Below are 101719 nucleotides of genomic sequence, written 5' to 3'. Positions count from 1 at the left end.
GTTGCAGGTTTATGGCCGTGACCTCATTGGGAAGTTACGAAATAACATCAAAATTGTTTTTTTCTTTTTATATTTTCTCACCACCAAAATCTGAAGGGGGGGGGGGGGGTTAGGGGGTTGGTGGTGGTGGGATTGATCCAATGCCCCTTTCCAAGGGGGGAGGCCGGGGGCAAGCGCCCCCTCCCCCCCCCCCCCCCCTCCCCCCCCCCCACCCACCACCTTCGCGTGCCCCCCCTGAAGATTCAAAAGTGGTCGTCTGCTTTTCTGCTAATAGAATATCAGAATAGCAGAATTAATGTGGTTCTTTTTGTAAAATGAATATTTCTTCTTTCCTATGTTTTCTGCTACCTGGTCTGAAAAGCAGATTGAACGTTTTGCCAAAATACATTTTATAAGCCAGGAAACATATCGTCTGTCCATACTCATTCTTTGAAGTTGGGTTTCATTTTTTTTGAAACACCCTGTAGATAACCAGTGCTGTAAGCGTGTTGCTTGTGAATAATCACTGTACCCCATCACATTTGCTCCTGTCCCAAGTTAAATCACAACTTATTGGAATGAACTGTGGCTCATTTGAGTTTCATCCCAATTTGTTTTTCCAACTGCACGTGTCCTGACAATAACAAAGTTAGGCCTTTTCACTTTCGAATGAGAGACAAAAAATAAAATCCACCGACATTTAGTTATTGAAGTGTTTACAAAATTGGAACTATTTGCTGCCCGATAATACTGCAACTCGCAGGGTCGTTTCATTAAATGTGGGCAAGTTAGGGCCCTTTTCAGAGATGTGCAGACACCCATTGGGGGAAAAAATAGGGTTTTTTTCGTTGAAATAAAAAAGAAATACAACTTGAGAATTCTTTGCGAGAATTTTTTTTTAAGAGCACAGGGCAGGCATCTTTTAATAAATAATAAGACTATTGACTTCTTATTCGTTCTACATAGTGTACGCAATTTAACTGGAGCGCGCCATTTAATACTGCTTTTTAAAACGGTATAAAGACCTGCAAAAACGAACAAGCAAATTCATTTGCTACAGGATACTTTATTCCTTTAAATTTCGTTCGGAAAAGAAAATCGCAATTTTGAAAAAGCACGCATATACCAACTTTATAACATCATAGGCCTATTGTGTTTAACTTAACAAAAAAATTACTTTGTATCAACAACTCCAACTCCCCTAGCTTCCCTGGTCTGCTTATTTTTTTTTGGGGGGGTGTCTACCTTTTAGAGAACGGTCTATTGGGCAGCCTTGGATTACAAAAGCAGTAATTTTATACCACAAGGATGCTTCATGAGCTGATTTAAATTCCCTGCACAAGCGGCAATACACAAAATTACATTAATATAACCAAAACAAAACAAAAGTCAGAAAAGGAAAACACAAAGAGCAAATCATTTTTTTTCCGGATGTTTCTTCAAGTGGTTCTATTTCTGGTGACCAATAATCTTACAAACGTTTATCTTTAAACTTTCATATCTGTTTTTAACTCAATGCATTAATACCCTCACACAATTATTATACAGAAGCATAACCACACCAATTGATCAGAAATTATAATAAGACTTTTTCGAAACAAGTTATTAAAACAGCAACCCCAAACCCCATAAAACAAGCTTCCTTATGATGCATGTTTTGGCCTATTATGCCTGACAAAGGCCCGGCATAGTTAAAAAGAATAACACCACCAAAATCTCTGAATTATCATTTCATACAAATTGATACAATTATTGTGGGGAAAAAATGATCTGACGAAACGTGTCTCCATCGCAATTATTGTCAGTTTGATTGAAGCAGTGACCATATAGTGCCACGTTAAAACACACACAACTAATTTTAAGATAATTTTTTTGACGACTGAGTAAAATGCGGCTAAACGCACATATCTAAAAGCTCCAACAAAAGCAAAGTCTACAAAACAAAGGCATGGCCAAAGAACTATGGCGTTAAAAATATAATATACTGTGTAGATATAGATATACTTGACTTTATCACTCATATAATGCAGTTATAATATAAACAAAGTATACGTAAATCTGATCTGTTTCATGCAAATCGCAATTATTAGAGTGATGCTATATTCCTATTGCATTCACTATTAAAGAGAATGTACAACATTTGCTTTTGCTGCAATGTTCAGAAATAACTCGATTTGGAGGATTAGTATGTTATAGCAAATATTGTTTAAATGACCTTTTTCACGTTTTGGGCTTGTAGATGCTGGAAAAACCAAGAAAACCAATCATGTTCTTGTAGTCTGGTTCCCTGACTCCACTTAAGATGAAACGAAGCAATTTATAGACTTTGGGGAATTGTATTAGGTCAAAGAATCAGTCTAGCAGACTTGTACCCCTTCACAGGTGTGTAATCAATTGCAAAAAATGCGGAATAACTAATTATGAAAAGTTTGGAGCAGTTTTTGAAAACAGTCAGTTTTCTCCAACTCTGGTCGACCGACCAGGCCGACCAGCGAATAATGTCATTTTTTCTTGAAAATGTCAGCACACCAGGAGCCATGAGTTTAGTGGTAATGGTATTTCGTGATAATTTGATCATTTCGTTTTGTGATGTTTGCAAATGTTGTATCTTCCCTTTAAGAAGGGAATGGCATTTTTAGAAACATACAAAGTCTGAACAAATTTCAATTTACACAATAAGTCTTGATTAACTTTCACTCAGACAGAATGCATTTAACACTCCTAATCTTAAAGCTAATTGCTATTGTTTCAAAATCCACCCCCACCCCCCACTTTTACATTTGGGTACTTAAATCGTTAGAGACTAGCTAGGCTATGAACATATTCTGGTATGTAAACGAATAAAAGAATATAATTTCCCAAGAGTGTAGGCAGTTGATAATTCGACCAGCACTGGTCGAATTATCAACCCATTTTGCCCAACTTTTTTACAGCGTATAGATGGCTCATAATTATTAGGGGCAACTGCAAGGGTGAAGTTCTAATTTTACAAATCTAATTGAACGGTCCTCATCATTAAAGGGAAATACATATTGATATATAGTTTTCGTTTTATTTAATTGTTAAAACACATTTTTCATTTGGTTAATTTCATAAAATACATAATAGTCTTTAAATCCTACAAAGGGAAATGTTGGTTCTTATGTGTTGGGGAACAAAAGATTCACATTGAGGAAGCCCCGCACTCACGGACTGCAAATCAAACCCCATGGTTTTCAAGACAGGAGTTGACCCTGGATCACCCCCAAAAGAGGCGAAAACACTAGTTAAATTACGATTAAGTTGGATGTTTGTACACCAAATACTCTTGGAGAAAATTTGATACAAGCGCTACCATGGGCGTCGCCAGGATTTTTTCTAGAGGGGGGCAAAACATTTTTTTGCCAAAAAAATGCTTGTATTTCTCAACACATTCTCGATTTATCAGTTTTAGAGGGGGGCAGAGACATTTTGCCCCCCCCAACTCATTAAATTTACACCACTTTGTCTTCGCGCCTCTTTTTCTTTTTTTTTTTCCTTTTTTTCTTCCTTTTTTTTTTTTTTTTGCTTTTCCAGGGGGGGGGGGGGGCAAGTGCCCCCCCCCCTTGCCCCCCCCCCCCTCGCGACGCCCATGAGCGCTACGTATACGCAAATATGGCCGCGTTTCTCGGTGTGCAGTATTTAACATTTAACTCTTGCCTTTCAGCGAACCTTGGTCCGCACATTAACATTGCTAGATATATATCTCGGTTTTAGGAACCTTGAGTTGTAATGAAACATTCCCAGTAAATTATAAATAAAGGGAAGTATATAACCACACCCTTGATAGTTTTGACCAATCTATATCCTTAACAGTATTGTCATGTCTTAAAATGTCGAGCTGCTCAGATGTAAACCGTTACAATTCCAATATATCTAAGAACCTCATTCACTAAGCACTCACTCAGTTTCAAATATTATCATTGTCGGCACTATTTACAAAAATCGCAGAATAAACTTTTAAATTCAAGATCAAACCAAATGTTGTAAGACTTTTTTTCCCATTTATCACTGTCTTTTGCATGATCGTATTGTATTTTTTTTTAGTGGTGATTAAATTTAGGCTTGTGTGCAATCGTTAAAAACTCTACTTCTGAACGAGTTTATAAAAGTTTACAATAGTACAATTTTTATGTCATATATCCTTCAAGGAGTAAAAGTTAATAGGAAAATATAAAACTAAATTGCCCAAAGCACCTAAAATTACCGGCTCTCAGTTCAAATGCAGTTCCTTTGTAAATAGTTAAAGTTAATGCTACACGAATTTTACCAGACATTTTTATTCCTTTTGTTGTTATGCGAGACATAATTATCTCATACAATCATGAAAGCAGATAAGGGAGCAGACCAGTAAATATATTTCCATGGACCTCAGAGATAATTACGCGAACTTCCCCAAATTATTCAAAATAGTTACAACTCTTTGAGACACACATCAAATTAAAGCTTTTTTTCATCATCTTTCATTTTCCGTTCAATTTTTATGGGTTATCTAATGATTTTTAGGAGAAAATTCCATCCAATGATCATCACCCCTAAAAGCATGCTTGAAGCCCATCGCCATTTTGAAAACAGATGCCTAGGTTTCATTGCAAAATAGCGCCATTTTAGGGCCTAATTTCATCCACATTTCATATATACGAGCTCGCAGTTCTCTGCACGGCTTCCACGGCCTTCTTTTTTGACAAATCCGCAAGTTCACGGCCCTCATAGATCAAAGTGCTCTAATACCTGAGAATTTGATGGCATACAAATCGCAATTGGGCCGGTGTAGGAAATTTCAGGCCTATTTACTGGTCTGCACCCAATAACTTGCTTCATATTCAAAGAATTAATTGACATATTAAAGTTAACTTGTCAACCATAAACATACACACTTCAAAAGGGCTACCTAACAGATACTCAAAAGCTTTCGGAATAATCTAAACATGCAGTAAATAGGTGAACGGTAGACCTTAAATTAAATTTTAATAATAACCTGTCAAAACTCTAATCCATCAAATTTAATTTACCGTTAATATTCTACGAATCTTGAACACATTATGACAGTTACACAAGGAATTGCTTCAAAGGTAAATAGTAATATTGAAGAGCTGAGAAACCTGTCTGACCGTCGTCTGCTCCTCTGATTCCACACTATACTCATCCTGCTATGCAACCTGGCAAGAACCAAAAAACCGGCTATGTAAAGAGCTTGAACTGTTTATTTATGCCAGCTGATCAAATTGTTATTTGGGCAAACAAAATAGAAACATAACTTGAGGATAGAAATTTAGAACAATGTCCCAGGGTGTCCTTAATTCTTTATTTAAATCAAGAATAAAAAAGGATACGCCTTCTTGTTTTCAATGGAACATTTACAAGTTAACGTCATTTTCTCAATTAAGTTAATTTGCTTTGAAAATATGAATGACAAAAATAACTTACCTGGACTATAGGCTCATCACAATCGGTAGTTTGCCAAGTTGGTCTGATCGGACCATGCTGGGAACTGAGCTCCATCCATTTCCCCTGCAAATGCATTCGTACCTAAGAGACAGTGATTTGCCCCTCCGATCTCTGCCTTGCACTCAGGACACTTACTCTCCACAGTTGCCCCACCGCAGTCTCCAATGGCGTAAATATGTCCATTAGGACACTTAAAATAATGACCTTTAGCCAGACCCATGGCATCAACGATCATGACTCGCTCGTCATCCGATATACCAAGCCCGGTGCACTGATCTCTGAGTTTCTGCAGTGTCTCCTCGACACTTTTCATGCTGCTCTCCTCAAGAGGTTTACCGCTGAGAAGCAAGTCTTCAACGATCTCTACGCTCGCTTTGTTACTGGCTGAGGCCTGCATTCTTGCCTTGATGAGGAAGAAACTAAAGCACATGGAGAGGCGCTGTATCTCACGGCTGCAGTCGTCAAGTTCTTGCGTGCTGAGGTACATGCGAAGTTTCAGCAACCACGTCTCTAATTCCAAGAGGTTCTTCGTATGCACCTCTATCTCTGTGATGAATTGGCGAATATCACGCGCAGCCTCTTTGGCCTTCTTCTTGACTTTGTCCATGCCTTTAAGGAGTTTCAACCGATTTTCGATGGTTGTTAATTCAGCTAGACCCATTGGACGGCTAATTCGATCTGCGAAAGCGTCCAAGTCGACATCCGTCGCGACCGAAATCATGCCTCGGACTTGGATCTTTTTTGCATCAATTTCCTCCTTGGTACCAAATATACGCATCTTCACCCGCTCAATGTCTGCCAAAGTCTCATTGATTATATTACCGTAGCGAAGATTCCGTCTGATTGGTGTCTTGCATCTTGGACACGCCTTCAACTGAATTGACCTCTGCTCCTTATTTTCAATTTTCATCCACTGATCAAGACCTCCTACTTCAAACACGTGACCACAGTCTTCAAGTTGGACAAACCGGGCATCTGGCTCATCTTCAGTCCCAAACAGTATCTCTGTCACTTCATCTTTATGACATACACGACATTTGTCGGGGCAAGGCTCTCCACACAAGCCAATACATGGATGACCACACCCAAGCCTACTCGGACAAGGTCTGTTACACGGTGGTCTGTCACAAGGTTCGCTGCATTTTCTGCTGCACTGGTAATGAGGGCATCGCCATGCACAAGGCTCCTGACAGAGGGCACATGGATCCCCACAGCGATTTGGACACTTGCTGTGGACACAACGGTTCTTACACTTCTCAGCGCAAGGAGGACACTCACGCGTACACAACGCAGTACACTGATGACTACAAACTAAGGTGCGGTTGCACTTCTGCTGGCACTGTATATGCAGCCGGCCTCTCTTACAGGCCCCACAGGAACCTTGACACTGATGAGAACATTCCAACTCAACTCCACACTTCTTTGGACATTTCTCTGGGCCGTCACTGCACTTGACCTGCACAGCGTGTCCACAAGGCCAGTCACTGCGAAAGGCTGTTTCCAGACAGATTTCAGTACAGGGCTCCTCCCCACATTTTCGACGACACCTGTGACCACAGGGGAGCTTTTTCATGCACTGCTCCAAACATGTGGCTGAGTCTGGATTCTGGTAGCATGGGATTTTCTTTTGATGCCCGCATGGCAGAGTCTTGTCAACTTTTTCTTTGCACCTGTCGCATTTTTGAAAGCAGAGCAGTTTACACCTGTGCCCGCAACGGAGGACCTTCTCACACTTCTTCAGACACTTGTACTCTTTATGCTCAGAGTCAGTTGGATGACAAAGCATGCCGCAGCTGTGGCCACAATCGAGTCTGAACTCGCAGGCTAAGCTGCACCCGCCTTCGGGTACCCGGAGGAAATCTTGCCCAGTGCTGACCCTTGTGATAGTTTTGGGATGATTATGGCAAACCAAACTCAAATATCGCCCCAACAAACCTCTCCCGCTCATCTCTTGTACAATGTTCCTCCACAGTGTATTTCCTTGCGCCAAACCTTGGAAATTCCCAATGCAAAAGAAGCCATGTCGTGCCCTGGACAGCGCCACACACATTCGATTTGACACCTTCAAGAACCCAATGTTGCCTTCTTGATTACTACGGACCAGTGACAACATGATGATGTCATTTTCCTCCCCTTGGAAATTGTCCACAGCGCAAATGCGAACACCGTTGAAAACAGACTTGGGCATGCGTCGTTTAAAAATGAAGAGCTGACCGACGTAAGTTGTGAGGATTGTGATCTGTTTCGGCTGATACTGACCTTGCTGTATCAGATACTTGCACAGTGCCACCAGGACCTCTGCCTCGTGCATATTGGACTTGCTACGTGAATCATCAACCTCTTCCTCCATAATATCATGATCGAGGAAGAATATATCTGAACTGATTCCGGCTATCTTCGGATAAGACTGGACACTCTCGTGGTCCTTCAAGTCTTGATAGAAGTGGTTCCTCATGATTGTTGAAATCTCTGGACGCATGCGATGTTGCTGGACCAGGGACTGACACGGTACACCATTGTTTATCATCCGTTCAAAGAGAGAAATTTCAAGATTGTACTCTTTAGCTAGGCGATAGACAGTGGGATTTGGTCTCAGTTGTTGGTGATCGCCAATGAGGATAAGATGCTGACACTCGGCACTCAATGTGGTAATGATGTGAGATTCCATAACCTCTGCTGCCTCCTCAACAACCACAATTTTAGGACCCACACGTTGCAGTACATTGCGATGCTTCGCAGCACCTGTTGTTGTCATACCGATCACGCTAGCACGACGCAGTATGGAAAGATCCTCCTCAACACGAACCTCCTTCAGTTCCTGTGATAGGGCCTCGTACTTTTCTTGCACGATCTCCATTCGTCTCCGTTCATTCTTGCTATACTCGCTGACCCAGTAACGGTACAGCTTCCAACGACTGTTGATGTCTCCAATTGCCCAAACGTTCTTCACTCTCCCAGCGTCTCTTTCTGTCATTTTCTCAGATTTTCTAAGGTTGTGCAAGAGCATTTTTCTCATTCGCTTCTTTTGATGTGATTGCATCTGCCATCCCTCTTGTTCAGGCTGTGCTGCACCCAAACTGTCGATATCCAAGACAAGGTGGTTTTCTTGAGGATCTTCATCAAAGAGAAACATGTCATCCTCCTTGTCATCAAGAATACGCTGCTCGGCTATCGCATCTGCCTCCTCAGCAACAGCAATCTCTTCATCTTCCTCCTGATCATCTTCTTCTGGCTCGTCATCTTGTCCCATGAATGCAGCGATACCAACTTCCTGGCCCGTTGCTACACGAAAGGTTCCTGAAAGTCCCAACCATTCAAGTATGTAAGATGTCGGCCTGTTATAGCCTGTATCACGAAAGATTACCGTGAGGGTTGCATAGTGTTCTTTTGTCATGAATGGCTGCAGAAAGTCCTCATTGATGATGCCCTTCATGCTTTTTTCGACTTTCCTCTGGGAGACCTCCATGCATTGACGCAGGGAGTACATTTCTCTCAAGATGTTGCTAGTTCGGATATGAACTGCGCGCTGAACATCCCGTTTACGCCGCTGTTCTCTCTTCAGAAAGTTAAGGTTTTTGTCCTTCATATCCTCGCTGTTGCTCCTGCCACCGACACGAACAATGTTCTGATTGAAATTCATGATCCCCTCGAGGAATTGATCTAGGGCGTGGTTGGTGTAACAAACCACCAAGATGGGGTTTGGTTCGTCATCTTCATTCCACACTTCTCTATTGTGAAGGAGAGCTTGCACAATCTTCAGACCTATGTAGGTTTTGCCTGTACCTGGTGGTCCCTGTATGACGGCTAATTCTTGCGTCAGTGCAGCATGAACGGCTTTAAGCTGCGACTCGTCTAGATGCAAAGTTTCAGCTCGGGGCCAACTAGATGGAGTCAAGACTTGTACTGCGCTGGCCTTTGTGCTGAGCCTCCTAAGGCCACGTAGAACTTTACCCTCATCATCCTTGTCACTTTCTTCCTCTGTGCACGTCAGCGAAGACAGGTCATAGGTAGAAAACCTATTACGGCGAAGATACTGAGGGGGCTTCACATCACTTGAGACCTCGATGATGTAACGCTGTAGGGGTAGACTATTGTCTCTGACTTCCTGCAGGCCTTGCAAAACATGACGGTAGGCCTCGAAGTAAGCGGACGACTCTGCCATTATAAAACAATCCGAGGAGTCTATTTCTGAGACGCGTGCCATATCCTGAAACCGCAAATCCACTAATCCTTCCTCCAGCTCCTCTGGCTTTCGGTTCGCAACAGTTGCAAATATAACTGACTGGAAGTTGTCCTTGGACAAACAAACCAGGGATCCAAAAGTGAGTCGCTTTGTTGCTTGCCATCTAACCTTCCTGAGCTTGGAGATGTCGAAGCTCACGCGGTGTGTGATCCCTTCATTGGTGCAGATGGGAAAATGCACCCCAACACCATGGTAGATGCGAATATCGTTCAATTTGCGCTTCATGTTGGTTTGTGCAAGGGACACGTGATACTCTGCGATGCCAAGTTTCAATGGTTCCAAGAAATCTTGTCTCAGAAGGCGGAAGTGGACATCGAGGTAATGGTTGAGGTCTCGATACCTCCCATGCACCACATTGGGTCTAAGGTAATTGTCAGCATTCGTGGTGATTTCAGCAACATCCGGGAATATGGGAATTTCTCTGAAGTCGTTTGGTGGTGGTGCTTCCTGGTCCGTTCTCTGTCGCTGGCTTCTGTGCGCCTTTTCTTTTTCTCTCTGCTGACAGCAAAGAAGCAGCTGGCTCAATAGAACCTTGGTTTCACTCTCCAGTGGGTAACCCTTTGTCTCTAAAGTCCTAGCAACAACGTCAATGAGCGTGAGGACAACGTGGACATCCTTCATGGTGTGCTGGACTTTCTGGATGAGCGTCTGCATCAGCTTCAAGATTGAGCCAATCAGATCAGGGACCTTCCTCAAATACCTGTCGTCAAACTCGGTCATCATGCTGTTGATGTGCTGACTAAGATTCCTGCTGAGGAAGTCTGTGTCGACGATCGCATTCAAGACCCGGACCACAGACTGAGGGGAGTCTTCGCAGTCACAGACCCTGTCCATGACTTGAATGAGAAGCACCATCATGTCGCGCCTGATCTCACGCTCACGCAGCAGACTCTCCAAACCTTTCCCAAAGGAGGTAAGTTCTTGGACTACCTCAGCAGGGCACTTCTCCTCATCCAGCAAAGACTGTAACATTTTGTACCCAGGCTGCCTGATGGGGCGTTCCCTCTGGGTGCTGGGCCTTGCTCCTTGACCATCTTGAAAACCTTCTTGGTCTCTGCGATCTTGGTGATTTGGACCAACATTTCTATGAAACAAAATAAAGTTCAGAAAAAAGTTAGTCTGACTGTTGAACAGTATGAAAGTCAAAATCTAATGTTTCTCGATAACACACTGACCTGAAGTGACCACGTCCTTGACCACGCCCTTGTCCTCGTCCTTGACCACGCCCCCGGCCATATCCACCACCACGCCCCTGGCCACGCTGATTGCCAAATCTTCCTGGATTTCCTTGATCCCTTGGGTGGTCGTTTTCCTGCCGACGTCTCCCATCCGCTGCTCCTGCCCTGTTGGCACCATGCCCTCTCACTCGAAATGGATTTGCATCCATTGCAGAATCTGCAGTCAAAAGAATGCAATTTTTGCAATTAAGCAAAGTGTTGTTGTGCATGGTATTCTAAAGACGAGTTCAATATGGGTTTTTGGTTTGTAATCTGACCTCACACGTACAAATGTGATACAAACAGACCGATTCATAAAGCCTTTTATGCATGGACTAATCACAGCTGTGATTAAACAAGTAAAGTAAATAAAGGGAAATAAGAGAGATTGTATGGTGATGATGGAGAAGACGATAAGGAATCAGAAAATGCATAATTAGGAATGACGATAGTAATTTGTTAATAGAAGTTTTCGCCGACTGCATTTATACAAATCATAGTATCCACGAATAGTTTTTTCCTTCCTCGCAATTTCCAATATATAGGGTGTCCCCAAAATAACCAAACTATCAGTGCTCTCTTTTTTTTTCAGCTTAAAAAAAAAAAAGGTTTTCAAATATCTATATATTTAGAGTACAGTCCATTAGCTTTTCAACAACGAACAACTCTTTCCAATTGGGTAAATATTTATTGATTATGGCCAATTACAATCGCTGCTTTTTCATTTCGTCTACCACGAATGATATTTGCATTTAAGAAGGCTGCCAAGTAGAGGCCAGAGACAGAGCAGCACGTTAAACATCTAAGAAGTTACCAGGCAGACTTTGTCAGGACTGCTATTAGTTCTAAAAGGATAAATGAACATTGTTGGAAAAAGATGAAAAATAAATTAAAAAGAACCAAATAAAGAAAGAAAGATTGACACATTAAAGAAAGTAAAACTATCCTCATCCCAAATCCATTACATTCCTAACAAATGATAATTGCATGAGACCGTGGACAGATTGAAATATCTGCACTAATTTGGAATTTGCCATGACTCAAAAAATATTTAACCAATTGGACTTTTTGAAAATGTTTGAATTGTTGAAAAGCTTATGAACTTAATTATCTAAATATGTATTGATATTGGTATGTTTTTTTTAAAGCTGTGAAAAGAGGGCGCTTTGAGGGTTCGGTTTTTGGTCACCCAGATTGAGTAGGAAAAAAGTCATAGGGGATGCATGTGAATTGATTCGTTTTGCTGAAAGAACACTTACCTTTTTTTGTGATCCGTGGACAGTACTTTAAAACGGTGTTTGTGTTCAAAATTTCGTAACTTGAAAAGTGCATGAGTGATCTGAATGATTCTTGTACTAAAAGAAAGCTTAACAACTGGGCTTTCATATCCCAGATTTTGAAAGTGCTACAGGTAAAACTTCATTCAAAAAGGTACTAGTGTTCCTGCCATTTGGGTTGCCCTTTTTTTTTTACTCACTCTGTACAAGTTAAAAATGTATGCACACAAATTCAATTGTTTGAATTACAGACCTCCTGTAATCACGAAGGAATGTCAGCAATCCTGCATAATGGACCGATCCAGTAAGCACCGCCCCATGGTGTTGTGACCGATCACAGCCGCGATTTATGTCCGACGTGCGTGCACAAAAGTCCGACATGCGTGCACAAAAGTACGACATGCGTGTACGCGCGTATGATGCGCGCGGCAAGAAAATGCAGTGTGGCATTGGGGAGGAACACGTGTTAATTTGCCCACGTGCGCAGTGGGAGGGTCTTACTGGATCGGTCCATTGACCTAGCGTCGTTTGCGAGTTGGCCACGCCCCTTAAACAACCCTATGAAGTTTTTGTACACTAATTTTTGTTTGTCTCAGATTTTACGCGTTTCGCGTCCATTTGTGTAGCATGCATAGATATAGAATATTCTATATCTATGGTATCATGTAATTGGACAATATTTCACAAGCTGCGTTGACGCGATTTTTAACGCGCTTCTACCGCGATAGGTCAATTATTGAAAGACATTGACCCAGTCATCATAAAGTGCGTAGTTTCATGCGTTGAAAAAATAACGCAGAGCTAACTACGACCTTTAAAACATACGACCTTTAAAACATGAAGAAGGGAATAGAAAGCTAGACTTAAATCACTGTGCATTACATGAACAGTGTAGTACACGACAAAGACATTTGGGAATTTATAAAACTCCGGCTTCGTCTGCAGGACTAGCGTCAACTCTTGCTGCGCCTGCAATATCATTCGAAAGCCTCCAATTATAAACTAGTGGAAGTTCTCTAACCTTAAAGGGAAAATACAACATTTGCAAACATCAAAAAATAAAACTACCAAATCATTTTGAAATACCTTGCTGGACTGTTAGTGAATGACAGTGTAAAGCATCCTGTAAAATCATGGCACCTGGTATACTGTCATTTTTAAGAAAAGTGGTATTTTTGTATCAATTTCCAACGCTGGCCGGCCGACCAGCGTTGGAAAAAACTGGCTTTTTTTCTAATACTGGCCCCAATTGACCATCGCACTTGTTTGCAATCGATTACACACCTATGAACGGGTACAAGCCAGCTAGACTGGTTCCCTGACCTTACAATTCCCCAATGTATGTAAACTGGTCTGTTTCTTCTTATATGGAGTCAGGGAACCAGACTACAGGAAAATGATTGTTTTTCTTGGTTTTTATAGCATTTTCGAACCCAAAACCTCAAAAAAGTCAGTGTAACTATATTTGCTATATATTTCCGACCCCCCAATTCCATCCATTTCTGAAAATTACAGCAAAAGCAAATGATGTATTATATTCCCTTTAAGTCTCGTATTACAGGATTTGATATTTCTGAATTACAAAATGTACACAATTAAAAAAGAATTCCCCATGCCAGGCCTTTAAAACAACCTGAAGCCGAGTTCTAATAAGAGCGAAGGTTTGGAAAACACCTGCACAAATACTTGAACTTTGGACAAGGGCGTGGGTTGAGCGGAGCTCGTTTGAAGGGTACAGTAATAATTGTGAACACTCACGGTGATCAACTCTGAAAATGGATAGGAATTAATTTTTAACATCAGGTTAACTCAGGTCATTTTTTTGGGGGGGGGGGGAGGCTCGATGTGCTTCCTTTACGTTACGGCAGAAATTCATATCAGCTGTGTTTAAAGGTAGACACATCATTTGTCATTTGTGCATTTTTTTTCGTTTGTAGCAACAAACGTGCTCAAAATCTAAAGAAGGGTAATTAACAACTAACCTGATGAAGTTTTAGCTCAGTTAATGCTGTATATTCCGAGAAAACAATGTTCTAGAATCTCGATTTCAATTCAAAAGTTGCCGAGTCATGTTTTAAATTTCGCCCGAAATCAGCGTATGGGATGTCATTCTCATTCAGCCGATTGCAGTCATGTCACGCACTGAACCCGAGTACCCGACGAATTATAGCAACCGCCGCTCGCGCGTGTGCCTCGTGTCAACACTTCATGGCACCCGTTCATGGCTTCGCCAAATTGAAAACAAACTCCTAAACAGAAATTTCCAAAAATGCATCTTTAGACGCATCTTTGGAAACGACCTTCTTTTATTGTTTTCTTCAAATTGATAGTTAAGTGCTATTACTACCTTTAAAACATGTAAAAAGCTTTTCAACAATAATGTTGTCAGTAATTTTTTGGGTAGCTGCAAATGGTGTACTCTACAATAGTTAAACAAAACAAGTCAGGTGTGTTTACAAACACAAATGCCCCGCAACCGTGACTGTTCCCATGACATATAACACCACTCTTTTAACATCAACTTACATGTACCTTGGTCACATGGAACGTTCATTGACAGCATTAGTGTTTTCTGTAGGTTTATATGAATTAATCCCTATGATGATGATCTCAGAATAAATGCAAGATTTCTATTGTTTTAGCCACTGTGACCTTGACCCTTGAACTTGCGACCCCCAATGGGATAGGCTTCTTCGGATTACCAAGAACAATCCACAAACCAAATTTGAAGTTCACATGTAAAGTATTTCTCAAGTTATCGCACTGACAAAATTTCTTTTGTTTTAGCCACTGTGACCTTGACCTTGCGGCTCCATATGCAATAGGCTTCTTAGGATTGCCAAGGACGATCCACAAACCAAATTTGAAGTTCACATGTAAAGTATTTCTCAAGTTATCGCGCTGACAAAATTTCTTTTGTTTTAGCCACTGTGACCTTGACCCTTGACCTTTCGGCCCCAAATGCAATAGGCTTCTTAGAATTGCCAAGGACAATCCACAAACCAAATTTGAAGTTCATATGTAAAGTATTTCTCAAGTTATCGCGCTGACAAAATTTCTTTTGTTTTAGCCACTGTGACCTTGACCCTTGACCTTTCGGCCCCAAATGCAATAGGCTTCTTAGAATTGCCAAGGACAATACCCAAACCAAATTTGAAGTTCATATGTTAAGTATTTCTTAAGTTATTGCGCTGACAAAATGTCTTTTGTTTTAGCCACTGTGACCTTGACCCTTGACCTTTCGGCCCCAAATGCAAAAGGCTTCTTAGGATTGCAAAGGACAATACCCAAACCAAATTTGAAGTTTATTTGTTAAGTATTTCTTAAGTTATTGCGCTAACAAAGTTTCTGTTGTTTTAGCCACTGTGACCTTGACCCTTGACCTTTCGGCCCCAAATGCAATAGGCTTCTTAGGATTACCAAGAACAATACACAAACCAAATTTGAAGTTCATATGTTAAGTATTTCTCAAGTTATCACGCTGACAAGATTTATCCGGACTGCCACACACACACACACATCCACCGACCCACCCACGGAAGGACAAGGCGGAAACAGTATGCCCCTTCGGCTTCGGGTCGCGGGGCATAATAAAAACCATTAATTTAGATGTAATGTTATCAAATCCAGTACGAGTCGTAGGGATTCAATTTGGAGTCGGGAATTTCTACCAACATGAAACATTATAGAGAAGCCGATCAAACTGTATAATTATGTTATTAAGACAGGCTAACGAGTGCAGATGAAAAGTTTGTGATTATATACAAGCCCGAATTCTACCTCGCCATAAAGTGTTCTTTAAAAAAAAAGAACTATTAAAAAAATTGACCATTAACATTGGACCAGAAAATGGAGTTCACGAATAAAGACTGCACGATCAGTAGAAAGTCCTGGGTACAATTTGACCCGAAATTCGGATCACATTTCTCATACCTAGCACTTCTTTGGATCATCTTTCGGTTCAACTTGACCCAAAAAACATTGGCCTGAGTGTGATTTTGACCCACAAAGGTGTCATTTTGATCCTGAAAAATATTTGGTGAAATATGATCTGGATCCTGGTTCAATACTGACCCGGGGCTATTTAGACTGCAGAATGTTTGTCAATAATTTGTGACTACGGAATTCTGAACCCAGAATTCAATTTTCTGAACTATTTCCGCATATCAAACAAAGGGCAGATCCAGAACACAACTTCTTTTTTGGGGGAGGGGGGCCAAAAAACAATTGGCCCCCCCAAAAAAAAATGGTTAAAAAATAAATTACGGCAAGGCGTTCGGGACCGGTGAAGGGCCCCGAGAAATTGTTGAATTCTAGATGCTCTATGGTGCGATCTGAGGCAATTTCTGACAAATGTAACATTTTTTTGGAAGAAAAGATGGTGGTGTTCGCAGCGCCTGCCTTTATTGCGACGTCACTTAAAAAAAAAAAAAAAAAATGGGTTCGGTTTTTTCTTGGGGGGGGGGGGGGCATGGCCCCCGTTGCCCCCCCCCCCGATTCCCCTTGATGTCAACAAGGTCACGTTCAACGCCGGAGTGAGAAATTCCTTGAAATACTCCCATGCATTTAACTTACTGAGCATCTTAACATGAACGCTCATTCATTCATAACAGTTTTTCAATAATTTGACCTTAAAGTGACTCATCATCCAATCCGTACTATCAAGACAAACTGCGTTAGGGCAGTTAAATAGTGTCGGCCATACATTTTGGACAACTCAACAGGATGCATAATAAAAGTTTATCATCATTAAGTGGATTTTAATTCTGATAAACCTTACAATATATTTTAAAAAGAAATTATTCATCCAACCATTCTGGTTTATTTTTTTACTGTATTAGAAATCGGCTCGAAACACCATGGTGTCGGACGTACTCAAACTGAGTTTCGTGTACTTCTTAATAATTTTTTTTTCCGTTAGCTGAATTGTTAAACATTGTTAGAAATAAACAATATTTTAATAAAAATTAAAGGCTCCAAAATGATATGGTACATGTTTCATTTGTGGCATTAGGAATTTTTCTGTTGGAATTGAGGTTTGTAAATCCGTGGAATTGCCCGTTAGTAAAATAATTTTCACAAATTTACCATTAATTTAGCCTAAATAGGAATCCATGAAAAAAAGTACAAAAGATGGGAAGGTTATCAAAGTCTTGAGGATAAAATAGCGAAAAACAAAATAATTCTAAAGGCTTTTAGATGAACTTTTTTTTTACGAAGAGATCAACAATATTAGAATCCTATATATATCCTATATATAGTCCCACGCGCTTATCCGGACACGTGACACACCCCGGATGCGGCCAAGCCACTATACTGGTCATCTAAACACAAGTCTTATTCTATAGGCCTACCATATAATTCCTCTCGTTCAAATGCCATTTTTGCTGCTCTTCTATTTGGTAAAACAAATACGCAGGACCGCATTATACTTTTTCACTTGAATATTAACTACATCAGTGGCTATTTAACATAAGACTCTCAAAATTGATAAAAACAAAACACAAATGGAGTGTTCGATACTGCTGTCGAAATTCGTCTCCCCAAAGCACTTGAAAAACTAGTATTATAGGATCACAATTATTATACAAATAGAATAGACTTTAGATTGTCCTGTCTCAAAACAGCAGCTATGCCAGCATATGGAAATTGGAATCGTCCGACCAACGCCCTTGCTCATGTTGTAATAAACTACTGAATCAGACACTGATTAGTCGTCAATCGATCGCCATCGGTCCCTTACTGCATCATTGCATGCCCCAATATGAAACCGGCACCTGCACCTGCACCGTCGCAGCCCCAACTATGTGGACCAAACCCAGCTCTTCTATCACGACACAGCGTATAATAGCATCTATTTATAGAGAGGCTTTCAAAAAAAATGTTTCAGGCTAATGCAGTCTGGCTAGATTAGTGAGCAGCGTTCTTCCAATTTTTCTTTTTCGCACCACCAATTTTACAACCTTAACCTACCTTTATGTGACGCACGGTCCTCGGCTGCCCACTTTGCTAGGTAAACCGTTTGAAATATCCAATTGAACGAAACCTCCTCTCGGAAAACAGCACAAAATCTCACCGACGAGAATATTTCTCAGGAATTTGACTCATTTCGTTGCTGACACAACCGCCCATGGTCGCTGTGTAAGTCTGACTGTGCGTGCGTACTGACACTTAATACATGCACTGAACCTTTGCACCGGGGTTATTTTTTATTGCGCCATACAAGGGGGACAATCCCATTACGTATGTGCGTAACTTGCATTGCTACTCGTCTAGTACCAACATGAGACCAGGTACCAGACGGGTCAGGGGATTTCCCTGATGGTGCAATGGTTGCGTCTGTAAACCTCGTACTCAGTGGCATCAACTTCGGTGTCATGCAGTGAACTGTTTAATTTAAAACGAGGTTGGACATGTTTGCGTTGCAGGTTCATGGCCGTGACCTAATGCTCCACTCGACATGAGCTGTTATTGCGTACTTTCATGTTATTGCGTGCTGCGGGAAATTCCACGTATGTGAAATTCACACAGTTTTGTTTGCAATAGCTGAACAATGTTCAGGGGACAGCTCGTCATTGCAAAACCTTCCTTTTTAAGGCCGTGTAGCATAGGACTACGCATACAGCAGCAGATAGCTGGTAGATTTGCAATTAAGATGAATCGGGATACTTTCGGCCTATAATTGTACTAGTCATCTGCAATTCTGCATTATAGCTTACATTTAATATGTGACTCAACTATGATATGGCAGGGCAAATACAGAAAATGCTGTGAATTATCAGAGAGGCAACCCTCTCGAATTAAGAATTAACGTAATAGTCTGAGGTGCATTTGTAACCGTTACAAATGCACCTCAAACAAGTTGTGACAAGAGAGAAAACAAAACTGAGTTTAATTCGTGTGACTCATCAATACTTGGTATTCGATAGCAGAATTAAGTATAGGGTCAGCTAATTGCAGTTCTATATATATGAGGAAACTATACATGGCTTAAGCCCCCATACCCTACCAACCCTACCTATATATAACTCAGCATTTAAAAAAAAAAGAAATTCTAAAGAATTCATTAAGAATTTGACCACCATTTTATAGATTGATCGAGGTCCTCGACAAAACCTATAAAGACACCTAAACCCCGCTAAAACAGGCTAGGCATGTTCCTTAATGTAAAAACCAAAAAATGGAAGAAAAATACACATCATGAAAATTTGACAGTTCCCCTGTACGCCAGAGCGTGGGTTGAAAGCCTCGGATCATGTGACCACGGTGACACGGAAGTCTCGACTGCTTTCTGGGTGGTGGGGTGATGTATGTAATCCGGTGCAGTGTGAAATTTGGACCATTGGGTGTATTGCGCATGCCTGATTGAAAATGATAGGACAGTGACAGGTCACATGTGAGATTATCCGTCCGTATATGAAAGAGGCCAGATTTCACAGGGGTCCACATTTCATGTGACACCAGCAGAGTTGTTGAAGGCCCATCACTCGCATTTGGACCGCCCTGAAATCCGCAAGGAACTTAGTCTGCTTGTTCTTCAATATGGTATGGTACATATTTTCTTTTGGCAAATTTCGGTTACAACGACGTACAACTACAGACGGCCATTAATACTGATGTTCTATATTATAACGTATATTTGTTATACCTAGTACAATTCAGGACCTATAAGGCCTACATGTTTCCTGTTTTAAAATGCATACGATATTGTGTGATCATGGGCAGCTTTATAATTCTATCGCCAACGCAGCCTGCGTTCCTATATTCCATTTGTAATCATTCATCGACCTGGCTGAAAAGGTTTTTTTTTGGCGGCTAGATTGCTAAATGTTTAGTCTAAAACTGTGCAAACAGCAACGTTTTGTGTCTTTATAACACAAGAGCTGGCAGCAGTGGCGTACGCAGGATTTTTTCAAGGGGGGTGTTTCAAAATTGGATGTCATCATTTATGACGCTAGAAAAGAAGATGGTAAATTGTGTTGGCGCCATAAAAGATAGTAAAATAAAAGATAGTATTCGTGGGCTAAACTTAACGCTAAAATAAAAGTCGGGAGTTTTTGTTGGCGCCAGAAATAAAAGGAGGGTATATTTGGACGGGTTCCACTCGAAGGGCCGGGAACCCACGACCATCAGTTATCTTTTTGAGCTAAAGCATATAGTAAATCGAAAAAAAAACACCAACATTTTCTGTGTCTTTAGAGTATATGATGAACATATGAATAAAGGGGTCAATGTGGGCAGTCCCCTCCCTCAACAGCATTTAAAAAAAAAAAAAAATTCAAGAAAAAAAGTGACACGGGCTGCGGAAGTGCTAGGATCTGTTCTTGTAATTGGCTAAACTTACTCCAGATACAGGATACATAATGCGCTCTGGTCACAGGGGCGGATCCAGACTGCCATTTGCCGGGGTGCCTAGAATTGTGGTCCAGGACCTGCGAGCGCGCAGCGCGAATCCCTTACGGCGTGGGGTCCGGGGCCCGCTGAAGGGCCCCCCAAAAATGTGATTTTAGATGCTCTGTGGTGCAATCTGAGGCGATTCCTGGCCACTTCCACCGTTTAGAAAACGTTTTAAACATCGAAAATTCCATTTAAATTTGTTATTTTTTTGTTCTTTAAAAAGTTTGTTATGTATTCAAAGTTGAGAACCATGTTCCATCTCCGTATTTTTTGACAATTTTCTATTTTGGAAAGGGATTTAGGCACTTGTAGTCCAAGCCTCAGCTATTCGCTGCCGAAGGTACAAAATAAGGTGGGGGAACTGCTAGGGTGAAATGGACCGATCCAGTAAGCACCGCCCCATGATATTCTGACCAATCACAGCCGTGATTTATGTCCGACATGCGTGCACAAAAGTCCGACATGCGTGCACGCGCGTATGATGCGCGCGGCAGAAAAATGCAGTGTGGCATTGGAAAGGAGCACGTGTTAATTTGCCACGTGCGCAGTGGGAGGGGCTTAATACTGGATCGGTCCATTATAGCATAGAGGAAATTTGGCCGGAGGACTAATGGGAGCGCGGACGCGGAGCGCGAAGCACTTACGGCGTGGGGTCTGGGGCCCGCTTAAGGGCCCCGGGAAATTTTGGATCGTAGATGCTCTGTGGTGCAATCTGAGGCGTTTCCTGGCCACTTTCCCCTGATTTGTTTAGCTTAAGTTTTTAAAATATACGAGGGGATATTTTGTTTCATTTGTTTCAAATACATAAAGGCCTATATACTCTTGCTCTTATAAAGTGTCTTCTGTATTCAAAGCTTAAAGAGGTTGTGGAATGCTCGAAGACATTTCCGTCATTTTTGGGGTATACGTAGCCTAAGGTGTGATGAAATAAAAACGACTATTGTTTCTGTCATGAAATGAGTACAAAAGGTACTTTTGAGAGCTGTTTTTCAGGCCCTGTTTCGACCCGAACGTGCAATTTGTGTAAAAGTCGTCGTCACGGGCAGCAAACAAAACACAGTAAATCGTGACGTAATAAACAGGACTCGTATTACTACTCTGCATCGGGAGTCCTGTTTATTACGTCACAATTTACTGTGTTTTGTTTGCTGCCCGCAACGACGACTTTTACACAAATGGCACGTTCGGGTCGAAACAGGCATGACAGGACTTGAAAAACAGCTCTCAAAATTACCTTTTGTACTCATTTTATGACAGAAACAATAGTCGTTTTTATTTCATCACACCTTAGGCTACATATACCCGAAAAATGACGGAAATGTCTTCGAGCATTCCACAACCTCTTTAAAGTTGAGAACATGCACATAATTTGCAATTGTTCCGCTCTCGGTCACATAACTGACATGAATTTGAATATTTCATTACAGGGGATCCATATTTGAGGAGCGTGACAAACTGGCATGAAACGTATTAGAAAAATATTTTAATAGAATCTGAAGTGGCCATTGTTTGATTTTGTTTAGTCACCAAGCCCAGAGCGTGAAAACGGTTTGACCTTCATACGCATTGTACGCGGCAGTTGTCCGCGTGCAGTCTCATGGACGTATGACGCACTAAACAATACGCGAAATGAGACTCCACTACAGTTTGTCTTACCTGGGTTTTATCCGCGTATCGTGCAACCATCATAACCTGCGCATATAAAGTCTTAGGAGGTGCGTGAAAATTGCCACACCTTTTGAATGATTATTCTTACTCAAACTCAAAACGCGTGGCCCGTCGGATCACCGTCCGTTTTTCACCGATAGTATACATTTTAAAATATTTGCCGGGGAGGGGGGGGGGGGGGGGGGGCGTGCACCCCCTGCGCCCCCCGCTGGATCCGCCAATGGGTCAAACTGGGAAACAGTTTAGTTTTATTCGATACTTTAATCCAAGTAGGTTTTGAACAAAGATAGTGGGCAATTCCCGAAAGGTCGTCCCCTTTCCTCCATCAACACAATGAAGGAAAGTGTTCTGCATATAGTTATATATAAAAAATAGTGCTCGGTCTGTATAACAGGCAGAGTTTTGCACGTACCAATAATAAGGGAATAAATGTGTGCTCGAGAGGTTTTAATCACTCTGTTTAAAGCTATAGTCCATCATTTGCAGCCATCCGAAAAGTAACTGGCGTAATTATTGTCGAAAAACAAACTTGGTTCAAAGATAGTAAGGGAACTAAACTCCCAGTGAAATTATTCTTTCTGGCAAGCTGTCATTTTGAAGTAATCAACGAAAGAAGGCATTTCCAACGGTGATTCTTAAGAAGCATTAGTAGTTCGTTTTGTTATTCAGCGCAGCGCGCACAAATATTGGAACGACGCACACGCGCGCGCGGTTGTTATAATTCGTCGGAACAGTGCGCGACAACGCGTATAGTTGCAATTCAAAACATGATTCAGTAACTTTTGATTTGAACTTGAGATCTTAGAATGCTGCTTTTCTCGGAATGTACAGCTGAAGCTTAGCTGAAACTTCATCAGGTTAGTTGCTCAGTATCCTTCATTAGATTTTGAACTCTTTTGTTGCTTCAAACGAACAAAATGCACAAATTACAAATGATGGACTGTAGCTTTAAGACTGCTTAGAGTCTGGGTGCTGATAATTACCCGAGCCGGAGGCGAGGGTAATTATCAGCACCCAGACTCTTAGCAGTCTTAAACAGAGTGATTAATACCGACCGAGCACATATCTATTCCCATTCATAAATACCTTTTCGGTAAAAACAAATCAAGTAATTCGTTCAAAAAATCCCGATTTTGATCAACAAGTTCACTCCAGCTTTTTGAAACATCCCTCTAGCAAAATAATGGAGTGTTCAGCTGGCGAGTAAGATGTAAACAACCCTTTTATGGAAATTGACGCGCGCGTAGCACGTTCTGCGCGATGTCGCGCAGAACGCACCTGGGGCGTTGCGTTTTGAATTTAGAACTTTAAAATTCTGACTCACTGGCAGTTGCACATGCCTACGTGAGGATTGTGAACGTTCAACCAATGAAACGGTAAGAGGCGCTGGATATTTAGGAGTCCATATTTTATGTAACACTGGAAAAGTGTTTAAGACCAGCTAGCCATGTCTTTATCATCCGTTTAAGACCGGCCACGTGACGGGATCTCGACCAATAGAAATGGCTAAACTGTCTGAGGTATTTATGAATAGTCGATTAAACTTAAAAAAACCCTTCAGTATACAAATATTGAGTGGCTCAGCGTGGAATGGGAGGAATATTATCGCAAGGTAAAATCTGGACTTTTCCATTTCACGAGGTTCGCCTCGTGAAATGGAAAAGTCCAGATATTACCGAGCGATAATATTCCTCCCATTTCACAATTTAAAGCCACTCAATATTTGTTTTATATAACTGACATATAGATCCTTGTCATTTGATATATTTGAACTTTTATTTCAATACAAACCTGGAGGAAAATGTATTTGTCTCTTCCAAACCACCCCATCACGAAAATGTTTGAACCCAACGCTGTAGCGCTGGCTCTTTGGAACAATACGCGCTACGCGCAACGCTGAACGCGCACACCAGCATGCATTTTCACACAAATACCGCGTCATGATCCTAACTGTTGAATAGTATACAAATATTGAATGCTTCGAGTGGTGTAGTAAAACTAGCCTCCCGAGGTGATCCATGGACATTCTATTTTCCAGAGGCGAAGCCGAGGGGAAATAGAATGGTCCATGGATCACCGAGGGAGGCTAGTTTTACTTCACTACGAGATAAAGCATTAAATATTTGTTTTATAACACTTCACCCACAGATTCTGCTTGATTTTAATATTTAACATTATTTAAATCTGAACACAGTTGAAATAACTTCAATTTCAATACAAAATTGGTGGAAAATGTATTTCTGTCTTCCAAACTACCCCTTCACGAAATGTTCGAACCCAAGTCTGTGGCGCGCTCTCTTAGGAACAATACGCGCTACGCGCAACGCGCAACGCGCACACCAGCATCCATTTGCACACAAATACCGCGCCGTGGAAATAGTACTTTGGTTGCTAATGGTATAGTACTTTGGTTGCTATGCGCATAGTACTTTTGGCCGTGCACAGAAAGATAGCAAAATTAGAAAGTAACATGTGACTCGCTCTCGGCCAATCAAGACACAGAATCTGTGGGTGAGGTGTTATAATATTTCCCATTCCCCATGGGCGGATAGTACTTTTTGAGCCGTGGCATGAATGGGAGCAATAACGAATGCCACGTGATGTGAGTTCCACCAATCAAATGACTAGGATCTGTATGTCAGTTATATAAAGGGGTTTACATACCGGCGTTGACGTTATCGTTGTACGTACGCAGCTGAGCTCATGGTTGGACTCTAGCTATGCATGCACGTACAGTACTAGCCATACGTACGTACGCGCGCGTACGTTAATTACAGTGTAATACAATTATTCTCAACCAAAGTCGATCTGCGCCTTGTTCTAGCCTAGGCCCAGGTGCTGGCCCCTGGGCGGGCCCTGACCTATGTTCGCGCGGGCTTGCGCTTCCATGCGATGGGTGCGCGTTGCTAGTTAGCCCACGTCACGTACATCCATGTACGTGCAAACGCGGAATCACTGATCTCTATATAAAAACAGTGCGCGGAATGCATACGTACCATATCAATTGACGATTGTTTTTTAATACACTTTGGAACTTATTCAATAAATTCCCCGAATTCGCCCGTTTCATACTTGGTATTCATTAATTTTTTTTATTTTTAATTTGTTCCATGGAAATAATAAAAGAAAATCTCTCTCCCTTTCTTTATTTTCTTATTTTGGCACTCTCTTTCCCTCCATATTTTGACATGGCAAAGCGGGGTGTTTAACAGCCAACCCCCCCCCCCCCCCCCCCCCCCCTGCGTACGCGCCTGACTGGCAGAGACACCTGCGGCAGTTGCTTGCGCTTAAAAAAATAAATAGTTTTACCAAAATCGATCTATTTGAATAATTTTGAATTATATGAATGCAGTTCAGCCCAAACTTTGATTCACTGCTCGCACGCGATTAACGTTTCTTATAATAAACTTATTACGACCAGAGGTAACCGTGTAATTAAAGTACATGTAGAAGCATACCATGAAACCAGCCAGCATCATGTAAATAAAAGTTATCTCTAGTATGTATGGTCGACATTCTTTCATTGATTGAAACTTTAAAAATCAGATAATTACTAATGATAAATGTTGACATTAAAATGATTAGAATTTATATTTCCGCTCTATTTCAGTCATGGCTTTCGGCGGTTGGTCTCGCGGTAAGATATCCTATCAACCTCCTGTCCGTTCTGAAGATGACAAAGTGACTTATGAGAGGAGAAGTATCGAAGTGGAGAGAAGGCGCCAGAGTTCAAGACCTAATCATGGCCACGCACGTGTTGATGATTTTACCAACTATGCAACGCGCACAGATGACTTTGATCCAAACATAACCGGTGCTAGACCTAAAACCTCTCCCCGCTTACAGAGGGATCGTCATGAGCAAACTATCAATAGGGGAGGTTATAAGCAACAACGAGCAATAAAAGGTCGCGGTGATTCAACTCAACAGAAAGAAGAGGTGTCGTTTCAGAAATCTGCCGAGCCAACTCGAAAGAGGCATTCGTACGGACAAACGTTTCAGTACCGTGGGGGATTCAGAAGATTTGATGCGGGCAACAACAGAGGACGGTCAACACACTATAAGCTTGAGGCACGAGATGGAGCAGATAGAGAGAGTTACCAACCGTACCGTAGAGGTCCTCTCGTGCACCACAGAAGCGAAACAGCACGTCTTGATGGAGTCTACCCGGGGACGAAGACCAGAAATGCACCTGATGATCAGTCTGAGACCACACATCAAATGCAAAGCATACCATTTGTCATGGATACAGAGAGACAAGAAGATAGGAACAAAAATGCACCGACCTGGTAAGTTTGATATCGTGTTGTTTCATTTCTCAACCTATCTCTAATCAAGTAGTTTCTAAAAAAGAGTCCAAAATAAGATTTTAAAAACATCTACGTTACATTATATTTATCAATTTACCACGCAATTAAGCTCTAATTCTCAGAACGTTTCAAGGAGTACATTTTCAGGAAGACAGGGCATTAACTAGGTAAATAAAAACAACTTTCACCAGCTCGATGGCTAGTCGGCCAATACTTTTATTTACCTAGTCATATTCCGAAGCATTAAAATCTTAATACTAATTTCAGCTTGTTATAATTGCTGCATTGTATGTCCTACAGTGACACTTCAGCCACAAGCTCAGCTAATGGTCACATAGCTGAATTGCAGCCAAAACTGGACACCACTGTACAAGGGAGTATCCCTGCAGAGCCATACCAAGTCAAGCCTAAGACTAAGACGCTCCCATTCACTGAGAAGCAACTGCAGAAGTTCTTGGAAGGAAAACCCTCCGTTGTCCTCTCTGAACTTGTGGAAAAGAAAGATGAATGCATGGCGTTATTAAATCAAGACCAAATCAGTGACAATACATTGCAATTAATACTACAGGTTCTATCAATCTTGTGCTCCTTAGATCCTGTGTCAGCGCACATTGAAGAATTAAACGTGGTACTGACCATGGTTGAGTCCTCGTTGTTTTTTAGTAAACACCTGACGAGGGTTTTGGTTTGTTTACCGATCGAGGAACCTAGTGAAATCGACGGCGAGAATGACAACGATGTTCATATGCTTGGTATGGTTGTGAAATTACTTCGGTTATTCCTGCAGAACAAGCCGAGTAGCTACTCTGAAGTAGGCGGGGCTTTGATTCTTTTGGAGAAGGTTGTAACGTCAGAATGCCTTATGGTAGACCTTCAGCAATTGAAGATTAGCTACCACGCAGTGGAACAGGCTCAGCGAACAGCAAAGGAGCGCGCCTCGGAGAAACCGCCACCAAACAACTTCAGAGATATCCCAATCTTCCCGGAGAGCAGGGAGATACGGCAAGTCACAAAACCATTCCTGAGAAAGAACATCATCAAAGGCACATACGAGAACGTTGAACACTACCTTGATGTTCAGTTCCGGTTGTTGAGGGAGGATTTTGTGGCACCTCTACGGGAAGGTGTAACTGAGTTCCTTTTAGATACCAGTAGCCGTCTTCAAGACATCCGCATCTACAACAATGTCCGTATTCTGAATCGTAAGATGGGTTACAGCAGTTTGATTCACACATTGGCCTTTGACACGAAGCCTTTCCAACGTTACCACTGGGAATCAAGTAAGCGTTTACTGTATGGTTCTTTTGTCTGTCTCACAAAAGATAAATTCCAGCACATTATTTGTGCAACGGTGGAGAACAGAGACGTTAAGGCTTTAGTCTGTGGTAGAGTTGATGTTCGCTTCCTGAATGAGACTCGTAATCTGTTGGAAGGTCCATACATTATGGCAGAGTCAGCAGCTTATTTTGAGGCATGTCGCCCCGTGCTTGAGGGGCTCCAGCAGATTAACGAACACAATTTTCCTTTCAAGAAATATATGGTAGATGTGGCTTCCACTGTTGACCCACCAGCATACCTCAATGCTAGTCGTCCGTCTGAAAAGGACCTAAGTGATGAGGATTCTGTCACGTATGACCTTACGATACTTGATAAGAAGTCAAGTAAGGCGACTGAAATCCCGGTTCTGAAGATGGAATCCTGGCCAAGTGCAGAAGACTTGCATCTTGATGAGTCACAGAAAGCTGCTCTGCAAACAGCATTGGCGAAGGAGTTCGCAATTATTCAAGGCCCGCCCGGGACAGGAAAGACCTACATTGGCCTTAAGATTGTACAGCTTCTCCTTCACAACATGTCTCATCCTCGACTGGATGAAGGGATGCAAGTTCGAGGTGGTGCTCCGCCCCAGGCGCCCATTCTAGTAGTATGTTATACGAACCATGCTCTGGACCAATTTCTAGAAGGAATCCATCACTTTGGTGAACGCCGGATAATTCGCGTTGGAGGTCGAAGTAATAGTGAGTTGCTACGAGACAGGAACCTTTCTTACATAAGACAGAATAGAAGAAAGGAAAAGCGCACATGTCCACGTGAAGTTGGAACTGTTTTGAGACAACTACGGGAGGGTGATGAGATAATTCGACGTCTACTTCTCAAGATGGAACTGCCAACGAAGGTCCTACTAAACGTCAAGGCCTTGCGAGAATACATGACCTGTTCAGAATACGAAGCTCTCTTACTACAACATCGACGAGACAATGCATCTGAAGAAGATCCACAGAAGTTGTTAAACTGGCTTAGTATCATTGAAGAGAGAAACGATCAAACCATTAAAGACGAGATCTTTCACGAAAATGCAGCGTACGATCTGCGATGCACTAAACGCTGTGGTAAAAACCGTGATGTGGATCCGGTCAAGGAGCTTCAAAAGCCTGAAGTGATGACTGATGAGAAGGCTAACACCGTTGAACGTGTCTGGTCTCTAAAGATCCTAGATCGATGGCGTCTATACAGATTATGGGTCAAGAGGTATTTGGAAGATCACAAAGTGGAACTTCAAAGGCAACGCCAGATTCATGATGACCTATCAAAGCAGTTACAAGCTTTAAATTTGCAGAAAGGTGTTTTTCGAGGGAGAGGCAGAGGACGGAGGGGTTGGAAAGATCCAAGAGAAGTAGAAATGCACCTGCAAGCTACAACTGAGGCAATTACATTTTTGCTTCTAAAAATTGAACTGCCTACCAAGGTCCTCTTGAACGTTTGGGCACTACAAAGGTACATGAGTCGTTCGGAATACGGAGCTCTTTTGATACAACGCCAGCGAGGTCAGGAACCTCAAGAAGATCAGCAGAAGCTCTTGAACTGGCTGGACGTCATTGAAGCAAATGAGAATATCCAGGTAGATGATGAGGGACGACGGATTCAGTTGGAGCGTCAGGTCGACGATATGGACGACTTAGACATTACTAATGAAAAACGTCAAATAACCATTGAGCAGCAGACTTATCGTGAAAACGCTGCGTATGGTTTGAAATGCAACAAACGTTGTGGCAAAAATCGTGATGTGGAGCCAATTGTGGAGCTTCAAAAGCCTGATGTGATGACGGAAGGGGAAGCCGCAGGTGTGGAACGTGTCTGGTCTCTCAAAATATGGAATCGCTGGCGTTTGTACAGATTTTGGGTCAAGAGATATTTGAGGGATCACGAGGCAAAACTCCAAGAGCAACGCCAGGTGCATGATAACCTGTTAAAAACGTTACAATCTATGAATGGAGAGGAAGATCTTGAAATTCTTCAAAAGGCGAAGGTTATCGGAATGACGACCACTGGGGCAGCAAAATGTCGGGCCGTGTTGCAGCGTCTTTGTCCCAGTATTGTAGTAGTGGAGGAGGCTGCTGAGGTTCTTGAGGCTCACATTATCACCAGCCTGACTGAAAAATGTCAGCATCTCATTCTGATCGGAGACCATCAGCAGTTGAAGCCAAACCCAACTGTCTACCGCCTGGCGAAGCAGTTCAACTTGGATACCTCTCTGTTTGAGAGAATGATCAACAATGGTATGCCTTGTCGATCGCTCACTCACCAACACCGAATGAGGCCTGAAATATCCAAGTTGATGAAGAAATACTTCTACAAGAATCTCTACGACGACCAATCCGTTTTGAAAATGGACAACGTCAAGGGAGTGGCGCATAACATGTTCTTCATCGATCATCAACACCTTGAAAGTCAAAGTGGCGACAGCAAAACTAAATCCAATCAATACGAAGCTGAGGTTCTTGTTGGATTATGCAAATACTTATTACAACAGGGCTACGATAACTCTCAGATCACCATACTCACTGCTTACACAGGACAAATGTTCTGCTTCAGGCGTCTTATGGATAAAGCAACCTTTGAAGGGGTTAGAGTTTGTGTTGTAGACAATTTCCAAGGAGAAGAGAATGACATCATACTTTTGTCTCTGGTACGAAGCAACGAGGAAGAATCCATCGGGTTTCTGCGCACTAAGAATCGCGTCTGTGTTGCGCTGTCCAGGGCTCGGATGGGTTTTTACTGCATGGGCAACGGGAGCATCTTGAAGAAGGCACATATTTGGCAGGACATCTTTACTACCCTGGAGGCTGACAATCGGATCGGGGCCTCATTGCCATTGGTCTGCCGAAATCATCCCAACAAAATCACACAGGTCACCTCGAAGGAGGATTTCATGGAAAAGGTTCCTCTTGGGGGTTGTGATGTACCTTGTGATGTCAGGCTTCCATGTGGTCATGTTTGTGCTTTACTGTGTCATGCCTTTGACACTGACCATGAGGAATACACGTGTGAAAAGCCATGCGTTAGAAAATGCGAGCGACAACATCCATGTCCGCTTGAATGCCACGAAGAGTGTAAATGTCCCGTGGAACTTACCAAAACGATGTCTGATTGCGGTCACGTGATCCAAGTTTCCTGTCATGAATATGATAGTATCACATGTCCTAAGCCGTGTCCAAGGTTCTGCCATGATAGTCAGCATCAGTGTCGAAAACTGTGCTGTGAAATCTGCCTGGAGAACTGTCCTGAAAAGTGCAAGAGAACGCTGCCATGTGGCCACTCATGTAGAAATGCTTGCGGTGATCTATGTACTCGGTATTGTAAAGTTCGAGTAGACAGGACACTGACCAAGTGTGGCCATACTGTTCGCATGGATTGTGGCGCAAAACCAGATAAGAAGAAGTTGGCTGAAATGTTGTACATGTACTTACCTTCAATAGACGATCCGTACACGTGCAAGGAAAGATGTGAGAAGATGCTTGAGTGTGGGCATAGGTGTCCAAATGTCTGTGGTATACCTTGTAAGTTACCGTCACACTACCGTTATCGATTTAGAATGAATGTCAAAACATGCGACGAACCTGTGGAAAGGACCTACACATCTTGTGGCCACCGCGTGACGGTTCCCTGCCACAAGGACATTTCGGATGTGCCGTGCTCTGATCAATGCGAAAAGTTGTTGTCTTGCGGTCATCGCTGTCCAAGGAAATGCTGTGAAAAATGTCCGCCAGAAAATACAAAAAGCCTGACCATTTTCAAGAAACTTCTTGAATCCCCTTTGACAGCGAGGCGTTTCTATTTTAGGGAAAATTCCGAGGAAAGTTCCGAGGAAAGTTCCGACTGCGATGAAGACGAAGAAATTTTTTTAAACAGTTTTCTTGGAGACCAGAGGGATGTAAGCGGGTACTTTAGGTCATTGTGTCAGGAGAAGTGCCAGAAGGAACTTGATTGTGGGCATAAATGTCCTAATAAATGTGGTGAACCCTGTCCACCTGTAAAATCAGACGCTATAAGGAAGTACTCGTGGGGCATTAAGACTGAGTGTCGAGTAGGGGTGAAAAAGAAGCTTCCGGGCTGTGATCACTACGTAAGCGTTCGCTGTTCCATGGATGTCAGTTCGTTCATGTGCACAGAGATATGTGAGAAGGTGCTTCCATGCGGCCATCGCTGTCCAAGGAAATGCAGTGAAGTTTGCCCGAAGAGACAACGGGATGACGAAACCTTTCTCAAGGGTGTTCTTGGGCACCCGAGGGATGTCAGGGCGTACCTTTTGTCAGTGTGTCAGGAGAAGTGTCAAAGGGAACTGGCTTGCGGACACAACTGTCCAAATAAATGTGGTGAACCCTGTCCACCGGTAAAATCACAAAAAATACGGAAGTCGCCGTGGGGCATTAAGACCAAGTGTCAAGAAGAGGTGAAAAAGAAGCTTCCGGGCTGTGATCACGACGTGAGCGTTCGCTGTTCCGCGGATGTCAGTTCGTTCGTCTGCACAGAGAAATGTGAGAAGGTGCTTCCGTGCGGTCACCCATGTCCAAATAAATGCATCGAGCCATGCCCTGGGGATAGGACCTTTAAGTTGAGAGCCACGAAAGGTTCCAAAAATTACAGAAAACGTACAGGCCCACGAGAAAGATGCGAAGTTGTGGTCCAGAAAGCTCCACCATGCGGTCACAAGACTAAATCCATGCCTTGCTGGAAGGCAGAGTCTTCTGCTCATATACCGTGTAATTTTCCATGCGGTGCTGTACTTAAGTGTGGTCATAGGTGCACTGGTAATTGTGACAGCTGTAAGCAGGGAACACAACACCAACCGTGTCCTAAAGTATGCAACAGGCAGCTCCTCTGTGGCCACAATTGCACTGGCTCATGTGGTGGCTGTTGCTCCCCAGATTGTAGGAGATGCCGTGATGACTTGAGACAGGGTTCCAGTCAAGATTTGACGTCATCTTCACCTTGTAAACACAATGTCACACATCGATACCTGAAGACGAATGCATGTTTCCGACCTTGCAACCAAAAACTGAAATGCAAACATCCCTGCATTGGTGTGTGCGGTGAACCGTGCCCTCCTTTTTGCAATGTCTGCGACAAAAAGAGTGTTCGAACCAATTTACCCAAAGGACAGTTTCATCCCAGGGATATGTACGTCTATCTCCCAGACTGTAAGCACCCGTGTCAGGTGCAGTCCCTGGATAGGACGGTTGCAGCTGTCAAGAACACCATTGATAAAGGCTGCTTTCAGATTCGGTACGTCCTGTGTCCGAAATGCAAGGAGCCAATTCGCCATTGTTCCCGTTATGATGGTGTTCTCCAGATCATGAGAGAGTCGATAAATACAGCCAGACATATTTGCCGTCAAAATAGCATAGCTTTGCAGAAGAATGATGGCGCTACGACACCCTTGTCATTTACCGCGGGCAAATGGATGAGATGTCGTCGAGGTCACGTTTTCCATCTAGAGGAAGGCAGCAGCAAAGTAGGGGGAGGCCAGGAACCAATTGCCTGCCCAGAGTGCTTAAAACAAAAGAGCAGTTAGACTTGTTGATTTGACTAGAATCTGAAACTGCGTCCTCAACGCAGTTATCAAACGCCAATCAAAGGTAGAATTGGCTTGCGATTAACTCCTTCACGTGAGGTAATGTGCAGGAACCGTGGCATTTGTGCGGGTTCAGTATGCTCTCCGTCATACCGGGAGAATACTCTTGCACCGAGAGTAATGCGCACGCAACATTTTCCTGCACTCGGGAGTAGCAAGAGTAACACACTCGAACGCACCCCGAAAGAGTGGCGTGTGGCAGTCACGTGGTATACATACGCACGTGTGCGTGTAACAGGCGCAGAGTGCACCTGACCAATTTTCATTTTATTACAACACTGTATTACATTGTGTTTATTCACTGAATAATCAATCAATAAAACCAAATTGTGCTCGGGTGTTTTTTGGCGCTAATAAGTGAAAATGGTGTATACAATATAATCAATATTATAGTGAAAGCGTAGCGTATTAGGCGTATGAGCCTAGTTCTTTTTACCAGTACTTGTTTCTGAAAAGATATTCACACTAAGTTTCGTTTAATTGAATATGCAGTAGCTCATTTGTTTTTAAACTAGATGAGATTTGTATGAGTATTAGATATTTAGAATCTAATTCCGGAGTGTAAACGTTACTTAATATTTACTTGCAAATTAAAACACAACAAATGTACTAAGTAACAATTGGGATTTTAACTTAAGCGTTAATATTGGAATATCAACAAACTGTACCTAAGACTATGTAAGTACGTTTGAACTTGTGTTGGCCGTATATTTGGTTTTACAGGAGAGTGTGCGTAGTCAGATGTGTAATAATTACTGTGCTAACAGTCCTTTATATCGGTACGCCAGTGAAAGGCAACAGTAATATTAAAGGTCTTTTTCGTCCGAAGATAGCCAAAATGTACGTATATCCAGCAATGGACAAAGCCCTGAAATGATGGGCCTAATGTAAATATCAGACTGCACCCCAAATGATTCAAACAAGTAAATTATGACATGTACTGTCGGGAATCGGGTCCATGGACAATGAAAGGAGGTCATTTCTCGAGCAGCGTTTTTCGTATATAGATATATCTGAGACTGTTAATTCAAGTCGATGATGTTGATTTGGAGAAATGGAATGTATTGTTATTGTTACTTCGTTTGAAGCTGGAACAATTATTAATACGTGTTTTAATTTGATAAGAAACTTTGGAATTGATTGCTACACGGCGTTTGTATATATTTTCAATTTTACTGTACACGGTGGTGCAAAAAGAAGGAAACCCACTTTTCACAGCAATTTTCACCTAGGCCTACTTGTTGAGCATATTTCCAAAATTCAATTTGATGGTATTAAAATATTGATCTTTTACTTACATTCATTATATTACAGATTATAACAATTTATATTCTTGAGAAAACTGCTGTAGACAGGCATTATAACTGTGTATCCCTTTCTTGACATAGTGAAATGTATGGATTTCATGACATATAAATAAAAGATACAAATGATTTATAATATACTTCATATACTTGGAACACAACATAAATTACACAATAGGTTTGAGTTATTGTATCCAGTAGATTATTTGCGTATTTTAATATCGTTTCAAGTTTATGTTTAATGTTCATTGTCAAGTGGGGCCTCATTGTGATCCCTGTTTACCTTCACATCACGCAACAGAATAATATCTGACACATGGGCGTCGCCAGGATTTTTTTCCAAGGGGGGGGGGGACAAAGCAAATTTTCCCCCAAAATTCCTTAACTGTTTCATTATATTCTCAATTTATCATTTTTCCGGTCCGGAGGGGGGGGGGGGGCCTTCGCGACGCCCATGATCTGACATGTAAGTATTCAGTAACGAACTCCACATACCAAAGGTATTTAGTCTCAATGACTTTGAAATACTTTGCACTTATTGTTTGGGACCCCGACGTATATTATATGTACTATTTTGTACACTATACCATAATTTCTTACACAGTTGGTGGTATCAGTAGATTTTTGGTGTTTTACATATCATTTAAAAGTACGTAGTTCGATTTGTATTTTCATTGTAAGCAAAATATGCCCTTTTCGTAATAGTTAAAATAATGCATAGTATAATGGTTAAATAATATTTTACATTGCGAACTATTCAACATATTTTGATCCTAAAGAATTGCTTAGAATGAGTTTTTTTCAGGCGTTTCAAGTTTGTGGCTAATATTCATTGTCAAAATGTAACCGTATTAGAATGACCCATTTTAATGTTCAAATTACGCAACGATTAATATCGGATGTGTAATTCTTCAGCGGACGAACTCCACATAGTTGTTTACAATCAACACTGTCTCTCAACGACAGTAAACAACTTACTGTACTTTTTGTTTGGGATTCAGACGTTTTTGGTAGAATGATAGATCATTATTTTATAGATACATCTAAAAATTAGTGGACATTCAATGTTGATATTGCAAATGGTTCTACGAGCTAATTAAGAAAAGTCTCTGAGTTTCGCAGGGAAGGCACACAAAATTAATGTAATGCAAGGATTTACTTCAAATGTACGATGGGAACTTCAGTTGTTTTTAAAAGATATCCATTGAACTTGACGTAGTATAAGTCTTGTGTAGGTTTATAGTGATGTTTAAAAACAATAGAAAAATCGAGGAAAGAGATTGAAGTGGAGGCTCTTGTTTATATCTATGCAAATTTGTTTAGATCCAATACATGGTAAAGTCTTCCCTAATTTGTTTTTGGTTTGTATTGTTTTTATTTTTTTATTTTTTTATTTTGTATACATGTTTTAACAATTCTATGCATTTCATTTTTTTGTTGAAACTAATTTTTCATTGGTAAATTTCACGGCTTGTGTGTATAAAGGCACAGTTGGAAAAATGAAACCCCGTATGCTACTGTTCCTTAAAACCTCATTACGCATAGTTTAGGCACAAACAATAGTTGCATTGTGGATTTTCACTTCAAGGACTGTTTAATGTTACTCTCCCGAACTGTTTTCGAGTTTCACCCCGAAAATAAAATTTGCTTTCAAATCAGTCGGTATAAATGTATATTTTCTTAGCAATACAAATGTTATTCCCTTTTGAACGAGAAATCGACAAAAAAATACACCCACGTTTATTTGAATCATTTACTCAACGAATTTCGAGGTATTTAAGACCTGACAATAATTTAGGTGTATCTTTTTATGCGCTTAATATGGACGCGAAAGTAACATAAAACAAAAACATATTTCCGACGATTGAAAACGTCCCAAATAAATGATAATAAGAAAATAACAAAAAATAACTTTTTTTCAGTTCAAATAACACATACATTGAGAATTCGTTGGGAAACAAAGAGTACAGCGGCTACGGGTAGAGCAACTCAATACTATATGTTTACTTGTCTTTTCATATTGTCATTTTACTGTCAGAAATATCGATGCATTGAATAAATCTTAATTTTAACATTTGTAAACAAATCCAACCATAGTTGCGAGTCTTACTTTTTTGCTTCTGATATTTTTATTGGTTGCTATGCGTCTTGGCTATTTCAGCATCAAAAGTTGCCAGTGTTTGGATGTTTTGCTGTCGTAATTATTCTTTACTTTGGCAATTCGTTGTTGTGTCACATGGCAGTAAGCCAATGAGCAGACCTTTCTCACAAACGTTTTCAACGAATAATTGTTTGGGTTCAAATTTTGAACAGAAAATCTATAAAACTGAACAGTGGCTTCCTGGAAGAACTTCACAGCAACGGCGACCTTAGCGTCCGGAAGAGCATGGAAAAATGTAAATGATTCAAAGAAGTGCACTTTTCAATCAAATTGACCAAAAAGGGATGTCGAATACTCTTCATATATTTAAGAGGATTAGAGAGTTTCACAAACTGTTTCTTGAGAAAAATTCATCTCATGAACCCTTTAATGTCAGACTCACGTGATACACGTACATGACTAGCAAAATATACACTGACCCGAACTTTTACACATACATTGCGTGCGGGGAATTTCAAAGATGAGAAATATTACAGGGTGAGTCAAAAAAAGCGGAACCCAAGCCCCCAAATTATATTTCATATTTAAAAAATATGTAGCACCAAAAATAATAATGACTGGAAAGCCAATTGCATCAGCTACTTTTGGATGAAAACATTACTGAAATTGGTCAATCAGTTAAAAAAATCACCATTTACACACAACTCTAAAACCAGTCTCGTCCAAAAAATGCGATTTCAACAATCGTTGTCACAATTGTCTTCAAACATCACCAGCGATGAAATCCTAGTTTAAACGTTAATATTATGCTACAAAGACCTTTTGAAGGCCTGTCTTTTAAAAAAGTAGATTTTCTAAATTATATTGCTTGCCTAACCAGGGTTGTTAATCAAAATATTGTGTGCTACAGCTGGTGACAGTTGTTATAGCAAGTATTCTGTGTCATTTTTTGTGTTATTCCAAAACACACAATAACACACAATAAATTAGGTTTTAGGGTCATTGCGTTTAAATGGTGATATTCTTCGAACGGATTGAGCAATTTCAATATTTTTTTCATATAAAAGTAGCTTTTGAAATTGGCTTTCCAGTCATTATTATTTTGGGTGCTACATATTTTTTTAAATATGAAATACATTTTTGGGGGTTTGGGTTCCGCTTTTTTTTGACTCACCCTGTATTAATTATTAATGCGCGTACGTGCTTGGACAATGTTTAAGTGTTTAGTGGGGAAACATCATATCTTTGGGCTAATATTTGACGATGATAGCCACTGGTTTTCTGATTATTTGCCTTGCACATTATACGCAAGCATGATCTGTTGAGTCACCGCGTACATGTGTCACGTTCAAGTTGAATAGCAGGCGACCCTACTTAATTTATGCTTGGGTTAATTCCGGTCTCGCTTCGGTGTGTTTGAGTATAATGTTTGGCGAACGTCTGGTGCACTCCGGAATATTCGCATTTTGTGTCCTTTAAACCGGAATGCGTAAACAAGATAACTGGTGAAGTTTGTACATTGCGACGGGTGGAGGTTATCGATTGGTCAACTGATTACTGAGCTCAGTAAGTTGTTTAAAGTTTTTGTTATCATTAACATTAATAATAATAATAATAATGTAAAATTCTCGATTCGAACCATAATACAACATTCCGACCAGTGATTTAAAGCAGCAGGCTACAACGAAACCACACTTGTCGCTAGGGAATATAAGCCATAGCTCTTCACGTGACATGTTCTACAAAATAATGTACGCTTATATACCGAGGTGCAAAGAAATATTTGCAGCCAGTACACGGTGTGCTAAAACGAGAGCTGTACCAACCTCGTTCCCATGGTGTCGAGCAGTACGCTCCCACCTGCTCTCTCACCATTGGATCATTGGCATGTTCAATAATCTTACACACGTATGCAAATTAGGAATAGTCTGGTGCCTGGCTGTGGTTTACATCAGCGTTTGTTTTTCTATTAGGTGTCGTCGTGGCGTGAATTATGAAAACACGATTATTTAAGTTAAACTCAGTAACAATTTTATCTAGTTAATATTCAGTATCACATTTCATATTAATATATAAAGCGAAGTGGAATAGGGAGGATTGTTTGTGAGGTGGAGTGGAAGTTATAATTCACAGCAAACAATATAATACGTAAAAGGACTCACACGTTGGAATTAAAAAACACCATGTATACGACATAAATCTATAACTGTGTCGAATCAGGATACAGGAAGAAAGCCGCAGCTAGCTGTCTTAGTGACGGATGCATTACAATGACATGAAGCAGACGGCAATCTAGTCGGCGTATAAAATGCAAACGAAAATCGATTCGACACAGACATATTTCACACCATGCAAATGTTCAATGTCATTTTATTACTCGTTCTGATACTCGGATGAGCATATAGACAAATACAGCTCGAAACAGTAGACAGATTGGTTAAAAAAAAACTGAAAGTGCAATAAAAAATGTATACAGCGTTAATACGAAAGCCCATTAGCGCCACTGCAAGTATATGTTATTACGAATTATATTATATCGTTATTACAGATTATTAATTCGTTATTACGGATTATTTAATTCGTTTTTGCGGATTATTAATTCGTTATTACGGATTATTTAATTCGTTATTACGGATTATTAATTCGTTATTACGGATTATTCAATTCGTTATTACGGATTACTAATTCGTTATTACCGTAATTACGAATTAGTAATCCGTAGTAACGAATTAAATAACCCGTAATAATATTACGGGTTATTTAATTCGTTATTACGGATTAGTAATTCGTTATTACGGATTAGTAATTCGTTATTACGGATTAGTAATTCGTTATTACGGATTATTAATTCGTTTTTACGGATTGTATAATTCATTATTACGGATTATTAATTCATTATTACGGATTTTTAATTCGTTATTACGGATTGTTTAATTCGTTATTACGGATTATTAATTCGTTATTACGGATTTTTAATTCGTTATTACGGATTAATTTCTTTTTTTCATCGGGGGGGGGGAGCAAAACATATTTCTCAACATATTCTCGATTTAATTTTTTAGAGGGGACAGGGACATTCCTCCCAACCCATTAAATTTACAGCAATATTACATTGCGCCTCTTTTTCTTTCCTTTTTTTCTCTTTGTTTTCCTCCCCCCCCCCCGCCTCCTCGCGACGCCCATGTCCAAAGCCTTCTTTGCAGTCGTATCATTGTTGTGGCTGCCAACAGAAAAAAAAAAGGAAACGCGGATATAAGAGGTCACTCCATTGTCTTTTGGGTCTGAATTTATATCATGAGTGTAGAATAATACTAATATCCTTTATTTGCCCTACTGTGACCTTGTTCACGAAAAGCTGGCGTTTTGAAGAATATAAATGATAAATAGTGATAAGTTTGTATACAAAGTTAATTGACCCCCCCCCCCCCCAGGGTACCAGAGGTCTGATATGCTCCTCCCACATCTGGAATTATTTGAATGGAAACCCAAATATCTGTAGAACATGTGTGAAGTTTCCATTCAACCTGTTAAAATGATTTGTTGTCATGGTAATTTAAAAGTCGGCACTCTCGATCTCATGCGCATTCTCATGTAAATTAAACATGGTCAATGTGATGGGAAGAGTTAACATTTGGTAAATGGACATTTTGCGACGAAGGTATGCCCTATTGACGTAAACTTGGTGTCAAAATAACCACAGGACATCCAAACAACTGTCAGAGAAACTTGGCGGGAATTTAACCCCATGCGCGCGGGAAGCGGTCATGGCTGCGGCCGCTAATCCTCATTGGAATGCAGTTGCCAGCAGTGTGGTATGCCGTGGCACACGGCTAGTGGGTAGTTCCACAGCTGCTGCTTTTGTGCAGTCTCGCTACCACACAAAGGCGGTGCAGTCATGCGGGCCACTTGCTCTCTATGTGTGGAGAAATGTCCCCATTACACCCCGTCCTTAAAGCCCCTGTCACACTTTCGCGTATCCTAATTCCTTAAGAGTTCCTTATCAAAAATTTTCAATACGCAGCCGTACGCTCAAAACGTCGAATTTTTTTGAATACTTTGACTTATGTGCGACGCACATCTAGCGTATAAGTAACGAATTCAGCGCATCCATTGCATATGAGATTCGTATGAGTTGCGTATGCAGTGCACAACATTATTTTTCGGGCTGCAAATAGGTCAGTATGCAGTGCGCATGCTGAGCGTATTCCGGACGCTCTCCAAGGCCCATAGATTTTTGCATTTTCCAGATAAAACTGTTCGAAATTTTGCTGTTACCATTTTAATCGTATTACCATGGAGGAGGGAAGCACCCTATAGATTTGTGTGTTGGGCACACTTCCACTTTTGTAGCATCACATTTTGTTACCATTGTAGTAGATTTGCTGCAAAAATATTCCGTACACTTGTGGGGCTAATGAGATGATCACTTTAATTGCATATAACTATGGAATATATCTGATTGGTTGTATATGTCTCCCTGAGAAGTGCTAAAGATTTGCATGTATCTGTTTTAGATGATGCTGATATTTCTGACCATGTTGGGCCAGCAAATAAAAATTTCCCAAATCAGTTTCTTGGATCCCCCTTTTGTTACACTTGGGAATATTGTGTGTCAATATAGAAGTAAATTATTATTTTGTTTAGTTAAACCATATTGAAGACCTGAACTTATGCTTTAATAGATACAGTGCAGTCATAAAACGGTGTAGGCCTATGCGAGCATGTCGATTGCAATTAAAGAAATGTTGTTCTTCGTAACGAGCAATTCGTGATGATAAGGGCGGATCCAGAGGGGCCAAAAGGGGCCATGCCCCCCCCCCAAAAAAAAACACCCGAAATCATTTTTTTTAATGTGACGTTGTAATAAAGGCAGGCAATGAGTACACCACCATCTTTTCCTAAAAACAATCGGTTAAAATGGTCAGAAATTGCCTCAAATCGCACCACAGAGCATCTCGAATCCAACAATTTTTCGGGCCCTTAAGCGTGATGTGTCACTCATGTGACTATAATTAGTTCTATATCAGTGGTCATTTCATAAAACAGGGCCTTGGCCTTGGCCTTGGCCTTGAGGGTTAAGCCTTGGCCTTGGCCTCGAGGCTTGAGGGTCAAAGCCTTGGCCTTGCCTTGGCCTTGAGGGTCAAAGCCTTGGCCTTGGCTTTGGCCTTGAGGGTCAAAGCCTTTGCTCCAACACTGGTACGATTCCAGGCTTGTTTCCAGTACGCTTTTACAAACTTGTGACCAAGCGAGCGCGCCACTACACCGTAACATTTGCCAGGTTAACACAGTATAGTTAGTCTCCGTTCAAGACGCTACACCTTGAGGATGGAACTTACCAAGTCAATATTTCTTTATTTATTTATCTATGTTTCTACCATTATCAGTCATGGCGTCTGGATTTGATGGGGAGGGCTCCCCCAACGACAGCTATCATAATCAATTAAAAGGGAAAACTCAGTTCTTCAAATCGCGTCGGTACACTTCAAGATGCCTCCATTTTCCCCAAATTTTTAAATGACAGAAAATTACAGAAAACAGCAGTATTATAGGTCGAGTTCTCAAATTTTGAATGCTGAAGCACAAGAATGAAGAAAACTTTTCTCTGATGAAGTTCTACTTCCAAATTCCAAGATCGCTAACCGCAGACTGAGAAGATGATCATTCTCATTATAGCAGCGGGGTTAAAACAATGATGCATAAAAAAACATCGAAATGCAAACGATTGCATTGAAAGTTCCAAAATCATTAAAACAAAAGGCTGAAGTTGTTTCATGATTTAATGGAAACAAAATTGCCTTAAAAGTCGAAAATATGTTGTTTGTATTCATCAAAATACAATCTAACAATTTACAGTCCACCCTATTCCGAAAATGGTATCGCCGAATATAGCGATGTGAGTGTGATCATTCTCATGTATGGCAATGATTTTATTTTTTGCTGCAATTTTCAGAAATAAATGAATTTGGAGGATTAGTATGTTTTAGCAAATATTGTTAAACTGACTTGTTTCACGTTTTTGGTTCAGAGATGACTGGAAATCCAAGAAAATCAACCGTGTTCTTGTAGACTGGTTCCCTGACCCCACTTAAGATTAAACGGAGCAATTAATAGACTTTGGGGAATTGTAAGGTCAGAGAATCAGTCTAGCAGGCTTGTACCCCTTCACAGGTGGTAATCAATTGCAAAGAAAATGCGGAATAACTAAATGTGAAAAATTAGTAGCAAATTTTTTTTAAGCCAGTTTTCTCCAACGCTGGTCGGCCGACCAGCGTTGGAAAAAAGTTTTCTTGAAAATTTCAGCACACCAGGAGCCACGATTTTACAGGGTACTTTAGACTGTCATTCCCTAACAATCAGTATAAAGATATTTCGTGATAATTTGAGATTTTTTTTTGATGTTTGCAACTGTTGTATCTTCCCTTTAAGAATTAACATACTAGTCTGAGGTGCATTTGCGACACAAGAGAGAAACCAGGACTGAGCAGCCATTCGTGTGACACCAAGACTTGGCATTCGATAGCAGGAATAAGTATAGGGTCATTGCAGTTCTATGTGAGGAAGCTATACATCGGTTTAGCCCCCATACCCGACCAACCCTACCTGAAACTCAGCATTTAAAAGAAAAGAAAAAAACATTCTAAAGAATTTCTAAAGAATTTGACCACCGTCCAAGAGTCTAATAGATTGATCGAGGTCCTCGACAAAAGCTATAAAAACTAGAGGTTGTAGGAACAACCACACGGTGTCGGGCCATGCACTACCGCAAACTTTTCCAAGCACATCAACTCGAAATGCATGTTTTAATCCATGTTTAACTTAGTCAACATGCCGTTAGTGGGCGCTGGCACATTTTATGACGTCACTGTAATATTTTTGTAAAGTACAGCCTAGGCAGAAATTCACATCGTTGAAAGCAAGTTCACATCTTCTGCCAATTTCAAATAAAAAGGCACTTCCGGTTTCGACCGGAAGGAAGGCTCACGTGATTTTGCACTTAATACCAAAAATTACAACCCTGCAATATTGTATCGATTGCCATAAAAAACAAAATCAAATCTGTAGCAGTTGATTTTATATTTATTTTATTTTCAAAGATTGAATCTAGAAACCTTTGATTACTTGTAATATGATACTTGATGACGTCATTGTGACGTTATTACCAGAAAGTTCAAGAGCTATTTTCACTGTGCTAAATATAGCCAAATCTTGATTATATTTATGACGGTTGATTTTTTAGCAATTTTTGAAGGTTTAAAGGTCTTTTTATTGGAACCTCCGATCTGATGACGTAATCAATTTTTTTCGCGCATAGGTCTTGTCTGCATAAAGGTCATCATGTACATTAATTTTGAAACGAATACTGCAAACTTCGCCACAGACATCAAGTGAAAATGCGTTTTTGACGTTTTTTAACCTGCCGCTAAAGGGCGCTCCAACTCTTCATGACGTCACCCATTATATTTTTTGAAAGGTCAATCCAGGCAGACACCTACATCGTTAAAAGCGAATTTATATCTTTTTCCACTTTCAAATTATTAGGCACTTCCGGTTTCAACCGGAAGGAAGGGTCATGTGATTTTACGCGCACAAGATAAAATGAAGAGCATGTATTATCATGTCGATTCCCGCAAAATTCAAGTTCTGGTCTGTCACGGTTGATTTTATACGAAATTTCAAAGATTAAATTTATTAGACTTTCAAGTGACGTCACGTGACCCGTGATGACGTCATAATGATGTAATTACAAAAAAACCACATCTTCAGTGGGTTGTGCATTCATGTATTGACAATTGAAGTTCATATATGTTTTCAGTTTGACAGACAATTCTGGAAACGAAATGTGTCTTGGAGAATAATAATAACATTGAACCCAAAGGTTGGGCTAAAGCCCAACACCTAAAAAATGGGAGAAAAATACATGTAATGAAAATTTGACGGTACCCCTGCACGCGAGCGTGGGTTGAAAGCCCCGGATCATGTGACCACAGTGACACGGATGTCTCGACTGATTTCCGGGTGGTGGGGAGATGTATGTAATCTGGTGCAGTGTGAAATTTGGACCATTGGGTGTATTGCGCACGCCTGATTGATAATAATATGGCCGTGACCTAATGCTCCACTCGACATGAGCTGTTATTGCGTACTTTCATGTTATTGCGTGCTGCGGGAAATTCCACGTATGTGAAATTCACACAGTTTTGTTTGCAATAGCTGAACAATGTTCAGGGGACAGCTCGTCATTGCAAAACCTTCCTTTTTAAGGCCGTGTAGCATATGACTACGCATACAGCAGCAGATAGCTGGAAGATTTGCAATTAAGATGAATCGGGGCTTTCGGCCTATAATTGTACTAGTCATCTGCAATTCTGCATTCTAGCTTACATTTAATATGTGACTCAACTATGATATGGCAGGGCAAATACAGAATATGCTGTGAATTATCAGAGAGGCAACCCTCTCGAATTAAGAATTAACGTATTAGTCTGAGGTGCATTTGCAACTGTTACAAAATGCACCTCAAACTCTTGTGACAAGAGAGAAAACAAAACTGGGTTTAATTCGTGTGACACGTCAATACTTGGTATTCGATAGCAGAATTAAGTATAGGGTCAGCTAATTGCAGTTCTATAATGAAACTATACATGGGTTAAGCCCCGATACCCTACCAACCCTACCTATATATAACTCAGCATTTAAAAAAGAAGAAGAAATTCTAAAGAATTTATTAAGAATTTGACCACCATTTTATAGATTGATCGAGGTCCTCGATAAAACCTATAAAAACACCTAAACCCCGCTAAAACAGGCTAGGCATGCTCTTTAATGTAAAAACCAAAAAATGGAAGAAAAAATACACATAATGAAAATTTGACAGTTCCCCTGTACGCGAGCGTGGGTTGAAAGCCTTGGATCGTGTGACCATGCGTGACACGGAAGTCCCGACTGCTATCCGGGTGGTGGGGAGATGTATGTATAATCCGGTCCAGTGTGAAATTTGGACCATTGGGTGTATTGCGCATGCCTGATTGATAATAATCGGACAGTGACAGGTCACATGTGAGATTATCCGTCCGTATATAAAAGAGGCCAGAATTCACAGGGGTCCACATTTCATGTGACACCGGCAGAGTTGTTGAAGGCCCATCACTCGCATTTGGACCGCCCTGAAATCCGCAAGGAACTTAGTGTGCTTGTCCTTCAATATGGTATGGTAGATATTTTATTTTGGCAAATTTCGGTTACAACGACGTACAAATACAGACGGCCATTAATACTGATGTTCTATATTATAACGTATATTTCTTATACCTAGTATAATTCAGGACCTATAAGGCCTACATGTTTCCTGTTTTAAAATGCATACGATATTGTGTGATCATGGGCAGTTTTATAACTCTATCGCAAACGCAGCCTGCGTTCCTAAATTCCATTTGTAATCATTCATCGACCTGGCTGGAAAGGGTTTTTTTTTTGGGCGGCTAGATTGCTAAATGTTTAGTCTAAAACTGTGCAAACAGCAACGTTTTCAGTGTCTTTATAACACAAGAGCTGGCAGAGACACATGCGGTAGTTGCCTGCGCTTAAAAAAATACATAGTTTTACCCAAATCCATCTATTTGAATAATTTTGAATTATATGAATGCAGTTCAGCCCAAACTTTGATTCACTGCTCGCACGCGATTAACGTTTCTTATAATAAACTTAGGGAAGACGACTAGAGTAGAGGTAACCGTCTAATTAAAGTACATGTAATAGTGTGCGAGGCGTAGACTGCATGACTCTGGACATTTAGCTGGTTCATATTCACGCACGTCGTTAAAGCCCCTGTCACACTTTTGCGTATCCCAATTCCTTATGAGTTCCTTATCAACAATTTTCAATACGCAGCCGTACGATCAAAAACGTCGCAATTTTTTGATTACTTTGACATATGTGCGACGCACATCTAGCGAACAAGTAACGAATTCAGCGCATCCACTGCGTATGAGATGCGTATGAGTTGCGTATGCAGTGCGCAAGTTCGCCATCTGTGCGTTTTTCACAAGTTACGAATAAGTACAATGCGCTGCCCGCTCGCAGGACGAGCGGTACTAATTCGTGCAATACGTCGCTATGTATACGTCCAATATAGGAGGTCAGCGTATTGCCGCGTATGAACGGCTTATCCCTCACGAACACATAGCGTACTCGTACCGCGTTCGACCGATGCGGGACCGATGCGCTGCGTATTTATAACTTATGAGCTGCGTAGCAGCGTACGCAGCGTAGTTTTGTGCATGCCCAAAACTATCCAGCGTACTGGGCCGTACCATGCGTATGCCTGCGTACATAAAACTTACATAAAACGATAGAGATGCATATGAGGTGCGTATTGTGCGTACGACTGCGTATGAAAAAAGTCAATGCGCAACTCATAAGAAATTAGGATACGCAGAAGTGTGACAGGGCCCTTACCGTCAATAGGGAGGTTTCGCAAGCGAACGGATACGCTTACACTTACGTTTAGCTATCCGTATCCGTTTTTTACTCACGTGTAGCGAGCGAGATATACGTGTCGTCTGCACGTATGACGTCATACGCCACTCACTATCCGCTAAACGTGCAGACGACACGCATATCTTGCTCGCTACACGCAAGTAAAAAAAAACGGATACGGATAGCTAAGCGTAAGTGTAAGCGTATCCGTTCGCTTGCCAAACCTCCCTAATACTAAACGCATACCACGGATTCAACCAGCCAGCATCATGTAAATAAAAATATCTCTAGTGTGTATGGTCGACATTCTTTCATTGATTCAAACTTTTAAACTCAGATAAATTATTACTAATGATAAATGTTGACATACGATATTGATATAATGATTTTCCCCCTTGGAAGGAACAAACCAGCCTCTGCGTGTTTTGAAATATCTTGCTTTATAGGTATTGCCTCTATAAATTATTTTGCGGATGCTCTTCTTTGTAATGACAAGTTATTTCACAATTAGTCATGTCCCTACTTAGTCATCTACCCATTGTTGTGTCTTATCGTTGTGTGTACAAGTTGCGTCTTGTTATTGTTATGTGTTTGTGTAGCAGTGAGACCCGGATATACATGTTTATCAAATTCATTTTTATACCAACCTTGTTGAATGGTTTCATTGATAGTTGATAATACACCAGTAGTTGATCCTAACTTAGATCCTGATATTAACTTAGATGTTCCTGATATTGCTTGTGAGTACTATGATCAAGACCAGTTCTTGGATAATTTTTCTCGACCAGATTATTTTAAATGTCTGCATATTAATGCTCGTAGCTTGGCCAGCAGCATCTGTGATATTCAGCAGTATCTTAATATCCTGGGTGATGATTTTTCTATTATTGGTGTTTCTGAAACATGGTTAAAAGATATTGATGATCCCTTGGTTAAACTCAATGGTTATGCCATGGAAGGTTTTTGTAGACAACACAAACGGGGAGGAGGCGTGGCATTTTACATAAAAAATGATCTCACCTATAAGACACGCCAAGATATTTGTCCTAATACTGAAGACTTTGAGTCTTGTTTTATTGAAATTGAAAATTCTACATCAGGTAATATCATAGTTGGAATTGTGTGTAAACCCCCAGATGTTTCTTGTTCTAATTTTTCAGATTCCTTTAATGATACACTAGCCCAAGTACAAAACGACAAGAAACGGGTGTACATTATGGGTGATTTTAACATTAATTTATTGCTTCATGATACAAGTAGTAGTGTTAAAGATTTTATTGATACATTGTCACCCAATTCTTTTTTCCCGCTTTATCAACAAACCTACTAGAATTACTCCCGATAGTGATACGCTCCTCGATAATATTTTTACTAATGAGTTTTCAGATCACAAAACTGGTATTTTACTTACTGATATAAGTGATCATCTTCCCGTATTTGCAGTTGTAAATAATTACTCCAGAAATACCTCATCTAATTTGAATACGTCCAGACGTGATTTCAGCGACACTAATATTCAGCATTTTATTCAAGATCTTTTAGATATTAATTGGGATTTCATCACTAATTTTGACAGTGTCAATGATTCTTATTCACATTTTCTAGAGTATGTTCTTCATTTTTACAACAAGCATTTTCCTGAGAAAGAAATTAATACTCGCTTCAATAGGAACAAGTCATCTTGGTTAACTGAAGGAATTTATAATTGTATTAGAAGGAAAAACTACCTGTTTTGTACAGAAAATATCTTGACAACCCCACAAATCATACTTAGCATGTGTACACTCAGTATAAAAATATCCTTACTGGTTTGATAAAACGTGCTAAGAAGAATTATTTGCGCCACAAATTTAATAGTGAAAGGAATAATATCAAAGGCACCTGGAGACTTATTAATTCTTTATTGAATAAATCTAAGTCCAACACTAATCTATCTTATTTTGTGCATAATGGTGAAAATACTGATGATGCATATAGTATTGCTAACCATTTTAACGATTAGTTTGTTAACATTGGAAACAGGATAACCAGCAACCTTCCATTGTCTGATCGTTCTTATCGTTCCTTTCTTGGAGACAGGTGTTCTCATTCTATATTTTTGAATCCTGCTAAGCAAGCAGAAATTGTGAACGTGATTAACAAATTCCCTAATGGTAAAGCCCCAGGCCGGGATGGTTGAGTTCCTTTGTTGTTAAAAAGGCCAGGAATGCTTTAGCTATACCACTTGCTCTGCTCTTTAATCAATCAATTTCTAAGGGAGTCTTTCCTGACGAATTGAAAATTGGTAAAGTGGTTACCATACACAAAGGCGGTAGTAGACCCGAGTTCACTAATTATAGACCTATTTCTATTTTACCTGTTTTTTTCCAAGTTATTTGAAAAACTTGTGTTCAGTCGCACGATTGCATTTATTAATAAGTATGGCCTCTTGTCTCAATCTCAATACGGCTTTAGAGCAAACCGCTCTACAGAGTTGGCTATACTTGATGTGTTAAGTAAAATCATCGATGCCTTGGAGAACAAGCAGTTTTCTGTCGGTTTTTTCCTGGACCTGTCCAAGGCCTTCGACTCTGTTAGGCCAAAAAAAGTCTCCGGTTTCTGGTATGGAGCTTGCCCAAAAAGTGGTGCGGCGACGCGGCTTTTTTTTTTTTTACCTGATATTTTGCTTCAAATGTCGGCTGATGACTGCAAATGGTGCCCGACTAAACTTAGTGCAAATATATGGGAGTTCAGAGAGGCCACATACAGCTTATTCTCGACCATAACCCAATCTAAAAACACGTTAAAATTGTGCAGCAGCAGGATTCCAGTCAAACCAGTGAGTTTGGCGGTTTTGAGACGTCATCTTTCATTGAAAAAAAACTTTTTCATTTTGCCGACGCGCATGGCTACAGCGACGCGCGCGCATACCAGAAACCGGAGACTTTTTTTTTGGCCTTAACCATGACATCCTTTTAAATAAATTGGAGCATTTTGGTGTCCGAGGGTTGGCCTTGGACTGGTTCAGAAGTTATGTATCAAATAGAAGGCAGTTTGTTTCTTATAATTTACATCACTCATTAGAACAGTCCATCACTCAAGGACTTGTGTTAGGTCCATTACTATTTATTATTTATGTAGCGGTACGCCAGTAAGGAGGTCCGCTCAAATGATTAGATTTAAGGACGCCAAGGACAAATCAAGAAAAACAGAAACAAATCAAAGCAGAAGTCAAATTATGCTTGGTCTCATGAACTTGTTCACACAAATCGATTACAGTAGTTTAAATTAACACATGATCTCAATTTGAACTCTCAAAAACTGTTACAAAAAGTATTGATAAGATAATAGGTCAGTTTCTAGCTCTATAAATTGTGACACAGTTGCCAATGATAAAATATATTAAATCACAAAGGTTGAATTTCTAAAGTTCCCAAATTCAAAGTGAGGTTCCTAAGACTCACTGGTTCTAATATTTTAATTAGGTTCCCCGAAGTTCCCCAAACGCCTGGCAAGTGTACGGCTGTGTTGTGAACTAGACCTCCATATTGCACCTGACATGAAACAGTCGTATTGCAATAAATCAACATGTGACACACGGTGATTAAAACTTTGAGATAACGAAGACTAATTCACCCCAAAATCAGTCCTTTCGTCAAGGCAGAGAACTTGCATTGTGACATTAGAATGTAAAGAATTACAAATTTCGCTCATTTGAAACTAAAATGTTGGTTTTCAAGCACAAGTTTTGTACACGATACTCACACTTTGGTATGCAGGCAGAAAAGGGCTAAAATTCGCGCGTTCACGGCACTGAGTGCGCGTTTGTGTACATTTTTCTGGGCTGTGTGCCAATTGTACGGTGCCGTAAAAGACGTCTCACTACATTTATATCAATGATATTTGTAGATCTTCTGATGTCATGTCTCTATGTTTATTTGCAGATGATACTAATTTAATTTACAATCACCATAATGTGGATACAGCCATCCAAAATGTTAATGTTGAACTTGTTAAAATAAGTAGATGGCTCATTTCGAACAAATTATCAAGTAATTTGCTTAAGACTAATTACATTATTTTTTGTCCACGCCAACATAAATACCAGGCCACAGTTTCTCTTAGCTTTGATGGTACTGTACTCAATCAAGTCAAGACTACTAAATTTCTTGGACTTTGTATAGACGAAAATCTCACTTGGAATCGCCACACTGATGTTTTATGTAGTAACATTTCTAAAAGTGTTGGGGTTATGAATCGTCTGAAGAATTTTGTACCTAAAAATATTCTTTTAATTTTAAATAATTCCTTTATTCTTTCATACTTGAATTATGGCCAACTTTCTTTTGGGGGATCTTCAACTGTACATGGCTCCAACAAACTTTTAAAGTTGCAAAAGAAAGCTGTTCGTATTGTAAATAGTGCAGGTTACCTTGATCATACCACTCATTTGCCAAACTTAATATTCTGAAACTGAATGATCTCTACCACCACCGACTGGGTATACGTATGTTTAAATATACTCACAACATGCTCCCTCCAATTTTAATCATCCATTCTCATTTACTTCTTCTGTTCATTTATATGAAACACGTAGTTCATCGAAAGGTGATCTGTTTGTGAGAAAAAATAGAACTTCCTTTTTTAGAAACAGTCCATTCAACGTGGTGTCATATACTGGAATGAACTCAACATTGGTTTAAAAGAGTGTACTACTGTGGTTTCATTTGCTAAAAAATTGAAAAAATACTTTAACTTAATACTTTAACTTAAAAAACATTTTCTTCTCTGCTTTGATTAGTCATTATTTTACACATTGTACCGGGTCTCACTCTAAAACCTATTGTCCTGTCTTAGTCCGTGTGTAGTTGTTTAAGTTTTGTCCTGTCCCAGGGAAAGGTACAAAAGCAGTGCTTCACCTTTTTCCTTTATGTTGACATCATTTAATATTTACACTTAATTACATACTGTCTGTGAAGAATGTTTTGTTTATACATATATATACTGTTTTCTGTCTGAATTGTTACCGAGGATGTCAATGTGAAAATTAATATCGAATTGTCATTAAAATGATTAGAACTTTATATTTCCGCTCTATTTCAGTCATGGCTTTCGGCGGTTGGTCTCGCGGTAAAATGTCCTATCAACCTCCTGTCTGTTCTGAAGATGGCAAAGTGACTTATGAGAGGAGAAGTATCGAAGTGGAGAGAAGGCGTCAGAGTTCAAGACCTAATCATGGCCACGCACGTACGCGTGTTGCTGATTTTACCAACTATGCAACGCGCACAGATGACTTAGATCCAAACATAACCGGTGCTAGACCTAAAACCTCTCCCCGCTTACAGAGGGAGAGTGATCGTGATGAGCAAACTATCAATAGGGGAGGTTATAAGCAACAACGAGCAATAAAAGGTCGCGGTGATTCAACTCAACAGAAAGAAGAGGTGTCGTTTCAGAAATCTGCCGAGCCAACTCGAAAGAGGCATTCGTACGGACAAACGTTTCAGTACCGTGGGGGATTCGAAAGACTTGATGCAGACAACAGAGGACGGTCAACACACTGTAAGCTTGAGGCACGAGATGGAGCAGATAGAGAGAGTTACCAACTGTACCGTAGAGGTCCTCTCGTGCACCACAGAAGCGAAACAGCACGTCTTGATGGAGTCTACCCGGGGATGAAGACCAAAAATGCACCTGATGATCAGTCTGAGACCACACATCAAATGCAAAGCATACCATCTGTCATGGATACAGAGAGACAAGAAGATAGGAACAAGAATGCACCGACCTGGTAAGTTTGATATCGTGTTGTATCATTCTTCAACCTATCTCTGATCAAGTACTTTCTAAAAAACCTCCCAAATAAAATTTTAAAAACATCTACGTTATATTATATTTATCAATTTACCACGCAATTAAGCTCTAATTCTCAGAACGTTTCAAGGAGTTTTTTGGAAGACAGGACATTTACTGGGTAAATAAAAACAACTCTCACCAGCTCGATCTTGGGTAGCTAGTCGGCCAATACTTTTATTTACCTAGTCAAAATCCGAAGCATTACAATTTTAATACTAATTTCAGCTTCTTACACTTATTACATTGTACGTCCTACAGTGATACTTCAGACAAAAGCTCAGCTGACGGTAACATGGCTAATTTGCAGCCAAAACTGGACACCACTGTACAAGAGAGTATCCCTGCTGAGCCATACAAAGTCAAGCCTAAGACTAAGACGCTTCCATTCACTGAGAAGCAACTGCAGAAGTTCTTGGAGGGAAAAGCCTCCCATGTTCTCTCTGATCTGGTGCAGAGGAAAGATGAATGCATGGCGTTATTAAATCAAGACCAAATCAGTGACAGTACATTGCAATTAATACTACAGGTTCTATCAACCTTGTGCTCATTAGATCATGTGTTAGGGCACATTGAAGAATTAAACGTGGTACTGACCATGGTAGAGTCCTCATTGTTTCTTAGTAAACACCTGACAAGGTTTTTGGTTTGTTTACCGGAACCAAGTGAAATCGACGGCGAGAATGACAACGATGTCTATAGGCTGGGTATGGTTGTGAAATTACTTCGATTGTTTCTGCAGAACAAGCCGAGTAGCTACTCTGAAGTAGGCGGGGCTTTGATTCTTCTTGAGAAGGTCGTAACGTCAGAATGCCTTATGTTAGACCTTCAGCAATTGAAGATTAGTTACCACGCAGTAGAACAGACTCAGCGAACAGCAAAGGAGAGCACCTCGGAGAAGCCACCGCCAAACAACTTCAGAGATATCCCAATCTTCCCGGAGAGCGGAGAGATTCGGCAGGTCACAAAGCCATTCCTGAGAAAGAACATCATCAAAGGCAGATACGAGAGCGTTGAGCACTACCTTGATGTCCAGTTCCGGTTGTTGAGAGAGGATTTTGTGGCGCCTTTGCGGGAAGGTGTAACCGAGTTCATGTCAGATACCAGTACCCGCCCTCAAGACATCCGCATCTACAACAATGTCTTTATTCTGAATCGTAAGATGCGAAACGGCAGTTTGATTTACACACTGACCTTTGACACGAAGCCTTTCAAACGTTACCACTGGGAATCAAGTAAGCGTTTACTGTATGGTTCTTTCGTCTGTCTCACGAAAGATAAATTCCAGCACATTATTTGCGCAACGGTGGAGAACAGAGACGTTAAAGATTTAGTCCGTGGAAGAATTGATGTTCGCTTCCTGAATGAAACTCGTAATCTGTCGGAAGGTCCGTACATAATGGCAGAGTCAGCAGCTTATTTTGAGGCATGTCGCCACGTGCTGCATGGGCTACAGCAGATTAACAAGCACAATTTTCCTTTCGAGAAATATATCGTAGATGTAGCTTCCACTGTTGACACACCAGCATACCTCAATGCTAGTCGTCCGTTTGGAAAGGACCTAAGGAATGACGATTCTGTCACGTATGACCTGAGTGTGCTTGATAAGAAGTCAAGTAAGGCGGCTAAAATCCCGGTTTTGAAGATCAAGACCTGGCCAAGCGCAGAAGACTTAAATCTGGATGAGTCACAGAAAGTTGCCCTGCAAACAGCATTGACGAAGGAGTTCGCAATTATTCAAGGCCCGCCCGGGACAGGAAAGACCTACATCGGCCTGAAGATCGTACAGCTTCTCCTTCGCAACGTATCTCCTCGTCAAATGTTTAGGTTGCGAGTTCGAGGTGGCACTCCGCCGCAGTCGCCCATTCTAGTTGTGTGTTATACGAATCATGCTCTGGACCAATTTCTGGAAGGAATCCATCACTTTGGTGAAAGCCGGATTATTCGCGTTGGAGGTCGAAGTAAGAGTGAGGTGCTACAAGACAGGATCCTTTCTTACATAAGACAAAATAGAAGAAAGGAAAAGCGCACATGTCGACGGGAAGTTGGAACTGTTTTGAGACAACTGCGGGAGGGAGATGAGACAATTCGACGTCTACTTTTCAAGATGGAACTGCCAACGAAAGTCTTACTGAACGTCAAGGCCTTGCGAGAATACATGACCAGTTCAGAATACAAAGCTCTGTTAATGCAACCCAGAAGAGGCAATGCACCTGAAGAAAATCCACAGAAGCTTTTAAACTGGCTTGGCGTGATTGGAGAGAGGAAACATCAAACCATCGAAGATGAGATTTTCAATGAAAATGCAGCGTACGGTTTGAGATGCACTAAACGCTGTGGTAAAAATCGTGATGTAGAACCGGTTGTGGAGCTTCAAAAGCCTGATGTGATGACTGACGAAGAGGCTAAAAGCGTTGAACGTGTCTGGTATCTTAAGATCTTTGATCGCTGGCGTCTGTACAGATTATGGGTCAAGAAGTATTTGGAAGATCTCAAAGTGGAACTTCAAAGGCAACGCCAGATTCATGATGACCTTTCCAAGCAGTTACAAGCTTTAAATTTGCAGAAAGGTGTTTGCCAAGAGCGAGGACGGAGCGGTTGGAAAGATCCAAGAGAAATAGAAATGCACATGCAAGACACGATTAAGGATATTCAATTTTTACTTCTAAAAATTGAACTGCCTACCAAGGTCCTCTTGAACGTGTGGGCTCTGCAAGGGTACATGACCCGTTCGGAATACGGAGCTCTATTGATACATCACCAACAAGGTAAGCCACCAAAAAAAGATCCGCAAAAGCTACTGAACTGGCTGGGCGTCATTGAAGCAAATGAGCATATTCAGGTGGAGGATGAGGGACTTCGCATTCAAATGGAGCGCGAGATCGACGACATGTACGAATTGGACATTATGATACATGAAGAACGTCAAGAATTCATTGAGCAGGAGATTTATTATCAAAATGCTGCATATGGTCAGACATGCATCAAAAGATGTGGCAAAAATCGTGATGAGGATCCAATTGTTGAGCTTCAAAAGCCTGATGTGATGACGGAAGGGGAAGCCGCAGGTGTGGAACGTGTCTGGTCTCTCAAAATATGGGATCGCTGGCGTTTGTACAGATTTTGGGTCAAGAGATATTTAAGGGATCACGAGGCAAAACTCCAAGAGCAACGACAGGAGCATGATTACCTTTTAAAAAGGCTACAATCTATGAATGGAGAAGAAGATCTTAAAATTCTTCAAGAGGCGAAGGTTATCGGCATGACGACCACGGGGGCAGCTAAATATCGAGCCCTGTTGCAGCGTCTTTGTCCACGTATCGTAGTAGTGGAGGAGGCTGCTGAAGTTCTTGAGGCTCATATTATCACGAGCCTGACTAAACAATGTCAGCATCTCATTCTGATCGGAGACCATCAGCAGTTGAGGCCAAACCCAACTGTCTACCGCCTGGCGAAGCAGTTCAACTTGGACACCTCTCTGTTCGAGAGAATGATCAACAATGGTATGCCTTGTCGATCGCTCACTCACCAACACCGTATGAGACCTGAAATCTCCAAGGTGATGAAGAAACACTTCTACACGAATCTCTCTGACGATGAATCTGTTTTCAAAATGGACAACATCAAGGGAGTGGCGCATAACATATACTTCATCGACCACCAACATCTTGAAAGTAAAAGTGGCGACAGCAAAACTAAATCCAATCAATACGAAGCAGAGTTTCTGGTTGGATTATGCAAATACTTATTACAACAGGGCTACGACCACTCTCAGATCACCATACTCACTGCTTACACAGGACAGTTATTTTGTGTCAGGGGCCTTATGGATAAAGCAACCTTTGAAGGAGTTAGAGTTTGTGTCGTAGACAATTTCCAGGGAGAGGAAAATGACATCATACTTTTGTCTTTGGTACGAAGCAACGAGGAAGGATCCATCGGATTTCTACGCACTTCAAATCGTGTCTGCGTTGCGCTGTCCAGGGCTCGGATGGGATTTTACTGCATTGGGAACGGGAGCATCTTGAAGATGACGAAGCTGTGGGAGGACATCTTAGCTACCCTGGAGGCTGACAATCGGATCGGTCCCTCATTGCCATTGGTCTGCCGAAATCATCCCAACAAAATCACACAGGTCACCTCGAAGGAGGATTTTATGGATATGGTTCCTCTTGGGGGTTGTGATGTACCTTGCGAGTTCAGGCTTCCGTGTGGTCATGTTTGTATTTTATTGTGTCATGGCTTTGATACCAACCACGAGGAATACATGTGCGAAAAGCCATGCGTACGAACATGTGACCGACAACATCCATGTCCGCTTGAATGCTACGAAGAGTGTAAATGTCCCGTGGAACTTACCAAAACGATATCTGATTGCGGTCACGTAATCCAGGTTCCCTGTCATGAATTTGATAGCATCACATGTCCTAAGCCGTGTCAAAAAAGGTTGTGCCATTATAGCCAGCATCGGTGTCGAAAAAGGTGCGGTGAAAGCTGCCCGGAGAAATGTCCCGAAAGGTGCGAGAGGACACTGTCATGTGGCCACTCATGTAGAGAAGCTTGCGGTGATCCATGTACTAGGTATTGTAAAGTTCAAGTCGAAAGGACCTTGCCAAAGTGTGGCCATACTGTTTGCATGGACTGTGGCGCAATGCCAGTTGAGAACGTGGGGACCAGAATGGGGTTTGATAAAGATCCTTACTTATGCAAGGAAAGATGTGAGAAGATGCTTGGGTGTGGGCATAGGTGTCCCAATGTCTGTGGTATACCTTGTAAGCTTTCTGAACTTCTACAAGTCTCATTTCGCAACAAATATAGCATATTTGGAAGTATATACAGTTTCAAAACATGCCACGAACCTGTGGAAAAGACTCACACATCTTGTGGCCACCGCGTGACGGTTCCCTGCCACAATGACATTTCTGGGGTGTCGTGTTCAAATCGCTGCGAAAAGCTGTTGCCTTGCGGTCATCGCTGTCCAAGGAAATGCTATCAAAAATGTCCGCGAGGAAAATCAGACACATTGTGTTATTACTCGTGGGACAATGAGACCGAGTGTCAAGAAGAGGTGAAAAAGAAGCTTCCAGGCTGTGATCACTACGTGAGCGTTCGCTGTTCCACGGATGTCAGCTCGTTCATGTGCACGGAAAAATGTGAGGAGGTGCTTCCATGCGGCCATCGCTGTCCAAGGACATGTAGTGAAGTTTGCCCGAAAAGACAATGGGATGACGAAACCTTTCTCAACGATTTTCGTAGGCACCCAAGGGATGTCAGGCGTACCTTTTGTCAGTGTGTCAGGACAAGTGTCAGAAGGAACTGGCTTGCGGACACGACTGTCCCAATAAATGTGGTGAACCCTGTCCACAAGCAAAATCACAGAAAATACGGAAGTTGCCGTGGGGCATTAAGACCGAGTGCCAAGAAGAGGTGAAAAAGAAGCTCCCGGCCTGTGATCACCACGTGAGCATTCACTGTTCCGCGGATGTCAGTTCGTTCATCTGCACAGAGAAATGTGAGAAGGTGCTTCCGTGCGGTCACCCATGTCCAAATAAATGCATCGAGCCATGCCCTGGGGATAGGACCTTTAAGTTGAGAGCCACGAGAGGTTCAAAAAATTACAGAAAACGTGCAGGCCCACGAGAAAGATGCGAAGTTATGGTCCAGAAAGCGATGCCATGCGGTCACAAGAGTAAATCCATGCCTTGCTGGAAGGCAGAGTCTTCTGCTCATATACCGTGTAATTTTCCATGCGGTGTTGTACTTAAGTGTGGTCATAGGTGCACTGGTAATTGTGACAGCTGTAAGCAGGGCACACAACACAAACCGTGTCCTAAATCATGCAACAGGCAGCTCCTCTGTGGCCACAATTGCACTGGTTCATGTGGTGGCTGTTGCTCCCCAGATTGTAGGAGATGCCGTGATGACTTGAGACAGGGTTCCAGTCAAGATTTGACGTCATCTTCACCTTGTAAACACAATGTCACGCATCGATACCTGAAGACGAATGCATGTTTCCGACCTTGCAACCAAAAACTGAAATGCAAACATCCCTGCATTAGTGTGTGCGGTGAACCGTGCCCTCCTTTTTGCAATGTCTGCGACAAAAAGAGTGTTCGAACCAATTTACCCAAAGGACAGTTTCATCCCAGGGATATGTACGTCTATCTCCCAGACTGTAAGCACCTATGTCAGGTGCAGTCCCTGGATAGGACGGTTGCAGCTGTCAAGAACACCATTGATAAAAACTGCTTTCAGATTCGGTACGTCCTGTGTCCGAAATGCAAGGAGCCAATTCGCCATTGTTCCCGTTATGATGGTGTTCTCCAGATCATGAGAGAGTCGATAAATACAGCCAGACATATTTGCCGTCAAAATAGCATAGCTTTGCAGAAGAATGATGGCGCTACGACACCCTTGTCATTTACTGCGGGCAAATGGATGAGATGTCGTCGAGGTCACGTTTTCCATCTAGAGGAAGGCAGCAGCAAAGTAGGGGGAGGCCAGGAACCAATTGCCTGCCCAGAGTGCTTAAAACAAAAGAGCAGTTAGACTTGTCGATTTGACTAGAATCTGAAACCGCGTCCTTCACGCAGTTATCCAACGCAAATCAAAGGTAGAATTGGCTTGACATTTACTCCTTCACGTGAGGTAATGTGCAGGAACCGTGGCGTATTGTGTGGCGTATACGTGTGATGTATCATGTGTGGCGGAATTTGAGATGGAATACGCACGAAAAGCCCAGGGTGCAGATCGAGCGTGCTTCTCGTGTTAACACGAGTTTACACCGGAGCGCCCAAACGGCAGGAGTACGACCCGCGGGTTCAGTATGCTCTCCGTCATACCGGGAGAATACTCTTGCACCTAGAGTAATGCGCACGCAACATTTTCCTGCACTCGGGACTAACGAGAGTATAACCATTGATGGAGATCAATGAGTATAACACGCTCGAACGCACCCCGAAAGAGTGGCGTGTGGCAGTCACGTGGTATACATACGCACGTGTGCGTGTAACAGGCGCAGAGTGCGCCTGGCCAATTTTCATTTTATAACAACACTGTATTAAATTGTGTTTATTCACTGAATAATCAATAAATAAAACCAAATTGTGCTGGGGTGTTTTTTGGCGCTAATAAGTGAAAATGGTTTATACAATATAATCAATATTATGGTGAAAGCGTAGCGTATTAGGCGTATGAGCCTAGTTTCTTTTTACCAGAACTTGTATCTGAAAAGATATTCACACTAAGTTTCGTTTAATTGAATATGCAGTAGCTCATTTGTTTTTAAACTAGATGAGATTTGTATGAGTATTAGATATTTAGAATCTAATTCCGGAATGTAAACGTTACTTAATATTTACTTGCAAATTAAAACACAACAAATGCACTCAGTAACAATTGGGATTTTAACTGAAGCGTTAATATTTGAAAATCAAAAAACTGAACTAAGATTATGTAAGTACGTTTGAACTTGTGTTGGCCGTATATTTGGTTTTACAGGAGAGTGTGCGTAGTCAGATGTGTAATAATTACTGTGCTAACAGTACTTCATATCGGTACGCCAGTGAAAGGCAAAAGTAATATTAAAAAAAGCCAAAATGTACGTATATCCAGCAATGGACAAAGCCCTGAAATGATGGGCCTGATGTAAATATCAGACTGCACCCCAAATGATTCAAACAAGTAAATTATGACATGTACTGTCGGGAATCGGGTCCATGGACAATGAAAGGAGGTCATTTCTCGAGCAGAGTTTTTCGTATAAAGATATATCTGAGACTGTTAATTCAAGTCGATTATGTTGATTTGGAGAAATGGAATGTATTGTTATTGTTACTTCGTTTGAAGCTGGAACAATTATTAATACGTGTTTTAATTTGATAAGAAACTTTGAAATTGATTGCTACACGGCGTTTGTATTTAATTGTTGAGCATATTTCCAAAATTCAATTTGATGGTATTAAAATATTGATCTTTTACTTACATTCATTATATATTTACAGATTATAACAATTTATATTCTTGAGAAAACTGCTGTAGACAGGCATTATAACTGTGTATCCCTTTCTTGACATAGTGAAATGTAGATTTCATGACATATAAATAATAGATACAAATGATTTAAAATATACTTCATATTTTTGGAACACAACATAAATTACATAATAGGTTTGAGTTATTGTATCCAGTAGATTATTTGCGTATTTTAATATCGTTTCAAGTTTATGTTTAATGTTCATTGTCAAGTGGGGCCTCATTGTGATCCCTGTTAACCTTCACATCACGCAACAGATTAATATCTGACACATGGGCGTCGCCAGGATTTTTCCAAGGGGGGGGGGCCACAGCAATTTTTTTCCCCAAAATTCCTTAACTGTTTTATTATATTCTCAATTGATCATTTTTCCGGAGGGGGGGGGGGGGAAGTACCCCCTCTTGCCCCCCCCCCCCCCCTTCGCGACGCCCATGATCTGACATCATGTAGGTATTCAGTAACGAACTCCACATACCAAAGGTATTTAGTCTCAATGACTGTAAAATACTTTGCACTTATTGTTTGGGATCCCGACGTATATTATATGTACTATTTTATACACTATACTGTAATTCCATACACAGTTGGTGGTATCAGTAGATTTTTGGTGTTTTATATATCGTTTAAAAGTACGTAGTTTGATTTGTATTTTCATTGTAGGCAAAATCTGCCCTTTTCGTAATAGTTAAAATAATGCATAGTATAATGGTTAAAATAATATTTTACATTGCGAACTATTCAACATATTTTAATCCTACAGAATTGCTTAGAATGAGTTTTTTTCAGGCGTTTCAAGTTTGTGGCTAATATTCATTGTCAAAATGTAAACGTATTAGAATGACCCATTTTAATGTTCAAATTACGCAACGATTAATATCGGATGTGTAATTATTCAGCGGACGAACTCCACATAGTTGTTTACAATCAACACTGTCTCTCAACGACAGTAAACAACTTACTGTACTTTTTGTGTGGGATTCAGACGTTTTTGGTAGAATGATAGATCATTATTTATAGATACATCTAAAAATTAGTGGACATTCAATGTTGATATTGCAAATGGTTCTACGAGCTAATTAAGAAAAGTCTCTGAGTTTCGCAGGGAAGGCACACAAAATTAATGTAATGCAAGGATTTACTTCAAATGTACGATGGGAACTTAAGTTGTTTTTAAAAGATATCCATTGAGCTTGACGTCATATTATAAGTTTTGTGTAGGTTAATAGTGATGTTTAAAGACAATACAAAAATCGAGGAAAGAGATTGAAGTGGAGGCTCTTGTATATCTATGCAAATTTGTTTAGATCCAATTATGGTAAAGTCTTCCCTAATTTGTTTTTGGTTTGTATTTTTAATTTTTTTTAATTTTTTTTTCCATACATGTTTTAACAATTCTATGCATTTCAATTTTCTGTTAAAACTAATTTTTCATTGGTAAATTTCACTGCTTGTGTGTATAAAGGCACAGTTGGAAAAATGAAACCCCGTATGCCACTGTTCCTTAAAACCTCATTACGCATAGCTTAGGCACAAACAATAGCTGCATTGTGGATTTTCACTTCAAGGACTGTTTAATGTTACTCTCCCAAACTGTTTTCGAGTTTCACCCCGAAAATAAATTTGCTTTCAAATCAGTCGGTTTAAATGTATATATTTCTTAGCAATACAAATGTTATTTCCTTTTGAACGAGAAATCAACAACAATAAACACCCACGTTTATTTGAATCATTTACTCAACGAATTTCGAGGTATTTTCGACCTGACGATAATTTAGGTGTATCTTTTTGTGCGCTTAATATGGACGCGAAAGTAACCAAAAACAAAAACATATTTCCGACGATTGAAAACGTCCCAAATAAATAATAATAAGAAAATGAAAAAATTAACTTTTTTTCAGTTCAAATAACACATACATTGAGAATTCGTTGGGAAACAAAGAGTACAGCGGCTACGGGTAGAGCAACTCAATACTATGTTTACTTGTCTTTTCATATTGTCATTTTACTGTCAGAAATATCGATGCATTGAATACGAAATATAACAAATGTGAGAGCATTGAATAAATCTTAATTTTAACATTTGTAAACAAATCCAACCATTGTTGCGAGTCTTACTTTTTTGCTTCTGATATTTTTATTGGTTGCTATGCGTCTTGGCTATTTCAGCATCAAAAGTTGCCAGAGTTTAGATGTTTTGCTGTCGTAATTATTCTTTACTTTGGCAATTCGTTATTGTTTTTGGAACCCAAGCCCCCAAAATTATATTTCATATTTAAAAAATATGTAGCACCAAAAATAATAATGACTGGAAAGCTAATTTCATAAGCTACTTTTGGGTGAAAAAAATTGCTGAAATTGGTCAATCAGTTAAAAAAAATATCACCATTTTAAACACAATGACCCTAAAACCTGTCTCGTCCAAAAAAAAATGCGATTTCAACAATCGTCGTCACAATTGTTTTCAAACATCACCAGCGATGAAATCTTAGTTTAAACGTTAATAATATGCCACAAAGACCTTTTGAAGGCCTGTCTTTTAAAAAAGTAGATTTTATAAATCATATTGCTTGCCTAACCAGGGTTGTTAATCAAAATATTGTGTGCTACAGTTGGTGACAGTTGTTGAAACAAGTATATATTCAACAGTTAGGATCATGACGCGGTATTTGTGAGCAAATGCATGCTGGTGTGCGCGTTCAGCGTTGCGCGTATTGCGTATTGTACCAAAGAGAGGGCGCTACAGCGTTGGGTTCAAACATTTCGTGAAAGGGTGGTTTGGAAGAGAGAAATACATTTTCCTCCAGTTTTGTATTGAAAAAAAAAAGTTCAAATAGGCCTATATCAAATGACAAGGATCTATATGTCAGTTATATACAACAAATATTGAGTGGCTTTAAATTGTGAAATGGGAGGAATATTATCGCTCGGTAAAATCTTGACTTTTCCAGTTCACCCGGCTTCACCTCGTGAAATGGAAAAGTCCAGATTTTACCTTGCGATAATATTCCTCCCATTCCACGCTGAGCCACTCAATATTTGTATAATGTACGGACAATTGTGTATTGCGCGCGCATGCCTCATTGAAAATAAAAGGGCAGTTACAGGCCACGTGTGAGGTTAGAGTCCGTATGCTATAAGGTAAACAACTTAAAGGTATAGTTCATCATAATTCGTAATTTGTGCATTTTGTTTGTTTGAAGCAACAAAAGTGCCCAAGATCTAAAGAAGGGTGCTGAACAACTAACCTGATGAAGTTTCAGCTCAGCTTTAGCTGTATATTTCGAGAAAAACAACATTCTATAGGATCTCGATTTCAAAAGTTGCTGAATCATGTTTTGAATTGGGCCTGGATTCTGCGTCCGAGACACATTCTCACACTGAGCCGAATGCAGCTACGCGATGTCGCGCACTGATCCGACGAATTATAGCAACCGGGCGCGCGTGTGCGTCGTGCTAATGCTTGCGCGCGCTTCGCCGAATAACAAAACGAACTACTAATTTGAATTTCCTACGGTGCTTCTTAAGAAGCACCGTTGAAAAGGCCTTCTTTTGTTGAATTCTTCAAAATGACAGCTTGCCAGAAAGAATAATTTCACAGGGAGTTTAGTCCCCTTTCTATCTTTCAACCATGTATGTTTTTCAACAATAACTACGCGAGTTACTTTTTAGATAGCTGCAAATGATGGACTCTGGCTTTAAAGACCAGATTTCACAGGCGTCCATATTTCATGTGACACCGGCGTACGGACTCTAACCTCACACGTGACCTGTAACGCCCTTTTATTTTCAATGATCGCGCAATACACAATTGTTTGTACATTCTAAAATAGAGACCACATTTTACACTGCACCAGCTCTCCCCACCACCCGTGTTGAAGGCATATGATCAGCTATCACACGCATTCGAACCGCCCTGAAATCTGCAAGGAACTTGTAGTCAGCTTGCTCTTCAATATTATGGTATATATCTTCTTTTGGCAAATTTCGGTTACAACTACAGACGGCCATTAATACTGATGTTTTATATTATAACGTACATGTATGTTTCTTATACCTATAATTCAGGACCTAGGCCTACATGTTTCCTGTTTTCAACTGCATATCGTGTGATCACGGACAGCTTTATAACTCGATCGACGGCCTGCGTTCTTATTCCATTATTTTGTGTTCGTTTATACGGCCTGGCTAGAAAGAATTTTGTACGTTGTTGGTCACAAACTGTGAAAACAACCACGCCTTGATACTGTAACATTATTAAGATGCCAGAGACACCTGCGCTCTGCAGTTAATTGCTATAACGAAAAATACACGGGCAGGGTTGGCGATTTTTTTGATTTTTAAAAAAAAAAATTGGATTTAATTTATTTAAATCAAATTTTTAAAATTTAAATCAGATTTTTTAGATTTTTTTTACTTTCAAAATATTGATATGTCTCAAAATGTGTCTAAATCTCCCCATCCACCCTTACACCCATCACTAAGGAATTTATTTCTTCTACATGTACATGTACATGTAGTCTACATCATTGCTTCAATGGTACATTAATACTGAATACACTTTAAAGGTGAATTGCTTGATTGATGCAGCTGAAATACGTTGTGTGCGGATATGAATGAAAACTTGATTTACGGTATACCTGTACATGGTATGCAAAAAAATATGACAGTTCTCCATGGGCATGTTGATTTCATAAAAATGCTTCCAATTTCAAAACCCGCAGCCCTGATCCTTGTGTAACTTAGTGTTTGATTGATGGTCCTTCAAACAAGGTGGAGAACAGAAATCAGGCCCTGCACCTTTATTAAAAGGTATTATGTCAATCTCAATCTAAATTTCTATGGAGAAACGTTTAAGAATAGCACTATAAATTGGGACTTTTAATACACCTTTTGATGGTTCATGTAAGCCTACACCAGCACAGTTAATTCACATTGTTACTGTAAACAGAACAAGGAATGATTAAAGCAAACTTGAGTGTGCTCTCCTAAAAATTAAAAACTTTGAAGAAAAACTTTTAAACTCAGGTATTGACTTATATTTTGCAATCAAAACAACGATTTTGTGTCATTATGCAAAACCTGAATTGAGTCGATGGTGATGAGGTAGGGATGTATGAATGTGTTAACAACATCTTACACTTTGTAATTAAGTGGAATCAGTTGATTTAAATGATTAAAATGACCCTCAATCAATTGATTTTGCCAAAAATAAGATTTTTACAAAAAAGCGATTTAAATCAGTGATTTTTATTTTAAAAAAATCATTTGATTTCAAACGCGATGAAGATCAGTGATTAAAATCAACGTGATTTAAATCAGCCAACCCCGCACACGGGTTTTAGCCTCAAATTCCATCTGTTGAATAATTTTGTATTATAGGAATTTGCAGTTCAGCCCGAATTTCGGTTCACTGCTCGCACGTAAATAAACGTAGGCCTGATAATAAACTTATGGAAGACGACCAGGTAGACGTCTGAAGAAACAGTGTGCGAAGCATAGACGGACCCCGAGTCATTTTGCTGGTGAATTCACGCATATTGTAACCAGTCCATACTTCATGCACACCCGGTCAGCCAGCATTATGCAAATAGAAATTATCTAGGGTCGACATTCTTTCATTGATTCCAACTTTTAACATGACTAATGACAAATATTGACATTCAAATCACTAGAACTTTAAGTTTTCGCTCTATTTCAGTCATGGCCTTCGGCGGTTGGTCTCGCGGTAAGATGTCCTATCAATCTCCTGTCTGTTCTGAAGATGGCAATGCGACTTATGAGAGGAGAAGTATCGAAGTGGAGAGAAAACGCCAGAGTTCAAGACACGCATGTGTTGCTGATTTTACCAACTATGTAACGCGTACAGATGACTTAGATCCAAACATTACCGGTGCTAGACCTAAAACACATCCCTGCATACCAAGGGAGAGTGATCGTCACGAGCAAACTATCAATAGGGGAAGTTACGAGCACCGACGTACATTAAGAGGTCGAGGTGATCCAACTCGAGGGAAAGAAGAGGCGTCGTTTCAGAAATCTGCCGAGCCAACTCGAAAGAGGCATTCGTACGGACAAACGTTTCAGTACCGTGGGGGATTCGGAAGATTTGATGCAGACAACAACAGAGGACGGTCAACACACTATAAGCTTGAGGCACGAGATGGAGCAGATAGAGAGAGTTACCAACCGTACCGTAGAGGTCCTCTCGTGCACCGCAGAAGCGAAACAGCACGTCTTGATGGAGTCTACCCGAGGACGAAGACCAAAAATGCACCTGATGATCAGTCTGAGACCACACATCAAATGCAAAGCATACCATTTGTCATGGATACAGAGAGACAAGAAGATAGGAACAAAAATGCACCAATCTGGTAAGTAGGATATCGCTAATCTCTAATCAAGTAGTTTCTAAAAAAAAAATCCAAAATAAAATTTTAAAAACATCTACGTTATATTATTTTGATCAATTTACCACGCAATGCTCTAATTCTCAGGACGTTTCAAGGTGTACCTTTTCTGGCAGACAGGACATGGACTTAGTAAATAAAAACAACTTTCACCAGCTCAATCTTGGATAGTCGGCCAACACTTATATTTACCTAGTCATATTCCGAAGCATTACAATTTAATACTGATTTCAGCTTGTTACACTTGTTGCATTTTATGTCCTACAGTGACACTTCAGCCACAAGCTCAGCTGATGGCAACATAGCTGAGTTGCAGCCAAAACTGGACACCACTGTACAAGGGAGTATCCACGAAGAGCCATACCAAGTCAAGCCTAAGACTAAGACGCTCCCATTCACTGAGAAGCAACTGCAGAAGTTCTTGGAAGGTAAACCCTCCGTTGTCCTCTCTGAACTTTCGGAAAGGAAAGATGAATGCATGGCGTTATTAAATCAAGACCAAATCAGTGACAGTACATTGCAATTAATACTACAGGTTCTATCAATCCTGTGCTCCTTAGATCCTGTGTCAGTGCACATTGAAGAATTAAACGTAGTACTAACAATGGTTGAGTCCTCGTTGTTTCTTAGTAAACACCTGACAAGGTTTTTGGTTTGGTTACCGATCGAGGAACCTAGTGAAATTGACGGCGAGAATGACAACGATGTCCATAGGCTGGGTATGGTTGTGAAATTACTTCGATTGTTCCTGCAGAACAAGCCGAGTAGCTACTCTGAAGTAGGCGGGGCTTTGATTCTTTTGGAGAAGGTTGTAACGTCAGAATGCCTTATGGTAGACCTCCAGCAATTGAAGATTAGCTACCACGCAGTGGAACAGGCTCAGCGAACAGCAAAGGAACGCGCCTCGGAGAAACCACCACCAAACAACTTCAGAGATATCCCAATCTTCCCCGAGAGCAGGGAGATTCGGCAGGTCACAAAACCGTTCCTGAGAAAGAACATAATCAAAGGCAGATACGAGAGCGTTGACCACTACCTTGATGTCCAGTTCCGATTGTTGAGGGAGGATTTTGTGGCGCCCTTGCGGGAAGGTGTAACCGAGTTCCTGTCAGATACCAGTAGCCGTCCTCAGAACATCCGCATCTACAACGATGTCTATATTCAGAATCGTAGAATGGGTATTGGTGGTTTGGTCCACACCTTGGGCTTTGACACGGAGCCTTTCGAAGGTTACGACTGGGAATCAAGTAAGCGTTTACTGTATGGTTCTCTCGTCTGTCTCACAAAAGATAAATTCCAGCACGTTATTTGTGCAACGGTGGAGAACAGAGACGTTACAGATTTAGCCTATGGTACAATTGAAGTTCGCTTCCTGAATGAGACTCGTAATCTGTCGGAAGGTCCGTACATAATGGCAGAGTCAGCAGCTTATTTTGAGCCATATCGCCACGTGCTGCATGGGCTACAGCAGATTAACGAGTACAATTTTTCTTTTAAGAAATATATCGTAGATGTAGCTTCCACTGTTGACCCACCAGCATACCTCTATTCTAGTCGTCCGTTTGTTAAGGGCCTAAGGGATGACGATTCTGTCACGTATGACCTTACTGTACTTGGTAAGAAATCAAGTAAGACGACTGAAATCCCGGTTTTGAAGATCGAGACCTGGCCAAGTGCAGAGGACTTGCATCTTGATGAGTCACAGAAAGCTGCTCTGCAAACAGCAATGGCGAAAGAGTTCGCAATTATTCAAGGCCCGCCCGGGACAGGAAAGACCTACATCGGCCTGAAGATCGTACAGCTTCTCCTTCACAACGCATCTCCTCGTCAAATGTATAGAGGGATACGAGTTCGAGGTGGTCCTCCGTCGCAATCGCCCATTTTAGTTGTGTGTTATACGAATCATGCTCTGGACCAATTTCTGGAAGGAATCCATCACTTTGGTGAATGCCGGATAATTCGCGTTGGAGGTCGAAGTCAGAGTGATGTGCTAAAAGACAGGAACCTTTCTAACGTAAGACGAAATAGAAGAAGGGATAAACGGGAAGTTGAAAAGGTCCAGGAACTACTGCGGGAGGGTGATGAAAATATTCGACGTATACTTCTCAAGATAGAACTGCCAACGAAGGTCCTACTGAACGTCAAGGCCTTGCAAGAATACATGACCAGTTCGGAACACAAAGCTCTTACACACCGACCAGGCAAGGCATCCGAAGAAGATCCACAAAAGCTTTTGGAGTGGCTTGGTGTCATTGAAGAGGGGAACGATCAAACCATTGAAGACCAGATCTTTCTTGAAAATTCAGCGTACGATCTGCAATGCATTAAACGCTGTGGTAATAAGCGTGATGTGGAACCGGTTGAGGAACTTAAAAAGCCTGATGTGATGACTGACGAGAAGGCTAACAGCGTCGATTGTGTCTGGTCTCTAAAGATCTTAGATCGCTGGCGTCTATACAGGTTATGGGTCAAGAGGTATTTGGAAGATCACAAAGTTGAACTTCAAAGGCAACGCCAGATTCATGATGACCTTTCCAAACAGTTACAAGCTTTAAGTTTGCAAAAAGGTGTTTTCCAAGACAAAGATCCAAGGATAGTAGAAATGCACCTGCAAGCGACAACTGAGGCAATTCAATTTCTGCTTCTAATAATTGAACTGCCTACCAAGGTCCTTTTGAACGTTTGGGCACTACAAAGGTACATGAGTCGTTCGGAATACGAAGCTCTTTTGATAGAACGCCAGCGAGGTCAGGAACCACGAGAAGATCCGCAGAAGCTTTTGAACTGGCTGGGCGTCATTGAAGTAAATGAGCATATCCAGGTGGAGGATGAGGGGCGACGGATTCAGATGGAGCGTCAAGTCGATGAGATGGACGAAGACATTACAACACAGAAGGAACGTCGACAATTCAACGAGCAGCCAACTTATCATGATGGTGCTGCATACGATCTAAGACACATCAAACGCTGTGGCAAAAATCGTGATGTGGAACCGATTGTGGAGCTTCAAAAGCCCGATGTGATGACTGATGAAGAGGCTAGCAGCGTTGAACGTGTCTGGTCTCTAAAGATCTTAGATCGCTGGCGTCTATACAGGTTATGGGTAAAGAGGTATTTGGAAGATCACAAAGTGGAACATCAAAGGCAACTCCAGATTCATGATGACCTTTCCAAGCAGTTACAAGCTTTAAGTTTGCAAAAAGGTGCTTTCCAAGGGAGAAGCCAAGGACGGAGGGGTTGGAAAGATCCAAGAGAAGTAGAAATGCACCTGCAAGCAACAACTGAGGCAATTCAATCTTTGGTTTTAAAAATTGAACTACCTACCAAGGTCCTCTTGAACGTTTGGGCACTACAAAGGTACATGAGTCGTTCGGAATACGGAGCTCTTTTGATACAACGCCAGCGAGGTCAGGAACCACGAGAAGATCCGCAGAAGCTTTTGAACTGGCTGGGCGTCATTGAAGTAAATGAGCATATCCAGGTGGAGGATGAGGGACGACAGATTCAGATGGAGCGTCAAGTCGATGAGATGGACAAAGACATTACAACACAGAAGGAACGTCGACAATTCAACGAGCAGCCAACTTATCATGATGGTGCTGCATACGATCTAAGACACATCAAACGCTGTGGCAAAAATCGTGATGTGGAACCGATTGTGGAGCTTCAAAAGCCCGATGTGATGACTGATGAAGAGGCTAGCAGCGTTGAACGTGTCTGGTCTCTAAAGATCTTAGATCGCTGGCGTTTATACAGGTTATGGGTCAAGAGGTATTTGGAAGATCACAAAGTGGAACATCAAAGGCAACTCCAGATTCATGATGACCTTTCAAAGCAGTTACAAGCTTTAAGTTTGCAAAAAGGTGCTTTCCAAGGGAGTAGCCGAGGACGGAGGGGTTGGAAAGATCCAAGAGAAGTAGAAATGCACCTGCACGCAACAACTGAGGCAATTCAATCTTTGGATCTAAAAATTGAGCTGCCTACCAAGGTCCTCTTGAACGTTTGGGCACTGCAAAGGTACATGAGTCGTTCGGAATACGGAGCTCTTTTGATACAACGCCAGCGAGGTCAGGAACCACGAGAAGATCCGCAGAAGCTTTTGAACTGGCTGGGCGTCATTGAGGTAAATGAGCATATCCAGGTGGAGGATGAGGGGCGACGGATTCAGATGGAGCGTCAAGTCGATGAGATGGACGAAGACATTACAACACAGGAAGAACGTCGACAAATCAACGAGCAGCCAACTTATCATGATGGTGCTGCATACGATCTAAGACACATCAAACGCTGTGGCAAAAATCGTGATGTGGAACCGATTGTGGAGCTCCAAAAGCCTGATGTGATGACTGACGAAGAGGCTAGCAGCGTTGAACGTGTCTGGTCTCTAAAGATCTTAGATCGCTGGCGTCTATACAGGTTATGGGTAAAGAGGTATTTGGAAGATCACAAAGTGGAACATCAAAGGCAACTCCAGATTCATGATGACCTTTCCAAGCAGTTACAAGCTTTAAGTTTGCAAAAAGGTGCTTTCCAAGGGAGAAGCCGAGGACGGAGGGGTTGGAAAGATCCAAGAGAAGTAGAAATGCACCTGCAAGCAACAACTAAGGTAATTCAATCTTTGGTTTTAAAAATTGAACTACCTACCAAGGTCCTTTTGAACGTTTGGGCACTACAAAGGTACATGAGTCGTTCGGAATACGAAGCTCTTTTGATACAACGCCAGCGAGGTCAGGAACCACGAGAAGATCCGCAGAAGCTTTTGAACTGGCTGGGCGTCATTGAAGTAAATGAGCATATCCAGGTGGAGGATGAGGGGCGACGGATTCAGATGGAGCGTCAAGTCGATGAGATGGACGAAGACATTACAATACAAGAAGAACGTCAACAATGCATTAAGCAACAGACTTATCATGAAAGTTCTGCATATGATCCAAGATGCATCAAACGCTGTGGCAGAAATCGTGATGTGGAACCGGTTGTGGAGCTTCAAAAGCCCGATGTGATGACTGACGAGGAGGCTAGCAGCGTTGAACGTGTCTGGTTTCTGAATATTCTGGATCGCTGGCGTTTGTACAGACTTTGGGTTAAAAGGTTTTTAGATGATCACAAGACAAAACTCCAAGAGCAACGTCAGGTGTATAGCGACCTTTCCGAAAAGTTGGATGCTATGAATAGAGACGAAAATCTCGAAATTCTCCAAGAGGCAAAGGTTATTGGCATGACGACCACGGGGGCAGCTAAATGTCGGGCTGTGTTGCAGCGTCTTTGTCCCAGTATCGTAGTAGTGGAGGAGGCTGCTGAAGTTCTTGAGGCTCACATCATCACTACCCTGACTGAAAAATGTCAGCATCTCATTCTGATCGGAGACCATCAGCAGCTGAAGCCAAACCCAACTGTCTACCGCCTGGCGAAGCAGTTCAACTTGGACACCTCTCTGTTCGAGAGAATGATCAACAATGGTATGCCTTGTCGATCGCTCAGTCACCAACACCGAATGAGGCCTGAAATCTCATATCTGATGAAGAAACACTTCTACAGGAATCTCTCTGACGATGAATCTGTTTTGAAAATGGACAACGTCAGGGGAGTGGCGCATAACATGTTCTTCATCGCTCATCAACACCTTGAAAGTAAAAGTGACGACAGCAAAACCAAATCGAATCAATACGAAGCAAAGTTTCTGGTTGGATTATGCAAATACTTATTACAACAGGGCTACGACCACTCTCAGATCACCATACTCACTGCTTACACAGGACAAAAGTTCTGCTTCATGCGTCTTATGGATAAGGCAACCTTTGAAGGAGTTAGAGTTTGTGTTGTAGACAATTTCCAAGGAGAAGAGAATGACATCATTCTTTTGTCTCTGGTACGAAGCAACAAGGAAGAATCCATCGGGTTTCTGCGCACTTCAAATCGTGTCTGCGTTGCGCTGTCAAGGGCCCGGATGGGATTTTACTGCATTGGCAACGGGAGCATCTTGAAGAAGGCAAAGCTGTGGGAGAACATCTTAGCTACTCTGGAGGCTGATAACCGGATTGGTACCTCATTGCCATTGGTCTGCCGAAATCATCCCAACAAAATCACACAGGTCACCTCGAAGAAGGATTTCGCGGAAAAAGTTCCTCTTGGGGGTTGTGATGTACCTTGCGAGTATCGGCTTCCTTGTGGTCATGCTTGTACTTTAATCTGTCATGGCTTTGATAACGACCATAAGGAATACAAGTGCAAAAAGCCATGCGTAAGAATATGTGACCGACATCATCCATGTCCGCTTGAATGCTACAAAGAGTGTAAATGTTTTGTGGAACTTACCAAAACGATGTCTGATTGCGGTCACGTGATCCAAGTTTCCTGTCATGAATATGATAGTATCACATGCCCTAAGCCGTGTCGAAGGTTGTGCCATGATAGTCAGCATCAGTGTCGAGAACTGTGTGGTGAAATCTGCCTGGAGAACTGTCCTGAAAAGTGCGAGCGAACTCTGCCATGTGGTCACTCATGTAGAAATGCTTGCGGTGATCTATGTACTGCGTATTGTAAAATTCGAGTCGACAGGACACTGACCAAGTGTGGCCACACTGTTCGCATGGATTGTGGTAAACAACCCGGCGAGTATAATTGCAAAGTGAGAGTTTGGAGAGATCTGCCAAACTGTAATCACCGGGCTGAAATGAATTGCCATAAAGATCCAGAGACTATACAGTGTCGGGGAAAATGCGAACGAGTGCTTGAATGCGGTCATCCATGTGAAAAGCTGTGTTGGGAATCATGTACTACGTTTTGCAGAGTAGAAGTGGAGAGAACTTTACCAAAGTGTGGCCATACCGTTAGCATGGACTGTGGCGCAAAACCAGATACGAGGAAGTTGGGTAAAATAATGTACGGACCTTCTACGGACGATCCGTACACGTGCAAGGAAAGATGTGAGAAGATGCTTGAGTGTGGGCATAGGTGTCCAAATGTCTGTGGTATACCTTGTATTAAGTTACCGTCACACTACCGTTATCTAAGATTTAGAATGAATGTCAAAGCATGCGACGAACCTGTGGAAAGGACCTACACATCTTGTGGCCACCGCGTGAGGGTTCCCTGCCACAAGGACATTTCGGATGTGCCGTGCTCAGATCGCTGCGAAAAGTTGTTGTCTTGCGGTCATCGCTGTCCAAGGAAATGCTATAAAAAATGCCCGCGTGAAACAATAGATGAAAAGACCATTTACACGAAAGCTCGTCAATCAATTGCGGCAGTGGGGGCATACCTTTTGTCAAGGTGTCAGGAGAGTTGCGAGAGGGAGCTGCCCTGCGGTCATAAATGTCCTAATAAATGTGGTGAACCCTGTCCACCTGTACAAGTCGAAGCAATAAAAATATACCTGTATAATGAGTGTCAAGAAGAGGTAAAAAAGAAGCTTCCGGGCTGTGATCACTACGTGAGTGTTCGCTGTTCCGTGGATGTCAGTTCGTTCATGTGCGAGGAGAAATGCGAGGAAGTGCTTCCATGCGGCCACCGCTGTCCAAGGAAATGCAGTGAAGTTTGCCCGAAGAGACAACGGGATGACGAAACCTTTCTCAAGGGTGTTCTTGGGCACCCGAGGGATGTCAGGGCGTACCTTTTGTCAGTGTGTCAGGAGAAGTGTCAAAGGGAACTGGCTTGCGGACACGACTGTCCAAATAAATGTGGTGAACCCTGTCCACCGGTAAAATCACAAAAAATACGGAAGTCGCCTAGGGGCATTAAGACCGAGTGTCAAGAAGAGGTGAAAAAGAAGCTTCCGGGCTGTGATCACCACGTGAGCGTTCGCTGTTCCGCGGATGTCAGTTCGTTCATCTGCACAGAGAAATGTGAGAAGGTGCTTCCGTGCGGTCACCCATGTCCAAATAAATGCATCGACCCATGCCCTGGGGATAGGACCTTTAAGTTGAGAGCCACGAGAGGTTCCAAAAAATACAGAAAACGTACAGGCCCACGAGAAAGATGCGAAGTTGTGGTCCAGAAAGCGATGCCATGCGGTCACAAGACTAAATCCATGCCTTGCTGGAAGGCAGAGTCTTCTGCTCATATACCGTGTAATTTTCCATGCGGTGCTGTACTTAAGTGTGGTCATAGGTGCACTGGTAATTGTGACAGCTGTAAGCAGGGCACACAACACCAACCGTGTCCTAAATCATGCAACAGGCAGCTCCTCTGTGGCCACAACTGCACTGGTTCATGTGGTGGCTGTTGCTCACCAGATTGTAGGAGATGCCGTGATGACTTGAGACAGCGTACCAGTCAAGATTTGACGTCATTTTCACCTTGTAAACACAATGTCACGCATCGATACCTGAAGACGAATGCATGTTTCCGACCTTGCAACCAAAAACTGAAATGCAAACATCCCTGCATTGGTGTGTGCGGTGAACCATGCCCTCCTTTTTGCAATGTCTGCGACAAAAAGAGTGTTCGAATCAATTTACCCAAAGGACAGTTTCATCTAAGGGATATGTACGTCTATCTCCCAGACTGTAAGCACCTGTGTCAGGTGCAGTCCCTGGATAGGACGGTTGCAGCTGTCAAGAACACCATTGATAAAGGCTGCTTTCAGATTCGTTACGTCCTGTGTCCGAAATGCAAGGAGCCAATTCGCCATTGTTCCCGTTATGATGGTGTTCTCCAGATCATAAGAGAGTCGATAAATACAGCCAGACAGATTTGCCGTCAACATAGCATAGCTTTGCAGAAGAATGATGGCGCTACGACACCCTTGTCATTTACCGCGGGCAAATGGATGAGATGTCGTCGAGGTCACGTTTTCCATCTAGAGGAAGGCAGCAGCAAAGTAGGGGGAGGCCAGGAACCAATTGCCTGCCCAGAGTGCTTAAAACAAAAGAGCAGTTAGACTTGTTGATTTGACTAGAATCTGAAACTGCGTCCTCAACGCAGTTATCAAACGCCAATCAAAGGTAGAATTGGCTTGAGATTAACTCCTTCACGTGAGGTAATGTGCAGGAACCGTGGCATTTGTGCGGGTTCAGTATGCTCTCCGTCATACCGGGAGAATACTCTTGCACAGAGAGTAATGCGCACGCAACATTTTCCTGCACTCGGGAGTAGCAAGAGTAACACGCTCGAACGCACCCCGAAAGAGTGGCGTGTGGCAGTCACGTGGTATACATACGCACGTGTGCGTGTAACAGGCGCAGAGTGCACCTGACCAATTTTCATTTTATTACAACACTGTATTACATTGTGTTTATTCACTGAATAATCAATCAATAAAACCAAATTGTGCTCGGGTGTTTTTTTGGCGCTAATAAGTGAAAATGGTGTATACAATATAATCAATATTATAGTGAAAGCGTAGCGTATTAGGCGTATGAGCCTAGTTTCTTTTTACCAGTACTTGTATCTGAAAAGATATTCACACTAAGTTTCGTTTAATTGAATATGCAGTAGCTCATTTGTTTTTAAACTAGATGAGATTTGTATGAGTATTAGATATTTAGAATCTAACTCCGGAGTGTAAATGTTACTTAATATTTACTTGCAAATTAAAACACAATAAATGCACTAAGTAACAATTGGGATTTTAACTGAAGCGTTAATATTTGAAAATCAAAAAACTGAACTAAGCTTATGTAAGTACGTCTGAACTTGTGTTGGCTGTATATTTGGTTTTACAGGAGAGTGTGCGTAGTCAGATGTGTAATAATTACAGTGCTAACAGTACTTTATATCGGTACGACAGTGAAAGGCAAAAGTAATATTAAAGGTGTTTTTCGTCCGAAGATAGCCAAAATGTACGTATATCCAGCAATGGACAAAGCCCTGAAATGATGGGCCTAATGTAAATATCAGACTGCACCCCAAATGATTCAAACAAGTAAATTATGACATGTACTGTCGGGAATCGGGTCCATGGACAATGAAAGGAGGTCATTTCTCGAGCAGCGTTTTTCGTATAAAGATATATCTGAGACTGTTAATTCAAGTCGATGATGTTGATTTGGAGAAATGGAATGTATTGTTATTGTTACTTCGTTTGAAGCTGGAACAATTATAATACGTGTTTTAATTTGATAAGAAACTTTGAAATTGATTGCTACACGGCGTTTGTATATAATTGTTGAGCATATTTCCAAAATTTAATTTGATGGTATTAAAATATTGATCTTTTACTTACATTCATTATATATTTACAGATTATAACAATTTATATTCTTGAGAAAACTGCTGTAGACAGGCATTATAACTGTGTATCCCTTTCTTGACCTAGTGAAATGTAGATTTCATGACATAAATAATAGATACAAATGATTTAAAATATACCTCATATATTTGGAACACAACATAAATTACACAATAGGTTTGAGTTATTGTATCCAGGAGATTATTTGCGTATTTTAATATCGTTTCAAGTTTATGTTTAATGTTCATTGTCAAGTGGGGCCTCATTGTGATCCCTGTTTACCTTCACATCACGCAACAGATTAATATCTGACACATGGGCGTCGCCAGGATTTTTCCAAGGGGGGGGGTGCCGAAGCAATTTTTTCCCCAAAATTCCTGAACTGTTTCATTATATTCTCAATTTGTCATTTTTCCGGAGGGGGGGGGGAAGTACCCCCCTTGCCCCCCCCCCCCCCCCCCCCCTTCGCGACGCCCATGATCTGACTTCATGTAGGTATTCAGTAACGAACTCCACATACCAAAGGTATTTAGTCTCAATGACTGTAAAATACTTTGCACTTATTGTTTGGGACCCCGACGTATATTATATGTACTATTTTATACACTATACTGTAATTCCATACACAGTTGGTGGTATCAGTAGATTTTTGGTGTTTTATATATCATTTAAAAGTACGTAGTTTGATTTGTATTTTCATTGTAAGCAAAATCTGCCCTTTTCGTAATAGTTAAAATAATGCATAGTATAATGGTTAAAATAATATTTTACATTGCGAACTATTCAACATATTTTGATCCTACAGAATTGCTTAGAATGCGTTTTTTTTTTCAGGCGTTTCAAGTTTGTGGTTAGTATTCAGTGTCAAAATGTAACGGATTAGAATGACCCATTTTAATGTTCAAATCACGCAACGATTAATATCGGATGTGTAATTATTCAGCGGACGAACTCCACATAGTTGTTTACAATCAACACTGTCTCTCAACGACAGTAAACAACTTACTGTACTTTTTGTTTGGGATTCAGACGTTTTTGGTAGAATGATAGATCATTATTTTATAGATACATCTAAAAATTAGTGGACATTCAATGTTGATATTGCAAATGGTTCTACGAGCTAATTAAGAAAAGTCTCTGAGTTTCGCAGGGAAGGCACACAAAATTAATGTAATGCAATGATTTACTTCAAATGTACGATGGGAACTTAAGTTGTTTTTAAAAGATATCCATTGAGCTTGACGTCATATTATAAGTTTTGTGTAGGTTAAAAGTGATGTTTAAAAACAATACAAAAATCGAGGAAAGAGATTGAAGTGGAGGCTCTTGTATATATCTATGCAAATTTGGTTAGATCCAATACATGGTAAAGTCTTCCCTAATTTGTTTTTGGTTTGTATTTTTAATTTTTTCTTAATTTTATTTTATTTTATACATGTTTTAACAATTCTATGCATTTCATTTTTTCTGTTAAAACTAATTTTTCATTGGTAAATTTCACGGCTTGTGTGTATAAAGGCACAGTTGGAAAAATGAAACCCCGTATGCCACTGTTCCTTAAAACCTCGTTCAGGCACAAACAATAGTTGCATTGTGGATTTTCACTTCAAGGACTGTTTAATGTTACTCTCCCGAACTGTTTTCGAGTTTCACCCCGAAAATAAAATTTGCTTTCAAATCAGTCGGCATAAATGTATATTTTCTTAGCAATACAAATGTTATTCCCTTCTGAACGAGAAATCGACAAAAAAAATACACCCACGATTATTTGAATCATTTACTCAACGAATTTTGAGGTATTTTAGACCTGACAATAATTTAGGTGTATCTTTTTGTGCGCTTAATATGGACGCGAAAGTAACCTAAAACAAAAACATATTTCCGACGATTGAAAACGTCCCAAATAAATGATAATAAGAAAATAACAAAAAATAACTTCTTTTCAGTTCAAATAACACATATATTGAGAATTCGTTGGGAAACAAAGAGTACAGCGGCTACGGGTAGAGCAACTCAATACTATGTTTACTTGTCTTTTCATATTGTCATTTTACTGTTAGAAATATCGATGCAATGAATACGAAATAAAACAAATGTGAGAGCATTGAATAAATCTTAATTTTAACGTTTGTAAACAAATCAAACCATAGTTGCGAGTCTTACTTTTTTGCTTCTGATATTTTTATTGGTTGCTATGCGTCTTGGCTATTTCAGCATCAAAAGTTGCCAGTGTTTAGATGTTTTGCTGTCGTAATTATTCTTTACTTTGGCAATTCGTTATTGTTTCACATGGCAGTAAGCCAATGAGCAGACCTCACAAACGTTTTCAACGAATAATTGTTTGGGTTCAAATTCTGAACAGAAAACCTATAAAACTGAACAGTGGCTTCCTGGAAGAACTTCACAGCAACGGCAACCTTAGCGTCCGGAAGAGCATGGACAAATGTAAATGATTCAAAGAAGTGTACTTTTCAATCAAATTGACCAAAAAGGGATGTCGAATACTCTTCATATATTTAAGAGGATTAGAGAGTTTCACAAAATGTTTCTTGAGAAAAATTCATCTCATGAACCCTTTAATGTCAGACTCACGTGATACACGTACATGACTAGCAAAATATACACTGACCCGAACTTTTACACATACATTGCGTGCGGGGAATTTCAAAGATGAGAAATATTACAGGGTGAGTCAAAAAAAGCGGAACCCAAGCCCCCAAATTATATTTCATATTTAAAAAATATGTAGCACCAAAAATAATAATGACTGGAAAGCCAATTGCATCAGCTACTTTTGGATGAAAACATTACTGAAATTGGTCAATCAGTTAAAAAAATCACCATTTACACACAACTCTAAAACCAGTCTCGTCCAAAAAATGCGATTTCAACAATCGTCGTCACAATTGTCTTCAAACATCACCAGCGATGAAATCCTAGTTTAAACGTTAATATTATGCTACAAAGACCTTTGAAGGCCTGTCTTTTAAAAAAGTAGATTTTCTAAATTATATTGCTTGCCTAACCAGGGTTGTTAATCAAAATATTGTGTGCTACAGCTGGTGACAGTTGTTGAAGCAAGTATTCTGTGTCATTTTTTGTGTTATTCCAAAACACACAATAACACACAATAAATTAGGTTTTAGGTTCATTGCGTTTAAATGGTGATATTCTTCGAACGGATTGAGCAATTTCAATATTTTTTTCATATAAAAGTATCTTTTGAAATTGGCTTTCCAGTCATTATTATTTTGGGTGCTACATATTTTTTAAAATATGAAATACATTTTTGGGGGTTTGGGTTCCGCTTTTTTTTGACTCACCCTGTATTAATTATTAATGCGCGTACGTGCTTGGACAATGTTTAAGTGTTTAGTGGGGAAACATCATATCTTTGGGCTAAATTTGACGATGATAGCCACTGGTTTTCTGATTATTTGCCTTGCACATTATACGCAAGCATGATCTGTTGAGTCACCGCGTACATGTGTCACGTTCAAGTTGAATAGCAGGCGACCCTACTTAATTTATGCTTGGGTTAATTCCGGTCTCGCTTCGGTGTGTTTGAGTATAATGTTTGGCGAACGTCTGGTGCACTCCGGAATATTCGCATTTTGTGTCCTTTAAACCGGAATGCGTAAACAAGATAACTGGTGAAGTTTGTACATTGCGACGGGTGGAGGTTATCGATTGGTCAACTGATTACTGAGCTCAGTAAGTTGTTTAAAGTTTTTGTTATCATTAACATTAATAATAATAATAATAATAATGTAAAATTCTCGATTCGAACCATAATACAACATTCCGACCAGTGATTTAAAGCAGCAGGCTACAACGAAACCACACTTGTCGCTAGGGAATATAAGCCATAGCTCTTCACGTGACATGTTCTACAAAATAATGTACGCTTATATACCGAGGTGCAAAGAAATATTTGTAGCCAGTACACGGTGTGCTAAAACGAGAGCTGTACCAACCTCGTTCCCATGGTGTCGAGCAGTACGCTCCCACCTGCTCTCTCACCATTGGATCATTGGCATGTTCAATAATCTTACACACGTATGCAAATTAGGAATAGTCTGGTGCCTGGCTGTGGTTTACATCAGCGTTTGTTTTTCTATTAGGTGTCGTCGTGGCGTGAATTATGAAAACACGATTATTTTTCAAAGTTAAACTCAGTAACAATTTTATCTAGTTAATATTCAGTATCACATTTCATATTAATATATAAAGCGAAGTGGAATAGGGAGGATTGTTTGTGAGGTGGAGTGGAAGTTATAATTCACAGCAAACAATATAATACGTAAAAGGACTCACACGTTGGAATTAAAAAACACCATGTATACGACATAAATCTATAACTGTGTCGAATCAGGATACAGGAAGAAAGCCGCAGCTAGCTGTCTTAGTGACGGATGCATTACAATGACATGAAGCAGACGGCAATCTAGTCGGCGTATAAAATGCAAACGAAAATCGATTCGACACAGACATATTTCACACCATGCAAATGTTCAATGTCATTTTATTACTCGTTCTGATACTCGGATGAGCATATAGACAAATACAGCTCGAAACAGTAGACAGATTGGTTAAAAAAAAACCTGAAAGTGCAATGAAAAATTTATACAGCGTTAATACGAAAGCCCATTAGCGCCACTGCAAGTATATGTTATTACGAATTATATTATATCGTTATTACAGATTATTAATTCGTTATTACGGATTATTTAATTCGTTATTACGGATTATTTAATTCGTTATTGCGGATTATTAATTCGTTATTACGGATTATTTAATTCGTTATTACGCATTATTAATTCGTTATTACGGATTATTCAATTCGTTATTACGGATTACTAATTCGTTATTACCGTAATTACGAATTAGTAATCCGTAATAACGAATTAAATAACCCGTAATAATATTACGGGTTATTTAATTTGTTATTACGGATTAGTAATTCGTTATTACGGATTAATAATTCGTTATTACGGATTATTAATTCGTTATTACGGATTGTATAATTCATTTTTACGGATTGTATAATTCATTATTACGGACTATTAATTCGTTATTACGGATTGTTTAATTCGTTATTACGGATTATTAATTCGTTATTACGGATTTTTAATTCGTTATTACGGATTAATTTTTTTTCATCAGGGGGGGCAAAACATATTTCTCAACATGTTCTCTATTTATTTTTTTTAGAGGGGACAGGGACATTCCCCCCAACCCATTAAATTTACAGCAATATTACATTGCGCCTCTTTTTCTTTCCTTTTTTCTCTCTTTGTTTTCCTTTGCCCCCCCCCCCTCCTCGCGACGCCCATGTCCAAAGCCTTCTATGCAGCCGTATCATTGTTGCGGCTGCCAACAGAAACAAAAGGAAACGCGGATATTAGAGGTCACTCCGTTGTCTTTTGGGTCTGAATTTATATCATGAGTGTAGAGTAATACTAATATCCTTTATTTGCCCTACAGTGACCTTGTTCACGAAAAGCTGGCGTTTTGAAGAATATAAATGATAAATAGTAATAAGTTTGTATACAAAGTTAATGGACCCATCCCAGGGTACCAGAGGTCTGATATGCTCCTCCCACATATGAAATTATTTGAATGGAAACCCAAATATTTGAAGTACATGTGTGAAGTTTCCATTCAACCTGTTAAAATGATTTGTGTCATGGTCATTAAAAAGTCAGCACTCTCGATCTCATGCGCACTCTCATGTAAATTAAACATGGTCAATGTGATGGGAAGAGTTAACATTTAAATCGACCTAATTTGGTAAATGGACATTTTGCGACGAAGGTATGCCCTATTTACGTAAACTTGGTGTCAAAATGACCACAGGACATCCAAACAACTGTCAGAGAAACTTGGCGGGATTTAAAAAGTGCATTGCGACGATATAGGAAAAAAATGTACATGGAGGGGGTTGGGCACCCGCCCCCACCGTATTTCGCGCCGCTCTTAAGTTAATTATTCTGACCTAAAATCACTCTCTTAGTCATATTTTCATATTTCACAAGTGCCAAGGCACCAATACAAGCTGGTTTTATTTTTTCCTCTACCGTTGTGTCACAAAGGTATGAGCGTAAAAGAAAATGTGGGGAAAAAGGCCACGCCCCCCTGCGCTTTTTGCGCCGCTTTTAAGTTAATTATTCTGATCTAAAATCACTCTTAAGTTTTTTTCCATAATCTAAAAGTTCCAAGCTAATGATACTTGATTTGATCTTCTTCTCAAATTTGATTAAATGTAAAATTTGCTGAATGCCGCCAATGGGCCTTTGTCTGATCTAGCGAAACTTAAACCGGTAATTCTGTGATCAGGGTCGATGATACTATGCTTTAAGACAATCTGGGGATTTGTTCCCGAAATTGTGCATTTTGATTAAACCCTATCCAGCTCTCAGTGCATTCTGATCACGTGCTCTCCGCATGTGAGTACCAGATTTAATTTGCAGTAACAAATTAGTAATCCGTAATAACGAATTAATAATCCGCAATAACGAATTAAAAAAATCCGTAATAACGAATTAAATAATCCGTAATAACTAATAAATAATCCGTTATAACGAATTAGTAATCCGCAATAACGAATTAAAAAATCCGTAATAACGAATTAAATAATCCGTAATAACTAATTAATAATCCGTTATAACGAATTAGTAATCCTTAATAACGAATTAAATAATCCGTAATAACGAATTAAACAATCCGTAATAACGAATTAGTAATTCGTAATAACGAATTAATAATCCGTAAGACCGAATTAATAATCCGTAATAACGAATAAGTAAATAGTAATCCGTAATAACGAATTAGTAATCCGTTATAACGAATTAATAATCCGTAATAACGAATTAATAATCCGTAATAACGAATTAATAATCCATAATAACGAATTAAATAATCCGTAATAACGAATTAAACAATCCGTAATAACGAATTAGTAATTCGTAATAACGAATTAATAATTTGAATAACGAATTAATAATCCGTAATAACGAATTAGTAAATAGTAATCCGTAATAACGAATTAGTAATCCGTTATAACGAATTAATAATCCGTAATAACGAATTAATAATCTGTAATAACCAATTAATAATCCAGAATAACGAATTAAACAATCCGTAATAACGAATTAGTAATTCGTAATAACGAATTAATAATCCGTAACAACGAATTAATAATCCGTAATAACGAATTAATAATCCGTAATAACGAATTAATAATCCGTAATAACGAATTAAATAATCCGTAAAAACGAATTAAACAATCTGTAATGAAGAATTACTAATATATACTTGCAGTAGCGCTAATGGGCTTTCGTACGTTATCCCTCAAGTCGTAGTTAAGTGTTTTGTCCAGCTTGGATGTCATACGCTGAAGCAAACCATCTTATGAGTACGTTTCCTGGCTTGTTTCCAGTGCTTATACAAACTTGTGACCAAGCGAGCGCGCCACTACACCGTAACATCGTTAACACAGTGCAGTTAGTCTCCGTTCAAGACGCTACACCTTGAGGATGTCAATATTTCTTTATTAATTTATCTATGTTTCTACCATTATCAGTCATGGCGTCTGGATTCGATGGGGAGGGCTCCCTCAACGACAGCTATCATAATCAATTAAAAGGGAAAACTCAGTTCTTCAAATCGCGTTGGTACAATTCAAGGTGCCTCCATTTTCCCCCAAATTTTTAAATGACAGAAAATTACAGAAAGCAGCATTATTATAGGTCGGGTTCTCAAATTTTGAATGCTGAAGCTTTTTTGAGAACATTTTTAATGATGATAAAGCGCAAGAATGAAGAAAACTTTTCTCTGATAAACTTCCACTTCCAAATTCCAAGATCGCTAGCCTGACTGAGTATATAGATGATCATTCCCGTTATAGCAGCGGGGTTAAAGAAATGATACATAAAAAACATCGAAATGCAAACGATTGCATTGAAAGTTCCAAAATCATTAAAACAAAAAGCTGAAGTTGTTCCATGATTTAATGGAAACAAAATTGCCTTAAAAGTCGAAAATATGTTGTTTGTATTCAAAAAAATACAATCTAACAACTTACAGTCCACCCTATTCCGAAAATGGTATCGCCGAATAAAGCAATGTGAGTGTGATCATGCTCATGTAAGGCATTGATTTTATTTTTTGCTGCAATTTTCAGAAATAAATGGATTTGGCGGATTAGTATGTTTTAGCAAATATTGTTAAACTGACTTGTTTCACGTTTTGGGTTCAGAGATGCTTGGAAATCCAAGAAAACCAACCGTGTTCTTGTAGTCTGGTTCCCTGACCCCACTTAAGATGAAACGGAGTAATTAATAGACTTTGGGGAATTGTAAGGTCAGAGAATCAGTCTAGCAGGCTTGTACCCCTTCACAGGTGGTAATCAATTGCAAAGAAAATGCGGAATAACTAAATGTGAAAAATTAGGAGCAGTTTTTTTTAAGCCAGTTTTCTCCAACGCTGGTCGGCCGACCAGTGTTGGGAAAAATACAAGTTTTCTTGAAAATTTAAGCACACCAGGAGCCACGATTTTACAGGGTACTTTAGACTGTACTAGTCTGAGGTGCATTTGCGACACAAGAGAGAAACCAGGACTGAGCAGCCATTCGTGTGACACCAAGACTTGGCATTCGATAGCAGGAATGAGTATAGGGTCATTGCAGTTCTATGTGAGGAAGCTATACATCGGTTTAGCCCCCATACCCGACCAACCCTACCTGTAACTCAGCATTTAAAAGAAAAGAAAAAAACATTCTAAAGAATTTCTAAAGAATTTGACCACCGTCCAAGAGTCTAATAGATTGATCGAGGTCCTCGACAAAAGCTATAAAAACTAGAGGTTGTAGGAACAACCACACGGTGTCGGGCCATGCACTACCGCAAACTTTTCCAAGCACATCAACTCGAAATGCATGTTTTAATCCATGTTTAACTTAGTCAACATGCCGCTAGTGGGCGCTGTCACATTTTATGACGTCACTGTAATATTTTTGTAAAGTACAGCCTAGGCAGAAATTCACATCGTTGAAAGCAAGTTCACATCTTCTGCCAATTTCAAATAAAAAGGCACTTCCGGTTTCGACCGGAAGGAAGGCTCACGTGATTTTGCACTTAATACCAAAAATTACAACCCTGCAATATTGTATCGATTGCCATAAAAAACAAAATCAAATCTGTAGCAGTTGATTTTATATTTATTTTATTTTCAAAGATTAAATCTAGAAACCTTTGATTACTTGTAATATGATACTTGATGACGTCATTGTGACGTTATTACCAGAAAGTTCAAGAGCTATTTCACTGTGCTAAATATAGCCAAATCTTGATTATATTTATCACGGTTGATTTTTTAGCAATTTTTGAAGGTTTAAAGGTCTTTTTATTGTAACCTCCGATCTGATGACGTGATCAATTTTTTTCGCGCATAGGTCTTGTCTGCATAAAGGTCATCATGTACATTAATTTTGAAACGAATACTGCAAACTTCGCCACAGACATCAAGTGAAAATGCGTTTTTGACGTTTTTTAACCTGCCGCTAAAGGGCGCTCCAACACTTCATGACGTCACCCATTATATTTTTTGAAAGGTCAATCCAGGCAGACACCTACAACGTTAAAAGCGAATTTATATCTTTTTCCACTTTCAAATTATTAGGCACTTCCGGTTTCAACGGGAAGGAAGGGTCATGTGATTTTACGCGCACAAGATAAAATGAAGAGCATGTATTATCATGTCGATTCCCGCAAAATTCAAGTTCTGGTCTGTCACGGTTGATTTTATACGAAATTTCAAAGATTAAATTTATTAGACTTTCAAGTGACGTCACGTGACCCGTGATGACGTCATAATGATGTAATTACAAAAAACCCACATCTTCAGTGGGTTGTGCATTCATGTATTGACAATTGAAGTTCATATATGTTTTCAGTTTGACAGACAGTTCTGGAAACGAAATGTGTCTTGGAGAATAATAATAACATTGAACCCAAAGGTTGGGCTAAAGCCCAACACCTAAAAAATGGGAGAAAAATACATGTAATGAAAATTTGACGGTACCCCTGCACGCGAGCGTGGGTTGAAAGCCCCGGATCATGTGACCACAGTGACACGGATGTCTCGACTGATTTCCGGGTGGTGGGGAGATGTATGTAATCTGGTGCAGTGTGAAATTTGGACCATTGGGTGTATTGCGCACGCCTGATTGATAATAACAGGACAGTGACAGGTCACATGTGAGATCATCCGTCCGTATATAAAAGAGGCCAGAATTCACAGGGGTCCACATTTCATGTGACACCGGCAGAGTTGTTGAAGGCCTATCACACGCATTTGGACCGCCCTGAACTTGATCCGCAAGGAACTTGTAATCTGGCTGTTTGTCCTTCAATATGGTATGGTATATATTTTCTTTTGGCAAATTTTGGTTACAACAACGACGTACAACTACAGACGGCCATTAATACTGATGTTTTGTATTATAACAAATGTTTCGTATACTAATTCAGGACCTACTACATGTTTCCTGTTTTAACATGCATGCATGTATTGTGTGATCATGGGCAGCTTCATAACTCGATCGCGGCCTGCGTTCCTATATTCCATTTATATTCAGTCATACATCGACCTTGCTAGATTTTTTGGGGGGAGGCTAGATTGCCAAATGTTAGGTCATAACCTGTGCAACAGTGTTGTAGGTCTCGAGACCGGTCTCGGTCTCGAGACCGGTCTCGAGACCACTTTTTGCTGGTCTCGGTCTCGGTCTCGGTCTCGGAAGCTGTGGTCTCGGTCTAGGTCTCGGTCTCGGTCCCCTTTGGTCTCGATATTTTGGCTGGTCTCGGGTCGAGACCGGCAATATGTAGCTTTTACAGCTCGATCGATTACTTTGTGTTCACTTCGTTCAGTACCGTTGTTAGTTAAAACATTTGCTAGCCCGTAGATCGATCAAGCTTGTTATATATCGTGGTCGGTTTGCCGGACTCGACTGCACGTTGGAAAGTCCCCAAAGTACATGTAAAGCTGCAGCAGTACCAGTCACTGAACGATTTGGAGCAAGTTCGGCATTTATCTGTTGAGTCGGACACATAAAGCAAAGTATGAACTTGTGACAATTTATGCAATAAGGGCCAACCATTTTCGGGGATTGTGTAGTTTAGCCCACCCCTGTGGGCGTAATCACTTGCATTTTGTATTCTAATAATAAATGAGGTGCTTCAAATTAGTTATATTTTCGACCCCACACAATGTTCTCTTTAATTTGGGACAGTAATTTGAAGAAAAAGTAAATTTTTCTACCTGATTTTCCAGCATTGAACTCACACACTCTTACCAGTTACAACTCACTGTTGCCATGAGAGTGTATGATGAGACCCCATTTTCTGGCTGCTCATTTTGAAGTACCCATTATTCCTCAAAAATTAAAATCCCGTTCAGAAAAAAAATAAAAATCCATATCTGGCACATTCTGGCTACCACCTCGCAACTTGTGGGTCTACATGTACAAGTCCACATTCTATGACAGAAATTTAAAAATTAATTCAACATTTTCTAGCTCCCATTTTTTAAAATCAAGTACACAAGTCTTGTTAGAAGTTACATGTAAGTCCTATATTTATTTTAGGAAAAAAGAGGCACAATGTAAAATTAAAATTGCATCTTTAAATATCCGTTAGAAGTCATAGCTGAAACCAAGGGGTGACTGTGGAGTTTAGGATCCGAGTTCCTATAACAGATGAAACATCTACCTTTAACTTTTTACTTTTGTCACGATTGGGTGCAGACAACATGTCAAAGCCCATATTTCTTAAGTGTAACTACTTTTTGCTCAAGTAAGGTGTCATGTATCAATTTGTCAACACTGCCACTGGTCAACATTTTGGTCTGTATTCTTTGTGAATAGAAGGGTTACATTTTTCAACTGTAATAACGTGTCTTGGTTTTTTTTATTTCGGCTATTATTATTTATTATCAGCGGTCTCGGTCTCGGTCTCAGTCTCGGACCACATTGGTCTCGGTCTCGGTCCGCCTTGAAGGGGCTGGTCTCGGTCTCGGTCTCGGTCTCGAATCTTCAGGTCTCGGTCTTGGTCTCGGTCTCGGACTATCCGGTCTCGACTACAACACTGCTGTGCAAACACATTAACGTTTTGTTTCTTTTATAACATAAGAGCTGGCACAAACACATGCAGTATACACAAAATACCTCGGTTTATCCTCAAATTGCATCTGTTTGAATGATTTTGAATATTATAGGAATGCAGTTCAGCCCAAATTTCGGTTCACTGCTCGCACGTGATTGCACGTTTCTAATAATGAACTTAATGGAAGACAACTATTTTATTTTATTTATTTATTTTTGTAGGGGCACGACATTTTATAATAGCACACCCAAGGTCAGCCGGTTAATTAGTGGGACTGGAAAGGTTATTTGTGACACCTATCTGGGGTCGTATATCTACTACGCCTCACTAGTTAGTTCCAAGTTATTGGTTAAGAATGCATTATTGGATTCTTCCCAGGGACAAACATTGTCGAGAAGCTTGTTTATATCATTCAAAAGACACACTTGTGTTTATTGGTAGTACCTGAGAGATCAAGTCGATAGGCGACGGATATTTTGTGAATGGCGGAATAATTACGTTTCGGGCCGATTCACCCAGGCACGTCGTTGCGGCCTCTTGCCGTGCGTGCTTCTTGCTGTCGCAGGTGAGACTTTCTCTCCTCAAATGTGTCCATTTTACAACTGCTTCTCGATATTGTTTCATTGTCTCAATATGTTAAACTGGCAAAAACTGGTGCATTATTATGTGCAGATAACTTTCATAGGGGCAATAGACATGAATATGTGTGATTTTAGGGATGCTGTACTCGCAACAAAGTTTATAACTTTTGGCCAGTGGGTGCGCAGCGGGTCATAATAATATGCATGTAGTGTATTGCGCAATGGCGCCCATGTGTCGTTACTGTACATGTACAATGTCGCTTCTTGCTGTTGTGTGTACAACGTACGTGTGTTGTTGGGGCACTGCGCTGTGTGTTAATGAACGCGTGCTAGCTTCAGCGCGGTGGCGCTGTATTATTGTATTATCACTGTTTTACTTGGCAATGTCATCGCGTTTAGTAGCCAACAAGCTAAATTGCGCGGTGGATTTATACAGCTCTGTTATACACACATCCATTTGAAAGTGTATTGTACATTGTTTATTTTTGGAAAATGTATAATCGACAAACTGGTGAGACTAAGTGTATAGTTTTGACAAACAACTGACGCTTATTATTTATTCTATCTTTTATTAACAGGGTTTTTTATTGGGATTGTATATCATTGACGTACATCAGATGGAATAAAATTTAATCAAGCATTGTATATAAGAGTGCTGCGTCCAAGTTTCTTCGGGCTCCCTATCCACCTCATCGTAGATGGACCACCAGCCTTGGATTGTCCCAGGGTCGACCATACTACTACATTTTATATTGGCAAAAACAAACAAACAAACAAACAAACATACAATGGTATAAAAAACGAACGTATTTCATGTAAATACAAAGCCAAGGATAACCCGAAAAGCTGTTTATAAGACGGCTTAATTCCATCGGGGTCCTTAAAAACACACATACAAGTACAAGTACAAACAAAAAAGTTCAAAAAAACAAAACAAATTGCACTGGATCTAGCAACAGAAAAATAATTTAAAGAAAAAATCACAGAAATCACAAAAATCTCAGCTGCTTAAAAAACAAAATTAATAAGAAGAGAGATGTTCTTTCACTGCCCTTTTAAAATGAGGAAGATTGTTGCAACATTTGATGCTGTTTGGAAGTAAATTCCATTGATGAATTCCGGTATAAAAAAATGAAGTGCACTCTTGCCCTTTAATTCTTGGAACAACAAAATTGGTGGAATTTCCCCTGGTAGAATAATTGTGCATATCTGAGACCTTCCTAAATTTATGACAGAGATAGTCTGGTGCCATTTCATGAAAATTTTTAAAAACATGATTCAGCTTGAGTTGTGTAACGCGGTCATTAACGTTTATCATGCCCAGCTTGTTCAGTTCTGCTTGACCAATATGTGATCTGGAATCCATGTTTAAAATAAACCGGACTAATTTATTTTGGGTAATTTGGAGCCTTTTCTTCAATTTTAGGTGTATAGGTGTATAGTGTGCGAAGCTTAGATTGACTCTGGACATTTCGCTGGTTCACGCACGCCGCGCATGCATATCGTTAACCGTCCATCCAGCCAGCATCATGCAAATAGAAATTATCTACATTAAGTAGGGTTGACATTCTTTCATTGATTCAAACTTTTAAAATCAGATAAAGTTACTAATGATAAATGTTTACATTGAAATGATTAGAACTTTAAATTTTCGCTCTATTTCAGTTATGGCTTTCGGCGGTTGGTCTCGCGGTAAGATTTCCTATCAACCTCTTGTGTGTTCTGAAGATGACAAAGTGACTTATGAGAGGAGAAGTATCGAAGTGGAAAGAAGGCGCCAGAGTTCAAGACCTAATCATGGCCACGCAAGCATTGCTGATTTTATTAACTATGCAACGCGCACAGATGACTTAGATCCAAACATAACCGGTGCTAGACCTAAAACCTCTCCCCGCTTACAGAGGGAGAGTGATTGTCATGAGCAAACTATCAATAGGGGAGGTTATAAGCAACAACGAGCAATAAAAGGTCGCGGTGATTCAACTCAACAGAAAGAAGAGGTGTCGTTTCAGAAATCTGCCGAGCCAACTCGAAAAAGGCATTCGTACGGACAAACGTTTCAGTACCGTGGGGGATTCAGAAGATTTGATGCGGGCAACAACAGAGGACGGTCAACACACTATAAGCTTGAGGCACGAAATGGGGCAGATAGAGAGAGTTACCAACCGTACCGTAAAGGTCCTCTCGTGCACCACAGAAGCGAAGCAGCACGTCTTGATGGAGTCTACCCGGGGACGAAGTCCAGAAATGCACCTGATGATCAGTCTGAGACCACACATCAAATGCAAAGCATACCATCTGTCATGGATACAGAGAGACAAGAAGATAGGAACAAAAATGCACCGACCTGGTAAGTTTGATATCGTGTTGTATCATTTCTCAACCTATCTCTAATCAAGCAGTTTCTAAAAAAAGTCCAAAATAAGATTTTAAAAACATCTACGTTACATTATATTTATCAATTTACCACGCAATTAATCTCTAATTCTCAGAACGTTTCAAGAAGTACATTTTCTGGAAGACAGGGCATTAACTAGGTAAATAAAAACAACTTTCACCAGCTCGATGGCTAGTCGGCCAATACTTTTATTTACCTAGTCATATTCCGAAGCATTACAATCTTAATACTAATTTCAGCTTGTTATAATTGCTGCATTGTATGTCCTACAGTGACACTTCAGCCACAAGCTCAGCTAATGGTCACATAGCTGAATTGCAGCCAAAACTGGACACCACTGTACAAGGGAGTATCCCTGCAGAGCCATACCGAGTCAAGCCTAAGACTAAGACGCTCCCATTCACTGAGAAGCAACTGCAGAAGTTCTTGGAAGGAAAACCCTCCGTTGTCCTCTCTGAACTTGTGGAAAAGAAAGATGAATGCATGGCGTTATTAAATCAAGACCAAATCAGTGACAATACATTGCAATTAATACTACAGGTTCTATCAATCTTGTGCTCCTTAGATCATGTGTCAGCGCACATTGAAGAATTAAACGTGGTACTGACCATGGTTGAGTCCTCGTTGTTTTTTAGTAAACACCTGACGAGGTTTTTGGTTTGTTTACCGATCGAGGAACCCAGTGAAATCGACAGCGAGAATGACAACGATGTCCATATGCTTGGTATGGTTGTGAAATTACTTCGGTTATTCCTGCAGAACAAGCCGAGTAGCTACTCTGAAGTAGGCGGGGCTTTGATTCTTTTGGAGAAGGTTGTAACGTCAGAATGCCTTATGGTAGACCTTCAGCAATTGAAGATTAGCTACCACGCAGTGGAACAGGCTCAGCGAACAGCAAAGGAGCGCGCCTCGGAGAAACCGCCACCAAACAACTTCAGAGATATCCCAATCTTCCCGGAGATCAGGGAGATTCGGCAAGTCACAAAACCATTCCTGAGAAAGAACATCATCAAAGGCAGATACGAGAACGTTGAACACTACCTTGATGTTCAGTTCCGGTTGTTAAGGGAGGATTTTGTGGCACCTTTACGGGAAGGTGTAACCGAATTCCTTTCAGATACCAGTAGCCGTCTTCAAGACATCCGCATCTACAACAATGTCCTTATTCTGAATCAGATGGGTTACAGCAGTTTGATTTACACCTTGGCCTTTGACACGAAGCCTTTTCAACGTTACCACTGGGAATCGAGTAAGCGTTTACTGTATGGTTCTTTCATCTGTCTCACAAAAGATAAATTCCAGCACATTATTTGTGCAACGGTGGAGAACAGAGACGTTAACGCTTTAGTCCGCGGTAGAGTTGATGTTCGCTTCCTGAATGAGACTCGTAATCAGTCGGAAGGTCCATACATTATGGCAGAGTCAGCAGCTTATTTTGAGGCATGTCGCCCCGTGCTTCAGGGCCTTAAGCAGATTAACGAACACAATTTTCCTTTCAAGAAATATATGGTAGATGTGGCTTCCACTGTTGACCCACCAGCATATCTCAATGCTAGTCGTCCGTTTGAAAAGGACCTAAGTGATGAGGATTCTGTCACGTATGACCTTACGACACTTGATAAGAAGTCAAGTAAGGCGACTGAAATCCCGGTTCTGCAGATCGAATCCTGGCCAAGTGCAGAAGACTTGCATCTTGATGAGTCACAGAAAGCTGCTCTGCAAACAGCATTGGCGAAGGAGTTCGCAATTATTCAAGGCCCGCCCGGGACAGGAAAGACCTACATCGGCCTTAAGATTGTACAGCTTCTCCTTCACAACATGTCTCATCCTCCACTGGATGAAGGGATGCAAGTTCGAGGTGGTGCTCCGCCACAGTCGCCCATTCTAGTTGTATGTTATACGAACCATGCTCTGGACCAATTTCTGGAAGGAATCCATCACTTTGGTGAAAGCCGGATAATTCGCGTTGGAGGTCAAAGTAAGAGTGATGTGCTAAAACACAGGAACCTTTCTTACATAAGACAGAATAGAAGAAAGGAAAAGCGCACATGTCGACGGGAGGTTGGAACTGTTTTGAGACAACTGCGGGAGGGTGATGAGACAATTCGACGTATACTTCTCAAGATGGAACTTCCAACGAAGGTCCTACTGAACGTCAAGGCCTTGCGAGAATACATGACCTGTTCAGAATACGAAGCTCTCTTACTACAACATCGACGAGACAATGCACCTGAAGAAGATCCACAGAAGCTTTTAAACTGGCTTAGGGTCATTGAAGAGAGGAACGATCAAGCCATTAAAGACAAGATCTTTCACGAAAATGCAGCGTACAATCTGCGATGCACTAAACGCTGTGGTAAAAATCGTGATGTGGATCCGGTCGAGGAGCTTCAAAAGCCTGAAGTGATGACTGATGAAAAGGCTAACACCGTTGAACGTGTCTGGTCTCTAAAGATCCTAGATCGCTGGCGTCTATACAGATTATGGGTCAAGAGGTATTTAGAAGATCACAAAGTAGAACTTCGAAGGCAATGCCAGATTCATGATGACCTTTCCAAGCAGTTACAAGCTTTAAATTTGCAGAAAGGTGTTTTCCGAGGGAAAGGCAGAGGACAGAGGGGTTGGAAAGATCCAAGAGAAGTAGAAATGCACCTGTAAGCAACAACTGAGGCAATTCAATCTTTGGTTCTAAAAATTGAGCTGCCTACAAAGGTCCTCTTGAACGTTTGGGCACTACAAAGGTACATGAGTCGTTCGGAATACGGAGCTCTTTTGATACAACGCCAGCGAGGTCAGGAACCACGAGAAGATCCGCAGAAGCTTTTGAACTGGCTGGATGTCATTGAAGCAAATGAGCATATCCAGATAGATGATGAGGGACGACGGATTCAGTTGGAGCGTCAGGTCGACGATATGGACGACTTAGATATTACTACTGAACGTCAACAAATCATTGAGCAGCAGACTTATCGTGAAAACGCTGCGTATGGTATGAAATGCAGCAAACGTTGTGGCAAAAATCGTGATGTGGAGCCGATTGTGGAGCTTCAAAAGCCTGATGTGATGACGGAAGGGGAAGCCGCAGGTGTGGAACGTGTCTGGTCTCTCAAAATATGGGATCGCTGGCGTTTGTACAGATTTTGGGTCAAGAGATATTTGAAGGATCACGAGGCAAAACTCCAAAAACAACGCCAGGTGCATGATTACCTTTTAAAAAGGCTACAATCTATGAATGGAGAAGAAGATCTTGAAATTCTTCAAAAGGCGAAGGTTATCGGCATGACGACCACTGGTGCAGCAAAATGTCGGGCCGTGTTGCAGCGTCTTTGTCCCAGTATCGTAGTAGTGGAGGAGGCTGCTGAGGTTCTTGAGGCACACATTATCACCAGCCTGACTGAAAAATGTCAGCATCTCATTCTGATCGGAGACCATCAGCAGTTGAAGCCAAACCCAACTGTCTACCGCCTGGCGAAGCAGTTCAACTTGGACACCTCTCTGTTTGAGAGAATGATCAACAATGGGATGCCTTGTCGATCGCTCACTCACCAACACCGAATGAGGCCTGAAATATCCAAGTTGATGAAGAAATACTTCTACAAGAATCTCTACGACGACCAATCGGTTTTGAAAATGGACAACGTCAAGGGAGTGGCGCATAACATGTTCTTCATCGATCATCAACACCTTGAAAGTCAAAGTGGCGACAGCAAAACTAAATCCAATCAATACGAAGCTGAGGTTCTTGTTGGATTATGCAAATACTTATTACAACAGGGCTACGATAACTCTCAGATCACCATACTCACTGCTTACACAGGACAAATGTTCTGCTTCAGGCGTCTTATGGATAAAGCAACCTTCGAAGGAGTTAGAGTTTGTGTTGTAGACAATTTCCAAGGAGAAGAGAATGACATCATACTTTTGTCTCTGGTACGAAGCAACAAGGAAGAATCCATAGGGTTTCTGCGCACTTCAAATCGTGTCTGCGTTGCGCTGTCAAGGGCTCGGATGGGATTTTACTGCATTGGCAACGGGAGCATCTTGAAAAAGGCACGGCTGTGGGAGAACATCTTAGCTACTCTGGAGGCTGACAATCGGATCGGTGCCTCATTGCCATTGGTCTGCCGAAATCATCCCAACAAAATCACACAGGTCACTTCGAAGGAGGATTTCATGGAAAAGGTTCCTCTTGGGGGTTGTGATGTACCTTGTGATTTCAGGCTTCGGTGTGGTCATGTTTGTGCTTTACGGTGTCATGCCTTTGACACTGACCATGAGGAATACACGTGTGAAAAGCCATGCGTTAGAAAATGCGAGCGACAACATCCGTGTCCGCTTGAATGCCACGAAGAGTGTAAATGTCCCATGGAACTTACCAAAACGATGTCTGATTGCGGTCACGTGATCCAAGTTTCCTGTCATGAATATGATAGTATCACATGCCCTAAGCCGTGTCCAAGGTTGTGCCATGATAGTCAGCATCAGTGTCGAAAACTGTGCTGTGAAATCTGCCTGGAGTACTGTCCCGAAAAGTGCGAGAGAACGCTGCCATGTGGCCACTCATGTGGAAATGCTTGCGGTGATCTATGTACTGAGTATTGTGAAGTTCAAGTCGAGAGGACCTTGCCAAAGTGTGGTCATACTGTTCGCATGGATTGTGGTCAACAACCTGGGGAGTTTGACTGCATTGTAAGAGTTTGGAGGGATCTACCAGACTGCAATCATCGGACTGAAATGCTTTGCCATGAAGATGCCGACACTATCCAGTGTCTGGAGAAATGTGAGAAGGTGCTTGAATGTGGTCATCCATGTGAAGAGCTTTGTTGTGAATCATGTGATACGTATTGCACAGTAGAAGTGGAGAGAACTTTGCCAAAGTGTGGCCATACTGTTCGCATGGACTGCGGCGCAACTCCAGATGAGAACGAGGGGTCTGAAATGCTAGTTTATGAAGATCCGTATGTATGCAAGGAAAGATGTGAGAAGATGCTTGGGTGTGGGCATATGTGTCCCAATGTCTGTGGTATGGCTTGTGAGCTTCCTGAAGTTGAACGATTTCAATTTCGGCACCTTTACCGAAGACTAAAAAGAAATTTCAAAACATGCGACGAACCTGTGGAAAGGACTCACACATCTTGTGGCCACCGCGTGACGGTTCCCTGCCACAAAGACATTTCTGAGGTGTCCTGTTCAAATCGCTGCGAAAAGCTTTTGTCTTGCGGTCATCGTTGTCCAAGGAAATGCTATCAAAAATGTCCGCGAGAAACAATAGATGGAAAGACCATTTACACGAAAGCTCGTCAATCCATTGCGGCAGTGGGGGACTACCTTTTGTCAAGGTGTCAGGAGAGTTGCGAGAGGGAGCTGCCCTGCGGTCATAAATGTCCTAATAAATGCGGTGAACCCTGTCCACCTGCACAAGTCGAAGCAATAAAAATATACCTGTATAATGAGTGTCAAGAAGAGGTAAAAAAGAAGCTTCCGGGCTGTGATCACTACGTGAGTGTTCGCTGTTCCGTGGATGTCAGTTCGTTCATGTGCACGGAGAAATGCGAGGAAGTGCTTCCATGCGGTCATCGCTGTCCAAGGAAATGCAGTGAGGTTTGCCCGAAAAGACAATGGGATGACGAAACCTTTCTCAACGATGTTCGTGGGCACCCAAGGGATGTCAGGGCGTACCTTTTGTCAGTGTGTCAGGAGAAGTGTCAAAGGGAACTGGCTTGCGGACACGACTGTCCAAATAAATGTGGTGAACCCTGTCCACCGGTAAAATCAAATGATATAAGGAAGTACTCGTGGCGCATTAAGACGGAGTGTAGAGAAGAGGTGAAAAAGAAGCTTCCGGGCTGTGATCACCACGTGAGCGTTCGCTGTTCCGCGGATGTCAGTTCGTTCATGTGCACAGAGAAATGTGAGAAGGTTCTTCCTTGCGGTCACCGATGTCCAAATAAATGCATCGAGCCATGCCCTTGGGATAGGACCTTTAAGTTGAGAGCCACGAGAGGTTCCAAAAATTACAGAAAACGAACAGGCCCACGAGAAAGATGCGAAGATGTGGTCAAGAAAGCTTTACCATGCGGTCACAAGACTAAATCCATGCCTTGCTGGAAGGCAGAGTCTTCTGCTCATATACCGTGTAATTTTCCATGCGGTGCTGTACTTAAGTGTGGTCATAGGTGCACTGGTAATTGTGACAGCTGTAAGCAGGGCACACAACACCAACCGTGTCCTAAATCATGCAACAGGCAGCTCCTCTGTGGCCACAACTGCACTGGTTCATGCGGTGGCTGTTGCTCACCAGATTGTAGGAGATGCCGTGATGACTTGAGACAGCGTACCAGTCAAGATTTGACGTCATCTTCACCTTGTAAACACAATGTCACGCATCGATACCTGAAGACGAATGCATGTTTCCGACCTTGCAACCAAAAACTGAAATGCAAACACCCCTGTATTGGTGTGTGCGGTGAACCGTGCCCTCCTTTTTGCATTGACTGCGACAAAAAGAGTGTTCGAACCAATTTACCCAAAGGACAGTTTCATCCCAGGGATATGTACGTCTATCTCCCAGACTGTAAGCACCTGTGTCAGGTGCAGTCCCTGGATAGGACGGTTGCAGCTGTCAAGTACAGCATTGATAAAGGCTGCTTTCAGATTCGTTACGTCCTGTGTCCGAAATGCAAGGAGCCAATTCGCCGTTGTTCCCGTTATGATGGTGTACTCCAGATCATAAGAGAGTCGGTAAATATAGCCAGACAAATTTGCCGTCAAAATAGCATAGCTTTGCAGAAGAATGATGGCGCTACGACACCCTTGTCATTTACCGCGGGCAAATGGATGCGATGTCGTCGAGGTCACGTTTTCCATCTAGAGGAAGGCAGCAGCAAAGTCGGGGGAGGCCAGGAACCAATTGCCTGCCCAGAGTGCTTAAAACAAAGGAGCAGTTAGAGTTGTCGATTTGGCTTGAAAATGAAACCGTCCATCACTGGTTTGAAGAATTGTAATAGTCATATGAATGATCATAAAGTCAATGACGTTCTGACATCCCCAGATGTGGTGCACATGCAGAAACCGTGGCGTATTTGTGGCGTACGTTTGATGTATCACGCGAGCACGAAGAGCCCGGAAAGACGAGTCGCGCGCTTGTGGCAGTCCGTGTGTGTACGCACATGCGCGCAGGGGCGTCAATCGCTTCTCAAAAGTGGGGGGGGGGGGGCATACCTCGATCAGAGCTAATGCGAGCGTAAAGCGCGAAGCCCTTACGGTGGTTGTTGTTCTTTTTTCTTACTATTTTTTTAATGTTTTTTATTTCTTATCACAGGACCATAATGTAAAACAGCCTTTGAGATGATATTTTGTATCCTGTATTAAAGATTTTGAAATAAATAAATAAACAAATAAATATGGCGTGGGGTTCGGGGCACGTTTAAGAGCCCCCCCCCCCCCCAAAAAAAAATTTCTTAGCAAAAGAAAACAATTTGAACATCGTTTTCGATGTTGGAGTCATTGAATCAGCTATTCTGAGCTAAGCTTTGGGTCAGGCCCCCCCCCCCCCAATGATTCTATAGATGCTCTGTGCTGTGATCTGCGGCAATTTACTTTAACCAATATTTTCTTAGCGAAAGATAATAATATTATTCAAACATCATTTTCGAGGTTGAAGTCATTCAATGAGCTAAGCTTATTATATTCTCAGCTAAAGGCATTGGGTTCGAAAAAAAATTGGTTGTAGATGCTCTGTGGTGTGATCTGAGGCAATTTCTGCCTACTTTAACCAATCTTTTCTTAGCAAAAGATAATAATTTAAACATCATTTTCGAGGTTGAAGTCATTGAATAAGTTATCCTCAAATAAAGGTGTGGGGTTCGAGGCCCGTTTATTAAGGGCCCCCCCAAAAAATTGGATTCTAAATACTCTGTGGTACGATCTTAGGCAATTTCTGACCAGTTTAACCATTATTTTCTTAGCAAAAGATACATTGCATATAAAAATTGGGCCCTATAAATGAGACACGAGTTCAAAAATCTTGGGGGACATTTGATATTGTGTCCCCCCTGTCCCCCCAGCATTGACGCCCATGCATGCGTGTAACAGGCGCAGAGTGCACCTGGCCATTAACACCTGTACTACATTGCATTACATTGTACTACATTGTATTACATTATGTTACATTGTGTTTATTCACTGAAGAATCCATAAAACCATAGAATGCTCATGTCGTTTCGGGCGCTACGTTAACTATTAAAAGGGTGTATATTCAATATTATCGTGAAAGCGTAGCGTATAAGTATAAGGCGTATAATTATGTGCCTTTTCTTTTACCAGTACTTGTATCTGAAAAGATAATCACACTAGTTTCATTGAGTTGAATACCGCAGTAGCTCATTTGTTATTAAACTATGAGATTTGTATGTGTATAAGATATTTCGAATCTAATTCGGAAGCGTAAACGTTACTTGCAAATTAAAACAACACAAATTGTCTTAATGAATTTGATTTCAATATTATTCCAAATGCACTAATTAACAAATGGGAATTTAACTTAAGCGTAAATGTTCGAAAACTAACAAACCTAAAATAATGTAAGTACTAATAATGTTGTATTTGCAGTATATGCTTTGTACATAAGAGCATGCGTAGAAATACGCTCATGATGTGTAAAAAAATAATTACTGCGCTAACAGTACTTTATATCGGTACGCCAGTGAAAGGCAAATGTAATATCAAAGGTCTATTTCTTCCGAAGATTGACAACATTTTATGTACGTTATTCCAGCAATGAACA

General features: G+C 40.8%; 3 protein-coding genes and 2 pseudogenes across 3 annotated transcripts; 4 read left to right on the top strand and 1 right to left on the bottom strand.

Moving 5' to 3' along the window:
• Window positions 1-4043: 4043 nt before the first annotated feature.
• On the bottom strand, window positions 4044-18419 carry LOC119739369 (NFX1-type zinc finger-containing protein 1-like). The gene is made up of 4 exons (XM_038214286.1): window positions 18156-18419; window positions 10864-11083; window positions 5425-10772; window positions 4044-5156 (listed from the first exon to the last, which is right to left on the bottom strand). Exons 2-3 carry the CDS (start codon window positions 11073-11075, stop codon window positions 5441-5443), a joined length of 5544 nt encoding a protein of 1847 aa, XP_038070214.1. The 5' UTR covers window positions 11076-11083; window positions 18156-18419; the 3' UTR covers window positions 4044-5156; window positions 5425-5440.
• A 7444-nt stretch (window positions 18420-25863) lies between these two features.
• LOC119739465 (NFX1-type zinc finger-containing protein 1-like) lies at window positions 25864-35118 on the top strand. Its single transcript, XM_038214431.1, has 2 exons — window positions 25864-26536; window positions 26858-35118. The coding sequence occupies exons 1-2, from the start codon at window positions 26469-26471 to the stop codon at window positions 33405-33407; spliced, it is 6618 nt and encodes a 2205-aa protein (XP_038070359.1). The 5' UTR covers window positions 25864-26468; the 3' UTR covers window positions 33408-35118.
• A 17322-nt stretch (window positions 35119-52440) lies between these two features.
• Window positions 52441-61518, top strand: LOC119739530 (annotated as a pseudogene).
• Window positions 61519-66915: 5397 nt separating this feature from the next.
• On the top strand, window positions 66916-77103 carry LOC119739079 (NFX1-type zinc finger-containing protein 1-like). The gene is made up of 4 exons (XM_038213914.1): window positions 66916-67586; window positions 67890-69750; window positions 70951-71085; window positions 71836-77103. The coding sequence occupies exons 1-4, from the start codon at window positions 66916-66918 to the stop codon at window positions 76501-76503; spliced, it is 7335 nt and encodes a 2444-aa protein (XP_038069842.1). The 3' UTR covers window positions 76504-77103.
• A 15247-nt stretch (window positions 77104-92350) lies between these two features.
• On the top strand, window positions 92351-100130 carry LOC119739534 (annotated as a pseudogene).
• Window positions 100131-101719: the final 1589 nt, after the last annotated feature.

The sequence above is a fragment of the Patiria miniata genome, unplaced genomic scaffold (genome assembly GCF_015706575.1).
Source record: "Patiria miniata isolate m_02_andy unplaced genomic scaffold, ASM1570657v1 HiC_scaffold_30, whole genome shotgun sequence".
Lineage (NCBI taxonomy): Eukaryota > Metazoa > Echinodermata > Asteroidea > Valvatida > Asterinidae > Patiria > Patiria miniata.
Note: the sequence above shows the minus strand (reverse complement) of the source record. Positions and strands in the feature narration are given on the sequence as shown.

Bases quoted from the DNA above. Each gene is read 5' to 3' on its own strand.
- LOC119739369 (XM_038214286.1), bottom strand. From the start codon at position 11,075: ATGGATGCAAATCCATTTCGAGTGAGAGGGCATGGTGCCAACAGGGCA. The intron at 10,773-10,863 runs GTCAGTGTGTTA...TTTGTTTCATAG, and splicing joins CAAGGACGTGGTCACTTCAG to AAATGTTGGTCCAAATCACC.
- LOC119739465 (XM_038214431.1), top strand. From the start codon at position 26,469: ATGCAAAGCATACCATTTGTCATGGATACAGAGAGACAAGAAGATAGG. The intron at 26,537-26,857 runs GTAAGTTTGATA...TATGTCCTACAG, and splicing joins AACAAAAATGCACCGACCTG to TGACACTTCAGCCACAAGCT.
- LOC119739079 (XM_038213914.1), top strand. From the start codon at position 66,916: ATGGCCTTCGGCGGTTGGTCTCGCGGTAAGATGTCCTATCAATCTCCT. The intron at 69,751-70,950 runs GTCCTACTGAAC...CTACCTACCAAG, and splicing joins AGATAGAACTGCCAACGAAG to GTCCTCTTGAACGTTTGGGC. The intron at 71,086-71,835 runs GTAAATGAGCAT...ATTACAACACAG, and splicing joins ACTGGCTGGGCGTCATTGAA to GAAGAACGTCGACAAATCAA.